The sequence below is a fragment of the Rhinoraja longicauda genome, chromosome 7 (assembly GCF_053455715.1).
Source record: "Rhinoraja longicauda isolate Sanriku21f chromosome 7, sRhiLon1.1, whole genome shotgun sequence".
NCBI classification, from domain to species: domain Eukaryota; kingdom Metazoa; phylum Chordata; class Chondrichthyes; order Rajiformes; family Arhynchobatidae; genus Rhinoraja; species Rhinoraja longicauda.
In genome coordinates, this window is record NC_135959.1 from 41,954,664 (window position 1) to 42,098,842 (window position 144,179).

General features: G+C 44.7%; 2 protein-coding genes and 1 non-coding gene across 4 annotated transcripts in view; all 3 read right to left on the bottom strand.

Moving 5' to 3' along the window:
* Nucleotides 1-20,483: 20,483 nt before the first annotated feature.
* On the bottom strand, nucleotides 20,484-92,713 carry b3glcta (beta 3-glucosyltransferase a). Of its 2 annotated transcripts, XM_078403039.1 has the most exons (15): nucleotides 92,624-92,713; nucleotides 88,966-89,018; nucleotides 87,139-87,178; nucleotides 84,688-84,797; nucleotides 73,016-73,092; nucleotides 66,105-66,213; nucleotides 63,533-63,669; nucleotides 61,425-61,488; nucleotides 58,857-58,988; nucleotides 56,474-56,543; nucleotides 55,215-55,328; nucleotides 45,309-45,408; nucleotides 31,655-31,774; nucleotides 27,258-27,402; nucleotides 20,484-20,787 (listed from the first exon to the last, which is right to left on the bottom strand). In XM_078403039.1, the coding sequence occupies exons 1-15, from the start codon at nucleotides 92,661-92,663 to the stop codon at nucleotides 20,614-20,616; spliced, it is 1,485 nt and encodes a 494-aa protein (XP_078259165.1). In that variant the 5' UTR covers nucleotides 92,664-92,713; the 3' UTR covers nucleotides 20,484-20,613. The 2 variants fall into 2 exon arrangements, with proteins under 2 accessions (XP_078259165.1, XP_078259166.1); XM_078403040.1 differs by lacking the exon at nucleotides 31,655-31,774.
* Nucleotides 92,714-95,404: 2,691 nt separating this feature from the next.
* The window catches only part of wdr95 (WD40 repeat domain 95), a 73,855-nt gene continuing 25,080 nt past the window's right edge, over nucleotides 95,405-144,179 (bottom strand). Inside the window, exons 4-30 of the mRNA XM_078403041.1 lie at nucleotides 142,112-142,195; nucleotides 140,083-140,148; nucleotides 138,624-138,854; nucleotides 136,963-137,045; nucleotides 136,755-136,847; nucleotides 135,588-135,633; nucleotides 133,451-133,497; nucleotides 129,068-129,185; nucleotides 125,949-126,018; nucleotides 123,987-124,227; nucleotides 121,680-121,785; nucleotides 120,346-120,497; nucleotides 117,922-118,024; nucleotides 116,105-116,211; nucleotides 115,891-115,970; nucleotides 114,593-114,647; nucleotides 111,434-111,479; nucleotides 111,218-111,277; nucleotides 109,414-109,576; nucleotides 108,365-108,451; nucleotides 107,155-107,213; nucleotides 104,252-104,393; nucleotides 103,453-103,492; nucleotides 103,262-103,350; nucleotides 100,012-100,193; nucleotides 96,580-96,674; nucleotides 95,405-95,977 (exon numbers count right to left, since the gene is read on the bottom strand). Of these exons, the coding sequence (XP_078259167.1) occupies nucleotides 95,770-95,977; nucleotides 96,580-96,674; nucleotides 100,012-100,193; nucleotides 103,262-103,350; nucleotides 103,453-103,492; nucleotides 104,252-104,393; nucleotides 107,155-107,213; nucleotides 108,365-108,451; nucleotides 109,414-109,576; nucleotides 111,218-111,277; nucleotides 111,434-111,479; nucleotides 114,593-114,647; nucleotides 115,891-115,970; nucleotides 116,105-116,211; nucleotides 117,922-118,024; nucleotides 120,346-120,497; nucleotides 121,680-121,785; nucleotides 123,987-124,227; nucleotides 125,949-126,018; nucleotides 129,068-129,185; nucleotides 133,451-133,497; nucleotides 135,588-135,633; nucleotides 136,755-136,847; nucleotides 136,963-137,045; nucleotides 138,624-138,854; nucleotides 140,083-140,148; nucleotides 142,112-142,195 (2,853 nt within the window). The 3' untranslated portion in view covers nucleotides 95,405-95,769. The remainder of the gene's footprint in view (nucleotides 95,978-96,579; nucleotides 96,675-100,011; nucleotides 100,194-103,261; nucleotides 103,351-103,452; nucleotides 103,493-104,251; nucleotides 104,394-107,154; nucleotides 107,214-108,364; nucleotides 108,452-109,413; nucleotides 109,577-111,217; nucleotides 111,278-111,433; nucleotides 111,480-114,592; nucleotides 114,648-115,890; nucleotides 115,971-116,104; nucleotides 116,212-117,921; nucleotides 118,025-120,345; nucleotides 120,498-121,679; nucleotides 121,786-123,986; nucleotides 124,228-125,948; nucleotides 126,019-129,067; nucleotides 129,186-133,450; nucleotides 133,498-135,587; nucleotides 135,634-136,754; nucleotides 136,848-136,962; nucleotides 137,046-138,623; nucleotides 138,855-140,082; nucleotides 140,149-142,111; nucleotides 142,196-144,179) is intronic.
* On the bottom strand, nucleotides 130,292-130,363 carry trnae-uuc (transfer RNA glutamic acid (anticodon UUC)). Its single transcript has one exon. It is a non-coding gene; the product is annotated as a tRNA-Glu (tRNA).

Consider the following 144,179-nt stretch of genomic DNA (forward strand, 5'->3'; position numbering starts at 1 on the left):
TTCCCTTTCCCCCTCCTCTCCCCATCTCATCATTCCCTCCCTTGGCTGTTTATGTCCCCTTGAAACAACCTACGGACTGCAACATTCATCTGCAAGTATTGCCACATTCCATTTAATTCATATTAAAGTGCTGTTATCATTAAAATACTGCCCATCAATAGACTTTCTTCTAGTTGCTTCTAACTGCCGCCCTCAAAATAAACATGGGATTATCAACAAAAGTGTGCAGAATTTAAAAATCACAATGTGACATAGTGACACAGCTGTAGAACCGCTGCTTCACAGCGTCAGGGACTTGGGTTCAATCCCTAGGCCTAGGGTGCCGTCTGTGTGGAGTTTGTACGTTCTCGCTGTGACCGCGTAGGTTTACTCCGGGTGCTCCAGTTTGCTCCCACATTCCAAAGAGGTGCAGGTTTGTAGTTAATTGCCGGTAATGTGTAGAGAGTGGATGAGAAAGTGGGAACACAGAGAACTAGTGTGAATGATGATCGATGGTCGGCCTGGACTCAGTGGGCCGGAGGGCCCGTTTCCTTACTAAACTCAACTAAACAAAATAAATTATATTCATTACCAAATTGAGCAACGTTTCATTCAGATGTTAAATAACTCAACAGGATCAAAATACAAAGTAGCTTTTAACAGCAGTACTGACCGCGACATTCATTTCATATTAATCATCTTGGGGTTTGGCGGAAATTAAGTTCGTACATATCAAATTTTATGTTAGAAGCAACTTGTGTTAAATTCATCTGCAGTAATTGGATTTCAATTGTGATGGATGCATTTATGGGGCAATGACATTTACACCAAAGTTTCAAAATAAATAACATAGAACATGACAGCACAGGAACAGGCTCTTCGGCCCAGTGTCCATGCTGAACATGATGCCAAGTTAAACTAATCTCCTCTGCCTGCTCATGATCCATACCCCTCCAGTCTTTACATATCCATGTGTCTATCTAAAAGCCTCCTAAATACGACTATCGTATCTGCCTCCACCAACACCCCTGGCAGTTGCAGTGTAGATAGGACATGTTAGTCGATGTGGACAAGTTGGTCCGAAGGGTCTGTATCCACACTGTATCTATGACAGCGTAGATGGGATATCCGGATCGGCATGAGCAAATTTGGGCCAAAGGGGCTGTTTCCGCGTTGTGTAAAAACAAGGCATATCTCCTTTAAACTTTGCCCGTCTTACCTTAAAGCTATGCCTCTTGTATTTGACATTTCCACCTTAGGGAAAAAATGGTTCTGACTGTCTACCCAACTATGCCTGTCATAATTGTATATGCTTCTATCAGGTCTCCTCTCAACCTCCAGTGTATGAGAGAAAACAATCCATGTCTGTCCAACCTTGTTGGACGTTGCCAGGGCCTGAGCTACAGGGAGAGGTTGGGCAGGCTAGGACTTTATTCCTTGGAGTGCAAGAGGATGAAGGAGATGTTATAGACGTGTATAAGATCATGATGGGAACACTCAAGTTAAATGCAGTCTTTTACCTAGAGCATGGAAATCAAAAACCAGAGGACATAGGTTCAATAAGAAAATAACTGCAGATGCTGGTACAAATCGAAGGTATTTATTCACAAAATGCTGGAGTAACTCAGCAGGTCAGGCAGCATCTCTGGAGAGAAGGAATGGGTGACGTTTCGGGTCGAGACCCTTCTTCAGACTGATGTCAGGGGGGCAGGGCAAAGGAAGGATATAGGTGGAAACAGGAAGATAGAGGGAGATCTGGGAAGGAGGAGGGGACGGGAGGGACAGAGGAACTATCTAAAGTTGGAGAAGTCGATGTTCATATCACTGGGCTGCAAGCTGCCCAGGCGAAATATGAGGTGCTGTTCCTCCAATTTCCGGTGGGCCTCACTATGGCACTGGAGGAGGCCCATGACAGAAAGGTCAGACTGGGAATGGGAGGGGGAGTTGAAGTGCTCGGCCACCGGGAGATCAGTTTGGCCAATGCGGACCGAGCGCAGGTGTTGAGCGAAGCGATCGCCGAGCCTGTGTTTGGTTTCGCCGATGTAAATAAGTTGACATCTAGAGCAGCGGATGCAATAGATGACGTTGGAGGAGGTGCAGGTGAACCTTTGTCTCACCTGGAAAGACTGTTTGGGTTCTTGGATGGAGTTGAGGGGGGAGGTAAAGGGACAGGTGTTACATCTTGTGCGGTTGCTGGGGAAAGTGCCCGGGGATGGGGTGGTTTGGGTAGGAAGGGACGAGTGGACCAGGACGTTACGGAGGGAACGACCTCTGCGGAACGCAGAGAGGGGAGGGGATGGGAAGATATGGCCAGTGGTGGGGTCCCCTGGTAGGTGACGGAAATGTTGGCGGATGATTTATTGGATCCGCTGGCTGGTGGGGTGGAAGGTGAGAACGAGGGCGATTCTGTCCTTGTTGCGAGTGGGGGGAGGGGGAGCAAGAGCGGAGCTGCGGGATGTAGAAGTGACCCTAGTGAGAGCCACATCTATAATGGAAGAGGGGAAGACCCGTTTCCTAAAGAATGAGGACATCTCTGACGCCCTAGTGTGAAACACCTCATCCCGGGCGCAGATGTGGCGTAGACGGAGGAATTGGGAGCAGGGGATAGACTTTTTGCAGGGGACCGGGTGGGAAGAAGTGTAGTCCAGATAGCTGTGCGAGTCAGTGGGTTTATAGTAAATGTTCGTCACTAGTCTGTCTCCTGTGATGGAGATGGTGAGGTCCAGAAACGGGAGGGAGATGTCGGAGATAGTCCAGGTATATTTAAGGGCAGGATGGAAATTGGAGGTGAAGTGTATGAAGTTAGTGAGTTCTGCATGGGTACAAGAGGTAGCACCAATGCAGTCGTCGATGTAGCGGAGGTAGAGTTCGGAGATGGGGCCGGTGTACTCCCGGAACAGGGATTGTTCGATGTACCCGACAAAGAGGCAGGCGTAGCTAGGGCCCATGCGAGTGCCCATAGCTACGCTTCTGGTTTGGAGGAAGTGGGAGGAGTCAAAGGAGAAGTTGTTGAGGGTAAGAACCAGCTCTGCTAGGCGGAGGAGAGTGTTGGTCGATGGGGATTGGCTGGTTCTACGGTCGAGGAAGAAACGGAGGGCTTCGAGACCATCCTTGTGGGGGATGGAAGTGTAGAGTGACTGGACATCCATGGTAAAGATGAGAGAGTGGGGGCCTAGGAACTGGAAGTTATCGAGGAGATGGAGAGCGTGTGAGGTGTCTTGGACGTAGGTGAGGAGGGATTTAACCAGGGGGGATAGGATGGAGTCGAGGTAGGTGGAAATAAGTTGGGTGGGACATGAGCAGGCAGAGACAATGGGTCTGCCGGGACAGTTCTGTTTATGTGATTTTGGGTAGAAGGTAGAATTGGGCCGTGCGTGGTTGGGGAACTATAAGTTTGGAGGCATTGGAGGGTAGATCACCGGAAATAGTGAGGTCGGTGATGGTGCTGATGATAATGGTCTGGTGTTTGTCGGTGGGGTCATGGTCCAGGGATAAGTAGGAAGAGGTGTCTGAGAGTTGTCGTCTGGCCTCGGTCCGGTAGAGGTCAGCACGCCAGACTACCACAGCACCTCCCTTGTCAGCGGGTTTGATGATTAAGTCCGGGTTATTGCGGAGTGAGTGGAGGGCTGCACGTTCATGAGGGGAGAGGTTCGAGTTAGTCAGGGGAGTGGAGAATTTGAGGCGGTTAATGTCACGACGGCAGTGATTTTGGGTAGGAGGTAGAATCGTGTCGTGCGGGGCTGGGGAACTATAAGTTTGGGGGCATTGGAGGGTAGATCGCCGGAAATGGTGAGGTCCGTGATGGTGCTGATGATAATGGTCTGGTGAGGTTCAAGGTGAGAGGGGAAAGATTTAATAGGAACCTGACTGGCAACTCTTCCATTCAGAGTACATGGAACGAGCTGCCAGAGGTGGTAGAAGCAGGTACTATAACAACATTTAAAAGACATTTGAACAGGTACATTGATAGGATAGGTTTAGAAGGATAGGGGCCAAACGTAGGCGGGATGGACTAGTATAGATGGGGCATCTCGGTCAGCATGGGCGAATTGGGATGAGGGACTTGTTTCCGTGCTGTATGACTCTATGACGATCTTTGTGTAGGAAAGAACTGCGGATGCTGATTTAAATCGAAGGTAGACACAAAATGCTGGAGTAACTCAGCGGGGCAGGCCGCATCTCTAGAGAGAAGGAATGGGTGACGTTTCGGATCGAGAAGGGTCTCATCCCGAAACGTCACCCATTCTTTCACTCCAGAGATGCTGCCTGTCCACTGAATTACTCCAGCATTTTGTGTCTGACTTCTATGACGATCTTCGTACCTAACACGCACTAAACTAGGCTTCATTCTTGTACACTTCTGGATACTTTCCACCCTGAAAGTACTTTTTCTACTTTCAAGCAAGAGATCTTAACAAGAAAGTATATTACAGGGAATTAGAATGATAATGAAAAGTGAGGCAATCTTTCCTTCTGAAACATAATTATGTTTCAAGATGGAAATTGAATAATAAAACTGGAATTTCACATCACTTCTTTCATTTGCTCACAGAGTATGGACGTGCAGCATAGATTGCTGAATTTCTTTTGAAAAGTTTTTTCGCGTGGGTGCAGTATATTTTGAAGGTGGTCATTGTGTTCTTGTGGAGTGCAAGGAGGTCAGTTTCAATGGTACTTTATTGTTACATGTACTGAGGTACAGTGACATTTCTTTTTTCACACAATTCAATAAATATCTTACCATGCAGCAAGTAATCAGTATTTTTTCCACCCTCTCATCTCGCTGCTACTATTGGGAAGGTGGTACAGGAGCCTGAACACTGTGAACATAGGCCGTTGAATGCACAACACTAACCACTACCTCATCAACCAAGGTCTACAATGGACTTTGTTTTGGTTGCAATGATTAATGATTACTAATTTAACGTACTGTTAATTACTGTATGTACACAATCTTGTAGGAACAGATTCTTCCCCTCTGTTATCAGGCTTCTGAACGTTCCTTCCATAAGCTAGGGTACTGTCCAATTCACTGATCAGGGGAATCAATGATTATAGTTACGAGCCAACAAGTAAGATTAAAAATTGCAGATTAAGAGCAATAATATTTGAACATAGAACACAGAACAGTGCAACACAGGAACTGGCCCGTCGGCCCACAATGTCCGTGCCGAACATGATGCCAAGATAAACTAAATATCCTCTGCCGGCATGTGATATATTCCCTGCATATCCACGTGCTTACCTGCAATATCTTGTTATAAACTTTAAAAGTATTATGTTTGAAGTCAGTCCCATCCTCAAATTGATCACTTCAGAGAAGTGAAGAAATACCAGTGTCATAAAACAAACATCAGTTTAGTTTAGAGATACAGTGGGGAAACAGGCCCGTCAGCCCACCGAGTCCGCACCGAGGAAAGATCCTCGCATATTAGCAGTATCCTACACATACTAGGGAAATGTTTACATTTACCAAGCCAATTTACCTACATACCTGTACATCCTTGAGTGTGGGAGGAAACCGAAGATCTCGGAGAAAACCCCCGCGGTCACGGGAAGAACGTACAAACTCCGTACAAACAGCACCCTGAGTCAGAACCCGGGTCTCCGGCGCTGCAAGTGCTGTAAGGCAACAACTCTACCGCTGCACCATCATGCCGGTTTACAAAAAAAGACACAAAGTGCTGGAGTAACTCAGCGGGTCAGATAGCATCTCTGGAGAACATGGATAGGTGACATTTTGGGTCGGGACCTTTCTTCAGACTGATTATTGAGGGGGGGGGGGGGAGTGGAAGAGAGGAGAGGCAGGACAAAGCCTAGCAGGTGTTAAACAATGATGTGTTTTTAACAGAAAATTTGCAATGATAATTTTGAACTTCAGGGAACAAAATTTGCTTCATAACTTTATGTAAATCACTTTCAAAAACAGAAATAATTTCTGCTTTTGAAATAAATTAACATACAATAATTGAGCAGAGTTTTATGCAGTTAAGTAAATGCCAGATCATGCTCCTTGTGTTGCTGAAGATACATATAAATGTGAAGAATTGGTTCATTTGTATTCTGCTCCTTCCAGACCAACTAACCTACACAACAGCTTGTCCAAGACATCAGTATGTTAGCTAATTGGTCTCTATCCCAGCTTATAATAGAGGCGTTGATATTTTGCACATCTTATTCATTTCTTTAATTTAAAACATTTGTATTAGTAAATAAAAAATGGCAAATCATAACTCAGTAATTGGGACTGGCCCTTGGAGCAAGCTGACAAAGGGAACATCAATGAGATGTCTTTTTAAAAAAAATCCAGATTAAGCTCAGAAATCTTGAATTGTTTGTCTAAATTGCCGCCTTATCCATAGAATTGCTATCGGTTTCCCTGGACAAGTAGTTTAAAGAACTGTACAAACAAAAGGACACAAAGTGCTCATAAGTTCATAAGTTAGAGGATCAGAATTAGGCCATTCGGCCTATTAAGTCTACTCCGCCATACATTCATTGCTGATCTATCTTTCCTTCTCAATCCCATTCTCCTGCCTTCTCCCCATAACCCCTGACACCCATACTAATCAAGAAACTGTCAATCTCTGCCTTAAAAATATCAATAGACAATAGACAATAGGTGCAGGAGGAGGCCATTCGGCCCTTCGAGCCAGCACCGCCATTCAATGTGATCATGGCTGATCTTTCTCAATCAGTACCCCGTTCCTGCCTTCTCCCCATACCCCCTGACTCCGCTATCCTTAAGAGCTCTATCCAGCTCTCTCTTGAATGCATTCAGAGAATTGGCCTCCACTGCCTTCTGAGGCAGAGAGTTCCACAGATTCACAACTCTCTGACTGAAAAAGTTCTTCCTCATCTCAGTTCTAAATGGCCTACCCCTTATTCTTAAACTGTGGCCCCTTGTTCTGGACTCCCCCAACATTGGGAACATGTTTCCTGCCTCTAACGTGTCCAACCCCTTAATAATCTTATACGTTTCGATAAGATCTCCACTCATCCTTCTAAATTCCAGTGTATACAAGCCTATCCATTGACCTCCACAGCCTTCTGTGGCAATGAATTCCACAATGTCACCACCCTCTGACTAAAGAAATTCCTTCTCATCTCCTTTCTAAAGATACGTCCTTTTATTCTGAGGCTATGGCTTCTGGTCCTAGATTCTCCCACTAGCGGAAACATCCTCTCCGCATCCACTCTATCCAGGCCTTGCACTATTCGGTAAGTTTCAATGAAGTCCCCCCTCATCCTTCTAAAAGTGCTGGAGTAACTCAGTGGGTCAGGCAGCATATCTAGAGAACATGGATAGGTGATGTTTTGGGTTTGGACCCTACTTGAACTTTGTCCTGGGATATGAACAGGCTGGAAGATTGCAAATTAGAGCACAGAATCAGACTCTTCGTCCCAACTCATCCACGCCGACCAAAATGCCCTATCCAAATTAGTCCCATTTGCCCACATTTGGCTCTTATCCCTCTAAACCTTTGCCATCCATGTACCGTGTCATTTAAATTCTGTTATCAATTTTAATTACGATTAGGGGAACAAAGAGGAACATTTCAGAATGGGATTTAATTTCCTGAGATAAAGATTTCTAGAAATGCTTATTGCTATATACTATTTGATACATGAAATAGATTTCTAATTCATTTCCATATAATTAGAGCTGAAGGTTCCCTAGCAAGAAATTGAATTCCTAGATATAAGCACAGTTAAAGAATGATGCTTGGTAATTTGGAAGAATGTTTATCAGCTTTAGGAGTTGGTAAATTTGTTGGTTTTTATTCTTTTGAAAATCTTGGTTACCAGATTCAGAGAATGGAAATTGTACAGGATCCCTTCGAAAGATTGGACCATTAAATACTTTCTAATGTTCTTATGTGGAGCCTTGAACCTTGGGTGACTAACAAATGGGCTTGTGTCACAGTGGAGCATGAGATAAGGGAGGGGGGGGAAGGGATGAGGGTGAGGAATGAGGGAGGGCTGAGGAAGGGGGGGATGGGAGATGAGGGAAGGGTATGAGGGTGGGATGAGAGAGGGGAGATGAGGGAGGAGGTGAGTGAGGGGGACAAAAAGAGGGGGGTTGATGGTGATGAGGGAGGGGGATGAGGGAGGGTGATGAAGGAGGGGGGCTAAAAGAGGGGGGTTGATGGTGATGAGGGAGGAGTGAGGGAGGGATGAGGGAGGGGGCTGAGGGAGGGGGCTGAGGGAGGGGGGTTGCAGGCGATGAGGAAAGGGGATAGGGGGGGTGTGAGGGAGGGGCGACTTGTTGCAAACCTAAACGTCACCTATCTGTTCTCCAGATATGCAGCCTGACCCGCTGAATTACTCCAGCACTTGGTGTCTTTTATTTTTACCCAGTTGATAGTTCAATGTCTGAAAAGTGGTTGACATGGAATGCCAAATCCTACGGTTAGTATAAATTACCAGCAAAACAGAGTGCATGTGGAATGCTCCCTTGGGCAACTGATGTAGAAATCACAACAGCTGGATCTGATTCTCACCTTTTGACTTTAGACTTTAGAGATACAGAGCGGAAACAGGTCCTTCAGCCTATCGTGTCCGCGTCGATCAGCGATCACTGTTTTAGAGTGTGGGAGGAAACGGAGCACTCACAGGGAGAATGCACAAACTCCGTACAGACAGCACCCGTAGTCAGGATCAAACCCGGGTTTCTGGCGCTGTACGGCAGCAACTCTACCGCTGCGCCACCGTGCCACTCTACCCTCATCCTGGGAAGAGCGGTTGAATCCCCTCATTGTGGTGAACTGACCCAAAAATTTAATTCTGGGTATAATGGACCAATAGCTCAACGGTTCTCAATGGTACAGTGAAATTCCTTTTTTGTATACAGATCAGCAAGATTATTACCATATAAAAACACAATCCCAGATTATGTAAAGAATGCACAGAAATATCCCACTGAGCCCATGTGGAAGAGATTTTGGCGCAATTTTCATAGTCACAGCTGAAGCTGGCTTTAAAGGCCCATTGCAGCTGTCCAGCGAACCATCATCCCTCTCCTCACCCGTTCACCTTTAGTTCTCCCGCAGCCGGCCTTGCGGGTGCGGTAGGTAAAACCCTGGTTCATCTTACCGGCTCTTTGTCCAGTGTCGCCAACTCCCTCCACCCTCCTCCTCGGTTCTCCAGTCCTCGGGGATAAGCAAGGGCCAGGCTCGGCAGCTTCCCCCTCCAGGCGGGTTCCCAGTTCCGTGAGGGCGAGTCAGGCCTGCTACCGGGATGTGGCCTCGTCCCACCGGAAGCTCAAGAGTCAAGATTCAGTCACAAAGCACCCTAGGAAAAAAAACAGGCCACCTGCCACTTTTGCGGGCTGGAAGAGTCTGTGTTCCACGTGTATATGGAGTGTGTGAGGTTGCAGCCCCTGTTCCAATATGTAAAGTGAGCTGCCCTTGCCTTCTGGCTGCACTTCACACCCACCATCCTCAACTTTGGGCACCCTGTGCGTAGGGGAGAGGGGAGGGCTGAAGATGTCCTGGTTGGGTTGCTCCTGTGCCTGGCTAAGCTGGCCATCGGCGAGTCACGGGACCAGGCAGAAGAGGACTCTGCCCCAGCCGGCTGCCTGCCCCTTTTCCGGTGTTATGTCCACACCCGGGTGGTATTAGAGAGGGACTACACGCTGTCCACCACAAGTGCCCTGGGAGGTTTCCGGTACCGCTGGGCACCGCAGTGGGTGGAATGCATCCTTGACAAGCACAGTAACATAGTTGTTTAGGAGTGTAACTTTTAAGAATATTTGTTTTAGATAATTGAGTGATTTTGTATTATGGTGGTGGGTATAGAATAATAAAAAATAAAATAAAATAAATAATAATAATAAAATAATAAATAAATAAAACTTTTTTTTTTAAGAAAAGAGAAAAGGAAAGGAAGAAAAACAGTGCGATTGAAACATTTGGTCAGCTTTATCTGTCTTCCATCTGTTTAGAATTCCTCCGTTTACCTCACAAATGCATAGAGGAGAATGATGATGCAATTATATTGAAAATGAAATGAATATGATTTGAAAGCACGCAAAGAAGATTCAAAATGCAGATTATGTGCAACAATATTCAATGAAGATTTAAATTGCACTGTGCTACTCAAAACGGAAATATTAGTACACAGAGGAATATGTGATACTGTTATGTAAAGTCTTCTTTTCAGTTATAATGAAAAATAGTAATTAACAAAGTCGATAATCACTTTAATAATATTGTCTAAGGCTTGCTGTAATGTTCCCTCAACGCTACCTAAAAGATAAAAAATAAATGGAATTATCAAACTTCTCCACATATGATTTATTAGACAGTGATTGACTGCAGGATTTTCCTTCAAAGATTTAAGTAATTTTTCAATTTGAAAAGGATTTAAATGCCTTATGCTGCATTGGAAGTGTATTAGCAATAACTATAACATATTTCTACCGATACAGACAATATACTTTTTATCATTTCCTCCAGCCGATCTTGAGAGAAACCACCAATTTATTTTGCAGTTCACACAATCTGATCTTCGACAATGTGATTTATATGTATCGCAATACCTCACATATTTTGAAAGATTGGCAGATGGGCAGCACAGTGGTGCAGCTGGCAGAGCTGCTGCCTCACAGCTCCAGAGACCCAGGTTCAATCCTGACCTCGGGTGCTGTCTGTGTGGAGTTTGCACGTTCTCCCTGGAACCGTGTGGGTTTTCTCCAGCTGCTCCGGTTTCCTCCCTAGTGTTTCTCAGATTATCTTCCCCTTTGCTCTGCCTATTGTAGCTTAGATTGTAAGCTACCCAAGCGGAACATGAGGTGCTGTTCCTCCAGTTTACACTAGGGCATTATACATAGAATGTATTCACTTAACAGATTAACTTAATGTATTAACTTAATTTAGGATGGCATGGTAGTGCAGCGGTAGAATTGCTACCCTACAATGCCCGGGTTCGATCCTGATTGGGGATGCTGTCTATATGGAGTTTGTACCTATGACTGTGTGGGTTTTCTTCCAGGTGCTCCAGTTTCCATACTCCAAAGACATACGGGTTGTCCTTAATGTGTAGGACTGTATTGGTGTACGGGGTGATCGCAGGTCAGTGCGGACTCAGTGGGCTGAAAGGCCTGTTTCTGCACTGTATCTCTAAAGACTAAAGTCTAATAATACTTTCAAAGTATTTATTTAATAACACTATGAATGTATAGAGAGGTTGGCTCTATGAATGTAAAGAAAGCAATGTGCTGTTTTCATGTCTTGTACGTATTTTTATGAAAATATATTATTTCCAGAATACTAAGAATGTCACTTTTACAAATATTCAACAAAGTTTACAGAAATAATTGTTTTCATAAAAATACATAAAAGAAATGACAAACAATGCAATGCTTTCTTTACATTCATAGTGTCAACATAGACAGGAAAAGTTGAGGGACATAGGCCAAATGCAGGCAAATGGGACCAGCTTAGATGGGACATCTTGGTCGGCATGGATGTGTTCGTTTCCGTGCTATTTGACTCTATCATTAAATACATGTTTAATTCCGTTTTTAACACTTTCCCCAAATGGAAACATGATCGTGAAATTATTTGTGCAGGACCTTTCTGGAATTTTCATTGCACTCGTAGATTACAACAGGAACAACATGTTCCAAATCTTAGATATTACACATGGAACATAATGTTCTCTTTAAAAGATTAATTTATTGTTGTGCATAGGAAATAAATTGAAACTTGGTTCTTTCAAGTGAATTCATTCGGACTTGCCAAAAATAGAGTTAGGAAATACCGATGATTTACTTTAACAGATTAAATTAGTTTAATTTAACAGATCTTTTATAAGTATTTAAGGATACAAAGTGATTTTCAGCTAATTATGGTTTATTAATTAAAAATTGGATCTTCTGATGAAATGGGCCCATTTCACAATGGTAGTTCAATATTGAATTGAATTGAATAAATTCTATTAGCCAAGTATGTATACATACAAGGTATTTGCCTTGGTGCTTTGCTCGCAAGTAACAACATGATATACAGTAGACAATTAAAAATAAAACATTATAATTTAAACATGTGAAGGGTGGCACAGAGCGCAGTGGTAGAGTCACTGCCTTTCCAGCACCAGAGACTCAGGTTCAATCCTCGCCTCGGGTGCTGTCTGTATGGAGTTGTACAGTCTCCACGTGAGTTTTCGCCGGGTGCTCCTGTTTCCTCCCACTTTGCAAAGATGTACAGGTTTGTCAGTTAATTGGCTTCTGTAAATTGCCCCTGGTGTGCAGAAGAGCACTAGTGTACGGGGTGATCACTGGTCGGCACAGATTTGGTAGGCCAAAGAGCCTGTTTCCACAGTATATCTCTAAACTAGACTAAATTGTTAACATGTTATGATGCGGCATAACCTATCTCATATATTGCTTCTTAGTTTAATATGTGGAATATGACAATTACCATTAAATTTAACTAAATCTCGCTTGAGTGCAACTTCCCCCGATTCATAGCCATTACCTTGCTGTAGGTCCACGGCTGGTAACAGCTCCACAAATCCTCCATAGAACATTGAACATAGAACAGTACAGCACTGGAACAGGCTCTTTTGGCCCACAATGTCTGTGCTGAACCAGATGCAAAGACCAACTCTTATTTGCCTGCACGTAATCAATATCTCCCCATTCTCTGCATTTCCATGTGCCTATCCAAAAGACTCTTAAACGCCACTAAGGTATCTGCCTCCACCACCACATCTTGCACCCACCACTCTGTAAAAAAACATCCCCGGCCATTTCCTTTAGCTTTGCCCCTCTCACCTTACAGTTATGCTCTCTGATATATGATATTTCCATCTTGGGTTAAAAGGTACTGACTGTCTACCCTATCTATAAATCCCATGATTTTATAAACCTCCATCAGGTTTCCCCCCTCAACTTCCAACGTTTTGGAGAAAACAATCCATGCTGGGTTTGGCCATGCATTCATTAGCTATGTTTTTATTTCTATATACATACAACATTTTAACTTACCACAAAGCTGTTTCTTAAATTATTCTTTCCTTCCTCCTTGATTGCAATGGTTCAGTGATTTACAAAGGTCCTTTTATAAACATATTAATTCCCACTGCCTCTTCCCAATTGGTCTCGATGTGAGTGGCAGACATTTCCTCCTATATTTTGTAAGGTTAAGTATTCAGACATCCTGGTGGGTATCACTTACAATGTGTGCAAACTGTTCCACTCTTTGATTGATAAGAACATCTAAATGGGTGTTATCAGCCTGAGCAATTATTCTTTCTAGTCATAAGTGAGATGAGAATGTACTTTATTAATCATTTCGAAAACTGGAAGTACAGTGAGTTTTCTGAACAAGTGTAACTTGAAATCCTACAAAATGGCACTCAAAGTTAAATAATTAGGGTCTGCACCACTGGAATGAACATTAGTGTGGACATTGGCAGCTCTGATACAGATTAGCTGCCTTTAATTAATATCTCATTTTAGTTTACTTTAGTTTAGCTTAGTTTAAAGATACAGCGTGGAAACAGGCCCTTCAGCCCAACTTGCCCAAGCTGACCAAGAAGCCCCATTTCAGCTTATCCCACCTGCTTGTGTTCGGTCCATATCCCACTAAACCTTTCTTCTCTGTGTACCCATCTATATTTATTTTAAATGTTCTTATAATACCTGCTTCAATGATCTCCTCTGGCACCTTGTTCCATATATCCACCCTTTGGTTCAGTTTAGAAATACAGCGTGGAAACAGGCCCTTCGGCCCACCGAGTCTGCACCAAGCAGCGATCACCCCGTACATTAGTTCTATCTTATCCATGAGGGACGTTTCGAGGTTTACGAGAAAGATCCCAGGAATCATTGGGTTAACATATGAGCGTTTGACGGCACTGAGCCTGTACTCGCTGGAGTTTAGAAGGATGAGGGGGGACATTGAAATTTAACGAATAGTGAAAGGCCTGGATAGAGTGAGTGTGGTTAGGATGTTTCCACTAGTGGGAGAGTCAAGGACCAGAGACCATAGCCTCCGAATAAAAGGACTTACCTTTAGAAAGGAGATAAGGAGGAATTTCTCTAGTCAGAGGGTGGTGAATCTGTAAAACTCTTTGCCAGAAAAGGCTGTGGAGACCAAGTCTATAGAATTTTTAAGGGGGAGACTGACAGATTCTTGATTAGTAAGGGTGTCATGTGTTATGGGGAGAAGGCTAGAGAATAGGGTTGAGAGGGAAAGATAGATCAGTCATGATTGAATGATGGAGTAGACTCGATGGGCCGAAGGGCCTAATTCTGCTCCTTGAACTTATGAACTTGAATTAATTTACAGAAGCCAATTAACCTACAATCCTGCATGTCTTTGGAATGTGAGAGTAAAACAGAGCACCCGGAGTAAACCCACGCGAGCACAGGGAGAATCTACAAACTCGGTACAGACAGCACCCGTAGTCAGGATTAAACCAGGGTCTCTGGTGCTGTAAGGCACCACTGTATCTCCCCTTATCAATTCCCTTCACGACCTTATAGTACTCTGTAAGATCATCCTTCAGCCTCCTGCACTAATAGCCAATTCAAACTTCATATGTTTTAGTTTAGTTTAGATTATTATTATCACGTGTAGTGAGGTGCAGTGAAAGGCATCTGTTTGCGTGCTATTCAGCCAGAGAAAAGACCATACATGATTACAATCAAGCTGTCCGCAGTATACTTTTTAAGAAAAAGGACACAGTGCAAGATATAATATTGATGTCTGATACAGTCAGATTAAAGATAGTCTCCAATAAGGTAGATGGTAGTCAGGACTGCTCTCTAATTGGTGATAGGATGGTTCAGTTGACTGGGAAGAAACTATCCCTGAATCTGGAGGTGTGTATTTTCACACTTCTGTACTACTTGCCTGATGGGAGAGGGGAGGAGTGACCGGGGTAGGATGTCCTTGATTTTGTTGGTGGCCTCTATGCATTTACCCTATCTGTTCCCATCATGATTTTATGAGATGAAGAAGAAAGAAAGAAATTATTATTTTACTCAGTCACACTGAAATCTACTTACTTACGTTTTGGAATAACTTCCACTACCTAAGCCCAAATATTGTAATTCCAAATTTGAACTGCTTTCAGGGAACAAGGGGCTTCAGGGTTCTTTGTGTTAATTTATTCTAGATTTATAAAAACAATGTTGCAAAGATCAGACAGAGAACTTCTATGATGCCAAATAAAAAATACAGACTACATCTTCATTAAATAACTGCAGGAAATTTTGTCGTTTAAAGCAGTGTATATATTTTGTCCAAAACCAACCACACACTATTAACCTAAAACGTACTTTGAATAAAAATGGATAAATAATTATCTTGTACCAGTTTCTTTAAAAAAGGGAAAGGAAAGACATTAACTGCAGACGTTGGTTTAAACGAAGATAGAGACAAAATGCTGGAGTAACTCAGCAGGTCAGGCAGCATCTCTGGAGAAAAGGAATAGGTGACATTTGGATCGGGTCCCTTCTTCAGACTCCAGGCTCCTTTTCTCCAAAGATGCTGCCTGATCCGCTGAGTTACTCCAGAATTTTGTGTCTATCTACATTCTTTTGCTATCTGATTTTGAAATCCTGATCTACAATGTAAATATATGTCATCTTTCAATGATTATTTAAGAAGAAAAGTCTAGTTTGATGAGTAGACTTCAAAATTAACTGAATATATCTGCATTGAACTTGTTAATATTGTTAAGAGGAAGAGGGCATTAAAAAGGTCAGCTCAGTGGCGCAGCGGTAGAGTTGCTGCCTTACAGCGCCAGACAACTGGGTTCGATCCTGACTATCCGTGTGGAGTTGACATATTCTCCCTGTGAACACGTGAGTTTATTCCGGGTGCTCTGGTTTCCTCCCACATTCCAAACACGTGCAGGTTTGTAGATTAATTGGTTGCAGTAAATTGTCCCTAGTGTTTAGGATAGAACTAGTGTACATGTGATCGCTGTTTGGCGCAGACTCAGTGGGCCAAAGGGCTTGTTTCTGTGCTGCATCTCTAAACTAAACTAAATAAAGGTCATAGCTTTAAGGTAAGGGGGCAAATTTTAAAGTAGATGTGAGGAGCAAGTTTTGTTTACACAGAGGGTGCCGGACCTGGAAAGCGCTGCCGGAGGTGGTGGTGGAGCAGATACAATAGTGGCATTTAAGAGGCTTTTAGATAGGCACATGAATATGCAGGATATGGAGGGATATGGATCATGTACAGGCAGAGGAAATTAGTTTACCTTGGCATTATGCTCCGCATGAGCATTATGGGCCGAAGGGCTTGTTCCTGTCCTGCGCTGTTCTATATTCTATAGAGGAATATTCACAGATTTAATTGCAATATGATAAATATATTAGAACGACAAAAATAAACATGTTCAGGGAAGTGTTTATAATATATTCCTATGCACCAGTCTAACAAATAACTCGGCTGAATACAAGGTTTAATGAATCATTTGGCAACATGACTGAGGAGTTATTAAAATCACTTCACGTTGATGTGATTAATTGTGGCTGATTTCACTATATTCGCAATGAATAAGAATCAATTGCAACCAATATCTATGCATTCAATCTAAAAGCAAATTAGGAAATTGCTGGAAATTGAAATAAAATTGAGAAAAGGGTGAGCACAATACAAGTTTACTTTAGTTTTGTTTAGCGATACAACATGGAAACAGGCCCTTCTCCCACTGAGTCCATGCTGACCATTGATCACCTGCACATTAGTTCATGTTATCCTACTTTCTCAACCATTTATCTGTTTATAGGTTAATTGGCCTCTGTAAATTGCCCCTAGTGTGCTGGGATGAGAAAGCAGGATAACATAGAACGAGTGTGAACGGGTGATTGATGGTCGGCGTGAACTCGGTGTGCTGAAGGGCCTGTTTCTATGCTGTATCTCTAAATTAAACTAAATTACGGAATAAATATTATTTCTTATTCCCATGCAATCCAATCAATCAGAGAAAATTATACTTCAAACAAAACTTTGGAAATTGCTCACAAAAAGCTGGAGTAACTTAATGGGTCAGGCAGCATCTCCGGAGAAAAGGAATAGGTGATGTTTCAGGCCGAAACCCTTCTTCAGACTGAGTGCAAGGGGATAGGAAAACGAAAGATATAGACAGTGATATAGAGAGATATAGAACAAAATGAATGAAACATACGCAAAAAGTAACGATGATCACAGAAAGGTGGAGCCCACAATGGTCCATTGTTGGCTTGGACTGCTCTGTCTCTTTATATTACCATCTATATCTCTCGTTTCCCTTTCCTCTGACTCAGTCTGAAGAAGGGTCTCAACCCGAAACTTCACCTATTCCTTTCTCCAGAGATGCTGCCAGACCCGCTAAGTTACTCTAGTTTTTTGTGTCTATTTTCGGTTTAAACCAGCATCTACAGTTCCTTCCTAACACAACGAGAAGGACAAAGTTTAAAGGAGATGTGCGGGCCACGGTTTTTGAAACAGAATAGCATGTGTGCCTGGAAAGCATTGCCAGGGGCGGTGGTGAGGCAGATACGACAGTGATGTTTAAGAGACTGTTGGATAGACACATGGATCTGGAGGGATACGGTTTATGTGCAAGTAGATAAGCATCATGGACGGCACAGACATTGCAGCCCAAAGGGCCTGCTCTTGTTCTGTAGTTCTATGTTGTATGTTTATGTAACTTGTCTGTCTGCACATAACCCATATCCATCCATTCCCTGCATATCCACAAGTCTCAAATGCCACTATTGTATCTGCCTCCACCACCACCTCTGGCAGCGTGTTCCAGGCCCCCACCACCCTCTGTGTGAAAAATCTGCCCCGCATGCCTTTGCCCCTCTCACCTTAAAGCTGCGCCCTCTAGTCTTTGTTGACCTGTTATGAGTTTGGACTTGCTCCAAAATCTTGTCTTTTGAGTTGTTGAATGCTGCACTCGTGAGATTTAGTTCAATTTTATGCTAATTGTCATATTCCACATATGAGACTAAGAAGCAATCTCTGATGAATATTGAACGCTGCACCATAGCAACTTAATAATTTCTACTCATACACAGGCAATTGGATTTGGAATGCTAATATATTATTCCAAGTCGTATTATACCACTTTGTTTTTGACATTACTCCTGTCTTATGCTAATTGACCTGCCCCAACAATTAGCTTAATTGTGTCAGTTCATTACTTTCAATCATTTACTGTTGTGATTAAATGTAAACTTAAGAATTGCTAGTTAACCTTATCCTTCCACACGTAAAGTACCGCGACCTGCTGAATCTCTTCCATAATGATTGATTCCCCACATAATAAACATCGTACTTAGCACATGGAACAGTACAGCAGAGAAACGGGCCATTCGGCCCACAATGTCTGTGCCGATCATGATGTCAGGACCAACTCTTATCTGTCTGCACATAATCCATAAACTTCCAACCCCTGCATATCCATTTCAACTCCCCTTCCCATTCCCACACTGACCTTTCTGTCCTGGGCCTCCTCCATTACCAGAGTGAGGCCACATGCAAACCGGAGGAACAGCGCCTCATATTCCGCTTGGGTAGTGGAATATGGTAATGGTAACCCAATGGTATGAACATTGAATTCTTCAATTTTAGGTAACGCCCCCCACGCCCCTTCTCCCCCTCCACACATACCTTTCTTTACGCAGTCCCTTCCCCATCAACCAGTTCCTACCACCTCCTCCTCCTTCTCTCTACCCCCCCCCCCCCCAACACGTCAATCAACCCCTCTTTATCTAGATTGACCTATCTAGATAGGTCCAGGATGCCAGCTGTGTCACTTCCCATCTGTAGGCAGATTCCTCCCCATCCTGGATCAGTCCAATCAGGGTCGTGTCATCCGCAAAATTGAGGAGCTTGACAGAGGAGTCTGTGGAGGTGCAGACGTTGGTGTAGAGAGAGTAAAGGAGAGGGGAGAGTACGCAGCCTTGCGGTGCTCCTATGCTGAGGGCATGCTGAGAAAGAGGGTGAATATGAATAATCAGCATGGTTTTGTACATGGAGGATTGTGTCTTACACATTTGAACGAGTTTTTTGAGAACTAACCAAGAAGGTTGATGAGGGCAAGGCCCTAGATACCGTCTATATGGAGTCAGCAAGGCCTTTGACAAGGTTCCGTAGGATAGGCTGCTCTGGAAGGTTAAATTGTATGGGATCCAGGGAGAGCTAGGCGACTGAATTGGCTTCATGGAAGAAAGCAGAGGGTGATGGTGGAAGGTTGTTTTCAGACTGGAGGCCTGTGACTAGTGGTGTGTCTCAGGGACACCTTTTCCGGTTCTTTGCATTATTGATTATTGTATAGTTATTTGTACGTCATTGGGTTAATGAGCCTGTAGAGTAAGAATTTCATTGTTCCATTGCTGGTACATATGACAATTAAACACTCTTGAACTCTCTTCAGTCTGAAGAAGGGTCTCGACCCGAAACGTCATCCATTCCTTCTCTCCAGAGATGCTGAGTTACTCCAGCATTTTGTGTCTACCTTCGATTTAAACCAGCATCTGCAGTACCTTCCTAAACACTCTTGAATCTTGATATATGGAGCTCACTGTCACTGGAGGTGGTGGAATCAGATATAATCAGGCGGCATTTAAGAGACTATAAGAGACGTTTAGACTGGCACTTAGACACCTATCCATGTTCTGCAGAGATGATGCCTGACCTGCACTCCAGCACTTTCTGCACTTCTGTGTGATTTAAACCCTCCCAATCGTCTTTTGTACTTTCCATCCCAATCTCTTTCCCCCACTTTTCTGTTCTATGTAAACTTGAGAGTCCCAATTATATGACGTGCTTACAATCTGTGCTGCATCCGTTCACTGTGATAACAGCAAGAACAAGCATTACAGGTCCACCACCGATTTTCCGGCACCCTTGGTTCCAGAGCCTTTCTGGAATATCCGTTTTGCCAGACCATCAAGGTCTCGGCTTCCAAGAGGAGTTCAACGATACCGGAATGGTCCGCCTAGGCCGTTGGGGGGCCGAGATACCGGCCCGCAAAGTCGGTCTCGGAGGTCGGCTGTGGGAATGGATTTGCCAGCTTCAGCCGGGCCAGAGTTCCAGAGTCCCATCCACAGGCGGCAAATGGAACCCGCCGATTAGCTGCAGAAGTTCCAATATGGTAGAGATTGGCTGCCTCACCCGGGCTAGGCACCACTTTTACAGGGGGATTTCAAGCGCGCTCTCGTAATTTTGTCTGGATTAAAGGAGGTGCCAGACCATCAGTTGCTGGAAAATCAGTGGTGGATGCGTATTACCAATTCTAATATCCATTGATCTTGAAGAAATAGAATCACGCAGTGTGTAATAGACTGGCAATTAATCTCACCAAAGGGAATGGGATGAAATTTAGCCCCAAAATAACTCCATTCAGGGCAAGGATTTGAATTCTGCATTACGAAATGTTAATTATATATAGACTGGATTTTATTTTTACAAAATTAGACAAACTTTTTCAACATTTTTAGAAAAGCATAGATTGCACAAAACCTTTCAGAAAGTTAAAGGGTGACCAAGAAAATAAAAATATATTTAACTTTACAATATAAAAGAATAACGAAAAACTATTAAAGTATGCCTTTAGAGTGTTTTCATAATCAGAATGTATCTTGCATTCAAAGACAGTGAAGATTAAGGGAACTATTTATAAATCTTCCCTTTCCTTCTTAGTTCTCTGTGATTTTTGGTGTGATTTGAAGTCATCCTCATTTGCCAACCAAGTGGAATAGATTTCAACTGGGTCAATATTCCAGTGTTTATGGAATGAAATTGGAACTTGATGTTTAAGGTAGTCTTTTGAATAGTCCATTGGTCGTGCCTGGAAAGTAATAGAAAAGGTTACTGGCATTTAAGAGACTTTTGGATGGGTACATGGATATGCAGGGAATGGAGGAATATGGATTATAATAAGCATAATTTTTTTTTTTAATGTGCAGGTACTGTAGATTAGAGATGGTCTTGGCATCATGTATGGCACAGACATTGCGGGCTTAAGGGCCTGTTCTTGTGCTGTGCTGTTCTATGTTAGAAATTACACCCTGAGCGTGATGCTATGTATTTTTCTATTTCTTTCAGTCATGAGAATTTTGCCAGATATCCCGATTTGCAGCTTTTGAAGCTACAAATTTAAGATTTTTCATTGGACACTAACCTTAAAGAAACATTTTTTATTTTAGGAGATAGTGCATGGAAACAGTGCCGGAGTCAGCGCCGGAAACCAAAGCAAACCCATGTGGTCACAGGGAGAACGTGCAAACTCCACAGACAGACAACACCCAAGGTCAGGATCAAACCCGGGTCTCTGGCACTCTGAGGCAGCAGCTCTACCGGAGCGCCACTGTGCCACTCTATGGATCCTTCAACATATTCGATTCATATTTTATTTGCTGCATAAACATCCCTTAATTTGACATCACAATAGCAATTCACAAGTACATTGAAATTGGTTCTAATTATTATACTTTTGAAATGTTTTATATGTTCAATATACCACAAAGGAAAATTCACTGTCTACATTCATGACTTCAAATACATTATATTGTATAGTTGATGGAACTCAAAGTCTAAGATCTGTACAGATTGTTAAGTGTTTCAAATCCAGATTCTTTCTTAATGTCGAGTATTCTAAGTATAAATTTGGGGGAAAAAATATGGGTAACCCTTTCCGGTAAAAGAGTGGTAAAATTGTGGAACAAGCATAACAGTGTGTAATGCATGCAGTATTATTCAAACAATCAAATGATTTCCTCTTGAAAAGGGTAATCATGGGGATTTTATTTCTAAACCCACAGCAAATTGCCAGGTAAACAATTAAATTTTATGACACTTGAAAGTTTTTTGATTGAAGAAGACTGAGAAGTAGGACGTCGAGGGTGGTTGTCTCTGGACTGCTGCCTGTACCTCGTGCTGGTGAGGGCAGGAACAGAGAGATCGGGGATATGAATGTATGGCTGAGGGGCTGGTGCAGGGAGCAGGGATTTAGATTTCTGGACCACTGGGATCTCTTCTGGGGTAGGGGTGACCTGTACAAAAGGGACGGGTTACACCTTAACAGCAGGGGGACCAACATTCTGGCAGGTAGGTTTGCTAGCGCGACAAGAGTGGCTTTAAACTAAGTAGTGGGGGGGAGGAGTTGACAAATTGGGAATATGAAGATGGAGTTAAAGGGGAAGCGAATACAGAAGAAACTGTAAAGGACTCTCGAATGAATGGGAAGGGAAGTTCTAGAAGGGATATGAGAGTAAGGTCAGGGCCAATTGTGACCGGTGTGAGAGGGGAGGTAAATACCGAAGTTAAAGTGTTGTATTTAAATGCGCGAAGTATAAAAAATAAAGTGGATGAGCTTGAGGCTCAGTTAGACATTGGCAAGTATGATGTTGTGGGAATCACTGAGTCATGGCTACAAGAGGACCAGGGCTGGGAGCTGAATATTCAGGGGTACACAACGTACAGAAAAAACAGGCAGGTGGGGAGAGGGGGCGGGGTAGCTCTGTTGGTAAGGAATGATATTCACTCCCTTGCAAGGAGTGACATAGAATCAGGAGATGTAGAATCAGTATGGATAGAGATGAGGAATTGTAAGGGTAAAAAGACCCTAATGGGAGTCATCTACAGGCCCCCAAACAGTAGCCTCGACATAGGGTGCAAGTTGAGTCAGTAGCTAAAATAGGCATGTCACAAATGTAATGCTAAGGTGGTCATGGGAGATTTCAACATGCAGGTAGACTGGGAAAATCAGGTTGGTAATGGACCCCAGGAAAGAGAGTTTGTGGAGTGCCTCCGAGATGGATTCTTAGAACAGCTTGTACTGGAGCATACTAGGGAGAAGGCAATTCTGGATTTAGTGTTGTGTAATGAACCTGATCTGATAAGGGGACTCGAGGTAAATGAGCCATTAGGAGGCAGTGACCACAATATGATAAGTTTTACTCTACAAATTGAGAGGGAGAAGGGAAAATCGGAGGTGTCAGTATTACAGTATAGCAAAGGGGATTACAGAGGCATGAGGCAGGAGCTGGCCAAAATTGACTGGAAGGGGGCCCTAGCAGGGAAGACTGTGGAACAGCAATGGCAGGTATTCCTGGGAATAATGCAGAAGTTGCAGGATCAATTTATCCCAAAGAGGAGGAAAGATTCTAAGGGGAGTAAGAGGCACCCGTGGCTGACAAGGGAAGTCAAGGAGAAGCATAAAAATAAAAGGGAAGAAGTATAACATAGCAAAGAAAAGTGGGAAGCCAGAGGATTGGGACTCTTTTAAAGAGCAACAGAAGATAACTAAAAAGGCAATACGGGGAAAAAAGATGAGGTACGAGGATAAACTAGCCAATAATATAAAGGAGGATAGTAAAAGCTTTTTTAGGTATGTGAAGAGGAAAAAAATAGTCAAGTCAAATGCGGGTCCCTTGAAGACAGAAGCAGGGGAATTCATTATGGGGAACAAGGAAATGGCAGACGAGTTGAACCGGTACTTTGGATCTGTCTTCACTAAGGAGGATACAAACAATTTCCCAGATGTTCTAGTGGCCAGAGATCCTAGGGTGACAGAGGAACTGGAGGAAATCCACATTAGGCAGGAAAAAGTTTTGGGTAGACTAATGGGACTCAAGGCTGATAAATCCCCAGGGCCTGATGGTCTGCATCCCAGGGTGCTTAAGGAGGTGGCTCAAGAAATTGTGGACGCATTAGTGATTATTTTCCAATGTTCTATAGATTCCGGGTCAGTTCCTGTGGATTGGAGGGTAGCTAATGTTATCCCACTTTTCAAGAAAGGTGGGAGAGAGAAAACGGGAAATTATAGACCAGTTAGTCTGACATCAGTGGTGGGGAAGATGCTGGAGTCAATTATAAAAGACGAAATTGCGGAGCATTTGGATAGCAGTAACAGGATCGTTCCGAGTCAGCATGGATTTACGAAGGGGAAATCGTGCTTGACTAATCTACTGGATTTTTTGAGGATGTAACTAGGAAAATTGACAGGGGAGAGCCGGTGGATGTGGTGTACCTCGACTTTCAGAAAGCCTTCGACAAGGTCCACATAGGAGGTTGGTGAGCAAAATTAGAGCACATGGTATTGGAGGTAGGGTACTGACATGGATAGAAAGTTGGTTGACAGACAGAAAGCAAAGAGTGGGGATAAATGGGTCCCTTTCAGAATGGCAGGCAGTGACTAGTGGGGTACCGCAAGGCTCGGTGTTGGGACCGCAGCTATTTACAATATACATCAATGACTTGGATGAAGGGATTAAAAGTACCATTAGCAAATTTGCAGATGATACAAAGTTGGGTGGCAGTGTGAACTGTGAGGAAGATGCTATGAGGTTGCAGGGTGACTTGGACAGACTGTGTGAGTGGGCGGGTGCATGGCAGATGCAGTTTAATGTGGATAAGTGTGAGGTTATCCACTTTGGTGGTAAGAATAGGAAGGCAGATTATTATCTGAATGGTGTCAAGTTAGGTAAAGGGGACGTACAACGTGATCTGGGTGTCCTAGTGCATCAGTCACTGAAAGGAAGCATACAGGTACAGCAGGCAGTGAAGAAAGCCAATGGAATGTTGGCCTTCATAACGAGAGGAGTTGAGTATAGGAGCGAAGAGGTCCTTCTGCAGTTGTACAGGGCCCTAGTGAGACCGCACCTGGAGTACTGTGTGCAGTTTTGGTCTCCAAATTTGAGGAAGGATATTCTTGCTATTGAGGGCGTGCAGCGTAGGTTTACTAGGTTAATTCCCGGAATGGCGGGACTGTCATATGTTGAAAGACTGGAGCAACTAGGCTTGTATACACTGGAATTTAGAAGGATGAGAGGGGATCTTATCAAAACGTATAAGATTATTAAGGGGTTGGACACGTTAGAGGCAGGAAACATGTTCCCAATGTTGGGGGAGTCCAGAACCAGGGGCCACAGTTTAAGAATAAGAGGTAAGCCATTTAGAACAGAGATGAGGAAAAGCTTTTTCAGTCAGAGAGTTGTGAATCTGTGGAATTCTCTGCCTCAGAGGGCAGTGGAGGCCAATTCTCAGAATACATTCAAGAGAGAGCTAGATAGAGCTCTTAAGGATAGCGGAGTCAGGTGGTATGGGGAGAAAGCAGGAACGGGGTACTGATTGAGAATGATCAGCCATGATCACATTGAATGGCGGTGCTGGCTCGAAGGGCCGAATAGCCTACTCCTGCACCTATTGTCTATTGAATTGACCAAAAGATAGAGCATCGAAATTGCATTGAAAAAAGAAAACAAGATTTGTTTGATTGATTGAAAGATGCAAAATGGAAACAGATCTTTCAGCAAACCGAGTCCATACCAACCATGGATCACCTGTTCACACTAGTTCTATGTTATCCCACTTTATCATCAACTCCCTGCACACTAGTGGCAATTTGCAGAGGCCAATTAACCTACAAACCTGCATGTCTTTGGAAGATAGGAGGAAACTGGAGCACCTGGATAAAACCCACGCGATCACAGGGAGAAAGTGCAAACTCCACACACAGACAGCACCTGATGTCAGGATCGGACCCAGGCCTCTGGCACTGTGAAGCAGCAGCTCTACCCGCTGCCCCACTGAGCCACCTAAAAGGATTGTTTTCATGGGAAAAAATGTCTGCTATAAACTGAAACTATCAGGCTCTTTGGTTAATTATCTGCAAATAAGATGGTGGCGTATTTTGTGTAAATGAAAGGTTTGTGGCTGGGGATTTGAGAGAATATCAATGGTAGAAGCTTGTCAGTAGCCAAGATGAGAAAAAGCGTTTTAACATTTCAAGGACAGAACGGATGGAACAACAGGCTGTGCAAGCTCATTTTGACTTTTGTTTCAAGTGACAAATGATCTTAATTCAAGATACTGACAACCTATTTTTACATCCAATTTGACCTTGTGTACAACTCAGGCAGTTTGGCTTTCTTTCTTTTTTAAATCTGTTTTCAGTTGGGTTCTTAGCAGAGAGTTGTAAATCTGTGGAATTCTCTGCTTCAGAAGGCAGTGGAGGCTAATTCTCTGAATGCATTAAAGAGAGAGCTAGATAGAGCTCTTAAGGATAGCGGAGTCAGGGGATATGGGGAGAAGGCAGGAACAGGGTACTGATTGAGAATGATCAGCCATGATCACATTGAATGGTGGTGCTGGCTCGAAGGGCCGAATGGCCTACTCCTGCACCTATTGAAATTGCAACAAAAAAAATTAAAAAAGAAAAAATACTATTAGAGCACTCAACATTGTCTAGTGAATGAGTTCTTTTGAAACAAACGTTGAGGGCAGTACGGTGGCACAGCGGGTAGAACTACTGCCTCACAGCGCCAGAGACACGGGTTCGACCCAGACCTCGGGTGCCGTCTGTGTGGAGTTTGCACATTTTCCCTGTGACAGCGTGGGTTTCCATTGGGTGCTCCAATTTCCTCCCACATTCCAAAGACATGCTGCTTTGTAGGTTAATTGGCCTCTGTAAATTGTTCTGTGTGTAGGGAGTGAATGAGAAAGTGGGATAACATAGAACCAAAGTGAATGGGTGATCATAGTTTAATGCCAAGAACCCAACTGAAAACATAGATTGGGCAATCGATGGTCAGCATGGACTCGGTGGGCCGAAGGGCCTGTTTCCATGCTGTAACTTTCAATTGAATAAAAATCAAGGAATGTTTTGTTCTTGTGTTTCTGGTCACTGTCGTTTTGCCAAATGGACTGCCATTCCTCACACAGTCTCTGTAAATTGCTCCTAGTGTGTACGGAGTGGATGACAGGATAACTTTGAACTAGTGTGAATGGGTCGTCAATCATTAGCATGGATTCTGTGGGCTGAAGGGCTTGTTTCCATGCAGTGTTTCTAAAACTAAAAACTCATGAGCTATGAACGGGGTAGCACAGTGGCACTATTCCGCAAGGTATCTCTAAAGTCTAAAGTTCTATGGATTGTCTTTGGTTTTTGTGCTAGTTTAGTTTAGTTTAGTTTATAGATACAGCGCGGAAACAGGCCCTTCAGCCCACCGAGTCCATGCCGACCAGCAATCACCCCTTTCACTATGCTACACACTGGGGATAATTTACAATTTTACCAAAGCCAATTAACCTACAAACCTGCACATCTTTGGAGTGTGGGAGGAAACCGGAGCTCCCAGAGAAAATCTACGTGGTCAGGGGGTGAATGTCCAAACTCGGTACGGACAGAACCCATAGTCAGGTTTGAACCCGGGTCTCTGGCGTTGTAAGGGAGCAATTCTACGCCACTATGCCGCCAGTTGTACAGTTATTAATCTATCTTTCAATCACAGAAACGAGAACCTAAAAAAGAATTACCTGGTGGAAAAGCGGGCTGTGGGTCACGGGGATTCCAAGGCCACTGAAGCACATTCCCAGAACCATGTCATCAGGAGCATCGTCACTGTAACAGCTGCACCCTCTGTGTAGTAATCGCTTTACTGCTTCTCTGCTGAAGACCATCCTATACAAGAAGAAAAGAAAATCAAGGTGTAACTGAGAACGGCAAAATGATACATTAGTGCAAACAAAATGCTTCTGGATCCTACTGAATGCACATGGGGCCTTGTGAGTGGTTCAGAATGATAGCAGGTCCCCAAAAAGATGAATGCAAGGTTGTTTCCACTGGTGGGAGAGTCTAGGACCAGAGGGCACAACCTCAGGACAAAAGAACTTACCATTAGAAAGGAGATGAGGAGGAATTTCTTTAGTCAGAGATGGTGAATATGTGGAATGCATTGTCACAGATGGCGGTGGAGGCCAAGTCTTTAGGTATTTTTAAGGTGGAGATTGACAGATACTTGATTAGTAAGGGTGTCAGTGGTTATGGGGAGTATGCAGGAGAATGGGGTTGAGAGGGAAAGTGAGATCAGCCATGATTGAATGGTGGAGTAGACACGATGGGCCGAATGGCCTACTTCCGCTCCTATAACTTATGACGGCACAGTGGCGCAGCGGTAGAGTTGCTGCCTTACAGCGAATGCAGCGCCGGAGACTCAGGTTCGATCCTGACTACGGGTGCTGTACTGTACGGAGTTTGTACGTTCTCCCCGTGACCTGCGTGGGTTTTCTCCGAGATCTTCGGTTTCCTCCCACACTCCAAAGGCGTACAGGTTTGTAGGTTAATTGGCTGGGCAAATGTAAAAAATTATTTATTTTTTTTAAAAATTGTCCCTAGTGGGTGTAGGATAGTGTTAGTGTGCGAGGATCGCTGGGCGGCGCGGACCTGGTGGGCCGAAGGGCCTGTTTCTGCGCTGTATCTCTAAATAAATCTAAATCTAAATGAACTTAGGAGAACTTACATAAAGTTTATATTCGCTAAATTTAGGTTAGTTTGTGATTTAATTGAAGCATCCTGGGGGTGAATAGAAATAACTAACTTTTGTGGAGTGCAGGGACTGAGTACTACAGCCTGAAAATTGGAGCCAGACGTTTTGAGTAGAGTCATAGTCATACAGCGTGGAAACCGGCCCTTCGGTCCATCTTGCCCATGCCAACCAACATGCCCCATCCACACTAGTCCCACCTGCCCATGTTTGGCTCATATCCCTCTAAACCTTTCCTATTCATGTACCTATCCAAATACCTTTTAAATGCTGTTATTGTACCTGCCGCAACTACCTCCTCTGACAGCTCGTTCCATATACTCACCTCCCTATGAATAAAAAGTTGCCCCTTGGGTTGCTGTTAAATCTCACCCTCCCCCTCTCCCAACCCTACCGTTATGGAGATGGACGTACGATCGCGGGCTGCAGCAGCCTGGGGCTTACCTGGATCGGGGGCGCTCCAGTATTTCCACCTGCAGATGTTTTCAGACGCCTCTGCAATTGTGGACTGCATCAGTGAGGGGAGGGAAGCTGAATGCAGAGGTGCATTATTGAGTGGTATGGGCTGAATCACCTGCAGCTCAACACCGACAAGACTAAGGAGGTAGTGGTGGACTTTAGGAGAGGAACACCCCTGTCCCCTGTAATCAATGGTGTGGATGAGCAGTTTACCTTGGAGTGTACCTTGACAGTGAACTGGACTGGTCCAGGAAACCTGAGACCCTATACAAGAATGGGCAGAGCCAGCTGTACTTTTTGAGAAGGCTCCGCTCCTTCAACATCTGCAGTAAGATGCTGCAGACGTTCTACAAATTGGTGGCAACCAGTGCCATCTTCTTGGCTGCCTTGTGCTCGGGCAGGAGGACGAAGGTTGCGGACGCCGTTAGGATCAACAAACTCATCAGGAAGGCTGGCTTCGTTCCGGGGGCGGAGTTGGATTCATAGGAGGTGGTCTTGGAGGGGAGGATGCTCCTCAAACTGTGGTTTGAGGAGCTCACCCCCTCCATGACACACTGGTCAATCTGAGGAGTACCTTCAGCCACAGACTGGTTCTACCTAGATGTAGGACAGAATGCCACAGGAGATCCTTCTTCCCTGTGGCTATCAAACGGTACAACTCCTCCCCCTTCTGTCGTGGGGTAGACTGAGAATGACTCCCGTCCTCAATCTTTGCACATCCCCAATCCTTTCCACTCGTTACTTTAATTTCATGTTTCATATATTTTGTGTTTTTTTGACTGTTGGTGGATCAATCTCCCTCCTGGGATAAATAAAGTTCTATCGTATCGTATACTTTGGACATTTTAGATTTTTTTTAGATTTAGAGATACAGCGCAGAAACAGGCCCTTCGGCCCACCGGGTCCGCGCCGCCCAGCGATCCCCGCACACTAACACTATCCTACACCCACTAGGGACAATTTTTACATTTGCCCAGCCAATTAACCTACATACCTGTACGTCTTTGGAGTGTGGGAGGAAACCGAAGATCTCGGAGAAAACCCACGCAGGTCACGGGGAGAATGTACAAACTCCGTACAGACGCCGCCCGTAGTCAGGATCGAACCTTAGTCTCCAGCACTGCATTCGCTGTAAGGCAGCAACTCTACCGCTGTGGCGCCAAAATATGGCGACTTTGTGGGTTGTGCAACAGCATTTTACAGTGCTCTATGTATCATAGAGTGACAATAAAGAAACATTGAACTTAGTACTTGCGTATCATTTTTGTTATTAATTGCATTTTATTTTATCGTTAGTTAAATCTCAAATTGACCAAACATTTCAGTGTTAAAGGATGATTAAATAATTGAGTATTTGGCTTTTGATCATCAGTTAATTTATTTTGCACGCTATTTCATCTCTGCACCCAATTTCCAATGTTAAAAGTCCTCACATTATTTTCAGTTCACTCTGTCATCAGATTAGCCTGGTTGTGTCTATTCTTAGTAATTGGAATATGAATCCTATTGTGGTGGTTACGCGTACAGCCTTATTTTCTGCAGTGATGTGCTTACATCCCTATCCTTGGAGCCTTAAGCTCCCTGACCATTGATTACGTTGAAAGAAATCTGCTCTGGACCTTTGTCATAAAGTCATACAGCAAGAAAAATAGGCCCCTTCTGCCCAACTCGTCCATGCCAACCAAGATGCCACTAGTCCCACCTGCCTGCATTTGGCCCATACTCAGCGGGTCGAGCTGCATCTCCTGAGAACATGGATAGGTGACTTTTCAGGTCGAGAGCCTTCTTCAGATTGATAGGTGTCGTTTCGGATCGAGACCCTTCTTCAGTAATTGAGGCAGATACAATCTATCACAACATTTAAAAGACATTTGGACAGGGACATGGATAGGAAAGGTTTAGAGGGATATGGGCCAAATATAGGCAGGTGGGACTAACGTAGATGGGGTATCTTGGTCAGCTGTAGGACTCTAAGTGGTGCATGAGGCATATTTGGGACGTGCAAAATCTGTCACCGAGCTGGAAGGGAATTCTTGATAGGGCAGGTAGGTTTGGGATGTGTCAAGGGGCAAGAGAGGGAAGGGCAAGTAAGAATCAGAGGGAGGGGTGCTGAGGGAGGCACTGAAAGAGAGGGGAATAGTGAAAAGCCTGGATAGAGTGAAAGTGGAGATGATTATTCCACTCATGGGAGAGTCTCAGACAAGCGGGCACAACCTCAAAATAAAAGGATGTACCTTTAAAATGGAGTTGAGGAGGAATTTCTTCAGTGAGAGGGTGGTTTCGAGTTTAGAGATACAACCCGAAAACAAGCCCTTCGGTCCACCAAACCAGCGATCCCCGCACACTTACACTATCCTACACACACTAAGGACAATTTACAATGATACCAAGCCAATTAGCTTTCAAACCTGTCGGTGTTTGGAGTGTGGGAGGAAACCGGAGATCCTGGAGAAAACCCATGCGGTCACGGGGAGAATGTACAAACTCCTTACAGGCAAGCACCCATAGTCAGGATTGAACCCAGGTCTCTGGCGCTGTACGGCAGCAACTCTACCACTGCTCCACCATACTGCCCTTGGTGAATCTGTGGAATTCATTGACACTGACTGCTCTGGACGCCAATTAATATTTTTAAAGTGGAGATTGACAGATTCTTGATTAGTACGGTTATGAGGAGAAGGCAGGAGAATGGGCTTGAGAGGGAAAGATAGATCAGCCATGATTGAATCGCAGAGTAGACTTGGTGGGCTGAATGGCCTAATTCTGCTCCAAGAACTTATGGAATTGGTGATGGGGAGGTAGGAGGGGGAGAGGGCGAGTGAGAAGGTGGCGGGGGAGGGGGGGGGGGGGGAGAGAGTTGTCATTGTTTTTCGTGCGGGAGCCTGCCTGTAGATCCATGTGAATGGGTGCACACAGACCTTGCCCACTCACCCTCCACCTCCTGTGATATAGCTGTATCCACCAGTGCTCAGTCCATATCCATAGCGCTCTCCGAGGAAGATGGCCTCACTTGGGTCGTAACAGCTGAGTAATCTTTGGAGCCTTGGAATGCTGCATTAAATAGTCACCCATTAGTACATGCCTAATGTACCATTATAACAAAGTAAAACTAATGTCTTACTATGTCTCACTCCATGTTCCCCCTGCGGCCGCGTGGGATGTAGTGGAATATTCCGATGGTAATTATGTAGGCAGTCACAAGGCAATTTCCATCATAGAGTCACAGCGTCATACAGCACGGAAACAAGCCCTTCGGCCCAACCCGTCCATGCCAATTAGGGTGCCCCATCCAAGCTAGTCCCATTTGCTTTACCAAGAATAAACGGTGGGTCCTTTGTTTTGTTCTGGAGATTGTCTCCAAAAACAAAATGTCCCACTTCAGTATTGGCTTCATAAATCTGTGAAGTTATTATGCTTAATATGAACTCATATTAGAATAAATGTAAAACAGGAGACAGCTGATCTTTGAAGACTGGAAGTGTATGCGGACATTATACATTTAGATCAATATACGTTAGAACCACAACATGCACGAAACAATGAACAGCAGAGTTTTGCAATGGGTGGTGCTTCCAAATTACAAATGTTGTCAAACAATGAGGATTAAAAGGGTAGACAGTCAGAACCTTTTTCCCAGTGTGGAAATGTCCAACACTAGAGGGCACAGCATTAAGGTGATAAGGGGAACATTTAATGGGGATGTGCCGGACAAGTGTTTTTTACATGGAGGGTAGTGAGCACCTCGAACATGGTGCCAGGGGTGGTGATAGAGGCAGATATGAAAGTGGCATTTAACGGTTTTTAGTTAGGCACATGGAAATGCAAGGAATAGAGGGATAGGGACCATATCCAGGCAGATTAGATCAGTTTAACGGCGTCATGTTCAGCACAAATATTGTGGGCCAAAGAGCCCGTTCCTGTGCTGTACTGTTTCATTGTCACATGTTCCGAGGTACAGTGAAAAGCTTTTTTGTTGCGTGCTACCAGTCAGTAGAAAGACTATATCAGTTGGGCCATAGAAACATAGAAAATAGGTGCAGGAGGAGGCCATTTGGCCCTTCGAGCCAGCACCGCCATTCATTGTGATCATGGCTGATCATCCACAATCAGTAACCCGTACCTGCCTTCTCCCCATATCCCTTGATTCCGCTAACTCCTAGAGCTCTATCTAACTCTTTTAAATTCATCCAGTGTATTGGCCTCCATTGCCTTCTGTGGCAAAGAATTCCACAAATTCACAACTCTGGGTGAAAAAGTTTTTTCTCACCTCAGTTTTAAACGGCCTCCCCTTTATTCTTAGACTGTCACCCCTTGTTCTGGACTCCCCCAACATTGGGAACATTTTTCCTGCATCTAGCTTGTCCAGTCCTTTTATAATTTTATACGTTTCTATAAGATCGCTTCTCATCCTTCTAAATTCCAGTGAGTACAAGTCCAGTCTTTCCAATCTTTCCTCATATGACAATCCCGCCATCCCAGGGATTAACCTCATGAACCTACGCTGCACTGCCTCAATAGCAAGGATGTCCTTCCTCAAATTAGGAGACCAAAACGGTACACAATACTCCAGATGTGGTCTCACCAGGCCCTAAAAAACTGCAGAAGGACCTCTTTACTAGCTTTCTTCACTGCCTGCTGAACCTGCATGTTTACTTTCAGTGACTGGTGTACACTCAGGTCGAGTTGCACTTCCCTTTTACCTAATCTGACACCATTGAGATAATAATCTGCCTTCTTGTTTTTGCCGCCAAAGTGGATAACCTCACATTTATCCACATTATATTGCATCTGCCCACTCACTCAACTTGTCCAAGTCACCCTCCAACCTCCTAACATCCTCTTCGCAGTTCACACTGCCACCCAGCTTTATGTCATCTGCAAATTTGCTAGTGTTACTTTTAATTCCATCATCCAAATCATTGATATATATTGTAAATAGTTGTGGCCCCAGCACAGAGCCTTGCGGCACTCCACTCGCCACTGTTTGCCATTCTGAAAAGGACCCGTTTATTCCTACTCTTTGCTTCCTGTCTGCCAATCAATTCTCTATCCATGTCAATACCCTACCCCTAATGCCATGTGCTCTAATTTTGCCCATTAATTTCCTGTGTGGGACCTTATCAAAGGCTTTCTGAAAATCCAGATATACTACATCCACTGGCTCTTCCTTATCCATTTTACTTGTCACATCCTCAAAAAAATCCAGATTAGTCAAGCAGGATTTCCCCTTCATAAATCCATGCTGACTTGGACCAATCCTTTTACTGCTATCCAAATGCGCCGTTATTACTTCTTTAATAATTGACTCCAGTACCTTCCCCACTACCGATGTCAGGCTAACTGGTCTATAATTCCCTATTTTCTCTCTCGCTCCTTTCTTGAAAAATGGGATAACATTAGCTACCCTCCAATTGACAGTAACTGATCCTGAATCTATAGAACATTGGAAAATGATCACCAATGCGTCCACGATTTCTAGAGCCACCTCCTTGAGTACCCTGGGATGCAGACCATCAGGCCCTGGGGATTTATCAGCCTTCAGTCCCATCAGTCTACCCAATACTATTTATCGGCTAACGCAAATTTCTTTCAGTTCCTCTGTCTCCCTAGATCCTCCGTCCTGGGAGATCATCTGGGAGATTGTTTGTGTCTTCCTTCGTGAAGACAGATCCGAAATACCTGTTCAACTCTTCTGCCATTTCCTTGTTACCCATAATAATTTCACCTGTTTCTGCCTTCAAGGGACCCACATTTGTCTTTACTAATCTTTTTCTCTTAACATACCTAAAGAAGCTTTTACTATCATTCTTTATATTCTTGGCCGGCTTACCCTTGTACTTCATCTTTTCACCCCGTATTGCCCTTTTTGTTACCTTTTGTTATCCTTTGAAAGTTTCCCAATCCTCTGGCTTCCTGCTACTCTTTGCTATGTTATACATCTTTTCTTTTAGTTTTATTCCATCCCTAACTTATCTTGTCAGTCACGGTTGCCTCTTACTCCCCTTAGAATTCATTTTCCTCTTTGGAATGAAATGATCCTACATCTTCTGGATTATGCCCAGAAATTCCTGCTATCGCTGTTCCACCATCATTCCTGCTAGGATCCTTTTACAGTCGACCTTGGCCGGCTCCTCTCTCATGCCTTCATAGTCCCCTTTGTTCAACTGAAGGTCAAAGGGTATGTTTCCGTGCTGTGTGACACTGTGACTCTATACAGCACTGGTCCTTGTGGAATTAGATTACTAATATTCTGCCAGAGGCGTATCTTCGGAAAATAGCGCCTATGGCAGGCACTGAAATTGAGCCCTTGTCCAAACACCTGACACGGACCAGGTAGGGCCCGTCCTGTGCGTGTTTGGGGATATAGTTTAGAGATACAGCGTGGAAACAATCCCTTTCGGCCCACCGGGTCCGCGTCGACCAGCGATCCCCGCACATTAACAGTATCCTATACCCACTAAGGACAATTTTTACATTTATCAAGCCAATTAACCTACATACCTGTACATCTTTGGAGTGTGGGAGGAAACCGAAGATCTCAGAGAAAACCCACGCAGGTCACGAGGAGAACATCCAAACTCCATAGTCGGTATCGAACCCGGGTCTCCGGCGCTGCATTCGCTGTGAGGCAGCAACTCTACCGCTGCGCCACCGAGCCACCCACAGGTCCTACAGGTGCTACTGGTCCACCGCCGATTTTCCGGCAACCGGTGGTCCAGCCCCCCCCCCTTAATCCGGACAGAGAGCGCACTTGAAATCTCTCCATGGAAGTCCTCCTCCTCCTCCTCCTCCTCCCCCTCCCCCCCCCGAAAATGTTATCCCCAGGCTGGGTGAGGCGGCCAATCTCGACCTCATCGGGACTTCAGTGCCAATTGGCGGGTTGAATTTGCTCCCTGCGGCTGGGGCTCTGGAACTCCGGCCCGGCCAGAGCCGGCCAATTCGTCCCCTTAGCCAACTTCTGAGGCCGGCTTTGCGGGCCAGTATCTCAGCCCCTTCTGTTGGTCTGACAAAACGGATAATTTGGCAAGGCTCTAGAACCAAGGGTGCCGGAAAATCGGTGGTGGACCTGTATTCCAACAATAGCCTAGATCAGAGGTGATCTACTAGCCTTTGAGAAGTCTATATGTGTATAACTGTGGAGTGGAATAAAACCTCCAGTTACAAAGCACCATTTAATATTTTACTATGACTTGCGTAAAGGGTTAATGGTATCGCAGATCAATTGGACTAAAGCACTCATTATCGGCAATGTAGTGGTGAAGCTACTGCTTTACAATCCTGACCAGCTGCGCTGTCTGTACGGAGTTTGTACGTTCTCCCCGTAACCTGCATGAGTTTTCGCCGGGTGCTCCAGTTTCCTCCCACACTCCAACAGCGTACAGGTTTGTAGGTAATTGGCTTGGTATAAAATGTAAAATTGTCCCTTGTGTCACTGGCGCCCCCCTTCAAGTGGTGCCCAGGGCACGTGCCATCCCCTAGATACGCCACTGCATTCTGCCAATAATAACCTGTTTCTGTCTGCTCCTTGCCCTCTAGTCATTAGTCAGCTCTCTATCAATGCTAATATATCACCCTCAACATAGCGTGCCTTAAACCCTTTGTGAAAACATCAATCACTGGTTGCTCTTTATCAATCCCATTAAATATAGATTAAATAAACTAGAGGATTTGCCAAACACATTTCACTTCCATAAATTAAAATAGAAAATGCAGTAAATATTCAGCCTTTGGAGAGCATGTGTGGAGAACGATATGATATATGATAATTATTTCCAAGATCTGCTGTATGGTTTATTATTCTCTTTCATAAATTAATCATCACCACATAATTGCATCTTGAATCTCCAACTTCTCCATTACATCTTTTTTGATGGATTCTACCATTTTCCTGACATTTGGTTTCAGAATAAATTCACATCTGTCTCTTATTTTTATTCTTTCACTTTACTTAAACAATAATAAACCTAAACCTTACCAAGGCATGGTGCATTTAGTACCATCCAATGAATCACTGCTTAGCTGGGTGAGTTTTGGAAGATCAAGGGGTGGCACACAGTGGCACAGTGGATAGAGCCAACGGCCCTCACAGCGCCAACCACCCTCACAGCGCCAACGACCCTCACAGCGCCAACGGCCCTCACAGCGCCAACGGCCCTCACAGCGCCAACGGCCCTCACAGCGCCAACGACCCTCACAGCGCCAACGCCTCACAGCGCCAACGACCCTCACAGCACCAACGCCTCACAGCGCCAACGGCCCTCACAGCGCCAACCACCCTCACAGCGCCAACCACCCTCACAGCGCCAACGGCCCTCACAGCGCCAACGGCCCTCACAGCGCCAACGACCCTCACAGCGCCAACGGCCCTCACAGCGCCAACCACCCTCACAGAGCCAACGGCCCTCACAGCGCCAACGCCTCACAGCGCCAACGCATCACAGCGCCAACGACCCTCACAGCGCCAACGGCCCTCACAGCGCCAACGGCCCTCACAGAGCCAACCACCCTCACAGCGCCCACCACCCTCACAGCGCCAACGCATCACAGCGCCAACGACCCTCACAGCGCCAACTACCCTCACAGCGCCAACGGCCCTCACAGCGCCAACGGCCCTCACAGAGCCAACGACCCTCACGGAGCCAACGACCCTCACGGAGCCAACGACCCTCACAGAGCCAACGACCCTCACAGAGCCAACGACCCTCACAGAGCCAACGACCCTCACAGAGCCAACGACCCTCACAGCGCCAACCACCCTCACAGCGCCAAAGGCCCTCACAGCGCCAACGACCCTCACAGCGCCAACGACCCTCACAGCGCCAACCACCCTCACAGCGCCAACGACCCTCACAGCGCCAACCACCCTCACAGCGCCAACCACCCAGGTTCGATCCTGATCGTGGTTGCTGTCTATGTGGAGTTTGTACTTTCTCCCTGTGACCACGTGGGTTTCCCCCAGATGCTCCAGTTTTCTCCCACGTCCCAAAGAAGTGCAGGTTTGTAGGTTAATTGGCCTCTGTAAATTTGTTTCTAGTTTGTAGGGAATGGATGAGAAAGTGGGATAGCATAGAAGTACTGTGAACAGGTGATCGATGGCTGGTGTGGACTCAACGGGCTGTGTCTCTAAACTAAACAATATATTGAAACTTGCTCTCTAATGTCATTGGCGGGGTCGTACCTCATCCCATGGACTGCTCATTAGTGCCCAAGCAGTAATACAACACAAGGGTAATAAAAGCTGCCCTGACCATCACGCCCACATCCCATAAATAAATGATTAAAAAACCCATGGTAATCAAACAGTACCATGAAACATCAATAATGACTATGAGAGTATCACATACTGTTTTCCTTGTTTTATAGTTTTGTCGATTAAGTGATAAGGGATGGATGTGATCTGCAGGAATCAGCAATGTCTGTACAACAGCATAAATAACGTGGCCTCCCAAACTGCAAGCTGTGCCAGACATACACTCATGGAGTGCACCGCAAATATTCCGATATATGGGCGGCAGGTGGCACAGCAGGATAGTTGCTGCCTTACAGCGCCAAACCTGGAGTGCTGGAGTAACTCTACATTTCAGGCGGCATCTCCACCCTATCAACAACGAAAGAGCAGTCCTGAACTACTATCTACTTCATTAAAGACCCTTGGACTATCGTTAATCGGACTTTATCTTGCACTAAACGTTATTCCCTTTATCCTGCATCTGGACGCAGTGGACAGCTCAATTGCAATCATGTATAGTCTCTGCTGACTGGTTAGCACGCAACAAAAAGCTTTTCACTGTACCTCGGTACAAGTGACAATAAACTAAACTAAACTTTAGAGGTCCTGGATAGGTGACTGATTGTATGGGGGAGGGGGGTGAGAGAAAGCTGGAAGAGAGGAGAGGCAGGACAAAGTGCGGCAGGTAATAGGTGAACGCAGGCGAGGGAGGGTTGTTGATAGGCAGATGGTTGGACAAAGGCTAGAGATGAAAAAAAGGAGCGATACAAAAGGATTGAAGAGTCACGAATTGTGAAGCCAGAGGAGGTGGGGAGAGTCTACCTGTTTTACTTCTGCAGGGTGACCATTTCCAATAATAAATGATGCTTCAGGCAAATCCAATTCTGCCCTCTCTGTACAATCATTCAAATTTTCTACATCTTCTTAATATTGTTTAAAAACTGATAGCAAAGATTCTGGATGACTTTCCCCCTGCTGTTGCCAAGGTCACTTTAGTAGTTTAACACCCAATGGTATGAACATTAAATTCTCCAATTTTAGGTCATAAAGCCCCCATCTCCCCCTCTCATGCCTGTGCCTCTGATGCGCATCATTTTTCCCACTATCCTGCCCCCTTTCTTTTCTTCCTACCCCCCCCCCGCATCCCCTTCCATCTATATCCCTCCCTCTGGCTTCATAGGTCACTCCTCTCCTTCTCACCTCTAGTCTTTGCTCACCCATCTTCCAATCAACCCCCCTCACCCGTAAAGCAGATTATTATCTAAATGGTGTCAGATTAGGAAAAGGGGAGGTGCAACGAGACCTGGGTGTCCTTGTACATCAGTCACTGAAAGTAAGCATGCAGGTACAGCAGGCAGTGAAGAAAGCAAATGGCATGTTGGCCTTCATCGCAAGAGGATTTGAGTACAGGAGCAAGGTGGTCCTACTACAGTTGTAGAGGACCCTGGTGAGACCACACCTGGAGTATTGTGTGCAGTTTTGGTCTCCTAATTTGAGGAAGAACATTCATGCTATTGAGGGAATGCAGTGTAGGTTCACCAGGTTAATTCCCGGGATGGCAGGACTGACATATGATGAAAGAATGGGTCAACTGGGCTTGTATTCGCTGGAATTTATAAGGATGAGGGGGGATCTTATAGAAACATATCAGATTTTAAAGGGATTGGGTAGGCTAGATGTTGGGGGAGTTCAGAACCAGGGGTCACAGTTTAAGAATAAGGGGTAGGCTATTTAGGACTGAGATGAGGAAAAATCTTTTTCACCCAGAGAGTTGTGAATCTGTGGAATTCTCTGCCACAGAAGGCAGTGGAGGCCAATTCACTGGATGTTTTCAAGAGAGAGTTAGATATAGCTCTTAGGGCTAACAGAATCAAGGGATATGGGGAAAAAGTAGGAACGCAGTACTGATTTTGGATGATCAGCCATTGGCGGTGCTGGCTCGAAGGACCGAATGGCCTACTCCTGCACCTATTTTCTATGTTTCTTTGTATCCACCTATAATTTGCCAGGCTTTGCCCCACCCCCACCTTTCTTTTCCAGTTTTCACTCCCCCATTAGAATCAGTCTGCAGAAGAATCCCAACTCAAACCGTCGCCTATCCTATCTAGAGTTGCTGCCTGACAGAGAAATGTGAGGTGTTACATTTTGGGACTTCTAACAAGGGCAGGGCCTACACAGTGAATAGTAGGCCTCTGGAGAGTGTTGTAGAGCAGAGGGATCTAGGAGTGCAGATGCATGGTTCCTTGAAGGTTGAGTCGCAGGTAGATGAGGTGTCAAAAAGGCTTTTGGCACATTGGCCTTCATCAGTCAGAATATTGAGTATAGAAGTTGGGAGGTCATGTTGCAGTTGTATAAGATGTTGGTGAGACTGCATTTAGAGTATTGTGTTCAGTTCTGGGCACTATGTTCTAGGAAAGATATTGTCAAGCTTGAAAGGGTTCAGAGAAGATTTACGAGGATGTTGACAAGACTAGAGGGGCTGAGCTATAGGGAGAGGTTGAGTAGGCTGGGTCTCTATTCCTTGGAGCGTAGGAGGATGAGGGGTGATTTTATAGAGGTGTATAAGATCATGAGAGGAATAGATCGGTAGATGTATAGAATCTCTTGCCCAGAGTAGGGGAATCGAGGACCAGAGGACATAGGTTCAAGGTGAGGGGGAAAAGATTTAATAGGAATCTGAGAGATAACCTTTTCACACAAATGGTGGTGGGTGTATGGAACAAGCTGGCAGAGGAGGCAGTTGAGGCTGGGACTATCCCAATGTTTAAGAAACAGTTAGACAGGTGCATAGACAGGACAAGTTTGGAGGGATATGGACCAAGCGCAGACAGTACGACTAGTGTAGCTATGAGATGTTAACCAGTGTGGGCAAGTTGGGCCGAGGAGCCTGTTTCCACACTGTATCACTTTATGACTCTGACCTGCTGATTTAATCCAGCACTTTGTGTTTAGCTCATGATTTCAGCATCTACAGTTCCTTGTGTCGACAGTAAAATCAAGACACACAAAATTGAAACTATGGTAAAATAAAATCCTGTTCTTTTTACCCACAGCTTCCTGCTCGATCTACCAAAGGAGCAACTGAAAAGTGTACAAGAAACTATTTTTGAATGGACTTCCACTAATTCATCTTAATTTAAACGTTGTAGACAGGGCATTTTGGTCAGCATGGGCAAGTTGGGGCAAAGGGCCTGATTCCAACCTGGTTGACTGGATGGAAAGTTTTTAGAAAATGACAAACAACAGGATATAAAGTCTCCAATATCACTCTAAAGCTCCAGATTTAAAAAACAAGACAATGATTCTCCCTATAATGGTTTCACATTAAATGCTATTTGCTCTTTGTATTTTTTATTAAGACTTTATATTACTTTTTAAATTTCTGCAGCTTGAACTTTCTAAATCTTTTTACATAATTCAGCAGAACTTTCTGCCTGTCCTCTAGAACTCTTCCGCACTGGGGAATCTGTTCCTATCCAGATGGTTGTCACATAAGCACGAGGCTTTAATTTTTAATTTAACGTTGAAAAGAATTAAACTTTCTAGATCAGGCTCTCTGTGAAATAAAGATGGAGTTTAATGAGTCACGTAATTAACTTGCAGCTTGATGCACGAGCCTGCTACTTGGTGAATGGCATACAAAACAGGACTACGGCAAATGAGAGGAATGGTTATGAAATGAAGTGTTATTTATAAAAGGCATAACTAGGGTAGCAGTCAGAACCTATTTCCCCAGGGTGGAAATGTACACCACTTGAGGGCATAGCTTTAAGGTGAGAGGGGCAAAGTTTAACGGAGATGCGCGTGGTAAGTTTTTTTAGACAGAGAGTGGTGGGGGCCTGGAACACACTGTCAGGGGTGGTGTTGGAGGTAGAACTCCACACAGATAGCACCCAAGGTCAGGATCGCACCCGGGCCTCTGGCACTGGGAGTCAGCAGCTCTCCCAGCTGCACCACTGAGCTGCCAGAACGTACAAACTCCACACAGACAGTACCGGAGGTCAGGATTGAACCTGGGTCTCTGGCGCTATGAGGCGGCAGCTCAACCAGTTGCACCGCTGAGTTGCCAGAACGAGCAAACTCCACACAGACAGCACCCGAGGTCAGGATGGCATCAGCTTTACCAGCTGTGCCAATTTTTCAAATTGACCACATTTCAACTTGAAAAGTTTAGAATGCAGCTTGCAAACCTAAAAAAATAGTGCTGTTTGAAGAGCGTTTTGTGGATACACCCATCTGAATGGAACAGAATCTCATACAGCACGGCAGCATTATTCCAAATGAAATTTGGGATGGCACGGCGGCGCAGTGGTAGGGTTTCGATCCTGACCACAGGTGCTGTTGGTATGGAGTTTGTATGTTCTCCCTGTGACCGTGTGGGTTTCCTCCCACATTCCAAAGATGTGTGGACTTGTAGGTTAATTGGCCTCTGTAAATTGCCCCTCGTGTATAAGAAGTGGATGAGAAAGTGGGATAACATGTCATCGATGGTTGGCGCGGACTTGGTGGGCCAAAGTGTTTATTTCCACGCTGTATCTCTAAACTAAACTAAAGCATGGTCAGTTTCATCTTTCATGATGAGCTGTTTTCATTTTGAGTTCTCAAAATGTCATTTTAAATTCTGTTTATTTCCTGGTGGTTTTGATGTCCTCTGGCAGGACTTGACTTAGTAATGAGGATAGGAAGCACTTTTCAGCCTGTTTTTGATTTTAAATAATTTCAACTTTATTGAAGTGTGTACACAGTAACAGTAAGTGCCTCTTATTTACAGAGAATACCTTAATAGCAATGACCTCGGGGAGTGTATCAACTTAGAGTATTTTGTATCGTGGATTTGCACTGTCTCGGAATGATGACTGCAGTTCATATTTCTTTAGACTTTAGAGATACCCTGTATCACCCTGTACACTACACAATCATCCACCACACTTTTCATTACAATCATATCTTCCATTGTTCCCATTTACTCTAAAGTTGATTTAGGTCTGCTTGTGCTGCAGTCGATGCTTTGGAATCCTCCAGGAGCCTATCCCTTACTGTGTTAGCCCAGGCCCAAAACCACCCAGCAACTCACACTGATGTTGGCCAAGCAGCTTGCTCGAGGTCTGGACATCAAGCAAGGCCAGGAGGATGCATAAGAAAATAACTGCAGATGCTGGTACAAATCGATTTATTCACAAAATGCTGGAGTAACTCAGCAGGTCAGGCAGCATCTCGGGAGAGAAGGAATGGGTGACGTTTCGGGCGGAGACCCTTCTTCAGACTGATGTCGGGGGGGGGGGCAGGACAAAGGAAGGATATAGGTGGAGACAGGAAGATAGAGGGAGATCTGGGAAGGAGGAGGGGAAGGGAGGGCCAGAGGAACTATCTAAAGTTGGAGAAGTCGATGCATCGTGTTCCTATCACCATTACAGGGAGGATAGGATTCTCCCATTTTAGGTAACTACAAAATCCTCCCCCCTCCCTTCTTCCCCCATAAACCTCACATGCACCATCGGTCACAGGAACAGTTTATTCCCCTATTGTAGTGTGCCAAGTAGGCCGAAATAACAACAAGTAGTCAGGGTTAACGAAAGTGTGTTTACTGTATCTAGCTGGAACTCCAAAGGGAATGAGAGTCATGCGGTCCTTGACCTTTATACTCCCGGCTGAAGTCCGCCTCCTTGGATCGACCCATTCCCGTGCCGAAGGGTCGTGAGTGGTATGGCCCGACCCTCGGGAGCCGCCACACTATCATGGAAACCTTTGCTTATATTTCAAGAGTACACTTCAAAGATATGTTTTCATGAAACATCTGTTCTCTGAAATGTTCTGCAAGACAGGTTTTGCCTGTATTGCTGCAGATATTAGAATATTGTTAATTCATTCCATCGCCTACATATATCACGCTAATTGATATAGTCATTTACGAATTAGTTTTACACGCTGTTCCAGTCACATGTCTTTTATCTGAAGCAGACAAACACTCATGCCAAAAAACAAAATGCTGGAGGAACTTAAATGTGCAGGAAGGATCTGCAGATGCTGGTTTACACCGAAGATAGACACAAAATGCTGGAGTAACTCAGCGGGACAGGTAGCATCTCTGGATAGAAGGTCTTGACCCGAATCGCCACCCATTCCTTCTATCCAGAGATGCTGCCTGTCCCGCTGTGTTACTCCAGCACTTTGTAACTGAAACGTTGTGTGTCCATTCCTTCCACAGATGCTGCCTGACCCACTAATGTTCTTCCTGCATTGATTTTTAGTTTAGGATACCAGCATCTGCAATTCCCTCTCTTGCTCATGGGCACCCTGGCATGCACCTGGTATTGTTTTGAACTCTGTTTGCCAAAATTTATTATACATATTAACGACGGCTCTCCACTCTGTAATCTTTGCCACACTTTCCAACATTGGAAATCTTATTAACAGAATGAAAATACAACCTTAGTATATTGGAAAATACTAAAAAAACTGGACCGGTGCTTAGATGACAAAGGTTTAGAGGGATCTGGAGCAAACGCGGGTAGGTGGAACTAGTGTAGATGGGGCATCTTGGGCAGCATGGGAAGGTTGGGCTGAGTGGGCCTGTTTCATGCTGGATGACTCCATGACTCTAATCTCAAAATCAATGCCCTAAAACAGTTTTTAAGGCACTTGATCAATCTTGTACAGTTATTTGTGTTGTTCTTCCAAATGTGCCCATTGCAGAGCAGAATAAATAAAGTTAGATAAAGATGAGCCATGGAACATTGAGGGCAGCACAGCGGCGCAGTGGGTAGAACTGCTGCATTGCAGCATCAAAGACACGGGTTTGATTCTGACCTCAGGTGCCATCTGTGTGGAGTTTACACGATCTCCATGTGACCGCGTGTGTTTCCTCCGGGTGCTCCGGTTTCCTCCCACATCCCAAAGACGTACGAGATTTTAGGTTAACTGGCCTCTGTAAAATTGCCCTACTGTGTAGGAAATGGATGAGAAAGTGGGATAACATAGAACTAGTGTGAACGAGTGATCGATGGTCGTGTGGACTCAGTGGGCCTGTTTCCATGCTGCATCTTTCAATCAATCAATCAAATACAATGATAAGATCAAAGGATAGGAAGAGACCCATACACAAAAGATGTGAAAGTAAGAACAAAATGGTTGCAAGTTGAATTACCTTTAATATTTAGCTCCAGTTAACAAAGAAACTACTTTTCCAATAAATCTTACAATATTTTACTTCAAGGAACTATCTCCCACAGCTTGTTCAGGCATTATCTAAGTATTCCGAAGCAGACATATGCTATAACACTGAATAGTTTATGCAGCCAAAATTACGACACAAATACATCTAACCAATGGGAAATTATTTTAATCTTGTCACATTACCTTATCAAAGTGTCATCATCCACAATCATAAGCCAGGGAACCTCAGGAACAGCTTTACTAACAAATCGTTTAAGAATTGCAAATGTTTTGCCACAGTGCCCTGAAAAATACACAAGAAAATAAGTCTAAACTCTTTTAAAATAGCAGAAGTTCGATAAATTTGATCTCAGATCCAATTTTCTGAGGTAGCTTGTTTGACGAAAACTGTAGAACATATGAATTGCACAAGGGGGGCACGATGGCACAACAGTAGAGTTGCTGCCTTACAGCACCAGAGACATGGATTCGATCCTGACTACGGGTGCTGTCTGTATGGAGTTTGTACGTTCTCCCTGTGACTGCGTGGATTTTCTCTGGGTAATCCGGTTTCCACCCACACTCCAAAGATGTACAGGTTTGTAGGTTAATTGGCTTCAGTAAAAATGTAAATTGTCCCTACTGTGTAGGATAGTACTAGTGTACGGAGTGATCGCTGCTCAGCGTGGACACGGTGGGCCGAAGGGCCTGTTTCCACACTTTATCTCTAAAGTTTAAAGTCACTGTAAGTCTCTTGACCCTGAAGAAGGGTCCCGACCCAAAACGTCGCTGGTTCCCTCCACCGATGCTGCCTGACCTGCAGTTCATCCAGCACGCTGTTTTACTCAGGATTCCAGAATCTGCAATTCCCTCCAGCCATTTAAAAAAATCATAAATGATCTAATTCTAACCTCAACACCACATTCCCCTCCATATTTGGCTTCCCTCTCTCTCATCAAGAATGAACGGCACAGTGGTGCAGCTGGTAGAGCCACTGCCTCACAGCGCCAAAGTCACAGGTTTGATCCTGAAATCAGATGCTGTCTTTGTGAAATTTGCAATGTTCTCCCTGTGGTCGTATGGGTTTACTCTGGGTGTTCCAGTTTCCTCCCATTTTCCAAAGAAGGCCGGGTTTGTAGGTTAATTGGCCCCTGTAAATTGTCTTTAGTGTGTAGGGAGTAGATAATAAAGTGGGATGACGTAGAACTAGCGTGAACTGTGATCGATGGTCGGCATGACTTCAGTGGCCAAAGGGCCTGTCACCATGCTGTATCTCTGAATTAAACTTAGCTTGCCTGGCACAATTCCTTCAAACTTTGTCTCTCTCACCTTGATGCTCTGCACTCTAGTATTTGACTTTTCCATCCTGGGAAAAAGTTCTAACTGTCTACCCTGTCTATGCTTCTTATAATTTTATCGATCTTCTATCCAGTCTCCCCGCAACCACATTCCAGAGAAAGCAATCTATGTCCATCCAACCTCCCTGCCTGTAGCTAATACCCCTTAATCCAGGCATCATTCTGGAAAACCTCTGCATCCTTTCCAAAGCCTCCACATCTTTCCTGTAATAGGGTGACCAGAATTGCACACAATGCTCCAACTGTGGCCTAACCAAAGTCCTATAAAGCTGCAGAAATAAAGAACTGCAGATGCTGGTTAATACACCAAAAGACACAAAGTGCTGGAGTAACTCAGCGGGCCAGGCAGCATCTTTGCAGAACATGGTTAGGTAACATTTCGGGTCGGGATCCTTTTTTGAAACGTCACCTGTTCATGTTCTCTAGAGATGCTGCCTGACCTGCTGTGTTACTCCAGCACTATGTATCCTTTCCTCTAAAGCTACATCATGACCTCCTGACTTCTATTCAATGAGGGCAAGCCTACCATATGCCTTCTTCTTCACAGAGGACAGTGAATCTTTGGAATTATTAACACTAGATTAATTACTATGTTCATTCACTGCAGAGATTGTTAGATTTCTCAACATTAAAGGATACGGAATTAATGTCACATAACGAGGTCTGAGATAGATTAGCTCTGATCTCAATGAATGAAGGATTCGGCTTGAAGGGCTCATCTTGATCCTATTTCTCACGTTCCTGTGTAAGCGTAACCTTCTCAATCACTTTTTTTTGTCAGAACAGATAAGGCCCTCAGGGTCTGGAACTGGCTCGGAGAGGGAAGCTGCCGCTGACCCAGGAACTGGCCCGGAGAGGGAAGCTGCCACTGACCCGGGAATCCACCCGGAGTGGGAAGCTGCCGTGGACCCGGGAATCCACCCGGAGAGGGAAGCTGCCGTGGACCCGGGAACCGGCTCGGAGAGGGAAGCTGCCAAGCTCGGACCGGGGAGGAGGGTAGATGCCACGATGCCACTGGACGCTAGACAAAGGGACAGTACGAAGAACCGGGCTCTTACCATCAAGCTCGGCTGCGGGAGGCTCCCCCGGGGCACGAAGGCTGACAGTGGCCAGGCAAGGAGAGGGATGACGGTTCGCGGGGCGGAGGCGACGACTGCAACAGGCCTTTATGGCCAGCTGTACTGGGACTGTGAAAATAGCACCAAACCTGGCAACTCTTGTATATGGACTTTGTACTTAATCTTGGATTGTATTTTTGTATGGCAATAATTTACTGAACTGTATGCCAAAACAGAACAGACCCTTGGAATAGGTGATAATAAAGAACCATTGGAAAGTGGCTGAATGGACAGATTTAATATAGAGAAAAGTGTTACACATATTAAACTGAAGAATAGGGAACAATATATTGTAAATGGTGTGCAGGAACTGAAAGACCTGTGCGTGTGCTTAAAGTCCTGAAAGTGGAACGACACATTGAGAAAATGGTCTGTTAATTAATTCATAAGATTATAAAAGTAGAGAAATTATGTCAAATTATAGGCCTCAGCTGAATTATTGCAACGAGTTCAGGTCAGGCCACTTTAGGAAGAAATTATAAAATGATTACCAACAACCATCTGCCTCTTGAACACTGCACATCACTAACCTCAGGACTGTACAGTGGTGCAGCGGGTAGAACCGTTGCCGCACAGTGCCAGAGACCCGGGTTCAATCCTGACTTTGGGTGCCTGTGTGGTGCATGCACGTTCTCCCTCTGACACTGACAACATGGGTTTCCTCCAGGTGTTTGGGTTTCCTCCAGGTACTCCGGTTTCCTCCCACATCCCAAAGATGTGCAGGTTTGTAGTTGAGTTGGCATCTGCAAATTACACCTAGTGTGCCCGGAGTGGATGGGAAAGTGGCATAACAGAGAACTAGTGTGAACGGGTGACCGATGTTCAGCGTGGACTCTATGGCCAAAGAGCCTGTTTCTATGCTGTACCACTAAACTAGATGACTCTCTGGCCCCAGAAGTGGATCTGTAATCACGCATTACAATCTCCCCACTCTTTTAAACCTCTACTCCAACAACAGCATTTCTGACTTTTACATGTACACTGTGGACGACTCGTATGTAATCTTTCCGCTGACTGGAAAGCACGCATCTAAAAGCTTTTCACTGTACCTAGGTACACGTGACAATAAACGAAACTAACTAAACTCTCCAAACGAAAATTTTCCCCTCATTTAGAAATTGGCTCTGTGCAAAAGATTCTCACAAAGGATTCTATGTGTAAACTCGATCTATTCCTTTCATGATTTTGTTCACCTCTACAAGATCACCCATCATCCTCCTGCGCTCCAAGGTATAAACGTTCACTAGTTGGAACAAAATGTACCATTGCATTTATGAAAAAGATCAATGAAAATCCTAACTTAGTTTAATTACCGACAGTTCTGCTCAACCAATTATTTGAAACACTGCATAATAAGACATTTGGATAACGAGTTTTGACATTCATGTTACGTATCCAAGTGTTTGATTTATGATGATGGCAAAGGTTGAAAGTAATCTTTTTTTAGACAAAAAAAAGCAATAGAAAATCATAAATCAATTCATTAATGCAAGTCCTGCCACTTTACTTTCATATTTAGCTCGCTGGTGTTGGTTTCCGGTCTGAGGATGACTATGACTCCTACCAGCCTGCAAGATGATTATCAAAAATAACAGCAGGATCTTGATCAGTTGGGCAAGTGGGCTGAGGAGTGGCAAATGGTGTTTAATGCAGATAAGTGCAAGGTGTGCATTTTTTGGAAATCAAACCATGGCAGGACCTTCAAAGTGAATGACAGGGCCCCGAGGAGTGTTGTAGAGCAGAGTCTACGCCGACCATCGATCACCCATTCACACTAGTTCTATTTATCCCATCCTTAAAACTAGAGACAATATACAGAAGCCAAATCATCTGCAAACCCGCAGGTCTGCAGGTTGTGGGAGGAAACAGGAGCACCCAGAGAAGACGAACACAGTTACAGGTAGAATCTACAAACTCCGTACAGGCAGCACCCGTAGTCAGGATCGAACCCAGGTCTCCGACGCTGTAAGACAGCAACTCTATCGCTGTGCCACTGTGCACCAATCAAGATTTTTAGAGAACATACAACAGATACATGGATAGGAAGGGTTTAGAGGGATATGGGTCAAATGTAAGCAAATAGTATTAGCCCAGGGTGCCAACTTAGTCGTTAGTGGGGACAGTGGGCCGAAGGGACTATTTCCATGTTGTATGGATCTCTGACTCCAAATAGACACAAAATGCTGGAGTAACTCAGCGGGTCAGGCAGCATCTCAGGAGAGAAGGAATGGGTGATGTTTTGGGTCGACACCCTTCTTCAGACTGATGTCAGGGGAGAGGGCGGGACAAAGATAGAAAGTAATCGGAGACAGGAAGACAAGTGGGAGAACTGGGAAGGTGGAAGGGCAAGAGAGGGAAAGCAGGGACTATCTGAAGTTAGAGAAGTCAATGTTCATACTGCTGGGGTGTAAACTACCCAAGCGAAATATGAGGTGCTGTTCCTCCAATTTGTGCTGGGCCTCACTCTGACAATGGAGGAGGCCCAGGGCAGAAAGGTCAGATTGGGAATGGGAGGGGGAATTGAAGTGCTGAGCCACCGGGAGATCAGGCAAGTTAAGACGTACTGAGCGGAGGTGTTCAGCGAAACGATTGCAGAGCCTGCGCTTGGTCTCGCCGATGTAGAGAAGTTGACACCTGGAACAGCGGATGCAGTAGATGAGGTTGGAGGAGGTGCAGATGAATCTCTGCCACACCTGGAAAGACTGTTTGCGTCCTTGCATGGAGTCGAGGGGGGTGGTAAAGGGACAGGTGCTGCATCTCCTGCGGTTGCAGGGGAAAGTACCTGGGGAGGGGGTGGTTTGGGTGGGAAGGGATGAGTGGCCAGGGAGTTTTGGAGGGAACGGTCTCTGTGGAATGCAGAAAGGGGTGGAGATGGGAAGATGTGGCCAGTAGTGGGATCCCGTTGGAGGTGACAAAAATGTTGGCTCAGGACTATTTTTTTCCTATGACTCCAAATATATCACCTGAAATACTGAATCATCCATTGGTTGTAAAGGATTCAGTTTGCTTTTACACACTCTGCTTCATTCCATTTTGGTCACCCTGTTTTCGGAATGATGTTGTCAAGCTGGAAAGAGTGCAGAGAAGATTTACCAGGATGCTGACAGGACTCGAGCACCAGAGCTCTAGGGCGAGGTTGAGCAGGCTAGGACTTTACTCCTTGGAGCACAGGAGGATGAGGGGTGATCTTACATAGGTGTACAAAATCATGAGAGGAATAGATCAGGTAAACGCACAGTGTCATTTGCCCAGAGTAGGGGAATCGAGAATCAGAAAACATAGGTTTAAGGTGAGAGGGGAAAGATAGAAACATAGAAATATAGGTGCAGGAGTAGGCCATTTGGCTATTTGAGACTGCACCGCCATTCAATATGATCATGGCTAACCATCTAAAATCAGTACCCCGTTCCTGCTTTTTTCCCCCATATCCCTTCATTCCTTTAGCCCTATGAGCTAAATCTAACTCTTTTGAAAACGTCCAGTGAATTGGCCTCCACTGCCTTCTGTGGCAGAGAATTCGACAGGTTCACAACTCTCTGGGTGAAAAGGTTTTTTGTCATCTCAGTCCTACATGGCCTATCCCTTAAGGGCCTGTCCCACTTAAGCGATTTTTTTGGCGACTGCCAAAGTCGATGCAGATCGCCAAAATTTTCATTTACCCGACAACAATGACCACGACAATGCCGAGTCAGGTCGAGATTACACCGTCTTCGGAAACATCGTGAAATTCCCATGCTGTCAATGCTTCTCTGGCGTCCTAATTTACGCTGAAATCACTGACAAGTCGGTAAGTACTTGAGAGTTTTGAACTGTAACATCTTGTATGAGTTACTTAAAAACCAAGCTTCACTGTAACAAGGCATAAACTGGATTTACTTCCAGTTTACTAATAGCAGTATTAAAAAATTAATTTAAAAAGTGGTTAAGTGGATTTTTATGAAAAGTGTGTGGGCATTCTTTGAAAATGTATGGGAGATGTATATCTGGTTTCTGGGTTGCATATCAGGGTTGGGAGCCCACTTTAAATGTAATGGTTGATGGCCATAAACATGGCGAAAATTCCCACCCTTACCTGACCGTCAAACTGTTGCCTCCAATCTACCTGTCAAATTTCCTGACGGTAAATAAATTGGTTAAACACAAGCATTTTACGGTATTTTGAAATGACTTTATTTATTTTAATATTATGTGCTTCTAAATGCATCTAAGAGAACCTATCAAACCTGGGGACAGCATGCGACAGCGCCCGCAATAAGCAACGATACCTGGCGACAAGCCAGCTGTCGCCGAGAAATTTCACTCCGGATGATTTCTCAGCGACGCGCTGAGATCCACTACGATTTTTGGAAGACTCCTCACGATCATGCCCGCGACACCCCGGCGAACTGTTGGCGACAGCCTAGTCGCCGGCAGTCGCCTTAAAATCGCCTAAGTGGAACAGGCCCTTTACTCTTAAACTGTGACCCCTGGTTCTGGACTCCCCCAACATCGGGAACATTTTTCCTACATCTACCTCGTCCAATCCTTTAAGAATTTTAAATGTTTCTATAAGATCCCCTCTCATCCTTCTAAATTCCAGTGAATGCAAGCCCATTCGACCCATTCTTTTATCATATGTCAGTCCTGCCATCCCGGGAATTAACCTGGTGAACCTACACTGCACTCCCTCAATAGCAATAATGTCCTTCCTCAAATTAGGAGATCAAAATGCACACAATACTCCAGGTGCGGTCTCACCAGTGCCCTGTACAACTGCAGTAGGACCTCCTTGCTCCTAAATTCAAATCCTCTCTCATTGAAGGCCAACATGCCATTAGCTTTCTTCACTGCCTGCGGTACCTGCATGCTTACTTTCAGTGGCTGATATACAAGCACACCTAGGTCTTGTTGCACCTCTCCTTTTCCTAATCTGACACCATTCAGATAATAATCTGCCTTCCTGTTTTTGCCACCAAAGTGGATAACCTCACATTTATCCACATTGCCTGCCATGCATCTGCCCACACACCCAACCTATCCAAGTCACCCTGCAGCCTCATATCATCCTCCTCGCAGCTCACACTGCCACCCAGCTTTGTGTCATTCGCAAATTTGGAGATGTTACATTTAATTCTCTCGTCTAAATCGTTAATATGTATTGTAAATAACTGGGGTCTCAGCATCAAGCCTTGCGATCCCCACTAGTCACCGGGGAAAGATGAGAGGAAAGATAGGAACCTAAAGGTTAACTGTCACACGGAGGGTGGTGGGTGTATGGAACAAGCTTCAAGAGGAAGTAATTGAGGCAGGTACTATCACGTGATCACAACATTTAAGTAACATTTAGGCAGGTACATGGATAGGATAGGTTTAGAGGAGTATGGGACAAATGCAGGCAGGTGAGACTAGTGTAGATGGGACATGTTGGCCGGTGTGGGCAGTTTGGGCTGAAGGTCCACGCTGTACCACTCTATGACTCTGTGACTCTATGAGTGCTCTACACTTTTAAAAATAGCAAACTCTTTGCTTGCATCTTGTGCAACTCCATAGGCAGTGAAGAAAGCTCTCTGTTTGACTTTGACGGCTGTCCAACTGGATTGAAAGATTTGTACCTCATTCATCAAAAGGCAGCCCAATGCCTGACAATCCGATCTGCTGATAGATACATAGAGCTGGAGTAACTCAGCAGGTCAGACAGCATTTCTGAAGAAAAGGAATAGATGACTTTTCGGGTCAAGACCCTTCTTCAGACTAAGAGTCAGGGGAAAGGGAAATGAGAGATATAAATGGTGATGTATAGAGATATAGAACAAATGAATGAAAGATATGCCCAAAAAGTAAAGATGAGAAAGGAAACAGGCCATTGTTAGCTGTGGCCCAGGTGAAAACGAGTATAGACAATGAGACTCAACAAGACGACTTTGAAGCTGGTATGACTTGGGTGGGGGAGGGATGGAGAGAGGGGGGGAATGCGAGGGTTACTTGAATGAGGAAAAATCAATATTCATATCATTGGGCTGTAAGCTGCCCAAGTGATATACGAGATGCTGTTCCAACAATTTGTGTTTGGCCTCACTCTGACAATGGGGAGGCCTAGGACAGAAAGATCAGTGTTGGAATGGGAAGGGGAATTAAAGTGTTTGGCAACTGGGAGATCAGGTAGGCCTAGGTGGACTAAGCTAAGGTGTTCAGCGGTCAGCCATTCTACGTTTGGTCTCGTCGATGTGTAAGAGTCCACACCTTGAACAACAGATACACTAGATGAGGTTGGAGGAGGTGCAAGTGAACCTCTGCCTAACCTGAAAGGACTGTCGGGGTCCCTGGACAGAGTCGAGGGAGGAAGTATAGGGACAGGTGTTGAATCTCCTGTGGTTGCAGGGAAAGGTAGCTGGGGAAGGAGTGAGAAGGGATGAGTTAACCAAGGAGTTGCAAAGGGAACGGTCTTTGCGGAAGGCAGAAACGGGTGGAGATGGGAAGATGTGACTAGTGTTGGGATCTCGGTGATGGTGGTGAAAATGTCGGAGGATTATGTATTGTATGCGACGGCTGATGGGGTGAAAGGTAAAGACGAGGGGGACTCTGTCCCTGTTGCGACTAGGGGGAGGGGGAGCAAGAGTGGAGCTGCGGGGTACTGAGGTGACACGTGTGAGGGCCTCATCTATGATGGAAGAAAGGAACCCCCGTAATCTAAAGAATGAGGACATCTCGGTTGTCCTGGTATGGAACACCCATTCATCTTGGGCGCAGATGCGGCGTAGACGGAGGAATTGGGTGCAGGGAATAGAGTATTTGCAGGAGGCAGGGTGATAAGAAGTGTAGTCTAGATAGTTGTGGGAGTCAGTAGGTTTATAATAGACATCAGTTGATAGTTCATATACTGTGATGGAGACAGTGAGATCAAGAAAGGGGAGGTTATAGGGACAGGTGTTGCATCTCCTGCGGTTGCAGGGGAAGGTACCTGGAGAGGGGGTGGTTTGGGTGGGAAGGGATGAGTTGACCTGGGAGTTGCGAAGGGAACGGTCTCTGCAGAAGGTGGAAAGGGGTGGAGTTGGGAAGATGTGACTCGTGATGGGATCCAGTTGGAGGTGGCGAAAATGTCGGAAAATCCTATCCACTGCTCTTAACCCTGACTGCAGACCAACACGGGCAAACTTCCTGCAGTGCACCTCATCCCACAACATGAACTGCTGAATCACATTGAAGCTTATTTCTCATTCAAGGCAAAGGCTCGACCATTACTGCCTTACGGTTTACCATTACGGTCAGGCAGCATCTCTGGAGAAAAAGAATAGGTGACGTTTCGAATCAGATCCCGAATCTATCAAAAGAATGATAGACACAGAGTGCTGGAGTAACTCAGTGGGTCAGGCAGGATCTCTGGAGAAAAAAAGTGGGTGATGTTTCGGGTCGGAATCCATCTTCAGACAATTATCTCAAGAATAATTGGTTGTGTTCTAATTCATTTATTATTTAGATCTGCAAGATTAGTTCATGCAATCGAACAATGAAAACACATTTCTGTCACCGTGCATGAATTGTTTCCACGATACTGGGACACTGTCAGGTTTTTTATCGTAAATAAATGGAAAAGAATGAAACGTCTACATTTTTCTTGTGAAATATTGATGTGGGAATCCAGCATGTTGGCGACCTACCTCTTTCAGTGTTTGGTATCCCCAGGTACAGCGTTGGGATTGAACTGTCCACGTGATCGCTGTAGTATTCTATCAGGGCTACTTCCTTTTCCCAAGTCTTCTTGACAATGGGTACTACAGGATAGAGGAAAAACATTGCTTGGAAATAATTCTAAATAAAACTAGAACATTTAAATTTAAACATGAGAACCGAATAATGCTATCTCTGCGGCTTCAGGGGGAGCCTGCTGAACCGGACCTCCGTGGCCGAACGGAAGACCCGGCAGATTGCGGCCTGGAAGGGGAAGCCACCGGTCCGGCCCCCCAAAGACCAGGAGGATGGAGCCAGCAATGGTGGATGCGAAGGGAGAGGTGAGAGGTCGGGAGGAGAGCAGAAGGAACTGGGGTCTGTCCTACCGCACCCTCGTCATCGGCTGCGGGAGGCACCCCAGGACACGAAGATGGACGAACGTCTAAGGAAGGAGACGTCTGGAGGCCCGCAACAGCCTGGGACTTGCCTGGAATAGGCACCGCTCACAAGGACTGGAGCATGGACTTTGAAGATGGCGCCAAAACATGGCGCCTCTTGCATGCGGGCTCAGTAATCTATTCCTGTAAACTTGCAAATCGAGGGTGGGGACCTGCTAATCAGCAATGGTGGAGGTGTTTACCCGGAAGGCCACATGATGCAGAAACTGCCCCGGATGCAGCCGGACGCGCTGAGACAGATAATACTCTCAGTCAGTTCTTTTGGGCAGGGGATGTGGATGGTGATTCTGACTTATGCAAAATCTGACTTCCCTAAGGGTTCGATCTTGACTACAGGTGCTATATGTACAGCGTTTGTATGATCTCCCCGTTACCTGCGTGGGTTTTCTCCAGGTGCTCTGGTTTCCTCCAACACTCCAAAGACTTACAGGTTTGTAGGCTAATTGACTTGGTAAAATTGTAAATTGTCCCGTGTGTGCGTAGGATAATGTTCGTGTGCAGGGATCGCTGGTCGTCGCGGACTCGTTGGGCCGAAGGACCTGTTTATCCGGCTGTATATATATATGATATATATATGATAAACTAAGTTCACTGAATGTAACTGTTTTGTTAGTCGGGGAGTGCCTGTACATATACATATGTTATATATATTACATAGATTCAGGTATGCCTATCCAAACCACTGCACAGTCCCAATTGAAAGCTTTAACAAAAACACATAATATTTGGACACTAGATTTTGGGTTACATGATGCAAAATGCTTTAAACGTGCAATACATCAGGCACTCACTTCTTTCCCGATGGAATTTTTGGCAAGTTTTTACTGCGAAAAAGATGTTTTCCTTCTCTACTAATTTACCCTGTAAAACGATAGAATACAAAAAATCAATTTACAAGCTTATATCAACTTTACACTTAGGAACTCGACAAAAACTAAATTTAGCCAAGTGTTAAGTTCAGAGTGTTTAATTGTCATATGTGCTGACAAAGAACAATGAAAGTCATAGAGTCATACAGCATGGAAACACACGTTTTGGGCCCAAATTGCCAACCAAAATGGCCCATCTACAATAGTCCCACCTGCCTGCATTTGGCCCATATCCCTCTAAACATTTCCTATCCATGTACCTGTCCAAATAAATGTTGTGATAGTACCTGCCATGACTACCTCCTCCGGCAGCTTGTTCCAAACAACCCACCACCCTTTGTGTGAAAAGGTTGCCCCTCAGGTTCTTATTAAATCTCTCCCCCCCCCCCCCCCCCCCACCTCACTTTCAACTTATGTCCTCTGGTTCTTGAATCCCCTTCTCTGGGTGAAAGTCTGCTAAAAAATAGTGCATTCACCCTATCTATTCCCCTCATGATTTTATACACCTCATCCTCCTGCGCTCCAAGGAATAAAGTCCTAGCCTGCCCAACCTCTCCCTGTAGCCCAGACCCTCGAGTCCTGGCAACATTCTCGTACATCTTCTCTGTACCATTTTCAGTTTAACAACATCCTTCCTGTAGCAGAATGACAGAAATTGAACACAATACTCCAAATGTGGTCTCATCAACGTCCTGTGCAAGGAAGGGACGGATAGAGATTGAAAGAGGCTGCCCGGGTTTGGCCCACAACAAACCTCAAAAACCTTTCCTATCCATGTTTTAAACGTCTTTAAATGGCACCATTGTGGCCGTCTCTGCAGCTCGATAAATATACGTATCACCCTCTGCGTGAAGAAATTGCCCCTCAGGTCTTAGTTTAGTTTAGATACAGCTTGGAAAAAGGCCCTTTAGCCCACAGGGTTCGTGCCGACCATCGATCAACTGCTCACACTAGCTCTACATTATCCCACTTTCGCATCACACCAGAAGCAATTTACAGAGTCCGATTATGCTACAAACCCGCACGCCTTTGGGATGTTGGAGGAAACCGGAGCACCCAGAGCAAACCCACGTGGTCACAGGAAGAACGTGCACACTCCACACACAGACAGCACCTGAGGTCAGGATCCAACCCGGATCTCTGCCATTATGCGGCAACCACTCTACCAGCTGCACCACCGAGGTGTCCTCTTTTAAATCTTTCCTCTCTCACTTTGCCCTCCAATTCTAGACTCCTTGACCCTGGGAAAAAGACAGACCATTTACTTTATCTTGGTCTCTCATGATTTTGTATATCTCTATAAGGTTTCTTATTACTTTTGATTTTCCAAACTTACCCCATTAAGTCTGAAGGGAAGATTACAAAGACCACAGTGGAATGGGAATGCAATGGTTTATAGTTGCAATAAGGTAACAGAATGTCGACAACCTATGAGGATGGCCATCAGTTTAGGGATGTCTAGCTTAGTTTAGAGGTACAGCGCGGTAACTGGCCCTTCGCCCACTGAGTCCACAACTGGCCCTTCAGTCCACCGAGCCCTCACCGACCAGTGATCACCCCGTATGCTAACACTATCCTACACACTGAGGACAATTTATAATTCTTACTGAAACCAATTAACCTACACGTCTTTGGAGTGTGGGAGGAAACCAGAACACCTGGAGGAAACCCACATGGTCACGGGAAGAATGTGCAAACTCCCTACAGACAGCATCCACAGTCAGGATCAAACCCGGGACACTGGCGCTCTAAGGCAGCAACTCTACACTGGCGCTCTAAGGCAGCAACTCTACACTGGCGCTCTAAGGCAGCAACTCTACACTGGCGCTGTAAGGCAGCAACTGTACACTGGCGCTGTAAGGCAGCAACTGTACACTGGCGCTGTAAGGCAGCAACTGTACACTGGCGCTGTAAGGCAGCAACTGTACACTGGCGCTGTAAGGCAGCAACTGTACACTGGCGCTGTAAGGCAGCAACTGTACACTGGCGCTCTAAGGCAGCAACTCTACACTGGCGCTGTAAGGCAGCAACTATACACTGGCGCTGTAAGGCTGTAAGGCAGCAACTGTACACTGGCGCTGTAAGGCAGCAACTCTACACTGGCGCTTTAAGGCAGCAACTCTACACTGGCGCTGTAAGGCAGCAACTCTACACTGGCGCTGTAAGGCAGCCATCATGCTGCCCCAGTACTTATGCCTCTTGAAACAAACCTCCCAAAGTCAATTACAAATGTGTGACAATGTTTGAACGGATGACAAAATGGTCAACATTCAACCACAGATATATATCTTAATAATCCACTCACACAGAATGGAAGATAGGTATGAAATGTGGTGGCACAGTTGGCTGCTTCAGATGAGGTTACATCTTCCGTACAAAACTCCCTCACCGGTGTCAGCGAGGGGCCCTCAGACCTTTGTGAAATAAAAAGAGCAATCTGCAAAATAAAAATTCTGTTAATCTCCATTCCAAATCCAACAAAAAGCAACTCAAAATTAAGGTTATACACAAAGTGCTGCAGTAACTCAGCAGGTCAGGTAGCATCTGTGGAGAACAAGGATAGGTGGCGTTTTGGGTTGGAACCCTTCTTCAGTCTGATTGTGGTAGCGGGAAGCTGGAAAAGGGAGGTGGGAGCGGGACAAAGCCTGGCGAGTGATAGGTAGATAGATACAGGTGAGGGAGTGGGGTCGATAGGCAGATGGGTGGATAAAGGCAAAAAGTGTGTGGTAAGGAGATAAGGAGAGAAGGGCCGTGAAATGTGATGTCAGAGCAGCACAGTGGCGCAGCAGCAGAGTTGCAGCCTGTATGAAGTTGTGTAAACAAAGACAAGTAGTTAAACTTCATTATGTGCTTTATTGACCACGAGGCTATGGAACAAAGACCAAGCCTGTGCATTCCATTCGAACACGTCCCAGAGTCTGTCCGAGCCTCCCTCGCATGCATGCGCTAGATAAGACATTCCAGTAACAGTCCGAGGGAACACCCGACATGGATCAGGAATATAGTGACTGATCTACACCGCCTTACACCGGCAGAGACCTGGGTTCGATCCTGACCTTCGGTGCTGTCTGTACGGAGTTTGTGTGTCCTCCTGTGACTGCGTGGGTTTGCTTCAGGTGCTCCGGTTCCTCCCACATTCCAAAGATGTCCAGGTTTGTAGGTTAATTGGCTTCTGTAAATTGTCCTTAGTGTGTCGGATAGATCTAGTTTACGGGTGATCGCTGGTCAACACAGACTCAGTTGGCTGATGGGCCTGTTTTGATGTATCTCTAGACTAAACTAAACTAAACTAATTCAGGCGATGGAATTAAGGTAGAAGGGGACAGGGAGAAGGAGAAATGGATGCACAGCCAGATGGGGCACAGGAAAGAGAGCAGGAGAAAGGAGGTAGGATTTGTAGGTTAGTTACCTAATATTGGAGAATTCAATATTCATACCGCTGGTTGTAAACTATCCAAGTGGAATACGAGGTGCTGTTCCTCCATTTTGCGTGTGACCTCACATTGGCAATGGAGGAGGACCAGGACAGATAGGTCAGTGTGGGAATGGGAAGGGGAGTTTAAATGTTTAGCAACTGGGAGATAAATTGTAGCATCTGGCTTAAACATGTCTGTAGCATCTGCAGATCAATACTCCAAAAGGTTAACTCCATTTAAAACCAGCCTTCTCCACTTCAAAGTAGGATACAAGGAACTGCAGATGCTAGTTACAAAAGAAAAAATAATAAAATGCTGGAGTAACTCAGCGGGTCAGGCAGCATCTCTGGAGAACATAGATAGGTGACATTTCATGTCAAGTCACTTCTTCAACCAAAAGTCACATATCCATGTTCTTCAGAGATGTTGCCTGATCCGCTGAGTTACTCCAACACTGTGTTCCTTGAAAAATGGGATTTGCTGGCTGTCATTTTAGACAGCACAGAATTGCAGTCAGTAGAGCTGTTACCTTACGGTGCCAGTGACCCGGTTTCGATCCTGACTATGGGTGCTGTCTGTTCGGAGTTTGTACGTTCTCCCTGTGACGGCATGGGTTTTCTCCGAGAGCTCTGATTTCTTCCCATACTTCATAGACGTACAGGTTTGTACACCTGGCTGTGCATCCATTTCTCCTTCTCCCTGTCCCCTTCTACCTTAATTGGCTTCTATAAATTGTAATTGTCCCTAGTGTGTAGGATAGTGCAAGTATACGATGCACAGCAAATTGTTTAGAAGGATGAGGGGGGACCTCAATGAAACTTACCGAATAGTGAAAGGCTTGGATAAAGTGGATGTGGATGATTTACCACTGGGGGGGGGGGGGGGAGTCTGGGACCAGAGGCCACAGCCTCAAAATAAATGGACATACTTTTAGAAAGGAGATGAGGAGGAATTTATTTAGTCAGAAGGTGGTGAATCTGTGAAACTCATTGCCACAAAAGACTGTGGAGGCCATGTCATTGGGTATTTATAAAGTGGGAATTGACAGATTTTTGATTAGTAAGGCTGTCAGAAGTTATGGGGAGAAGGCAGGAGAATGGGGTTGAGAGGGAAAGATAGATCAGCCATGATTGAATGGCGGTGTGGACTTGATTGGCCAAATGGCCTAATTCTGCTCCTATAACGTGTGAACTTATAAATGGCTGGCATGGCTGATTCTTACTTCATCGATGTACATCATAACTCTTCATCGACAGTGTTTTAAAGAAATATTATTGGAATATCTTAAATGTGCAAGTCAGCATGCAGATCGTTACACAATAAAATGCATCTTTACACAACACAAATGAGGAAAGATGAAAGTAATCAAAGCATTTTCAATGACTCTAACACACGGAAGGGCTGATGGTAGGTAGCAACCACTTACACCAATCTAAGCAATCTCCACTATTACTCACCTCATGTTTCAAGTCAATAGTAAAATCCGAAGAAGGCTTTTCATTCCTCAATTGTTTTGCAAGTCTGTTAGAGATGAAGTTAATGCAAAAGCTGAGTCTGAATATATCGCTGAGAGTCAATATTCTCTGTGATATACTAAATTAAATCATTTTCTTGCACTCTGAGGCGTAACGGTTAGAATTTCAGACACAGCAAAGGATCAAATTAAACTGGCACATCTGCACATTTGCCATCATAAAATAGTTTACTTTAGAGATACAGCGTAGAAACAGTGATCTCCCACATTAATACAATCCTACAAACACTAGGAACAATTTACAATTTTACTCAAGCCAATTAACCTACAAACTTGTACGTCTTTGGAGTGTGGGAGGAAACCGGCGCACCCGGAGAAAACCCACACAGGTCACAGGAAGAACGTACAAACTCTGTACAGATAGCACCTGTCGTCAGGATCGAACCTGGGTCACTGGTGCCATAATGCAGCAACTCTACCCATGCGCCACCGTGTCACCATGTACCTCAAACATGATCTCAAAGTACAATTAAAGGTACAAAATGCTGGCGTAACTCAGTACGTCAAGTAGATAAGGATGAAAGAGGCCCCTCAGGTTCATATTAAATCTTACCTCTTTTTAGTTTAGTTTAGTTTAGAGATACAGTGCGGAAACAGGCCCTAAACACTCCACCGGGTGGCGCCGTCAGCGATGGCAGCCTCGCCTAAGGTCTGTCTATCTTTTCGTCTTATTTGTAATATTTAGTGAGTTTTAAAAGTATGTGTTAATGTTCTCTTGTTTATTTTATGTGGGGGATGGGGGAAGGGGTCGGGGCAAGCTTTTTTTTCAATCTCTTACCTTGCCGGATATGCGATTGTTTTCCGGATCGTATCTCCGGTCGCTCTGCGGCCTAATAACATGAAGCTGCTGGCCTTGCTTGAGAATGGCTTTGAGCCCCACCGCGGGGCCGTGGACTTACCATCTGAGCCTGCGATCCCTTGCCTGGGATCGACGGTGCAACCGCGGCCTGCGGATTTCACCATCGAGGAGTTCGCAGTCTCGGTAGAGGCTGATGTCGGGAACCTCCAGTCGCAGAAGGTTCGACCAGCCTCGACCCAAGGTCTGATCGCCGGCACGGGGGAGTTGAGATCCCCCCCTGATGTGGGAGCTTGATCGCCCCGACACGGAGGGCCCGACCGCCGGCTACCGGAGCCAAGGTCGTCCCTTCAACGGAAGGCTCGAGGCCCCCGACCGCGGGAGAACAAAGAAGGGAAGAGGATTTAACTTTTTTTTCGCCTTCCATCAGTGAGGAATGTGGAGGAGTCACTGTGTAGGACGTTTATGTTAAAATGTATTTTGTGTGCTTTGTTGCTTTTTATTCGTATGACTGGCTAATCAAATTCCTCGTATGTTGCAAAACTTACGACTAATAAAGTATGAGTAAATAGGCGATAACATAGAACTAATGAGAATGGGTGATCACTGTTTGGCCTGGACTCGGTGGACCAGAAGGTCTATTTCAATGCTGTATCTATAAATTAAACTAAACTAAATTAGCAGCAGATCACCGGAACACCGGGAGCACTGATTTAACGTTTTGGGCAAAAAATACAAGGAGCATCTAAGTAAAGCCTTCTCATACCAAGATTAATTATGATTGGGATCACACTTCTATAAAGGTAGTGGATTCATTCAAGACTAAAGACATTGGAGAGACAAATTACATGGTTTAAAACAGGAATGGTGGAATTGCTGGATTAGAAGGGGTCACAGACTTCATCCTTTTGAAAGCTCTTCTATTCTTAACGCCCACAGACATTTAGAAGCTATTTCACAGCCCACATCAAACGATAGAGAAGTAGAAACAAAGAACTGCAGATGCTGGTTTATACCAAAGATAGACATAACGTGCTGGAGTAACTCAGCGTGTCAGGAGAAAAAGGATGGGTGATGTTTCGGGTCAGGACCCTTCATCAGATGAAAAGATAGTCGGCTTACGTGAGTTTAGCCACAATGTCATTGTGATTATATCAACTGCACGATACAGGTACTGTAGAATCAGGAAGGATGGGGATTAACAGCGAACAGTAACAAGCATATCAGTAACTGACCTGTTGACAAGTGGAAGGCTCATAGACCAACCTGCAGCAAAATCGGGGTACTTAAAAACTACGGGATCTTCAGCAAACGCATAATGATGAATGATTGTCGATTGTTCGTCATGCAATGCCTTTCCTAAGAACCACTCCTGAAACAAATTAATTATTTCAAGTCAAGACTCATTATTATTGTCATGTGTACGGAATCGTAACAATTAAATTCTTACGCTGCAGCACAACAGATATGCAAACATACACCTCTGTAAACACCAAAATAGAGTCATACTGCGTGGAAAGAGACCAACTTGGTCACGCCGACCAACGTGTCCCATCTACACTAGTCCCACCTGCCTGCATTTGGCCCATATCCCTCTAAACCTATCATATCCATGTACCTGTCTAAATGTTTGTTATGTATTATATATTCATGTTTATTTTCTACAGGCACCATGCCTGCTTGTACACGTTTTTACATTTTTCGTGTTTGATTTATGCATTTTTGAACGTTCACGTAAAACACGAGGTGCCTCTATATTATATAATTATATTTAAAAGGCAGCACAGTGGCGCAGCCGGTAAATTTGCTGCCTCACAGCGCCAGAAACCCAGGTTCCAGCCTGACTGGGTGCTGCATGTGTGTGGAGTTTGCATGTTCTCCCTGTGACCACGTGGGTTTCCTCCAGGTGCTCTGGTCCAATCCCATACATCAAAGGCATACGGGTTTATAAGTTAATTGGCTTCCGTAAAGTGCCCCTCGTGAGCAGGTAGTGGATGAGAAAGTGGGATAACATAGAATTAGTGTGCACAGGTGATCGATGGTCAATGTGGCCTTGGTGGACCAAAGGGCCTGCTTTCATGCTGTATCTCTAAACTAAACTAAAGGAGAATTGTGGGGCAGGTGTTTTTACACAGAGAGTGGTAGGTGTGACACCCTGCCAGGGGTGGTGGTGGAGGCAGATACAATAGTGGCATTTAAGAGGGTTTTAGATAGGCACATGGATATGCAGGGAATGGAGGGCTATGGATTATGTGCAGGCAGATAAGAGTTGGTCAGTATCATGTTCAGCACAGACATTGTGGGTCAAAAGGCCTGTTCCTGTGTTGTACAGTTCTATGCTCCACATGTACATATGTTACATATAATTTAAAATAATAGAAGCATCTAGCTATAGCTTGCATTTTAAATACACCGTGAGTTCAAATAAAGCTCATCTGAAAAATATACTGCTCCATTTTACAAATAGACCAATCTACCAAGCTTAATTAGTAAAACCTGCCATTATATTGACGTATTTTATCAATAATAATAATATATTCCCAATAATATATTCCTTTATTCATCCCACACCGGGGAAATTTACAGTGTCACAGCAGCAAAGTGGATAGCAAGACATTATAAATAAAAGTAAAGACAAGGATAAATTGTCATCAGTATTCTGTGTGTTCTTAACTGTTACTGTTGACTTGTCTGCTGGGAGCAGTGCTGGTTGTGCAGTCTCACAGCAGCGGGAAGGAAGGACCTCCTATATCTCTCCTTCACGCACTTGGGGTGAAGGAGTCTGTCACTGAAGGAGCTACTCAGTGCAGTGACAGTGTCCTGCATGGGGTGGGAGTCGATGTCCAGCAGCGATGTTAACTTTGCCATCATCCTCCTCTCTCCCACCACCTGTACTGAGTCAAGGGGGCAACCCAGGACAGAGTTGGCCTTCCTGACCAGCTTGTCAAGTCTCTTCCCCTCCGCCGCTGAGATGCTGCTGCTCCAGCAGACCACTCCAAATGTTTGCATGCAATGATTACTGGAACAATCACATGAACCTGGCATTTTCTGAAGCTTTAATTATAAAATGTATAATGTGGCATAATTAAATATAGACAAAATTTATAAATCCTGATAAAGGCTATTAGATGAGACTACTGAAATGTAGATTAATTAGTTATAATAGTTTTTCACATCAGTTACATATTATTAAATAAAAAAGGCACCTTGTGCAATGGGCAATATTGATACAGGTCCACCACCGATTTTCTGGCACCCTTGGTTCCAGAGCCTTTCTGGATTATCCATTTCGCCAGACCAACAAAGATCACGACCTCTGCGAGGAGTCCAATGGTATAAGAATGGTGTGCCTAGGCCTCCGGGGGGCCTGATTCAGCCTCGGTTATGGGAAGGGATCTACTGGCTCTGAAGTTCCACAGCCCCGGCCGCAGTGGGCAAATTCAACCCCCCGAAAAGCCGCAGAAGTCCCAATGATGTCGAGATCGGCCACCTCATAGAAACATTGAAAATAGGTGCAGGAGTAGGCTATTCAGTCCTTTGAGCCAGCACCAATTGAATATGATCATGACTAATCATCCAAAATCACTACCCCGTTCCGACCTTTTCCCTATATTCCTTGATTCCCTAAGCCCTAAGAGCTAAATTTAACTCTCTCTTGAAACCCGACCTAAGCGCCACATTTTCAGGGGGACTTCCAGGGGAGGGGGGATTTCAAGTGCCCTTTCGTAATTTGGTCTACCAGTTGCCAGAAAATCGGTGGTGGACCCATACCCACAGTTCCAAGGGGTTTGTCACACACTGAAATACCTTTCTCTTGTCGTATCTACGAAGGACCTCCAGCAGCTTTGGTATTTTAACCCTAGTTTGTTCTTCACAGAAGAAAATCCAGGACTTCTTGCCGTAAGTCGAAGCAAGGCTGATGAGAAATAAAAGCCTTATCACAAGGCTGATTTTGATCTCAAACTAAGTAACAAGATATCCTTAGAATCACTTTTCATTAAGTGCCGGAGACGCAAGGAATTGCACTCGAGGTTAGTAGGAGGCGACCCTGGGACACGAAGGCTGAAGGTGGCTGGGCGGGAGAGGTTAGCAGGAGACGACCCTGGGGCACGAAGGCTGAGGGTGGCTGAACGGGAGAGGGACAACGCGGGACGATCTGGGTGGAGGCGAGGGCTGCAACGGGCCTTTTTGATCTAGAGGTATGTAGAGTCTGAAGAAGGAACATGACCCGAAACGTCACCTATCCATGTTCTCCAGAGATGTTGCCTGACCCACTGATTTACTCCAGTACTTTATCCATCAGATGGATGATGAGCACAAATTAGTCTTCCTTGACAGTTCTAAGCCATGAATGCTTGCTGAGATTTACGACAATGTACAGAGGTATATAAGATCATGAGTCTCTTACCCAGAGTATGGGAATCAAGAACTAGAGAGCATAGGTTTAAGGTGAGGGGGTTAAAGATTTAATAGGAGCCGAGAGGCAAGGTTGGTATCCATCATGGATATGGGATATATGGTATTCCATGCATCATGGAAAAGGAACAGATAAGATTTATGAGGATGTTGCCAGGACTCGAAGGCCTAAGCTATAGGGAGAGGTTGAGCAGGCTAGGACTTCATTCCTTGGAGCGCAGGAAGCTGAGGGGTAATCTTATAGAGGTTATAAAATCAAGCTAGGAATAGATAAGGTGAATGTAGTCTTTTATCCAGGGTAGAGGAAATAGAGAACCAGAGGACATAGGTTTAAGGTAAGGGGGGGAAAGATTTAATAGGAACCCGAGTGTCAACTTTTTCTCTCAGAGGGTGGTGGATATATGGAACAAGCAGCTAGAGGGGGTATTTGAGGCAGGTACTCCCTGACTCTCAGTCAGAAGTAGGGTCTCGACCCGAAACTTCACCCAATCCTTCTCTCCAGATATGCTGCCTATCCTGCTGAGTTACTCCATCATTTTGTGTCTATCTTCGGTGCAATCCAGCATCTGCTGTTCCTTCCTACACTATAACAGCAGTTAGGTACACAGAAAGGAAAGGTTTAGGGGGATATGGGCAAACGGGACTAATGTAGATGGAGCATCTTGGTCGGCATGGCTGAGTTGGGCTGGAGGTCCTGTTTTCGTGCTGTATGACCCTATGACTAAATACTTCAAATTTAAATTAGTGATGTAACTTTTTGACCTCGTTCACCAGCAATTGGATAGAAGTCTACAGGGATAGTGACGAAAGAGCTGGACACATTTAGATGCTGGAGGGTTGGTTTTGGTGAGCTGAATGACTAGTTGAACAGAACACCTTTGACACAGCCACATATCCCAAAGGGCTTGCCAGGAGATAAAGGACGACAGGAATCAAAGGAGACATTAGAACATTTTGTTCCTGATTATTTTCTGATGCTACTCTAGACAGATCTGAAAGATAGTTTAAAAAAATGAAAGAGAATCAAAATTTTTTTTTGTCATTTTTACACCAGAGTGAAGTGCCATTTGTTTTCAGTGATCCAAATAGGAGAAACAATTTCAATGTTTTCTTGTATTGTATGGTTAAATTGATTAATTGAAAGATACAGTATTCAAACAGGCCCTTCAGCCCACAGAGTTCACGCTGGCCATCGATCATCCGTTCTCACTAGTTTAGACTTTTAGAGATACAGCGCAGAAACAGGCTCTTCGGACCACCGAGTCAGCGCCGACCAGCGAGACAGCGGATGTGCAGGTTGAAAGATGCACGTTCAAATGCTCACTGCTGGAGATCCCAATAGTGCATCTGAATAAGAGCATCAGCCCAAATAATGGATTATGTTCTACCTTGTGGTACCTTGTGAGCCAACTAGCATGACTCAAACTGCTAGAGGAACTCAGCGTGTCAGGCTGCATCTGTTGAAGTAACAATTATGGGCCTGTCCCACTTAGGCGATTTTTAAGCGACTGCCGACGACTGTCAAAGTCGTAGCAGATCGCCGAAATTTTCTTTTACACGACGACAATGACCACGACAATGCCGAGTCAGGTCGAGATTACACCGTCTTCGGAAACATCGCGAAATTCCCACATTGTCAATGCTTCTCCGACGTCCTAATTTTCGCTAAAATCACTGACAAGTCGGTAAGTACTTGAGAGTTTTGAAATATAACATCTTACCCGGGTTACTTGCAAACCGATCTTCACGGTAACACGGCATAAACTGGATTGACTTCCAGTTTACTGATAGCAGTATTAAGAAATCTAATTTTAAAAGTGGTTAAATGGATTTTTGTGAAAAGTGTGGGGGCATTCTTTGAAAATGTACGGGAGATGCATATCTGGTTTCTGGGTTGCATATCTGGGTTGGGAGCCTACTTTAAATGTGATCGCTGATGGCCATAAACATCGCAAAAATTCCCACGCTTACCTGACCGTCAAACTGTCGCCTCCAATCTACCTGTCAAATGTCCTGACGGTAAATAAATTGGTTAAACACAAGTATTTTATGGTATCTTGACATGACTTTACTCATTTTAATATTATGTGCTTCTAAATACATCTAAGAGAAACTAGCAAACCTGGGGACAGCATGCGTCAGCGCCCGCAATAAGCAACGATACCTGGTGACAAGCCAGCTGTCGCCGAGAAATTCCACTCCGGTTGATTTCTCAGCGACGCACTGAGATCCACTACGATTCTTGGAAGACTCCTCATGATCATGCCCGCGACACCCCGGGCGAACTGTCGGCGACAGCCTAGTCGCCGGCAGTCGCATTAAAATCGCCTAAGTCGGACAGGCCCTATAGGTGGCTTTATAGATCAGGATCCTTCTTCAGACTCGAAACATCGCCTGTCCATTCCCACCACAGATGTTGCCCGACCTGCAGAGTTCCTCCAGCACTTTGTGTTTGGCTGTAAATTCCACCATCTGCAGTTCCTTGTGACTTCATAATTTAGTAGATTTAGTCAATGATATAACTTTAATTTCATAAACGCACACATGCACACACACACAGAATAATTCCATTTGTCAGTTAATGTGTGTATAAAATAATATTTTGTAAAGAACTTAAGGGAGCTATTTAATTAAATTGAATGAATGAATGAACAATGTTATTTATTAAGCACAAGGTAGCCATTTTGTCTGACGAATATCCCAGCTAATGCTATACTCAAATGAGACACAAGGAACTTGTGGGGCGGCAGTGGCGCAGCGGTAGAGTTGCTGCCCGACAGAATCAGAGACCCGGGTTCAATCCTGACTACGGGTGCTGTCTGCACGGAGTTTGCACGTTCTCCCTGTGATCACGTGGGTTTTCTCCAGATATTCCGGTTTCCTCCCACACTCCAAAGATGTGCAGGTTTGTAGGTTAATTGGCTTCAGTAAAAATTGTACATTGTCCCAAGTACATTGGCTCGATGGGCCGAAGGGCCTGTTTCTGTACTGTATCTCTGAAGTCTAAAGTGCAGATTTATTTTAGAGATACAGCGCACAAACTCGCCCTTCAGCCCACCAAGTCCGCACCGACCAGCAATCTACACACATTAACACTATCCTACACACACTTGGGACAATATACATTTATGCCAAGCCAATTAACCTACAAACCTGTACGTCTTTGGAGTGTGGGAGGAAACCGAAGATCTTGGAGAAAACCCATGCGGTCATGGGGAGAACGTACAAACTCCGAACAGACAACACCCGTAGTCTGGATCAAACCCGGATCTCTGGCGCTGTAAGCTCTGTAAGGCAGCAACTCCACCGTTGCAACACTGTGCCGCCCTAAAGCCCGTAACAGATGCTGGAAGCCTGAGCAAAACGTGAAGTTTTAGCTTAGTTTAGTTTAGAGATACTGCGTGGAAACAGGTCCTTCGGCCCACCAAATCCATGACGACCAACAATCACCCATGCACTAGTTCTATCCTACACACTAGGGACAATTTACAGAATTCAATTAACCTACAAACCCGCACCTCTTTGGAGTGTGGGAGAAAACCGGAATAGCCAGAGAATTCACCCGCGGTCACAAGGAGAATGAAAAAAATCCCTACAGACAGCACCCAGAGTCAGGATCGAACCTGGGTCCCTGGCGCTGGAAAGCAGCAACTCTACCACTGCGTCACTGCGTCACTGTGCCACCCCTTCTGGAGGAATTCAGTGGGTCAGACAGCATCTGTGGAGGGAATAGATAGGCAATGTCTCTGGGTCAGGACTCTTCCTCAGACATGTTAATCTTTTATTAACTGGTATTCGTTGAGGTCCTGATACAAGGCAAAACAATGAGAGAACACAACACTCTTCCAGTAATAATATCAAAGGATATCCAAGTTCCAGTTGAATCATATGACAGGCAGGACATCAGTTAAAATAACCAGAGTCAGAGTTCCTGTTGGGGTCTTCAACAAATGAGCCCAGACACATATCTGAACACTGTGGCATGTATGCGCAATAAATTTTAAGACAGCATTCCCAAATTAAATGACGTGGAAGGTAAATTAAAGGAAGAAGTTGTTAAATATAATGTAGAGGTAATAAAGTATTGAAAACTGCAATCTTTGTAAAGTCAGACTTAATTACACCAATCATTTTACAATCTGCTACAAGAATGGAAAAAAAATGCTTCCAAGCTCACAACTATGCAATTCTCGTCAATGTCTAACGCATTTAACATGTTATCTTCAAACGTATAACTAGGAAAAATGTGATTGCACATTAAAGGGGGATAAGGGATGAGAGGGGGAATGTTTAATAGTGATGTGTAGGGCAAGAATTAAGAATTCTTCTCTGTAGCATGTAGTGACATTCACTAATCAGCAGCAGACTGTAGGAACTGGGCAGTGGTGCCAAGGAAGAGATGGACTAGTTAAAAGATTGAAATGATGAACCTGCCAGGTTTTGTCCTGCCCCGACCTCTTGTCCAGCTTTCTCCCCCCTACTACAATCAGTCCATCACACAGACCAGACTCTCCACCATTGACTCCATCTACACTTCACACTGCCTCAGAATAGCAGCCAATATAATCCCACCCCCGTCATTCCTCCTTCTCCTGTCTGGCAGAAGGTACAGAAGCTTAAAAGTGCGCAGCACCAGACTTAGGAACTGCTTCTTTCCTTCTGTTATCAGGCTTCTAAACAGTCCTTCCATGAGCTAGGATACTGTCCAATTCATCCCGTTGCAGATATTGGACTTTGTCTTTGGAACTGGTACGCTACAACACTGCAAACTATATTCTGCACTCCATCTTCCCCTTTGCTCTACCTGTTATACTTGAGTTTGGCTTGATTGCATTGATGTATAGTATTATCTGATTTGATTGGATAGCATGCTAAACAAAGCTTTTCACTGTGCACGTGACAATAATAAACCTGAAGAAGCATCCTGACCCGAAACAGCATCTGTCCATTCCCTCCACAGATGCTGCCCGACATGCTGAGTTACTCCAGCACTTTATGTTTTCAACTCCTTTAAACTCAACAGATGAAGTATTTTCACTATGAATTTAGGAACAGCAGAATATTGCAGAGTAAAGTTAATTCTAATAAAGGAAATATAAAATTTATTAGCCCTCATCATCCTATCCTATAAGGAATAAAGTCCTCACCTGCTCAACTTCTCCCTATAGCACAGGCCCTCGAGTCCTGGCAAAATTATCATAAATCATCTCTGCATTCTTTCCAACTTAATGATATCCTTCCAAGTGCAGCGTGACCAAAACTCAACACGATACTCCAATTGCGACCTCCAAAATGATAAGTTTACTATGAATTATATTTTAGTTCAATCAGCAATGCTGTATTCATCTTACAATAAGACAAAACTCACTGAAGTTTAATTTGCATTAAATGATAAAATCTGATCTACCAAATTCTTAAATCTTCTCCATTAACCTTCCCCAAGTTTTGAAATAATTGTTTTGACTTTTCTCCATTTAAAAAACCTTTTAAAAATATCATAACAAGATTATTTTGCCTTTACACACAGCAGCCACATTTATTCCAAAGATCTTACAGATAAACCCGTCTAACATGGGGTCCCGAGGAACACTGAGTTCCTGGTTTAGTTAGTTTACACTGGAGTTTCCAAATAACAAGATTCCCAAGAAACAAGGTAGGAAAAAAAAATTAACATAGAAAATGGATCGCATAAGTCAAAGGAGCAGAATTAGGCCTTTCAGACCATCGAGGCAGCTCCGCCATTCAATCATGGCTGATCTATCTTTCCCTCTCAACTCCATTAACCTGCCTTCTCTCCGTAACCTTTGACACCCTTATTAAACAAGATTCAGACAATCTCCGCATTAAAAATACCCAATGACGACCTCCACAGCTGTCTGCGGCAACGAGACTGAGGAAATGTGATATGTCTCCAGTGACTCTTAATTTTTTTTACAGATGCACCACCAAAAGCATACTGTTGGGTTTCATCACAGCTTGGTTTGGGAATAGCTCTGCCCAAGACTGCAAAAATAATTGCAGAGTTGTGGATGTAGCCCAGTCCATCACACAGACCAGACTTCCCACCATTGACTCCATCTACACTTCACACTGCCATTGGAAAAGCAGTTCGCATAATCAAAGACTTGTCCCACCCTGGTCATTACCTCTTCTCTCTGCTCCCAACCGGCAGAATGTACAGAAGCTTGACAGTGCGCACCTCTCAAGAACAGGTTCTTCCCCTCTGTCATCAGGCTTCTGAACGGTCCTTCCATAAGCTGGGGTACTGTCTGATTCTGTCTGTGTTACCTGGGAATACTTACTCTGGTATAATGGGAATGATTGTCCAGGCTCCTTCATGCTTGCTCAATTCATGAATCAACAGCACAGTCGGCAGATACTAAGAAGAGAGAAAAGACAAACATAAGAAAACTGGACACATTTTAATTCCTGTCTCATGAAAGGCACAACAGTTCCATTTACATCAAGAATCCAGAGTGTTTAATTGTCACATGTACCAACAATGAAATTCTTACTTGCTGCAGCATAACACGTCTATAAAAACAGCACTCGATAGATAACATAATAAATTGCCCCATAACAAATCTGTAAATTGTTCCCAAGTGTGTAGGGAGTAGATGGGAAATATAGAACTAGCGTGAACGGGTCATCGATAGTCATCGACTTGGTGGGCTGAGGGGCCTGTTTCCATGCTGTGTCTCTATGCTAAACTAAACTAAGCTACAGAGAAAAGGTCCAGGTTTGCACTGAGGAGCCAAAGCAAACTATCACTGCACAACATCACTTGTTACATCTTTTAAGTTACAATTCATTTCATGGCTCCATCTCCTCTGCCTCTTTAAACTTTCAACAGTACCTCAATTATTTTAATATGGATATGCAGGGAATGGAGGGATATGGATGATGTGCAGGCAGATAAGAGTCGGTCTTAGCATCATGTTCGGTACAGACATTGTGGGCCGAAGGGCCTGTTCCTGCGCTGTACTGTTCTATGTTCTCTTTTGGCATCCCTATTCTAAATTTAACGGCATAGCACAATCTTCAACTGTCTAATCCATCGCGCATTCCTGTCTCAAAAATCTCCTTCCCTTTTTGAACCACCTCCACATGTACCAAATATTCTATGTCCTACATTCTCCTTCTCCAGATTCAGGGACAGCTTCTTCCCCTCCGTTATCAGGCTTCTGAACCATCCTCCCACAAGTCCCACAGTCACGATCTTCCAAACTACCACATAGCGGACATTGGACTTTTTCTCTTGAACTGTAATGCTACAATGCTGAGAACTATATTCTTTAGGCTTTAGAGATACAGTGTGGAAACAGGCCCTTCAGCCCACCGATTCCGCAGTAACCAGCGATCTCCATACACCAGCACTGTCCTACACACTAGCGACAATTTACAAAAGTCAATTCACCTACTGTAATGGCAACTTCAGTCCTTTCCAATAAAGTCCTTTCCGCTTGCCATTACTTCAGAGAGTGAGAGTGATCGATCTTGACGCAGACCAACAAAGAGATTTTCCAAACGTATTTTCAGTTTAATTAGTCGTTTATTGAAGTAGTAATACAAACAGATCTGCATCTCTCAAGAATTCAACTCTCGTCGCAGGTCTGGTAAGAACTGTATCTCATCAAAACTCCCTGTGTCTGACCCCTCCCGTCTCTGCATCTCGAGATATAGCATCTAGTTCTGGCTCCTCCCAGTACATTATGCCCAAATATGTATTCATCTCACGACAGCCCCCCTAGTGTCCAAAATAACACAGCAAGATATCTAGACAAATAATATAATATGCTAAAACAGTCAGCGCCAACACAAATGGCTCCTACATCTACAAACCATCACGTCATTGGAGTGTGGGAGGAAACCGGAGAACCAAGAGAAAACCCACGCAGCCACGCGGAGAGCATACAAACTCCGAAAAGACAGCACCCGTAATCAGGATCGAACCTGAGTGTCAGGTGCTGTAAGGCAGCGACTCTACCGTGCGCCACTATGCCACCCTATTCTGCACTAGGATTTTTTTTCTCCGTTCTACATTATACTTGAGTTTGGCTGATTGTATTCATGTACAGTATTATCTAATATGATTCGATAGCAAAAGCTTCTCACTGTATCTCAGTACATGTAACAATAATAAACCAACACGAATATTACAAGGAATGCTGGCTTACAGCAGTCATTAGAATGTCTAGATGTGAATATAAGGAACTGTAGATGCTGGTTTACAAAAAAGGCACAGAGTGCTGGAGTAACTCAGCGGGTCATGCAGCATCTCTGGAGAACATGGATAGGTGACGTTTTGGTCAGCACCCTTCTGACTAAAAAAGGGTCCCTATCTGAAATATCACCTATCAATGTTTTCCAGAGATGCTGCATGACCCGCTGAGTTACTCCAGCACTTTTTCTGTGAGAATTCCTAGATGTTTGGCAAGCATGCACATCAACTAATTCTCAAAGACTGCAAACCATCAAGGAAAAAAAAGCACAATTTTTAACTAATCTTTTCAGCATTTCAAAAATTTAAATAAAAATTGGAATGCACATATATATTACAATTAAAATTATACTTGATATTCTGACATTTTAAAATCCATTATATTTTGAAATGTTTATTGGAAGGATTATAATCCCCTTATAAACTTAGCTTTATGGACCAATGAATTTGCTAAACAGCAATATGGCTAATCAGTTATTAAAAAACTGCTTACAATTCTAAAAATAAATTGTAATATTTTTAAGGTTTAGGAATATCATTTAGAGATTCAGTTTAGACATTCAGCATGGAAACAGGCCATATGGCCCACTCCGACCATCCATACACAATGTTATCCCACTTTCTCATCCACTCCCTGTACCCTGGGGGTTACAGAGGCCAATTAACTAACAAGCCCGCACGTCTTTGATATGTGGGAGGAAACAAAGCACCCAGAAGAAACCCACGCCGTCACAGATAAAACGTGCAAGCTACTCGAGGTCAGGATCAAATCTGGGTCTCTGGCACTGTGAGGCAGCAGCTCTACCAACTGTGCCACTGTAAAAAGGTATTTTACAGCAAGATTAGCTTGGAAATGTATTCATCTTCATCTCAATTCCCCAACTTCCCTCAATTCCTAAGAAAAAAAGTGAAATAATATATTCGGTGAAGGTAGGCCGAATGGCTTTTATGCCTCTTCCCTCCTATCTAACACCTGTTCACCTTCAGCCTTTGAGACTTATCCCACCCATCTGCCAATCAACCCCAGATCACTTGTATCTACCTATCACTCGCCAGGCTTTATCCTGTCCTCACCTCTCTTTTCCAGGTTTCTCCCTTACACTTCAATCAGTCTGAAGGTTCGGATTGGGACCATTCTTTAGACTGAATCCGAAACGTCACCTGTCAATTCCCTCTACAGATGCTGCCTGATCCTCTGAGCTCCTCCAGCACTTTGTGTTTTGCTCCAGATTCTAGCATCAGCAGTTCCCCTGTCTCCTCTAAACTGTACGACCGTCTTCTATGGAGGATCCTAAAGTTCCCATCACCTTCAAGTGAAATAGTGACAAATATTGATAAAATACAGTGCTGGAGGAACTCAGCAGTTCAGGCAGCATCTGTGTAGAGAATGGACAGGCAACGTTTCGAATTCAGTTGGAAGAAGGGTCCCATCCCGAAATGTCACCTAAGATCACCAACCTGACCTGCTGAGTTCTTCCAGCACTTTGTGCTTTGCTCAAGAATTCTTTAGCTGCAGTTCCTTGTGTCGACAAATGTAGATAGTTGTCTGTAGGTAGGCACAAAATGCTGGAGAAACTCAGCGGGACAGGCAGCATCTCTGGAGAAAAGGAATGGGTGACGTTTAGGGTCGAGACCATTCTTCAGACTCAGATTCTTCAGAGTCTGAAGAAGGGTCTCGACCCGAAACGTCACCCATTCCTTCTCTCCAGAGATGCTGCCTGTCCCGCTGAGTTACTCCAGCATTTTGTGTCTACCTTCGATTTAAACCAGCATCAGCAGTTCTTTCCTGCACATAGTTGTCTCATCTATATTACAAAAAAACTCAGCCCTTATAATCAACTACTGTTAGGTCTACAACCTGCTTCTATCTAAGACCATTGAGGAAGAAAGTAGGGCATTTAAGTTTAACATCATCCCCATGCACTTAGATGACATTAAAACACAATGTAAATGTTTCATCGCAATGAGTTTTCATGCAGGCTTTAGTGAGAAGTCAATGACCAACATTAACATATGGAGCACAGAGTTCATTAACATCCATCCTGCGGAAACATTTATAGGTCATTCCCAGAATGAATTCTCCTTCCACTATTTTGCACTGACAAGCTCTGATACACAGGGCATGCTGTGACCTTGCTCATGGTTTGATACACAAACCCTAAACGGATATGCAACCAGGAAACTGTTGTCAACCTGTCAACACGATAGTTTTGTATTATGGTAGGCAAATTAAAAATGAATTAAAGACACAAAGTTCTGGAGTAACTCAGCAGGTCAGGTGATGTTTCAGGTCATGACCCATCTCCATTCTGATGAAGGGGCCCTTCCCAAAACGTCCCCTATCCATGGTCTGCAGAGATATTGCCTGACCAGCTGAGTTACTCCAGCATTTTGTGTCTTTTTCTGTAAACCAGCATCTGCAGTTCCTTGTGACTTAAGGTGATGGACTAAATTGGAAACGGTGGGAGGGAAAGTGAAACAGGATGGAGTAGGGGCTGATTTATGAGATTGCTGAATTCAATGTTGAAGGTTATAATGCCCCAAGTCTGAAGACGGGTCCCGACCTGAAACGTCACGTATCCAAATTGTCCAGAGATGCTGCCTGACCCGCTGAGTTACTCCACCACTTTGTGTCCTTTTATCTATTAACCAGCATCTGGGATATTAATTGTCATTTAGCAAAAATTTTCTTTTGGCACATTACAGTAATTGCTTCTGAGACAGCAGGCACCTGAGTTATCACTGTTAAAGTTATCATGACCTGGAATCAGGCGCATGTTAAAAAGGGTCCAACAGGTTAATAAGAAGGTCTGTGTGTTGGATATTATGTACCAGCATTAATTACAACACAGGGTCATTAGGTCTGGTAATACTAATCCCTGCGCAAAAAAAACAAACTGCTGGAGGAACTCCGCAACTCGAACAGCATCTGTAGGTCACGTTTAGAGTATTGTGTTCAGTTTTGGTCACCATGGTATAGGAAAGATGTTGTCAAGCTAGAAAGGAGGCAGAGAAGATCTACGAGGAGGTTGACGGTATGAACTATAGGGAGAGGTTGGGCAGGCTGGGACTCTACTCCTTGGAGTGAAGGAGGATGCGGGGTGATCTTATGGAGGTGTACAAAATCATGAGAGGAACAGATAGGGTAGACACACATAGTCTCTTGCTCAGAGTAGGAGAATGGAGAACCAGAGGACATAGGTTTATGGTGAGGAGGGAAAGGTTTGAATCTGAGGGGCAACTTTTTCACCAAAGGGTAGTGGGTGTATGGAATGAGCTGCTGGAGGAGGTAGTTCAGGCAGGTACTATTGCAATGTTTAAGAAACAATTAGACAAGTACATGGACAGGACCTTTTTTGATAGGTACATTCTATCTTTCCATCACTGACCTTTGTCCAACTTTCTTTCAAAAAAGTCTCCTAGCTGACATCAACCTTTTACCCGCCAGGCTATGTCCAGCCCCTCCTCTCTTCCAGCTTTCTTCCCCTTCCCATTCTCTCTACAATCAGTCTGAAGAAGGGCCCCGACCCGAAACGTCATCTATCCATGTACTCCAGAGATGCTGCCTGACCCGCTGAGTTACTCCAGCACATTGTCTCTTCTTTTGTCAAACAGCGTCCCATTTCTTTGTTTCTCTATCCTCCGCAGATGTTGCCTGACCCGCTGAGTTACTCCAGCACTTTCTATGCACAAGGAACTGCAGATGGTGGAATGGAAAAATACAAAGTACACTGGAGTCCAGCCATACTGGAAGGTTGGTGTGCCTCTTACATTTTGAGATATAGTGCAGAAACAGGCCTTTCAGCCCACTGAGTCCGTGCCGACCAGCAATCACCTCACACAATAGCACTGTTCTACACACTAGGGGCAATTTACATTTTTATTGAAGCCAATTAATCCAGAAACCTGCACGTCTTTGGTGCGTGGGAGGAAACCGGAGCACCCGGAGAAAACCCAGGCGGTCACAGGGAGAACGTACAAACTCCATACAGACAGCACCCGTAGTAAGGATCGCACCTGGGTCTCCAGTGCTGTAAGGCAGCAACTCTACCTCTGCGTCACTATGTCAGCCTGTGTTTCATCACACAAGCCAAAAGGCAGACCCACGGGTTCAATATTTTCTTAAGAAAAACAATCTCCTCTCAGCTCCCATGAAATGTAACCACATTTTACCTTCACGTCGTTTGTCAGCCTGACCTCCAGCTTTCCGTATTTATTCAGTTGAATCAATTGCCACATACAAACACATTAGTTCATTTATTAATTCATAAACCTCGATTTCAATCTCCTGTCAGCACAGTTCTAAAGCGTAGACAGCCAGTGGTCTTCAACAGCAAATCACAACGGTCCATGTCACTCCCCACTCCCCCAACTACTTTCTCCCCCACCCCCACTCCCCTCCCTTCACCCCCCTCCCCCCCACTCCCACTCTACCCCCACTCCTCCCCACCTCTCCCTCCCTACTCCCCTCTTCCTCCCCTTTCCCCCCAGCTCCAACCCCCTTCCCTCCTCCCCCACTCCCACCCCCACTCCCCTCCTCACCCCCACTCCCTCCCCCCGACCCCCACTCCCCTCACCCTCCCCTCCTCCCTCACACCCCATCCCCTCTCAACATCAACGGGCCTCAAGCTACGCAGTGAGGGCAGGCCAGCAGCGAGGCGAGGCCAGGGGCGAGGCCGGGCCAGCGGCGAGGCTGGGCCAGCGGCCAGGCCAGGGGCCAGCGGCCAGGCCAGGGGCCAGGCCAGGGGGGGCGGCGAGCGGCGAGGCCGGGCCAGCAGCGAGGCCAGGCCAGGGGCGAGGCCGGGCCAGCGGCGAGGCTGGGCCAGCGGCGAGGCCAATGCCAGGGGCCAGGCCAGGGGCCAGGCCAGGGGGAGCGGCGAGGCCGGGCCAGCAGCGAGGCGAGGCCAGGGGCGAGGCCGGGCCAGGGGCGAGGCCGGGCCAGGGGCGAGGCCGGGCCAGCGGCGAGGCCGCGCCAGCGGCGAGGCCGCGCCAGCGGCGAGGCCGGGCCAGCGGCGAGGCCAGGCCAGGGGCCAGGCCAGGCCAGGGGCCAGGCCAGGGGGAGCGGCGAGCGGCGAGGTTGGGCCAGCAGCGAGGCGAGGCCAGGGGCGAGGCCAGCGGCGAGGCCGGGCCAGCGGCGAGGCCAGGGGCGAGCGGCGAGGCCGGGCCAGGCCAGGGGCCAGTGGCGAGGCATGTGTTGTGTGGAAAAATGTGAGGCGAAATCGGAATGGCGGAAATGAAATAAGAAAGCGGAAACTTTCCGCCAAATTCGGAAGGGTTGGGAGGTCTGTGGAATGTTCGGAATAGATCGAGTAAACACACACAGTCTCTTGCCCAGAGTAGGAGAAATCAAGAACCAGAGGATACGGGATTAAGGTGATGGGGAGGGGGAGAAGATTTAATAGGAACCCGAGCTGCCATTTTTTAAGTTTAGTTAAGTTTAGAGATATAGCGCGGACACAGGGCCTTCGGCCCACAGAGTCCGTGTCGACCAGTGATCACCCATACAACAGCATTATCCTGCACACTAGGAATGAATTATAATTTTACCAAAGCCAAATAAGCCACAACAAACCTGTACGCCTTTGGAGTGTGTGTTAAAATGTCAAAGACTAGAGGGCGTAGCTTTGAGTTGAGAGGGGCAAAGTTTAAAGGAGAAGTGCGAGACTTTTTTTTCCACAGAGAGTAGTGGGTGCCTGGAACGCACTGCCAGGAGTGGTGGTGGAGGCAGATACGATCGTGGCGTTTGACAGGTTTTTGGATAGGTACGTGGATATTCAGGGAATGGATGGATGTGGATCAGATGCAGGAAGAGGAGATTAGTTCAACTTGGCATCATGTTCGGCATGGAAATTGTGGGCCGAAGGGCCTGTTCCTGTGCTGCACTGTTTTGTGCTCCATACACTTATTCATTTATAGGTAACAAGACCACAACAAAAATCATGGAACAGAATCCAAAGCACCACTGCCATCTAGTGTTGATGCTAACTGCTGAATATAACAAATCAGAATACAATATCAGGAAATACAGTATTATTCTTTGTGATGCTAAACTTTACCGAGAGCCAATCTAAATGCACTGGACAAGAAATTTCAAAAGGCAATAACATAAACCCGAATTTCCAGAATCTAAATAAAACCCATACATTTCTAAATTCCAAGAATTCCCATAGTTTAGTTTAGAGATCCAGCACGGAAACAGGCCCTTCGGCCCACCGAGTCCACGCCAACCCATTCACGCTCGTTCAATGTTATCCCACTTTCTCATCCACTCCCAACACACTAGAGGCAATTTACAGACGCCAATTAACCCACAAACCCGCATATCTTTGGGATGTGGAAACCTGAGCACCCAGAGGAAATCCACGCGGTCACAGGGAGAATGTGCAAGGTCTCTGGATAACACGCAACAAAAAAATGTTCACTGTGCCTCGGTACATGTGACAATAGTAAAACTAAACTCTTTATAATGGATTCTGATTATACCAGAGTGGCCAATAGGTGGCGCAATGGGCAAGGACAACACCACTAATTTATAAAGAATTATGTGCACTACTTTCACCGTTCACATGAAGCTCATTGCAAAGAAAAGGCAATCCATGATAGAATATGTGAAAGCTTGCAGGAAGTTGGCTTTATTATCATGCTTTTATCTCTATTTTATCTTTCATATAATCTCTTTAGATAATTAAAAATAAGTCACTCTGAAGAAGGGTCACGACCTGAAACGTCACCTTTCCATATTCTGCAGAAATACTGCCTGACCTGCTGAGTTATTCCAGCACTTTGTGTCTATCTTTGGTATAAACCGGCATCTGCAGTTATTTGTTTCTAACATCCCCTTTCTCGGTTATAACAGAAACATTTATAAGTTTATATGTTTGAAGAGCAGAATTAGGCCATTCGGCCCGTCAAGTCTACTCCATCATTCAATCATGGCTGATCTATCTTTCCCACTCAACCCCATTCTTCTGCCTTCTCCTCATAACTCCTGACACCCTTACTAATCAAGAATATCAAGACAATCGGCAATAACGGATATCATTCCACCACCCCGACCCCATGATCCATTATAACAAGAGTTATCTGGTTATCTGTATTCTGCACTTTCACATAATTCTTAGAGGTCAATTTATAATTATGATGATTTAAACAAACTAAACTGGAGGACAGAGGATCTAGGGGGGTAGAGGAACTGAAAGAAATTTTCATTAGGCAAGAAATAGTATTGGGTAGACTAATGGGACTGAAGGATGATAAATCCCCTGGGCCTGATAGTCTGCATCCCAGGGTCCTCAGGGAGATGGCTCTAGAAATAGTGGACGCATTGGTGATCATTTTCCAATGTTCAATAGATTCAGGATCAGTTCCTGTGGATTGGAGGATAGCTAATGTTATCCCACTTTTCAAGAAAGGAGCGAGAGAGAAAACGGGGAATTACAGACCAGTTAGCCTGACTTCGGTGGTGGGAAAGATGCTGGAGTCAATTATTAAAGAGGTAATAACAGTGCATTTGGATAGCAGTAAAAGGATGAGTCCAAATCAGCATGGATTTATGAAAGGGAAATCATGCTTGACTAATCTTCTGGAATTTATTGTGGATGTGACAAGTAAAATGGATGAAGGGGAGCCAGTGGATGTAGTGGGTGGGGGGTGGCGGGGGGGGGGGGTGGGGGAAACTTTTCTCTTCCTCACGGCGCGGGGTGCGGCTCGGCTGCGGGGCCTAACATCGCCCGGTGCGGCTCGGCCGCTGGACTTTACATCGCCCGGTGCGGCTTGGCCGCTGGACTTAACAGTGCCCGGTGCAGCTCGGCCGCGGGACTTAACATCGCCCGGTGCGGCTCGGCTGCGGGACTTTACATCGCTGGTGCGGCTCGACCACGGGACTTTTCATCGCTGGTGCGACTCGGCTGCGGGACAACATCGCCCGGTGCGGTTCGGCTGCGGGACTTTACATCGCTGGTGCGGCTCGACCACGGGACTTTTCGCCCGGTGCGGCTCGGCTGCGGGACTTAACATTGCCCGGTGCGGCTCGGCTGCGGGACTTTATATCGCTGGTGCGGCTCGACCACGGGACTTAGCTGCGCAAGGCTTGGTCGCGGGGCCTTTCATCGCCCGGCTCGGCCGCGAGACGTTTCAGCGCCCGGTGCGATTCAGCCGGGGGGGGACTTCCATCCCGTTGCGGGGACTGTGCGGGTCGGTCGGGGACGAGCTGTCTGTCCGTGGGCGTGGGGAAGAGAGTGGAAGTTTTGTTGCCTCCATCACAGTGAGGGGGTGTTTGGAGTCACTGTGATGGACGTTTGTGTTGGGGCTATGTGTCTTGTGTTCTTTTTTTCTATGACTGCTATGTTGTTTCGTTCGGTACTTCGGTACCAAATGACAAATAAAGCTCTGTTATACTGTTATTAGAAGCAACACCAGCAAGTTTGCGGATGAGACAAAGCTGAGTGGTAAACTGTGAAGAGGATGTTAGGAGGTTGCAGGGTGACCTGGACAGGTTGAGTGAGTGGGCAGATGCGTGGCAGATGCAGTATAATATTGATAAATGTGAGGTTATCCACTGGCAGCAAAAACAAGGAGGCAGATTATTATCTCAATGGTGTTAGGTTAGGTAAGGGGGAGATGCAGCGAGACCTGGGTGTCCTTGTACATCAGTCACTGAAAGTTGGCGTGCAGGTACAGCAGGCAGTGAAGAAAGCTAATGGAATGTTGGCCTTCATAACAAGAGAATTTCAGTATAGGAGTAAAGAGGTTCTTTTGCAGTTGTATAGTGCCCTGGTAAGACCACATCTGGAGTATTGTGTACAGTTTTGGTCTCCTAATTTGAGGAAGGACATCCTTGTAATTGAGGCAGTGCAGCGTAGGTTCACGAGATTGATCCCTGGGATGGCGGGACTGTCATATGAGGAAAGATTGAAAAGACTAGGCTTGTATTCACTGGAGTTTAGAAGGATGAGAGGGGATCTTATAGAAACATATAAAATTATAAAAGGACTGGACAAGCTACATGCAGGAAAAATGAACCCAATGTTGGGTGAGTCCAGAACCAGGGGTCACAGTCTTAGAATAAAGGGGAGGCCATTTAAAACTGAGGTGAGAAAAAACTTTTTCACCCAGAGAGTTGTGAATGTGTGGAATTCTCTGCCACAGAGGGCAGTGGAAGCCAAATCACTGGATGGATTTAAGAGAGAGTTAGATAGAGCTCTAGGGCCTAGTGGAATCAAGGGATATGGGGAGAAGGCAGGCACGGGTTATCTATTGGGGACGATCAGCCATGATCATAATGAATGGTGGTGCTGGCTCGAAGGGCCGAATGGCCTCCTCCTGCACCTATTTTCTATGTTTCTATGTAAATCTAAGGAAAATAATCCATTCCTGAACCAGTACAACTACAAAGCTATGAATTAATCACAAAAGGGGTTTAGTTAGTTTAGAGACACACCGTGGCAACAGGCCCTTTGATCCACCGAGTTCACATTAACCATCCATTACCCATTCACGCTAGTTCCATTCTACACACTAGGGGCAATTTACAGACTGCCAATTACCCTACAAACCCGCACGTCTTTGGGATGTGGAAGGAAACCAGGGCACCCAAAGGAAACCCACGGTCACAGGGAGAATGTGCAAACTCCACGCAGGCAGCATCCGAGGTCAGGATCGATCCCGGGTCTCTGGCACTATGAGGCACCAACTCTACCGCTGCATCACTGGTCCACCCTATTGTAGCTCGACATACTATTTTCAGGAACTTACTTGACTAAACACCCCAGCCTGCTGTAAGATGTCTTGTCTCAGTTTTGCAGCTTGGTTTGCATGGAAAGATTGCTTTTGACTCTGAATCACGAAGACAACGTCATTCAATTCTGTAAAACAAAGGTCACACTGTGAGTACTGCAGGATTGGGTGAAAATATATCACTGCTTTAATATAAATGTTGAACATTTTATATAAATGTGCTTAAAGAGTACCATGTTTTCAGTCTGAAGAAGGGTCCTGACCCAAAACGTCGCCGCTGGCTGACCAGTTCAGTGACTCCAGCACCTTGTGTTCGATACAATGATAGGCACACATAGGAACATCAATTTAGAGATACAGCGTGGTAATAGGCCTTTTGGCCCACTGAGTCCGGGCCAACCAGTGATCACCCAATACACTAGCATCATCTTACCCACTAGGGACAAATTACAATTTTTACCAAAGCCAATTAACCTACAAACCTGTACCTCTTTGGAGTGTGAGAGGAAACCGGAGCACCCGGTCACGGGGAGAATGTACAAGACGGTCACGGGGAGAATATACAAACTCCGTACAGACAGCATCCATATCAGGTTCAAACCCGGGTCTCTGGTGCTGTAAGGCAGCAACTCTACCGCTGCACCACTGTGCCACCACAAATTTCTACCTACATGTATCTAAAAAATATTTAGAAGAATTTCATTACCCAATGAATTACATCTTTGAAACGGGTATCTCTAAGAAGAATCCACCATCAGCACAAGGGATAATGGTAGAATAAAGTACGCTGTTAAATTTCTGCAACAGCACAATTCAACCATGAAACGTCACTTATGCATGTCCTCCAGAGATGCTGCCTGACCTGCTGAGTTACTCCAGCACTTTCTGTTCCATACAATGATTGCCTCATAGTCAGAGAACGTGGAAAGAGGTCCTTCGGCCCAACTTGCATACGCCAACCAACATACTCCATCTACACTAGTCCCATCTGCCCGCGCTTAGCTCATAACCCTTGAAACACATCTTATCCATGTACCTTAAATGTTATGATAGTAACTGCCTCAACTACCTCCTCCGGCAGCTCGTTCCATATACCCACCACCCACAAAAAAGTTATCCCCCAGGTTCTTATTAAATCTTTCCCCCTCACCGTAAATCTATGATCTCTGGTTCTTGATTCCCCTACTCTGGGCAAGAGACTCTGTGCGTCTACCCGATCTATTCCTCCCATGATTTTGTACACTGTTTCCTGCTCCAGCACAAAATTGATTTTCTTGCATAGTGTTACTGGGCGCAAAAGGTTTAGAAACAATTCCCAACATCATTCCACAATGATCATAAATGAAAGAAATTTCTCAAATGGTTCAACAATTGGGTAAAATTAGGTCCTAGTCATTCCTGGTATTAGTCAGTCTCAGTATAGATAACAGTTTTGCAATAATTCACACTACCCCCAGACTAACAAGCAAAAGGTATGAAAGTGTGAAATAGGAAGGACCAGCCTCAGTTGTAACAGACCACATTGAGTTTAGAATGAGGAGGGGGGGTCCTCATTGAAACTTACCGAATAGTGAAAGGCCTGGATACAGTGGATGTGGAGGACGTTTCCACTAGTGGGAGAGCCTAGGACCAGAGGGCACAGCCTCGGTATAGAAGGACATGCCTTTGGAAAGGAGATGAGGAATTTCATTAGTCAGAGGGTGGTGAATCTGTGGAATTTGTTGCCATAGATGGCTGTGAAGACCAAGTCAATGGATATTTTTAAGGTGGAGATTGAAAGATTTCATGATTAAGAAGGCAGGAGATTGGGGTTGAAAGGGATAGATCAGCCATGATTGAATGGTGGAGTAGACTTGAGGAGCTGAATGGCCTAATTCTGTGAACAAGCAAGTTAACGAGCCCGAATGGGGAACCAGTTATCTTCTGGGGCAGCACAGTGGCGCAGCGGTCGATCTGCTGACTCACAGTGCCAGAAGCCAGGGTTTGATCCTGACGACTGGTGTTGCCTGGGTGGAGTTTAAACGTTCTCCCTATGGCCGCCTGGGTTTTCTCCAGGTACTTCTGTAAATTGTAAATTGTCCCATGTATAGGGTAGTGCTAGTATACAGGGTGATCGTTGGTCGACACGGACCCGGTGGGCTGAAGGGCCTGTATTCAAGCTGTATCTCTAAAGTCTAATGTAAAGAGCGAAAACTGAAGAATGATCATAAGATCATAAGTGATAGTAGAATTAGGCCATTCAGCCCATTAAGTCTACTCCGCCATTCAATCATGGCTGATCTATCTCTCCTTCCTAACCCCATTCTCCTGCCTTCTCCCCATAACCTCTGACACCCTTACTAATCAACTTATGATATGATAGTTATTTTTTATTCCATAAAGGATTTTGGCGTCCGAAATAAAATAACACAAAGGTGTGCTTCGAAGTAAAAAATGCCTCTTTTAGAGAGTGGTAATATGAAAACCTACCAATAGGCATCTTCTGTGATTCACTGCTGTCCAATGAACCCTGCAAAGAGAGATTTTATGAAATCTTGAGCGTGAACACAAATGTGTGTACATCAGAATCAGAAGAAACTGCTGGAGTCTCAATTGAAAGACAAAGTGCTGGAGGAACTCAGCGTCAGATCCCAACCGCAGGCCTGGCTCGCCTGCTACGGAACCGGGAACCCGCCCGGAGAGGAAGATGGAGGGAGATGGTGGCAGAAACTGGACAAACGGCCGGTAAGAAGAGCCTTACCTTCCATGCCCTCAAATTCGGCTGCTGGAGGCACCCCCCAGGGAACAATGGCTGAGGAGGGCCGTGCGAGGCGAGGGTCAACACTTTCACAGGACGACCGGAATGGGGCAACAGGCCTATGTGGCCAACTGCAACTGGGACTGTAAAATGGTACCAAAATGGCACCTCTTGCTTACAGGCTCAGTGGGCTGTTCTGTACATTTCTGCACTAACCAGGGGATTATGCTTATGTACGGTGATAGTCTTGCTGATCAGTATGCAAAAAAAAAAGTATTTCACTGTACCTTGGTACACGTGATAAAGAAACCATTGATCCATCGGTCTGTAGAGGGAATGGGCAGACGATTCGGGCTGGGACCCTTCTTCAGCCTGAATGGAGTCCGTATGAGGAAAGGTGCTAACCCGAAACATCGTCTATCCATTCTGTCCACAGATGCTGCCTGACCCGCTGAGTTCCTCCAGCACTTTTTATCATACAGATTTTAAGATACAAGCATGTTTTCCCACTCCCTTTATATGTTTCAAGTAATCAAGTTACTTCAATCTAAAGAGTCAAATAATTTAGATTACAACTAGATTAATAAGATTAAAATTGCTAAACTGGGGAGTAACTCAGCAGATCAGGAAACATCTGTGGAGGGAAAGGACAGGCAATGTTTCTCTTTGAGAACCTTCTTCAGACTGAAAGGTCCCCGACTGAAATGTCACATATCTATTCCTTTCACAAATGTTGCCAGATCTGCTGAATTATTCCAGCTCTGTGTTTTGCTCAGGATTCCAGCATCCACAGTTCCTGTGTCTCTGTTCCTAATAACATTCAAGCTAGAATTAACCGTTACTGTTTCCCCCAAAATACATCTCTGATGGCACCGAGTGTTTAATTCTCATATTTATCAACAACAGAACAATGAAATTCTTACTTGCAGCAGGATAACAGATTTGTAAACATGGTACTCGTAAGTTCACAAGGTATATGAGCAGAATTAGGCCATTGGGCCGATTGAGTCCACTCCACCATTCAATCATGGCTGATCTATCTTCCCCTCTCAACCCCAGTCTCCTGCCTTCTCCCCATAACCCTTGACACCTTTACTAATCAAGAATCTGTCAATCTTCACTTTACAAATACCCAATGACTTGACTCTACAGATAACATAATAAACAGAAAAACAAAATCAATCATTTAAAACCCCAATACTAGTGCAAAAAGCCTGAAATCCTTGGTGCAACCAAGACAGTTCATAGTGTAGTTAGTAGTTTTGTATTGGACCTATTCATAAAGTAATACTAGACAAGGACTTTATCTTCACACACAGCAGCTGAAGGCAGGATCAAACCCGGGTCTCTGGCGTTGTAAGGCAGCAACTACCAATGCACCACTGTGCCCCGGAGGCTGCATTTTAAAAATAAAGTGCTCAAATTTGCATCTTTTTTAGTTCGGATTTATATGTTTAATTTACCCGTTTTTGAATTAAGCACTGCTTTATAGGAACGTAACTCCTGTGTACAATGTGTGGTGCCTGTATTTAGAAATGTGGCATGGAATGAGGTCATACCTGTGATGTATCCTGTTCCTTTGCCATTCCCAGGATAACGTTGAAAAACAACACTGAAACAATTTAAAAAGTTATTTAGTAAAAATTATGAATCATATAATTTAGTATATTTAGTACATTTCCTGTTCTTGAAAAGTATGTCACATTATTACAATCACTGGACTTGGTGGTGGAATACACACACTAACATTAAATAACATTTAAACATTAGACCAAAAGCAATGCAAATTTTGATTAAATAAAAATAAATTGAAGAAAGGTTCCAGCCATGGACTCCACCAATTTCAATTTTCTAAATCCCAAACCTTTTCTCATTCTTCTTACTTAATTTTTCTTCTTGTCTCATTATTATTCTTCTCAAGTAATCCTTGAGGATTGCTATTATGAGTGTTAATCTACACAAGTAATTTACCTCCAAAATGGACACAGGTGGAATATTAATTTAATTTAGTTTATTATTGTCACATGTACCAAGATACAGTGAAAAGCTTTTGTTTGTGTGTTATCCAGTAAAAAAAACTATACATGAATACAATCAAGCCGTCCAAAACACACAGATAAAGGATAAAGGGCACAACATTTTGTGCAAAGATATAACATTGAAGTCCGATAAAGTCCAATTAAAGGTAGTTCAAAGGTCTTCAATGAGGTAGATGTGAGGTCAGAACCACACTCAAGTTGGTGAGAGGACAATTCAGTTGCCTGATAACAGCTGGGAGAAACTGTCCCTGAATTTGGAGGTGTGAGTTTTCAAACTTATGTACCTCTAGATTGGAAGTCGTGGGGCAGTTTTATTTTAGTTCATCTGCTGAAAAGTTACAGTAAGAAGGATATTACATTTTAACTGAGACATGAGGAACTGCAGAGGTTATACTGCAGTAATGTTGCTGAATATGATCTGCTTACACCAAAAGCTTACTGCCTGAGGACATTGAAAAGCAAAACAAAAACTGCAGATGCTGTAAATCTGAAATAAAAACCAACAATCCCGGAGATGTTCAGCTGAAGGGCGGCACGGTGGTGCAGTGGTAGAGTTGCTGCCTCACAGCGCCAGAGACCTGGTGCTGCCAGTGTGGATTTTGCACATTCTCCCTGTGACCACGCGGGTTTACTCTGGGTGCTCCGGTTTCCACCCACATCCCAACGACGTACAGGTTTGCAGGTTAATTGGCTTCTGTAAATTGCCCCTAGTGTGTAGGGAGTGGATGAGAAAGTGGGATAACATAGAACTAGTGAGATCAATGGTCAGTGTGGACTTGGTCGGCTGAAGGGCCTATTTCTGTGCTGTATCTCTAGTCTAAAATAAACTAAAGTTCTCAGTACTGCCTATCATTAAAGCAGTCTTCACTATGTAGTTTTAAAAAAATTGGTTTTAGACATTTTATTGTCTTCATGTATGATTCTCATTTCTCCCTTATTTACCACACATTAATTTATAAATTATTTACAATGCGCAATCTGAAGAAGGGTTCGGGACTGAAATGTCACCAGTCCATTCCCTCCACAGATGCTGCCTGAACCATTGAGTTCCTCTAGCACTTTATCATAATCATAGTCACACAACATGGAAACATGCCCTTCAGCCTAACATGCCTACGCAGACCAAGATGACCCTTCGACAATAGTCCCACCTGCCCTCGTTTGGCCCATATCTCTCTAAAACATTCCTGTCCAAATGTCTTTTGAATGCCCTTATAGTACCTGCCTCAACTGCCTACTCTGGCAGCTCGTTCCATTTATCCACCATTCTGTGAGTGAAAAAGATGCCTCTCAAGTTTGTATTAAATGTTCCCCTCTCATCTTAAACCTATGTTGTCTGGTTCTTGATTCTCCCACCCTGGGTAAAAGAAACTGTTCATTCACCTCATGATTCTAATTCCCTCATGATATAAGATCTCCCTTCAGAGTCCTGCGCATCAAGGAATAAACTCCTAGCCTGTCAAACCTCTCATAGACAATAGACAATAGGTGCAGGAGGAGGCCATTCGGCCCTTCGAGCCAACACCGCCATTCAATGTGATCATGGCTGATCATTCTCAATCAGTACCCCGTTCCTGCCTTCTCCTCATACCCCCTGACTCCGCTATCCTTAAGAGCTCTATCTAGCTCTCTCTTGAATGCATTCAGAGAATTGGCCTCCACTGCCTTCTGAGGCAGAGAATTTCACAGATTCACAACTCTCTGACTGAAAAAGATTTTACCTCATCTCAGTTCTAAATGGCCTACCCCTTATTCTTAAACTGTGGCCCCTTGTTCTGGACTCCCCCAACATTGGGAACATGTTTCCTGCCTCTAACGTGTCCAACCCCTTAATAATCTTATACGTTTCGATAAGATCTCCTCTCATCCTTCTAAATTCCAGCGTATACAAGCCTAGTCGCTCCAGTCTTTCAACATATGACAGTCCCGCCATTCCAGGAATTAACCTAGTAAACCTACGCTGCACGCCCTCAATAGCAAGAATATCCTTCCTCATGTGACAATTAAACTCTTGACTATAGAAAGAAGGAATTGTAGGTGCTGGTTTCCAAAAAATGGGACCAAGTGTAAGTGTTTTAGACCAGCGGACTATGTAAAAACACTGCTGTAATTTCTACATAGTGAAACCAAAATGTATAAAAATGGTCTTTATTAAAATCTGACAATGTGCACTTTAACCACATGTGATTTCTTTTCTAGTACAAAAATCTCAAATTGTGGAGTAGAGGCAAATAAATAATGGGTCTTTGTCCCAAACATTATGGAGGGCACTGTATATAATATATAATTATTTAACATATATTCCAGTATACATATATATATATATATATAGCAATATATGCCATATGTACAACAAAAATATATTCAGTACATATAGTATATAATTATTCAACATAGTATACAAGTATAATATATGTAAACAATAAATTATACAAGTATACCATTGTATAGTTCAATATTAAAATAATTCAATAATTCAGGCAGAATTATACCGCATTATGTCCTAATTATGACTTATAACTCAGGCAGATGGGTCCTGACCCAAAACATAATCTATCCGCGTTCCTCAGGGATGCTACCTGACCTGCTGAGTTACTCCAGCACTTTGTGTCTTTTTTTTTTGTTGCAATCCAGCATTTGCAGTTCCTTCTTTTTTTGCACAATAAAAGTTGCAGGTCACACTTCTTCAAACTGAAGGACGTTAAAAAAAAAAAGTTGGGGGTGGGAAGCACAAGCTGGAAAAATAGTTGCAGTTAGTGGAGGTTCCAGCAACAGTCAATGGAATGAATAGGCTCCAAAGGACCCAGTAACATGCAGCTAGCTGATCTCTGCTTTCTTATCCACCTACTGCACACATTAGGAATGATCTACAGAGGGCAACTGGTGTGCGACCTTTGTGAGGTGTAGGACATGCCTTGACCTGGAAAGAGAGAGAGAGAGAGAGAGAAACACACAAACACACACACGATGTCCAATTCTCAAACTCCAACACTCCTGACAAAACTTGGGCCTCTGCAGATCCCGGTACATCTCCGGGCCCGAGCTATTGCCTGAAGTTAACACTCCTGCAGCAGTGGCAGTGCATTCCTCCCCCCCCCCCCCCCCCCCGCCGCCGCCGCTCTGGTGCATTGCATTGCATTGAGAGAGCGGCTCCTGTAAATCGGTGCAGCGATCTTACCCGAAGCAGCAATGTGCTGAGTACGGCGGCCCGCCAGCATCTCCGGCAGCAAGCGGCGTTGGAGCAGCGAACACCGTGCATATATATATATATATCCAGGATCAACCCGGGCAGAGCAAACCAACCCACCACCAAAGCCGAGCAGCGCCCTCCACAGTCTGAGCCATTTGGTTTCAGCTTTGCAAACTTTACATACATGCACTTCCTTTCTCTTTTTGACTAAATCTAAGGTTCCTCACCCTTGCACTGGGATATAAAACAGTACAGCACAGGGACAGGCTCTTCAGCCCCATAATGTCGAAATAAAGAACTGTAGATGCTGGTTTTATACCTAAGATGGGCACAAAATGCTGGAGTAACTCTGTGGGTCGGGCAGCATCTATGGGGAACATGGATAGGTGAGGTCAGGTGAGGTCAGGACAAAAATAGTGCATAATATTTATTGAATGTTCAATATTGTATACTTCAACATAATATACAAGTGTAGAATACAAGTATACAATAAAGTATGTAATAATCAACTATATAAGTATACAATCACATGGTAGACTGAAGAAGGGTCTCGACCCAAAACGTCACCCATTCCTTCTCTCCAGAAATGCTGCCTGTCCTGCTGAGTTACTCCAGCATTTTGTGTCAACCTTCGATTCAAACCAGCATCTGCAATTCTTTCCTATATGCTTCAATATTGAAGCAATTCAGACTGAATTATGCCCCTCTATATTATGGCCAATTAGGACATAATTCAGTCTGAAGAAGTGTCCCGGCCCAAAATGCCACCTATCCATGTTCTCCACAGATGCTACCTGACCCACAGAGTTACTCCAGCACTTTGTGTCTACCTCCAGCCCCAATGCCTGTGCCAAACATGATGCCAAGACCATCTCTTATCTGGATTTGATTTGCTGGTTTACAAAAAAATGGACACAAGGTGCTGGTGTGGACACAACCAAGACCATCAAACTCCATCTACACTTCACACTGCCTCGGCAAGGCCACCAGCATAATCAAGGACCAGTCTCACCCCCGGCCGCGTCCTCTTCTCCCCTCTCCCATCAAGCAAGAGGTACAGAAGTGTGAAACACATACCTCCAGATTCAGGGACTTTCTTCCCAGCTGTTATCAGATAACTGAACCATCCTATCACCAACTAAATAGCAGTCCTGTCCTTCCATCTACTTCATTGGAGACCCTCCGACTTCAATGAAGTAGATGGAAGGTCAGGACTGCTCTTTAGTTGGTGATAGGATGGTTCAGTTATCTGATAACAGCTGGGAAGAAAGTGCAGTCCTGACCTTCCATCGACTTCATTGGGTCTCCAATGAAGTAGATGGAAGGTCAGGACTGCTCTTTAGTTGGTGATTGGATGGTTCAGTTACCCTGTATTTGTTCACAGTGGGGGGCTTTGTAGTAATCATGTATAGTGTTTTACGCTAACTGGATAACATGCATCAAAAAGCTTTTCAATGTACCTCAGTACATGTGACAACAATAAACTAAACTAAACTGGAGTAACTCAGCAGGTCAGGCAGCATCCTTGGTGAACATGTACAGGTGAAGTTTCGGGTTGGGTCTTTTTTTAATGAGGCAGGCAAATCAAAGCACTTAGAGTAGAAATGGACACAATCATGCTGCCAGAAAACAATGGGTCATTTTTATACAATTAAATGAACTTGTCTTTTTATTTAATTTATGACAAAAGTGAAAATTTATACAATTACTCCTTCAGTACAGTATTACCCTTTAACATCCACTATCAATGATTGATGTGGGGGAAATGATCTAACAATTTAACTACCATCCCATCCTCTGTACACATATTGCCTCTGGTAACCCTCTTACGGAAAGTCAATATGAAAACATAACAGAAATATTAAAGATACCTGTTTCCAGTAATCCTTAATTAGGAACATTGTGCATATAAACAAACCACACATACATTAAAACATGAGAAGCGTTTTGACGGCTCTAAACCTGTACTCGCTGGAGTTTAAAAAAGACGACGGGTGAATCTTATTCATTAATTAAAGGCCTGGATAGAGTGGGTATGGAGAGGATGTTTCCTTGCCTTCATTGTTAGGGGTAATGAATATAAGAACCAGGAAGTCTCAACGCAGCTCTATAGGAAGTTTGTCAGGCACATTTTGAAGTATTGCGTGTAGTTCTGGTCACCACATTAGAGGAAGAATGTGGAAGCTTGGAGAGGGAGCAGAGGAGGTTTACTAGAATGCTGTCTGCATAAGAGGGTTTCAGCTACAGAGATAGGGTTCCAGCCACACATTCTCCCTGGGATCACATGGGTTTTCTCCGGGAGCTCCGGGTTCCTCCCACACTCCAATGACGTGCAGGTTTGTAGGTTAATTGGCTTCGGTAAAATTGTAAATTTTCCCTGGTGTGTGGGATAGTGCTAGTGTACGGACATCACTGGTCGGCGTGGACTCGTTGCGCTGAAGGACCTGTTTCCGTGCTGAATCTCTAAAATCTAAAGTCTAAAGAAAACATCCGAAATCAAAAACGAAACAGTAATAATTTACATTTGTATTATTCTTTTAGAGCGACCAAACACCCGAGATGTTTCATCCAGGGGAGCTTGCAAGTGTGGGATCAATAGTCCAGAGGTGATCGCATGATCAAAAACGATAGGATCCGAAGAAGCTTTTAAGATGCGATGATTGATTGCTATATTAGCTGTAAATAATGTACATTATTACAGGCAAAATTTGTCAGCGACACAGTAGCGCAGCGGTAGAGTTGCTGCCTCACAGCTCCAGAGACCCGGGTTCGATCCTGACAACGGGTGCTATCTGTACGGAGTTTGCACTTTCTCCCTGTGAACGCATGGGTTTCCTCCTGGTGCTTCAATTTCCTCCAACATCCCAAAGATGAATGCCCTTCTGGGTTAATCGGCCCTTTGTAAATTGCCTCTGGTGTGCAGGGAGTGGATACGATATTGGGATAACATAGAACTAGTGTCAACGGTTTCCACAGATGTATGGGTTCGTAGGTTAATAATTGGCTTCTGCAAAATTGCCCCTAGTGTGTGGGGCGTAGAACAAGTGTGAACGGATGATCGATGGTCAGTGTGGACACATTGGGCGGAAAGTCCAGTTTCCATGCTGTAAATCCAGAACTAACACTGGAGATATCTAAGCAATTTCTTGGGCACAGGCTTGGATGTCGACCGTGCTATCTGTAAAGCAAATGGCATCATAAGGATCTTCACCCATTGCCGACAGGTCGGGTTTTTCACAGGGATTTGGGGTATTGATTTCAAAATACTTCAGGGTATGATACGCGGAGGGACCTCCGTGGTTTAATGGCCTGTTCAATCTCTTAAATCTCTCTTGTCGAAGTCTAGAAAACCAAAGGAAAATAATTAATGTTACCACTGAACCGCATTTAATTTATTCATATAGTCATAGAGTCATACAACATTGAAACAAGCCCTTCGGCTAAACTTGCACACGCCGACTAACATGTCCCATCTACACTATTCCCACTTCCCTGTGTTTGACCTATATCCCTCTAAACCTATCCTATCCATTTATCTGTCCAAATGTTTCTTAAATGTTGTGAATGTACCTGCCTCAACTACCTCCTCCGGCAGCTCGTTCCATATTGTGTAGAAAAGACAGAAAGGAAGAGGAGGTAGGTGGCATTGCTGGTTAAAGAGGAGATTAATGCAATAGCAAGTAGAGACATTAGCTTGGATGCTATAGAATCGGAGGTATTTATTCACAAAATGCTGGAGTAACTCAGCAGGTCAGGCAGCATCTTAGGAGAGGAGGAATGGGTGACGTTTCGGGTCGACACCCTTCTTCAGACTGATGTCAGGGGGGGCTGTTTCCATGCTGTATCTAAACTAAACTAAAGTTACATTTCTGATGGCAAATGGCAAACAATGAGAATGCACAAACAAAGGGGGAAGTCGAATATCTCAAAACCAAAGGTATTACCTTTTCCCAAGATTGTTTTGCGATGACATCTTTCTTATTTCTTCTTTGATATCTTCATCGGAAATGGTCACCTGTGGAGATTTGGGCTGATGGTCCTAGGATATAGCACACAACAGGATTATTTAACCTTCTGTTGCGTCTGTGCTCTGTTTTAAGTTCTCATAACAAACTAAATCCTTTACATTTACTTCTTTTTTTTGTGATGCCTCTGAATTTTAGACCAAATCGTTCATGTGTATTTTTAAGGAACAAGATCACATCATTGATATTAAAGAATCACTATTTGACATTTCAATTCTAAAACGCATAAACCCAACACTGACTTTGAATTTCTGTGCAGTGAATTGAACCAATTTTATCCCAATCTCAGCACTTTTCTATCTATTGATGTCAGGGATGATTTTGGTGATTTTGCATCAGTGAATGGAAAATGGTAACAAATGAAGCAGGCCCTTCAGCCCATCTTGTTCATGCCGACCAAGGTGTCTACATGAGATAGTCACATTTGGCCCATATCCTTATGAAATATTTCTATCACTGTACCTGTCCAATGTCTTTTAAATATTGTAAATATTATATTAAATAGCATTTAAAAGACAGGTGGATAGGTACATGGATAGGAAATGTTTAGAGGGATATGGGCCAAACGCAGGCAGGTGAGACTAGTGCAGATGGGCCAACTTAGTCGGCATGGGGACTCTGGGCTGAAGTGCCTGTTTCCATGCTGTATGACTATGAGTCTAATTCTACCTGCCTCTACAGCTTCCTGTGGCAGCTCATTCCATACACCCACCACCATTGCCAAATGCCCTTTAAATCTTTCTTCTCTCTCCTTTATTCTATGCACTTTAGTTTTAGAATTCCGTATCCCGGCTAAAAGACTGTGATCATTCACCTTACTATGCCCCTCATGATTTTAGTTTAGAGATGCAGCAAGGAAATGGGCATTGTGGCCCATCAAATCCATACTAACCATCGATTGCCCATTCACACTAGTTCTATGTTGTCCTACTTTCTCATACACACTGGCAGCAATTTACAGAGGCCAATTAGCCTACAAACTCGCACGTCATTGAAATGTGAGAGGAAGCTGGAGCACCCGGAGGAAACCCACACAGTCACAGGACGAATGTGCAAACTCCACACAGACAACACCCTAAGTCAGGATTGAACCTGGGTCTCTGGTGCTGTGAGGCAGCAGCTCTGCCAGTTGTCCCACTGTTCTGCCCATATATATACTTTTATGTACTTCTATAAGGTCACATCACAACCTCCTACCACATCTCATTGCAGGGAAAGAAGTCTTAGTCTCTATTTGTAACTCAAGCCCTCCATTCCTAGTGACATCCTCATTAATTTTCTCTGCACCCTTTCCACCATCATGATGTACTTTCTATAGCTTAGTGACAAGAACTGCACACAATACTCTAAGTGTGGAGTCGTAGAGTCATACCATGCAGAAACAGACCCTTCGGTCCAACTTGCCTATGCCGACCAAGATGCTCTATCTACACTCGTCCCACCTGCCCATGTTTGAACCATATCCCTCTAAACCTTTTCTATCTATGTACCCATCCAAATGTCTTTTAAATGTTGTGGTCAAAAAGGCTTTTGGCACATCATTCAGAGTATCAAATATAGAAGTTGGGAGGTTATTTTGCAGTTGTATAAGATGTTGGTGAGGCCACATTTAGAGTATTGTGTTCAGTTCTGGGCACCATGTTATAGGAAAGATGTTAAGTTGGAAAGGGTACAGAGAAAATTTACGAGGATGTTGCCGGGACTCGAGGGTCTGAGCTGTAGGGAGAGGTTGAGCAGGCCCGGACTCTATTCCTTGGAGCGCAAGAGGATGAGGGGTGATCTTGTTGAGGTGTATAAAATCATGCGATGAATAGATCAGGTAGACACACAGAGTATCTTGCCCAGAGTCGGGGAATCGAGAACCAGAGGACATAAGTTTAAGGTGAAAGGGAAAATATGTAATAGGGATCTGAGTGGGTGGGTATATGGAATGAGATACCGGAGAAGGCAGTTGAAGCAGGTACTATAACAACATTTAGTAATAGAGTCACAGAGTTATACAGCATGGAAACAGGCCCTTCGGCCCAACTTGCCCACACCGACCAACATATCCCATCTACACTAATCCCACTTGCCTGCCATTGGCCCATAAACCTCGTAACCTGACCTATCCATGTACCTGTCTAATTGTTTCTTAAACATTGCAATAGTCCCTGCCTCAACTACCTCCTCTGGCAGCTTGTTCCATACATCCACCACCCTTTGTGAGCCCCTCAGGTTCCAATTAAATCTTTCCCCTCTCACCTTACCTCTGTCCTCTGGTTCTTGATTCCTTACTTTGAGTAAAAGACTCTGTGAATCGCCCTATCTATTCCCCTCATAATCCTATCTGTAAGATCATCCCTCAGCCTCCTGTGCTCCAAAGAACAAAGTCCGAGCCTGCCCAAGACTCTCCCTGGAGCTCAGTCCTGGCACCATCCTCGTAAATCTTCCCTGCATTTATTCCAGTTTAACAAAATCATTTCTATAGCAGAGTGACCAAAATGGAAAACAATACCTCAAGAGTGGTCTCACATAACATCTTGCAGACTTTAGTTTTTTTTTTTTAAACTCACAAAATCAAATATTTTCCTTATTATATTATCTAATTTTTAGCTGAACCACAACCTTCGTACAATAATGTAACCAAAACTGTTTCCAAATGCAGCCTCGCCAACGTGGAATTGTGGTCTTATAGATAGCATGATGTCCTCAATGCCCTGACCAATGAAGGCAAGGGTGCCACAAGCCTAATTCACCACCCTATCCAGTTGTGTCAGTACTTTCAGGGAACTTTGTACATGTACCGCCAGGTCTCTGTGTTCCACCACACTCTCAGCATTCCTATCCTATTTCCTTAGTAAGTTCAGCCCTAGTTACGGAACTTCATAGAAAATGTTGCATATATTTTAGACGTAATATTTTTTTATTAAGAGTGACATGGTGGTGCAGTGGTAGAGTTGCTGCCTTACAGCGCCAGTGATCTGGGTTCGATCCTGACCACGGGTGCTGTCTGTACGGAGTTTGTACGTTCTCCCTGTGACCGCGTGGGTTATCATCGGGTGCTCAGGTTTCCTCCCATACTCGAAAGACGTGCAGGTTTGTATGTTAATTTGGCTTCGGTAAAAATTGTAAATTGTCCCTAGTGTGTAGCAGAGTGCTGGTGTATGGGGATCGCTGGTCGGCACGGACTCGGTGGGCCGAAGGGCCTGTTTCCGCTCTGTATCTCTGTACTAAACTAAGATTGGCTTTCCCAATGGTCTCCAAACCTTTGATACCACAAACAGACACAAAAAGCTGGAGTAACTCATCAGGACAGGAGTTACTCCAGCTTTCTGGAGGAAAAGAAGAGGTGACATTTCGGGTCAATACCACAATCTGTTTCTGGTCTTCACTCTGCCGTAGGTCGAGTTGTTGCATTATAGCGGTCTCTTCCTCCAGCACCGGGTGGATGGGCAAGCTGAGGGGATCAACCAGGACCTCGTAGGGGACCATTGGGTGGACCCACGTCGCTGGATTATAAACATCCCACACTTGCGGCTGCCCAAAGGTACCTCAAAACAAATCAGGTAAACACACGTTAATCAGACGTCACGAGTACTTGAGAATGATTACAAGACTGTGGTATATTTTCAAAATGGCAGATGAGTGAAGGCACAAGTGCTGGTGTAACTCAACGGGTCAGGCAGCATCTCTGATGAACATGGACAGGTGACCTTTCAGGTCAGGACCTTTCTTCAGACTGAATTATTACCTAATAGGCCATAATTAGGATATAAAGTATAATTCAGTCTAAATTATCAGGTCGGGACCCTTCTACAGACTGATTATGGTGATGGTGGGGGGAGGAGAGGAAGAAAGCTGGAAAGGAGGAGGGGTCAGGGCAAGGCGAATGATAGGTGGATACAGGTGAAGGGTTTGAGTTGCAGATGGTTGGACATAGACCAGAGATCAAAGGAGAAAAAGTGTGAGATAAGGAGGGAAGAAACTTGAAGAAGGGTCCCGACCCGAAACGTCACCTGTCCATGTTCTCCAGAAATGCTGCCTGGCCTATAAGTTATTCCAGCACGGAGCGTCTTTTTTTGTAAACGAGCATCTTTAATTCCTTGCTTCGACAGATGAATGAGGCCTTTTACTTTGGATTAGTTTGGAGACACAAGATGGAAACAGGCCCTTAGCTCACTGAATCCATGCCGACCATCGATCACCCATTCACTCTAGTTCTATGTTCTGACACAAATGTCACCTAGTAGCTCCTGTTTAGCTGCTGAAATTCCTTCAACATTGAAAGACAGAACTGTGATTGCTGGTCCTGAAATGGACCTCTCAATCGGATTAACAAGAACCGAAAGAAGACCAAGTCACTCCATACTAACTGGCCTACTGCTAATCAAGTAGTACACCAACTCCTACTCAATGGCAAAACTGACTCACCAGTGACAAAGCAGAAACCCCAGCAGTGCGATGAAGGTAACTCTGATAACCCACAACTGTGTCAGCCTTTCACAACGAAAGAACTAGATGCTGCTATCTGCACAGCCAAAATAGGTAAAGCTGCAGGTCTGGATAACATCATGACTGAACAGATCAAGCACCTTGGACCAACTGCAAAACAGTGGTTGCTGGCCATGTTTAACACCTGCATGGAGAGATGTCACATCCCAAAGATCTGACGTTGCGCACGTGTCATAGCATTGCTGAAGCAACAAAGAGCTACAGGCCAATATCACTTCTTTGCCACACCTACAAGCTGTTTGAGTGACTCATCTTGACTCGCCTCAGCCAGGTGATAGAGCCATCCCTTATGAAGGAGCAGGCAGGGTTTCGGGCTGGGAAGTCCTGCACTGGTCTCTCAATCTCATCCAACACATAGAGGATGGCTTTCAGGAAGGTGTTATCACAGGTGCTGTTTTTGTAGACCTTTCAGCCACTTATGATACAGTAAACCATCGCCGACTGTTACACAAAGTACTTAATTTGACACACAACCTGCATCTAACCAACCTGGTGAAGACTCTGGTTGAAAGCAGACACTTCTTTGTCGAGCTGTCAGGAAAGAAAAGTCGCTGGCGCAGGCAGAAAAACGGCCTCCCTCAAGGAAGTGTCCTGGCACCCACCTTGTTCAATATCTATGTTAACGACCACCCTATCCATCCCAACACCAGGAGTTTCATTTATGCAGATGACCTGCGTATTACAACCCAAAGTGCTGACTTACTTGAGGCAGAAGCTACTCTGTGTGAGGCTTTAGTCAACCTGTCCTCAAACTACAAAGAGAATCACCTGAGAGCCAATCCATCTAAAACCCAAGTCTGCGCCTTCCACTTGAAGAACAAGTATGCAAATAGAAGGTTGAAGGTTACATGGAATGGTGTCAGATTGGAGCACAGTGACAGTCCAGTCTATCTCGGTGTGACTCTTGATCGATCTCTGACCTACAAAGCACATATCACCAAGCTTAAAGGAAATGCTCCAGAATGCTCCAGCTCCAGAAATACTCTTCTTAGCAAGCTGAGTACCTCAAAATGGGGAGCATCAACAGCTCTGGCTCGCTGCTTCTCCACTGCCGAGTATGCCTGCGCAGTATGGGAGCGCTCAGCTCATGCAAGGAAGATTGATCCTGTGCTAAACACAAGCTGGCGCTGCATCAGTGGATGCATGAAACCTACCAAGACTGACAGGCATGGGGAGGAGCAAATCGAACATGCTGAAGTGGGGATATACTGAAGATGCAGCAGACTGAGAGTGCGGACGGGGCCTCCAGACTATGGAACATCCCCTGAGCTGTGACATGCTGCATGACACATGCACTGTAAAGGATCTTGCAGAGGCCAACAACATGGCACTAAAATTTGCTCACTATTGGCAGTTGTGTGATGACACGAATAAATTAAAAAACTAGTTCTATGTCATCTCAGTTTCTCATCCACTCCCTGCACACCAGGAGCAATTTTTATTGAGGCCAATTAACTTACTTTTTAACAGTCTAATGCCAGATAGGCTGGATGGAAATGTGAAAGACTAGAGGGCATAGCTTGTAAGTGAGAGGCAAAGTTTAAAGGAGATGTATGGTTCATCACAGGTACCGACCTCCCTACCACACATTGCCCAGTCCATCACAGGTACTGATCCCCCTACGATTGATGGGATCTACAGGAGGCGCTGCCTCAAAAAGGCAGCCAGCATTATGAAGGACCCCATCAATGCTGGAGTAACTCAACAGGTCAGGCAGCATCTCTGGAGAAAAAGAAGAGGTGATATTTTGTGTTTGAGCCCTTCTTCAGACTGAAAGTAGAGGTGGTGAGAGGGAAGTGTGGAAATAAACTGGAGGCAAGAAAAGGCCAGCATAATTCAGGGTCAACAACAGATTACCTCAGGAAGAGTGGAGCCCATAATGGTCCATTGTTGGCTGGGGAAAGTGTGATAACAAGGGGGATAACAAGGATTAAAGATCGTTCGAGGGCCTTCAATGAGGGAGGACCACTCTCTAGTTGGTGAAAGAATGGTTTAGTTGCCTGATAACAGCTGGGAAAACATTTCCCTGAATCTGGAGGTATGTGTTTTCACACGATAAGACTGACATTTAGGAACATTGTCTTTTTGTTATTGTGCTAATAATTACCAATTAATTCTCCATCCATGTTCCAGAGTCGTACCGTTCCTTCAAAGGAAGAGGTCACCATCAGATTTTGTTCTTCTATCAGTTCCATGCTGAAACAAAAAATTAAATCTAAGTATTGCTAAGCGAGATAGAAATAAAACAGAGGAAATAGAAGTTTTTAGAGCAAAGCAGATTATACTCTACATACGTACCAAGTGACACTGGTAACGTGGGCTCTCCAGTAGTTAACAACTATAACACAGTGAAAGAGACTCAGTTAGTGCTAATAAATCAGTTATTCACCACCCTTTTCCCTCATTACATGATGCTTTTTTAACATGAAACTGTACGCCACGGGAACAAGCCCTTTGGCCCACAATGTCCGTGCCAAACATGATGTCAAGATAATCCATTCTCCTCTGCCTGCACGTGATCCATAACACTCCATTTTGCTTATTCCAAATCAGTCTGCTACCCTCCGTTAGATCATACAACGCAGGACAGGTACTATTGCAACATTTAAGAAACTTTTGGACAGGTGCATGACAGGTACATTGGGTGTGGAGAGGATGTTTCCACCAGTGGGAGGGTCTAGGACCAGAGGCCATAGCCTCTGAATAAAGGGACATACCTTTAGAAAGATGAGGAAGAATTTCTTTAGTGAGAGGGTGGCGAATCTGGAATTCATTGCCACAGAAGGCTGTGGAGTCCAAGTCAATCGATATTTTTAAGGTGGAGAATGATAGATAGTGGTTTAGTACGGGTGTCAGGGGTTATAGGGAGAATACAGGAGATTGGGGTCGAGAGGGAAAGATAGATCAGCCATGAATGAATGGCGGAGTAGACTTGATGGGCCGAATGGCCTAATTCTGCTCCTAGAACTTAAGATATTTATGAATGTTAAAGCTCAGGAAATCAGCTCCTGGTGCGCTCCAGTTTTAATAAATCGCCCATTACTCGGAACAGCAACTCGGCGTGGCCTTTCCACTCCGCTGCTACTCAAATGCTTACGTTTTGCAGCTTCAGCCTCTGGCCCATGAACAGCGTAGTTCTTGATGCCGTAAACACAGATATAACCAACATCATCCGCCGTGTAAAGTAAGGAGTCATTGGTCGACGCACCCAGGCTGGTCAACTGAGACTTCACCCTAGACTACAAACACGGAAAGGTGTTATAGTTCCACCACCGATTTTCCGGCAACTGGTGGTTTGGCACTTCGTTTAATCCATACAAGTTACACAGGGTGAACACGCAAACTCCACACAGAAAGGGTTCTGACCCAAACATCACCTATTCCTTTTCTCCAGCGATGCTGCATGACCCGCTGAATTACTCCAGCATTTTGTACCCATCTTCAGTGTAAACCAGCTTCTGCAGTTCCTTCCTACACATGTCATCTCAAGCCAGATAGAGTAAAGGTGTCAAAGAGCTGTACATCTCAGAAACTGGCCCTTCGGCCCACCTTGTCCATGCTGACCAAGTTGGTATACTGGGCCAGGTCCATTTCATTGCACATTATATGTTCTGTTCTCCTCAGCAGTTACTAATACGGTTACAAATGGACACAATTCAAGGATTACAAATAAAAACGTCAAATTAAACTGATTATATCAAAAAATTATTGCAGTGACTCCTTCCAAAACACTTGCCAGTGCTAAGAGGAAAAATTAAATGCACAAAATGCCAATTATACTCTATGTGAACAAACTACATGGCACATTTGCAAAGGTCTGTCAGCTCCCAAGTCAGAGTTGATCCATTGCCAAAGTAACACAGCATGTTGTACACGGGAATGAGTTATTTGACCCCAGATACCTCAATCCTTGACAGAATTAAAATGCCAGAAAAAAGTGTTTACTTTACTCACAATATGCTTACAAAGGAGAAATAAATCTACATTTCTAACCATTTACACATCCTATTAAATCCTGTTCCTCTCACCTTAAACATATGCCCTCTTGTTTTTGATTCCCCTACTCCGGGTAAAAGACTCTGTGCATTCAACCTATCTATTCCGCTCATGGTTTTATACACGTCTATAAGATCCTCCTGTGCTCCAAGAAATAAAGTCTTAGCCTGGTCAACCTCTCCTTATAGCTCTGGCCCTCGAATCCTGGCAACATCCCTGTAAATCTGCTCTGCACCCATTCCAGGTTAACAACATCCTTCCTATAACAGGGTGCCAAAAACTGAACACAATACTCCAAAGTGGACTCACCAACGTCTTGTGCAACTGTAATATAATGTCCCACCCTCCTCACTGACAGAGGAATACAAAAATGAATAAAGTAAACGTACAGTTTTAGTTATATTAAGTTATGGAACTGAATGTTATGCATGGGAATAATTTTATTTAAATTGGTTTCGTTTAGTTTTGTTTATTGTCACATGTACCGAGGTACAGTGAAAAGCTTTTGTTACGTGTTATCCAGTCAGCAGAAAGACAATACATGATTACAATCGACCCATTACAGTGTATAGATACATGATAAAGGAATAACATTTAGTGCTAGGTAAAGCCAACAAAGTCTGATCAATAATAGTCCGAGGGTCACCAATGAGGTTGATAGTAGTTCAGCACTGCTCTCTGGTTGTGCTAAGATGATTCAGTCGCCTGACAATAGCTGGGGAGAAACTGTCCCTGAATCTGGAGGTGTGCGTTTTTACACTTCTATACCTTTTGGCTGATGGGAGAAGAGAGAGTGGCCAGGGTATGACACGTCCGTGATTATGCTGTTGGCTTAGCCAAGGCAGCATGAAGTCTAAATGGAGTCAAGAGAAGGGAGGTTTGGGCTGGGCCGCGTCTACAATTCGCTGCAATTTATTGCGGTCTTGGAGCTGTTCCCAAACCAAGCTGTGATGCATCCTGATAAAATGCTTTCTCTGGTGCAACTGTAGAAGTTGGTGAGAGTTGTTGGGGACATGACGGACTTCCTAAGTTGGGTTGAATTGGGGTTCTTTCATCAACTGCAAATCAGTGGTTATAATACTGTGTGCCACATGCATAAAGACCCAGAGACGTTGAAATTAATGTCACCTGCAACTTGTCTTAAGTCGTACAATATCCAAGTGTGGCTTCACCAACATTTTGAATAACTGTAACATAACATCCAACTTAAATACTCAATACCCTGACTGATGAAGATCAATGTACTGAAAGCCACTGGAATGATGTATTTGTTCATTCAAAATATCATACAGAGATTGACATTGTTTCTTATATATAATAGAATAAAGAAATAGATCAGGTAAACACATAGTCTTTTGCCAAGAGTAGGGGAATCATGAACCAGAGGACATGGGTTTAAGGTGAGGGGGGCAAGATTTAATAGGAACCTGAGGGGTAACTTTTTTTTACAGAAAAAGGTGGGTTGGTGTATGGAACGAGGTCGTTGAGGCAGGTACTATCGCAACGTTTAGAAACATTTATGCAGATACATGGAGAGGACAGGTTTAGCGGGATACGAGCCAAACACAGGCAGGTGGGGCCAAACACAGGCAGGCGGGGCCAAACACAGGCAGGCGGGGCCAAACACAGGCAGGCGGGGCCAAACACAGGCAGGCGGGGCCAAACACAGGCAGGCGGGGCCAAACACAGGCAGGCGGGGCCAAACACAGGCAGGCGGGGCCAAACACAGGCAGGCGGGGCCAAACACAGGCAGGCGGGGCCAAACACAGGCAGGCGGGGCCAAACACAGGCAGGCGGGGCCAAACACAGGCAGGTGGGACCAGTGCAGAAGGGGCATGTTGGTCAGGGGGGCAAGTTGAGCCGAAGGACCCGTTTTCACGCCAGTATGACTCTATTTGAATCTATTATCCGAGAGAATCAAAGGGCATTTCAACTTTATTGTAATGCATGCATCTTTTTGCTCATTGCTAAGACCTAGATGTTGTGTAATATAACATAACTCACAGCAGGAAAAGCAGCATAAAGCTGTCCACCATTCAATAGGCTCCAGAATACAAGTGAACCTGTAAGAATAAAAAAAAATCATGTTAAAAACAAATTAAAAAGGCTGGAAGCTCTAATTCCCACGTTATTAAGCAACAGTTACAAGACATCGCCTACAACAGGTATCACCTATAAGGAGCAGCACAGTGGCAAAACGGTAGAGTTGCTGCCTTACAGTGCCAGAGCCCTGGGTTCCATCCCGACTAAGGGTGCTGGCAGTATGGAGTTTGTACATTCTCCCTGTGACCGCGTGGGTTTTCTCCGGATGCTCCGGCTTCCTCCAACACTCCAAAGACATAAAGATTGGTAGGTTAATTGACTTCTGTAAATTGCCCCTAGTGTGCAGGATGCGGATGCGAAACTAGGATAACATAGAACTAGTGTATGGGAGATCACTGGTCAGTGTGGACTCGGTGGGCCGAAGGTCCAATTTCCATGCTGTATCTCTCAAACTAAAATTAAAACTATACAAGCCATCTGCTACAACAGGTATCATCAACGAGGAGAGGTTGGAAAAAACCTGGAGGGTATGAGGAGAGGTTGGACAAATTTGGAGGGCGCAGAAGAGTTTTATCAGTGTTCTACCTGGATTAGATGCGATTAGCTATAAGGAGAGTTTGGGAAAACTTGGATTGTTTTCTTTGGAGCGTCGAAGGTTGAGGGGAAACCCGATACAAATATACAACATTATGAGAGGCTTCATTAGGGTTGACAGTCAGAAACTCCTAGAATGGAAATGTCAAAGACTAGAGGGCATAGCTTTTAGGTGAGAGGAGCAGATTTTAAAGGAGATGAGTTGGGCAATTTGTTTGCACCGAGAGCGGTGAGTGCCTGCAATGCTCTGACCAGTGGACGTGGTCCAATACAGAAAGTCAAGAAGGGTCCCAATCCAAAACATCGTCTGTCCATTCCCTCCACAGATGCTGCTTGACCCAGTGAGTTCCTCCAGCACTTTGTGTCTTACACAAGATTCCAGCATCTGCAGTTCCTTGTGTCACCATAAATAATCTGCTTCCTGACACTGGGTTGAAGACAGTTTATATCTGAATCTACGTTTTCATCATTCCAGATGCAGACAGGTCTGTACATTTCCAACACATTCAGCTATTGTTTCAGAATTTTATCAGTTTCACATTTGTCTTTTTATTTTTAAATTGAACCTTCTACTTACCTTGGGGACCAGTTGTAACCAGGGATGCTCCTAATTCAATCTTCAGTGCTCGACTTTTCAAGAATATAACTTTGCTTACACTTTTATCTAGTGAGAACATTGAAAAGTAATAATAATTAGAAAACCAATGAAAATTAAAATAGGAATAAAATGTGATGTAATGTAGTGGTACCAATAAATAATTGTCACTTTTCTTTAATCTTGCCCTCTTCTTTTTAGTTTTAGTGTAGTTTAGAAATACAGCCTGTAAACAGACCCTTCCATGCCGACCAGTGATCGCCCTGGTTCTATCCTACATACTTTTTAGGGACAATTTACAATTTACCGAAGCCAATTAATTTACAAATCTACATGTCTTTGTGATGTGGGAGGAAACCAAAACACCCGGAGAAAACCCACGCATTCACAGGGAAAAACTTACAAACTCCAAACAGCCAGCATCTGCAGTTAGGATCAAACCAAAGTCTCTGGCGCTGTGAGGCAGAAACTCTACCACTGTGCCGCCCTAAAACATTAACTTAGGAGTATTAATTTCTGAATGAGGTCATCAACATCAATGACTAAAATGTTGTAGAGAAAAAGCAGAGATTTTTTTTTTCAATGATTCATTTTTCTTCAAAGCTTAGATGGGCCAATTTGGTCAGCATGAACAAGTTGGACTGATGGGCCTGTTTCCATGCCATATGACTCCGACTCTAAATACCGTCACCTCTATTAACGGACAGCACAATGGCACAGCGGGAGAGCTTCTGCCTCCCAGAGACCCAGCTTCGATCCTGACTCCAGGTACTGTCTGAGTGGAGTTTGCACGTTCTCCCTGTGACCGTGTGGGTTTTCTCCATGTGCTCCTGTTTGCTTCCACATCCTGAAGACGTGTCGGTTTGTAGGTTAATTCCCTTCTGTAAATTGTCCCTCGTGTGTAGGATAGAACTAGTGTACGGATGATCGCTAGTGGGGCAGACTCGGTGGGCAGAAGGGCCTGTTTCCACGCTGCATCTCTAAATTAAAGGATAATTGCAAACTGTCGACCCACAATCCTGTCATCATACCTCTTCCCTCTCCACACACTCGGTTTGACGGGTTCCGTAGATGGCAACAAATGTGACCAGAGATCATATTCCATACAATAGTTTCTCCATCATAGCTAGATGTTGCCAGTAGAGTTGGGGGACACTGAGCGATGCACAGAATGTCATCTTTGTGCCCCCATTTCTAGGAAGAGACGTACAAGATGTTACAATTACTTAAGGAACAAGTAACTGCAGATAGACACAAAATGCTGGAGTAACTCAGCGGGTCGGCAGCATCTCTGGAGAAAAGGAATAGGCGAGTCTAAAGAAGGGTCTTGACCCAAAATGTCACCTATTCCTTTTCTCCAGAAATGCTGCACGACCCACTGAGTTACACCAGCATTTTGTTACGATCTTCTGTGTAAACCAGCATCTACATTTCCTTCCCACACAAGGAACTGCAGTTGCTGGTTTACAAAAAAAAAGTCACAGAGTTTTTGAGTAACTCAGCATCTCTGGAGAACCTGGATAGGTGACATTTTAGATCAGGACCTTTCTTCAGACTGAACAATGCCTTAATGGGCCATAATTCAGACATAACAGAATATAGTTCAGTCTGAATTATTGAATTACTTCAATATTGAAGTGTAAACAATAGTATATATTTTAATAATTTATTGTATACTTGTATACTATACGTATCCCATGTTGAACTATACAATTTCGAGTATTCAATAATTATTATGCCCTATTTTTGTGTTATAATGGGAATGTATTTTTTGCACTACAATTTAAAAAGCTGTAACAATGGCCGTTTTTTGTGGAGATACAAGGAACTGCAGATACTGGTTTACAAAAGAGAAAGGCACAACAGTGCTGGAGTAACTCAGCTGGTCAGGCAGCACCTCTGGAGAACAGGGATAGGTGACGTTTTGGGTCAGAATTTTTCTTCAGACTGATTGTGATGGGGTGGGGAGATAGAGAATGGAGAGAGAGGAGGAGGGGTGGGCTAACTCCCCTCCCCCACCACAATCAGTCTGAAGAAGGGTCCAAACCCAAAATGTCATCTATCCATGTTCTCCAGAGATGCTGCCTGACCCAATGAATTACTCCAGCACTTTGTCTCTATTTTTACAATTACAGGAATATGCACATTCAAATAAATTATGTTCCTGTTTTCATAATATTTGTTATTTTATTCTTTTATTCGCTTAGCAGAATATAACTTTTTTTTCAATGTAAAGAAGGGTCCCGACATGAAACGTGATATGATAGTGGTATTTAAGATGCTTTTTGATAGGCACATGAATATGCAAGGAATGGAGAGATACGGATCACATGCAGAGAGAGATTAGTTTAAATTGGCATCATGGTCAGCACAGACATTGTGGGCCGAATGGCCTGTTCCTGTGCTGTACTGTTCTATGTTCTCCTATCCATTCATTGCCACCTATCCACGTTCTCCAAAGATGCTGCCAGACCCAGAGTTACTTCAGCACTTTATGTCCTTTTTATGTTCTATATCTTAGATTATGGTACGGTCCACATGGAACATGGCCAGTGGAAGCGTGCGTGCACGCACTCACATACTCACACACACTCACATACACACTCACATTTACACAGCACTTAGACTCATGCACACACACTCTCATGCAGACACGCGCCCGCACACTCGCGGCCACACACTTGCACGCGCACACACACACACACTCACGTATACAAGCATACATGCACGCTCAGATCCCTTTGTAAAAGCATGAATGAGAACAGTGTTGTCTGTGTGGAGACCACTACAATCCATGAACATTGCCGTTGTTTGCAAACCAGGTTGTGTGTTTACCAGATCATCGGGCCAGTGTGGTTGAGGAGGCAGTACGTGATGGAGGTGATCAGATGAGTCCTGGGCCACATGAGAAAGAAAGAATAACTATTCACCCGGTTTGGTTTACAAATAATTTCTTTACAAATACAAATATTTCACAAACATGATGAGTGCTCTTAAACCAATAGGTACATATACACAAACGCACACAAGGACTTACATATCAATACTTACACAGTATATGTTTATTCTTCTATCCCACCCAACAGCAAGGATATAACTAGAAAGAAATTCAGAACATATGAGATTGAAAGCACACAATATAACTTGATGCTGCAATACTGCAACGCTGAGACCAGTTCAATTTTCTTTCTCTAGAATGTCAGAGGCAGAGAGGAGACCTGATAGAAGAACATGAAATTATGAGAGGCACAGATAGGGTAGACAGTCAGAACCTTTTTTCCCCAGGATGGAAATGTCAAAGACTAGAGGGCATGACTTAACAGTGAGAGGAGCAAAGTTTAGAGAAGTGCAGGGCAGTGTTTCCTTTTACACTGAGGTTAGTGGGTGCCTGGAACGCATTGGCAGGGCTTGTGGTGGTGGAGGCATATAGGATTGTGGCATTAAGGAGGCTTTTAGATAGGTACATTGATATGCAGGGAATGGAGGGATATGAATCATGTGCTGGCAGTTGAGATTAGTTTCACTTGGCAACGTGTTCGGCACGGACATTGTGGAACGAAGGTCCCGTTTCTGAGCCGTACTGTTTCATGTTCTATGTCCTAAATGACCTTCCATAAAACACAGCTGTGCAAAATCCTTAGGTTTAACAGGGCAATGAGAGAATTAGCTGATATTGTCTCCCTCTTCCTGTGCTGTACTTGTTTTAATGTTTTGTGTTCCATATCTGGTAAGCAAGATATCCAACTAAGATATTACAAATTAGATGAGTTTAGTTTAATTTAGGCAGCATTAGACCAGCGCTCACCTGGTACACTAGTTCTATCCTACACACTAGGGACCATTTACAATTTACTGAAGCCAATAATTCTATAATTCTACAAACCTGCACATCTTTGGAGTGTGGCAGGAAACTGGAGCACCAGGAGAAAACCCACGTGGTCACAGGGAGAACATGCAAACTCTGTGCAGACAACTCCCAAGGTCAGGATTGAACCCAGGTCTCTGGCGCTGTGAGGCAGCAACTCTACCGTGCCACTGTGCTACCCCTTTGTTTAAATCAAGAAACACTGATGGAAATAAATAAAAAATCATATTTTCTCTGGCTGGAAAATCAGTAAGTGTTCATAATCTAAAAGAAATTAGTACACATGTTACAAGGAGTTTCTAGTTAAAGAGGGTATTAGAAACATGGAATGCTTTGCTACAGAAAGAGATTATTGCATTCTTAAGGATTTTTTAAAATATTAGTAGCAGAGGAAGACACTGCCTTGAGCAGGATAGGTGACAAAATTGGCATTAGCCATTAGGAATGTAATAGTTCCCTCATATAGCCATTTGTGTGGTCGTAGACTTGTCTCTGGGATGGGATGTTGTCTCTTTAGACTTTAGAGAAACAGCGTGAAAACAGGCCCTTCGATCCACTGAGACCATGCCAACCAGAGATCTACCCAGAGACTAGCACTATCCTACACACTAGACCAAATTTACAATATTTACAGAAGCCAATTAACCTACAAACCTGCATGTCTTTGGAGTGTGGGAAGAAACCGAAGCACCCGGAGAAAACCCACGCGGTTACAAGGAGAACTTACAAATCCCGCACAGACATCACCTGTGATCGGGATCGAACCTGAGTCCCTGGAGCTGTAAGGCAGCAACTCTGCCGCTGCACCACCCATGTTGGCCTCTTGGTCAACATGGATGAGGTGGGCCGAAGAGCATGTTTCCATGCTGTGTGATTCTATGGCTCCTGGTACGTGGATGTAGAACATAAAAGATTACTCCTCAAGATCTCAGAGGGCTGAGAGTAATATAGAGCGGTAGGTAGGGAAGTGGTTCACCAACAAGCAAAAGTAAAGATTAATTTATTTAAAGCTTAATGCGTCCATAAGAAATGGAATGTTTACCTTAATTGCAAGATAATTATAAAAATAGAGAAGACATAAGGAACTGCAGATGCTGGAATTTTGAACAAAAAACAAAGGTGCTGGTGGAAATCAGCAGCATCTGGGGAGGGAATGGATCGATGACGTTTTGGGTGGGAATACTACAAACAGTTTTAATCTCCAAATTTAGGGATATACTTGTGTAAGAAGGAACTGCAGATGCTGGTTTAAACCAAAGATAGACACAAAAACCTGGAGTAACTCAGCGGGACAGGCAGCATCTCTGGAGAGAAGGAATGGGTGACGTTTCGACCCTTTTTCAGACTGGTTAGGGATAAGGGAAATGAGAGATATAGACGGTGATGTGGAGAGATAAAGAATAATGAATGAAAGATATGCAAAAAAAGTAACGATGATAAAAGAAACAGGCCATTCATTGTAAGCTGTTTGTAGGGTGAAAATGAGAAGCTAGTGCGACTTGGGTGGGGGAGGGATAGAGAGAGAGAGAGGGAATGCTGGGGCTACCGGAAGTGAGAAAAATCAATATTCATACCACTGGGCTGCAAGCTGCCCAAGCTAAATATGAAATGCTGTTCCTCCAATTTGCATTTAGCATCACTCTGACAATGGAGCTTTTTGTGTCTATCTTAGGGATATATTTCACTGATTCAATTATACATTATTGTCACATGCTTTGTTTTTGCAGACAACCCGGTAACATCATACAGCAGACCTCACCTTGGCAGTACACAAGAATCGCTAGATGTCTGGTGCTGACAAAGTTAGAAGTGGTTCACCGAACACTTACCTTCTGCTCACAGCGGAGAACCAGGTCTGTCGCTGCATGTGGCAGCAGGCAGACCCCCACTGGGTCCCCCTTTGTTCTTAGCACCCCCCCCCCCACCGCCAAGTCTCCCTTCATTCTCGGCAGCCCCTCATGCCAGGTCCCCCTTGGTTCTCGACACCCCCCAAGTCCCCTCTTCATTCTCACGGGTCCCACTTCGCTCTCACCCCCCCCTGGTGTGTCGTCCCCCCCCCCCCCCCCCTTTGTTCTCGGAGGTCTCCACTTGCATTGAAGACTGTGCCTTTGAATGGCGGTGTCAGGTTGAATCATTGACCCTGTATAAGAGGAAATCTTAAAGCAGTGGTCTTCCCATCCTTCCCCCATTGGGCCAAATGAGGGTAAATAATTAAGTAATCCAGTGAAAGGTTAGCACTTAAGCTGGACAGTCACTAGTGCCAATGAGGAGAGTGCTTTTAGAGATGGATGAAAAGACACAGAGGTGAGGAAAAATAAGGGCAATATCTAAGATGTGGTGCTTACTTATTTTTATGCATCTCCACATAGGTACAGTCACAGACTTCATCACTTCGGCCCTCTGCAACAAAAGCAACTCAAACTTGATTACCTAAAAAAAAAACACTTTTTGCCTTATTTTTGTAATATTCAATGGCGTCCATATGAATATAATTTTATGACGTGCAGAGTTCAGTAAAACACCCTTTTAGTTGTATTCTAATTAAGTGCACATTTGCTAATACATGTCCTATCAGTCTATTGAATGTTATTAGACTTTCGACCAGCCAACCAGCCGACCAGCGATCACCCCGTATACGAGCACTATTCCACACACTAGGGACAATTTACAATTTACAAAGCAAATTAACTACTAACCTACATGTCTTTGAAGTGTGGGAGGAGTCCGGAGTACCCGGAGAAAACCCACGTGGTCACAGGGAAAACATACAAACTCTGTACAGGCAGCACCTGTAGTCAGGATCGAACCTGGGTCTCTAGTGCTGTGAGGCAGCAACTCTACTGCTGCGCCTTTGTTCCCTTGTATGCTTGGCTGTACTCCCACTCTATTTCATTGCGGACATTGGACTTCTTCTCTATCACTAGAACACTATAATGCCGTAAGACTATCTTCAGCACTCTGGTGTTTTTCTCTTTGCACTACCTTTTGTACGTCTATGGCTTGATTGTACATAATATGAGCTGATTTAATTGTTGAATTGGATAGCGTACAAACAAAGGCCTTTCCCTGTATCTCAATGTGTGTGAAAATAACAAGCCAATACCAATATACATGCCTAATATAAAATTGTTTGGTCAATACCTTACAGAAAGTTACGTTCAAGTGAAGACTTGCAGCGGTGAGTGAAGGTTAGATACTGTATGTTGGAATTTAGTTTATTTTTGAAGGATCGTACACACTGTTCATACTTTTATACATATCCTTAATAAAGTTCTATGCACTTTACTGCCACGCAAGGAACTGCAGATGCTGGAATCTTGCGTAGAACACAAAGTTCTGGAGGCTGGTGGGCCATCATGGTGGGCCCGGAATTCATTGAGATCGGGGCGTAAAGTCTGAAGAAGGGTCCCGTCCTGAAACGTCACCAATCCACATTCTCCAGAGATGTTACCTGATCCGCTGAGTTACTCCAGCACTTTGTGTCCTTTCTTAGCAAATGAAGTCTTAGTAAGGGATTGATATTCACTGCCAGTTATAGTAATGACCTCCTTATAAATTGTATATTTTCTGCCTACATTACTGCACAAACCCGTTCCGTTGTAAACAAGTACTTTGTATCAAGGATTGAAATAACGATTTTTACCTTTCTTCAATATTTTCAAGCAGTGGCCATTATTATGATTCCAAATCTTCACACATCCATCTCTTCCTCCTGTGATCAATCTACGGTATAAAACAGGTTACACATGCAACGTATCGGAGAAATCAACAGGTAACATTGTTCCACAAGGTGGGAAAAGCCTTTAAATGTACTTCGGTACATGTGATAATAATAAACCAAGCTAAACTAAACTCACCTTCTCCCACTGTCATCAAAAGTCATGCAACAAATGGCAGCATCACCGTGGGCTCCACTAAACTCGAACGCAAGGTTCCCTGTGTCCAGGTCCCAGACTTTAATCACCTGCATGGAAGCACAGATAGAACATAGCACAGTGCAGCACAGGAACAGGCCATTTGGCCCACATTGTCTGTGCCAAAATCGATGCCAAGCTAACTAATCTTCTCTGCCTGCATGTTTAATATAGCTTTAGTGTAGTTTTAATTTCGTTTTAGTTCCGTTTTAGCTTCACTTTAGTCCAGTTATAGTCCAGTTGTAGCCCAGTTGTAGCCCAGTTGTAGCCCAGACAGATGGGACCAGTGTAGAAGGCACATGTTGATCGGTGTTGGCAAGTTGGGCTGAGGGGCATATGACTCCATCGTTCCATGCTGTATGACTCTATGACTAGTTTTAGTTTCATTGTTGTCTATAGAGAACAGCATGGGGACAGGCTCTTCAGCCCACACCGACCAATGATCACCCGTACACTGCGCATTCGGGGCAATTTTACAGAAACCTGTACCTCTTTGGAATGTGAGAGGAAATCGAAGCACCCAGAGAAAACCCACACGGTCACTGGGACAAAGTACAAACTCTGTACAGACAGCATTCATAGTCAGGATCGAACTCAGATCTCTGGTGCTGTAAGGCAGCAACTCTACTGCTGCACCACTGTGCCATATTTACCTATGGTCCATATCCCTTCCATTCCCAGCATATCATAGCACAGAGAACATAGGACAGTACAGCACAGGAACAGGCCCCATGGCCCACAATGTTTGTGCCGGACATGATGCCGAGTTGAACTGATCTCATCTGCTTATGTGATCCATATCCCTCTATTCCCTGCATATCCATCTGCCTATCTGATCTGTAACCTTCTATTCCCTGCATGTCTATGTACCTACCTAAAAGCCTCTTAAATGCCACTACCGTATCTGCCTCCACCACTGTGTGTTCCAGAACCCCACCACTTTCTGTTTATAAAACCTGCTCTGCACATCTCCATTAAACTTTCCACATTTCAATGTGCCTATCTAAACACCTCAAACACCACTATTGTATCTGCCTCCACCACCACCCCTGGCAGTGCTTTCCAGGCACTCACCACCCTCTGCGTAAAAAACACCTCTCACATCTCATTTAAACTCTCCCCTCTCACCTGAAAGCTAGGGCCTCTAGTCTTCGACATTTCCACTCTGGGATAAAGGTGTGACTGCCTGTTATTTAAATGGTCAATTTAATTAATTGCATATTTTAATTAAGCAAGCAGATCCACCATTGTACTTCTCAAAGCAAATTGTAGAAGACATTAGTCTTTCATTAGTCTTTATGCATGCAGCACACGGCATTATAACCACTAATTTACTGTTAATTAAAGAAAACCAATTCAATTAAAATTATTTCTGCTTTTGGCATTCTGTTCCATTTCATAATTTTTCTAAAACTCCAAGTTTAACTTTATTAATTATTGTATTCCTCTGCCAGTCAGGGTCCTGACTATAGACATTGGGATGTTACTTCATTCCTGGGCATTTGAGTTACCGAACCTGGCTGCGATGTAACCAGTCAATACGCTCTCCACCGTACACTTGTAGAAGTTCAAGAGAGTATTCGCTGACAAGGCGTTGAATCTCCTCAATCTTCTCAGGAAGTAGAGGTGTTGCTGGGCTTTCTTTGTGACCCATGTGCTGGGTCCAGGACAGATGTTCAGAGACATGCACGCCCAGGACCTTGAATCTTTGGACTCTCTCGGTACTTCTCACTTGTATGTTTGTGGGCCCATGTACTTACCGATCCTTCTGAACAGCTGATGACATGTCGAAACTCCTTGCAATAAACGCAGCAGAGGACCGGCTCTTTGTGAGAGTTAACGTGGTGCGGCTGAGGCTGAGGTCTGTAGACAGTGGAGAAACAGAAACAGACTCAATTCCAGTCACCCTAACGAGATTCTGGTCAGTACAGGCACTTGAGCTACTAAATACACTTGTGATTCCTGCCATCTGAAAGGGAGCAAGATCTATTTATACCCTTGGAAGGCCCAAGAAGAAGAAACAAGGAACTTCAGATGCTGGTTTACACAAAAGGACAATAGACAATAGGTGCAGGAGTAGGCCATTCAGCCCTTCAAGCCAGCACCGCCATTCAATGCGATCATGGCTGATCACTCTCAATCAGTACCCCATTCCTGCCTTCTCCCCATACCCCCTCACTCTGCTATCCTTAAGAGCTCTATCCAGCTCTCTCTTGAAAGCATCCAACGAACTGGCCTCCACTGCCTTCTGAGGCAGAGAATTCCACACCTTCACCACTCTCCGACTGAAAAAGTTCTTCCTCATCTCCGTTCTAAATGGCCTACCCCTTATTCTTAAACTGTGGCCCCTTGTTCTGGACTCCCCCAACATTGGGAACATGTTTCCTGCCTCTAATGTGTCCAATCCCCTAATTATCTTATATGTTTCAATAAGATCCCCCCTCATCCTTCTAAATTCCAGTGTATACAAGCCTAATTGCTCCAGCCTTTCAACATACGACAGTCCCACCATTCCGGGAATTAACCTAGTGAACCTACGCTGCACGCCCTCAATAGCAAGAATATCCTTCCTCAAATTTGGAGACCAAAACTGCACACAGTACTCCAGGTCTCACCAGGGCCCGGTACAACTGACACAGACATCATTCAGATAAACCTCCTCTGCACCCTTTCCAAAGCCTCCACGTCCTTCTGGTAATGGGGCAACCAGAACTGCACGCAATACTCCGAATGCAGCCTAACCAAAGTCCTAAAAAGCTGCATTACGACTTCCAGACTCTTATACACAATGCCCCTAGCAATGAAGGCAAGCATACCATATGCCTTCTTTACCTCTCTATCTACTTTCATGGAGCTATGTACTTGGACCCCAGATCTCTCTGTATATTGGGCGCAGGAAAGTAGAATACCATTTCTTCTGAGTACAAGACCAATGTTCCTTCCATTGATCGACACAAAATGTTGGAGTAACTCAGCGAGGCATGCCATTCCATCTCTCCAGAGACGCTGTCTGTCCCGCTGAGTTACTCCAGCATTTTATGTCTATCTTTGGTTTAAACCAGCATCTGCAGTTCCTTCCCATTCCCTTCCATTGACTCCATCCACACTTCATGCTGTCTCGGCAAAGCCGCCAGCATTATCAAGGACGTCTCACCCTGGTCACTTCTTCTCCCCTCTCCCATCAGGCAAGAGGTACAGAAGAGTGAAAATGCATTCCTCCAGATTCAGGGACAGTTTCTTCCCAGCTGTTTTCAGGCAACTGAACCATCCTATCAACTAGAGAGCGGTCCTAACCTCCTAAGTCCTCCATGGAGACCTTTCAACTATCTTTAATCCGACTTTACTGGACTTTATCTTTCACTAAACATGATTTCCTTTCTCCCTGCACTGTGGACGGCTTAATTGTAATCATATATAGTCTTTCAACTGGAAGGATAGCATGCCAGCCAAAAGCTTTTCACTGCACCTTGGTACACATGAAAATAATAAACTGAACAAAACATTATAACTCAGACTGTTCCACACTGATCATATGCAGTCTATTGATAAAATGTCACTGGAGGGGCAGCTTAGAACACCAAAGCATTAAAAAAAGGTCTCTGCCACAGCAAGAGAGCAACTCTACCACTGCACCACTGTGCCGCCCTAGTATTCTTCAAAAGGAAATTTGTAACGCTGTGAAATGCTTTTGTAACGGGCGGCACAGAGGCACAGCTGAAAAGTTGCTGCGTTACAGCTCCAGAGACCCAGGATCGATCCTGACTAAGGGTGCTTATTCACAAAATGCTGGAGTAACTCAGCAGGTCAGGCAGCATCTCAGGAGATGCTGCCTGACCTGCTGAGTTACTCCAGCATTTTGTGAATAAATACCTTCGATTTGTACCAGCATCTGCAGTTATTTTCTTATACTGACTAAGGGTGCAGTCTGTGCAGAATTTACACGCTCTCCCTGTGACCACGTGGGTTTTCTCCGGGTGCTCTGGTTTCCTCCCACACTCCAAAGACGTGCGGGTTTGTAGATTAATTGGTTTCTGTACAATAGTAAATTGTCCCTAGAGTGTAGGATAGCACTACTGGTTGGAGAGGACTCGGTGGGCCAAAGGGCTTGTTTCCACGCTGTATCTCTAAGCTGAGCTAAGCTAAACTTCAGAGTCCGCTTTGCAAGAATTGTGAGAGATGCTTACTGTATCCTGAGGTGCAGCAGGGCGATGGAGTCTGCAGCAATGCAGAGTGCTTTGATCGCTGGAATGTAGAGGCTTGTGGATATATCTCCTTTAATTCCACTGGCTTTTTGGTTAACTGTGTACAGGCAACACTGGTCCTCAGTATCCCAGATCTAGAAACAAAGGGATTGAGTATTTTTATGACGTGGAATTCATAAGTTCATATGCTCTAGGAGCAGAATTAGGCCATTCAATCATGGCTGATCTATCTGTCCCTCTCAACCCCATTCTCCTGCCTTCTCTCCATAACCTTGACACCTGTATTAATCAAGAATCTATCAATCTACGCCTTAGAAATAACTATTGACTTGGCCTCCACAGCCGTTTGTGGCAATGAATTCAACAGATTCACCACCCTCTGACTAAAGAAGTTCTTTATCTCGTTTCTAAAGGTACGTCCTTTTATTCTGAGGCTGTGGCATATTTCTATCTGTGAGACAGAAAATGTAGAATAGATCATTGTTAGCTGGGAGAAGGTAACAGCAAAGCAAATAGAGATAAACTGTAGTCGGAGACAGTAGGACTGGTCAGGGAACTGGGAAGGGGGAGGGATGGAGAGAGGGGCAAAGCAAGGATAACTTGAAGTTAGAGACATCAATATTCATACAGCTGGAGTGTAAGCTGCCCAAGCGAAATATGAGGTGCTGTTCCTCCAATTTGTGCTTAGCCTCACTCTGACAATGGAGAAGGCCCAGGACAGAAAGCTTAGTGTGGGAATGGGAGGGGAAATTGAAGTGTTCAGCAACCGAGAGATTAGGTGGGTTTAGGTGGACTGAGCGGAGGTGTTCAGCGAAACGATCGCCAAGCCTGCGCTTGGTCTTGCCTACAGGAGTCCACATCAGGAACAGCAGGTACAGTAGATGAGGTTGGAGGAGGTGCAAGTGAACATATGTTAAATGTGTAACATACGTAAAATCGGTTCAATGTCTGTGGCCAGTTTGGCCCAGTGGATCAACCATCCATGGCAAAAATTCTGGAAATTATCCAGAGTTATCTGTGTGCATTATAGAGTCACAGTCATAAAGCATGGAAACAGGTCCTTCGGTCCAACATGTCCATGCCTACCAAGATGCCCCATCTACATTTGCGTATTTGTCCCATATCCCTCTAAATCTGGAAAAAAGGTTCTGACTGTCTCTATGCCTCTTATACTTTTATATGCCTATTAGGTCTCCCTTCAGACTCTGATGTTCCAGAGAAAACAATCCAAGTTTGTCCAACCTCTCCTTATATGAGATACCTGTTGGAGGAAATGGCTTGTTTAGTTTTAATTTTAGTGTCTAGATTTTACAAACCTTTACAGTGTTGTCAGTGGAGACAGAAAAAAGTTTATTGTCGTCGGTGGAAATGGAAATAAAGCAGATCGGGGCACAGTGACCTCTCAAAGAGCCGGTAGGTTTCCTGTAAACCAACAAATAAGATATAAGAGGAATTGAACACACAATATGATAAATGCAGCCCTTTATTTCAATCTGCAAAAGGAAACAAAGTGCTGGAGTAACTCAGCGGGTCGCAGCACAGTGGGCGGTGCAGTGGAGCAGCGGTAAAGTTGTTGTCTGACAGGGCCAGAGATCTGGGTTCAATCCTAACCTTGGGTGCTGTCTGTACCGAGTTTGCACGTTCCCCCTGTGACCGCGTGGGTTTTTGCTGGTTGCTTCAGCTTCTTCCCACACACTAAAGATGTATAGGTTTGGAGGTTAATTGGCTTTGGTAAAAAAAATTAATTGTCCCTAGTGTGTAGGATATTTTAGTGTATGGGGTGATCGCTGGTTGGCCCGGACATGGTGGGCCAAAGCGCCTGTTTTCCCGCTGTATTAAGTCTAAAGTCTAAATATTACAGTGATAGAATCACATTGTACCCATGCCCAGACCAATTTTTTTAGTTCAGTTCTACTTGTTATTATTGTCACGTGTACTGAGGTGCAATGAAAAGGCAGCAGATCTGGAGAACATGGATAGGTGATACTTCGAGTCGGGACTCTTCTTCAGAATCATTTTAATATTTGTAACATCTCAACTGAGGATATACCTATCACACAACTCCCAGGAGGCCACCGCGGCAGACGCCTCCCAGGAGGCCGCAGAGAAGCTCAGCAGTGGAGCCTCGTGGCCCGGTGGAGCCTGCCTGGGTCGACAGAGCCTCACGTCCGACGAAGCCTCGCGGGTTGATCCACGGTCAGCAGCCGATGAGGGCACCAGTCGGTATCGGCGATCGTTAAGGGCGCCAGCGGTCGAAGACGGGCCACGTGGGAGCCGGAGGATGCACCGCCGGGAACAAAGGAGGACCCAGGGTGGGGGAACCGCCATGGGGGGAATAACAAAGGAGGACTACGGGTGCTGTCTGTACAGAGTTTGTACGTTCTCCCCGTGACCTGCTTGGGTTTTCTCAGGGAGCTCTGGTTTCCTCCCACAATCCAAAGGCATACAGGTGTGTAAGCTAATTGGCTTGGTAAAATTGTAAATTGCCCCTGGTGTGTGTAGGATAGTGTTAGTGTGCGGGCTCGGGGTGCCGAAAGGCCTGTCACCATGCTGTATCGCTAAACTACAACAAAAACTTATTTTACATTCCTACTACAATATCCGTCAAGGCCTGCAGGATCACCTGATTGCTATCCATTTCAACTCCCCTCCCATTCCCATACTTACTTTTCTGTCCTGGGCTTCCTCCATTGCCAGAGTGAGGCCCAGCACAAACTGGAGGAACTCCAGCTCATATTCCACTTTGGTAGCTTACAACCCAACAGTAAGAACGTTGAATTGTCCAATTTTAGATAACACCCCACCCACTTTTTTTCTCATTTCAATGCTTTTATCATATTACAAATCAACGAGTAATTTAACGTTCCTCTATCTCTCAGTCTCTCCTGATTCAATCTGACAATCCACAATACAACTGTGTCCTACACTGTATTAAGCCTTCCTACAACAAAACAGTGTGCAGCAGATAAATAATTCAAGCATTGGGCAGCACAGTGGTACAGTGGTGGAGTTGCTGCCTCACAGTGCCTGACACTAGGGTCCAATCCTGGTGACAGTTGCTGTCTGTGTAGAGCTTGCATGTTCTCCCTGTGACCGCGTGGGTTTCCTCCGGGTGATCCAGTTTCCTCCCACACTCCATAGATATGCAGGTTGTCGGTTAATTGGCTTTTGTAAATTATCCCCAGAGTGCAGGATAGAACAAGAGTACAGCTGATCGCTGTATCTCTAAACTAAACTAAAACTAAACTAAACTAAAGTAAAATCAAGAACCAGAGGACATTGGTTAAAGGTGAGAAGGGAAAGATTGAATTGAAACCCGAGGGACAACGTTTTCACACAGAGGGTGGTGGGTATATGGAACAAGCTGCCAGAGGAGGTAGTTGAGGTAGGGACTATAGCAGCATTTAAAATGTATTTCGACAGGTACATGGATCGGATAGCTTTAGACGGATATGGGACGAGTGTAGATGGGGCATCTTGGTCGGCATGGGCAAGTTGGGCCAAAGGGTCTGTTTCTGTGCTGTATGTCTCAGTGATTCTAGAACAAGATATTAGTTGGAGATTTCATGTCCACCTTAGTTTAGTTTAGTTTATTGGCATGTGTATCAAGTGAAAAGCCTTACCCGGGAACATAAGGGTTCCACATCCGCACCATGCGGTCCAGCCCTCCTGTAACCAGCAAGTTCTTCTTCTTGCACAAGTCAAAAGACTTCACTCCTTTGTGCACACAGAATACAGACTGGTCACACTCAAGCCTCTTCTGAGGAACACAAGGACCGTGACATTTAGTGGTCTTCCCCTCTTTCCAGCATTCTCTCATCTCCTTCATCTGTTTCTCCAGGTTTGTGGTCCCAGTGGTACAGCCTTCGATGGATCAACAGAGGGAAGATAAGGGAACGACCCAACAAAATATGGAGGAAATCAATCTGAAGTCTTAGAATCAGGTTTCAGCTGCACAATTTGTCAAGAGGGTCAGGAGTGTTTTATTGTCATACTAGACCAAGTGGACCAGTTGGGCCCAAACCTCTCCTGCATTGGTGCAGCACCCTCTCCTCCCCCCCCCCCCACCTCCCCTCTCCCACCCCTCCTCTTCCTCTCCCCTTCCTCCTCACCCCCCTCCCACCCCTCCCTCCCCCTCCCTCCATCCTCCTCAACCCCCCCTTATCCTCCCTTCTCCCCCCTCCCTCCCTAGGACATAGATTTAAACTTTAAAATGTGAATAACTTAAAAAATATAACACCGATTTCAATGAAACTTTTTCCATTCGCACCAAAGGGATGACGGTGAGTAAGGTGGGCCTAAAAATGTACCCTAACCCGATCTTGTACCGTTTTGGCTGTAGTTCAGGAACAAACAAACAAACAAATGTTTTAGTATATAGATGTCCGAAACAGAATAATGAAATTCTTACTTGCAGCAGCACAACAGAATGTGTACACATACAACTAGAGTGAAATTGACTTAGTAATCCAGCCTGGTAACATAGAACTGGTGTGAACGGGTAATCGATGGTTGACATGGACTCTGTGGGTGGAAGGCCTATCACATGCTGTAACTTTCAATTTACAAAAGCACAGGAACAGGCTGTTTGGCCCACGATATCCATGTCAAACATGATGCCAATCTCTTCTGCCTGCACATGATCCACATTCTTCCATTCCCTGCATAAGAGCATAATACAAAGGAGCAGAATTAGACCATTCGGCCCATCAAGTCTGCTCCACATTAGATCATGGCTGATCTATTTTTCCTCCCAACCCCATTGTCCTGCCATTGCTTTGACGCTCTTACTAATCAAGAACCTGTCAAACTCCGCTTTAAAAATACCCAATGATTTGGCCTCCGCAGCCACCTATGGCAATTAATTCCGCAGATTTACCACCCTGTGGCTAAAGAAATTCCACCTCATCTCAATTCTAAAGGTATGTCCTTTTATTCTAAGACTGTGCTCTCTGGTTCTAGACCACCTCTCCATGTTCCCTAGAGATGCTGCCTGACCTGTTGAGTTACTCCAGCATTTTGTGTCCTTTTCAATATCCCTCCATTCCCTGCGTACCTATGTGCTTATCTGTAAGCCTCTTAAATGTCATTCTCCTGTCTGAAAAATCATGATTACAAGAATAGAATATGCTCAGAAGTCTTGTCCATGTTTGATGTTACTCAGAGCAGGAGATATACCAAGCATTATGCGATCATTTACATAGTCTGTAGAATGACACTACCGTTGAAGCTGTGAAGTAAACCACTACAGAAACAGAGGGCAGCACAGTGACGCAGTGATAGAGTTGATGCTTTACAACGTCAGAGACCCGGGTACCGTCTGTGCGGAGTTTGCACTCTCCCTGTGACTGCATGAATTTTCTCTGGGTGCTCTGGTTTCCTCCCACATCCCAAAGATACACAGGTTTGTGAGTTAATTGGCTTCTGTAAACTGTAAATTGTCCCTAGTGTGTAGGATAGTGCCAGTGTACGGGGTGATCATTGATCAGCGGGGATTCAGTGGGCCGAAGGGCTTGTTTCCACAGGGCATGAATGTCCAAGTAAAATCTAAAGTAAAGAAATATTAGGTTCAAAAATTCATTTACCGATTACCAAGGCTGTGGCTTCGTGACTGGAAGCAGTTATGACTGAGGTGATGGAGTCATAATATTTCAGCTGCAAGAAAAAAGGTGCTTGGTGAAATATAAAAATGCAAAAAAGAGAAGACTAATTGAAGTGAAGTAAATGCACCAGATATAGACTCATAATTAATCGAGAGAGCCAGGCAATGCTGACACTCCCACCCCATCTGCCTGACTGATATTAGCAAAAAATCTCAATCATTTCTCGTGATTCGATCTTTTTAAATTCTGGCATGAAGCTGACAGCATTAATCAAACAACTTTGAGATTTCATAAACCAGCCCATAGCTTTTAAAGGGATGACTGAGTTTTCATATGTAGCTTAAATAGTAACTGGGGACAAGGTGAAAATGTTAATACAACATAAAAGAGTACAGTATGGGGCAGGCCCTTCCATCTACAATGTCTGTGCCGAGCATAATGCCAGGGCTATCTCTTATCTGCCTACACATAATCTTTATCCCTCCATTCCCTGCATATCCATTTACCTCTCCAAAAGTCTCTTAAATGCCACTATCGTATCTGCCTCAACTATCATCCCCAGCAGTGTGTTCCAGAAACTCACCATCCTCTGTGTAAAAGAACTTGCCCTGTACACCTCCTGTAAACATTACTCTGGCACGTTGTATTTTATTCCTTGTTCTCCAGAAATACTGCCTCACCCACTAAGTTACATAGAAACATAGAAACATAGAAAATAGGTGCAGGAGTAGGGCATTCGGCCCTTCGAGCCTGCACCGCCATTCAATATGATCATGGCTGATTATCCAACTCAGTATCCTGTACCTGCCTTCTCTCCATACCCCCTGATCCCTTTAGCCACAAGGGTTAAACAACATCTGATTTACAACAATGATTTAGAAAGTCCCCAAGCACATTGCTTCATGTTCCTTCTCCCCTCCCCCTGCCCCTTTCCTGCTCCACAATATCACTGCACCCCTCCCCCTCCCACACTCCTCTCTTCTCCTTCACTCATCACATTCCCACCCCCTGCTCCCCTTTCCCAAACATTAATCCTGCCTTCCTCTCCCACTCCTGAATGCCACCCACTCCAGTGTCTCATACCCTGACATTTTCCCACTGTAATGTCCTCTCCTGCCACCCACCCCCCCCCCCCCCCCTCCCACTCCAGCACTCTGTCTTTTATTAAAATATAAACCAGCTTCCGCTGTTCCTTGTATCTCCTTTCAACTTTCCCCTCTCACCTTAAAGTTATGCCGAATAGTATTTGATAAATACTGTCCTATTTACTGTTTTATTTACCATCCTTATAAAATTATGTGAGGCATAGATAGGGTAGACAGTCAGAACTTATTACCATCCTGGTAAATAAGTTCTGGCTGCCTACCCGATCTATGCCTCACATAATTTTATATACTTTCCTAAAGAGTTCCTCAACACTACAAGCAGATATCAGTCCATTGGGACCAAACTTTTGTTCAGCTTTGGGTGTTAGTGGGGTTGATTCTTTCAATTAGTTTGCCCGAGGCTCTTTAGAAATAAAAGACTTCAACCTTCAAGTAATCCCAGAGAAATGCAAACCCCCCCCCCAATATCAAACAGAACAGACTTCCCACCATTGACGCTATCTACGCTTCACGCTGTCTCAGAAAAGCAGCCAACATAATCAAAGACTTGTCTCACCCTGATCAATCCTCCTTCTCCCTGCTCCCTTCCGGCAGAAGATATAGAAGCTTAAAAGCACACACCACCAGACTCAGGAACAGCTTTGTCCCCTCTGTTATCCGGCTTCTGAACAGTCAGTCCTTCCCTAAGCTAGGATACTGTCCAATTTACCTCTACCCCTTTGCAGACATTGGACTTTGTCTTTGGAACTGATGCACTACAATACTGGGAACTATATTCTACACTCTGTATCTTCACCTTTGCTTTACCTATTGTGCTTTAGTTTGACTTGCATTTATGTATGGTATATCTAATAGTTTACATGCAAAACAAAGCTTTTCACTGTACCTCGGTGCATGTGACAATAATATACCTAAACCTGATCTGAGATCTCCTGTTGAACCAGGTACAACTCAATCATGTGTCATCTTGGTGCAACTGAACCAAGCCGACCATGCAAACCACCCAACTTCCACAGAATGCGATCGGGTCAGATAGCTTGGGACACAGATACATCCACAATCAATGCTTTCACCCACGGTTCGAAGGCCTGAGCTATAGGGAAAGGTTGGGCAGGCTAGGACTCTATTCCTTGGAGTGTAGAAACCCGAGAGGTGATCTAAACTAGCTAAGCTTAGTTTAGAAATACAGCGCAGAAACAGGCCCTTCGGCCCACCGAGTCCACGCTGACCAGCGATCCCTGTACACAAAGACTATCCTACACACAAGGGACAATTTACAATCTTTATCAAAGCCAATTAACCTACAAATTTACATGTCTTTGGCATGCGGGAGGAAACTGGAACACCCAATGAAAACCCATGCGGTCACAGGAGAAGGTATAAACTCCATAAAGACAGCACCCATAGTTAGGATCTAAGCCAGGTCTCTGGCGCTAGAGTTGAGCGGTAGAGCTCAGTGGTAGAGTTGAGTAAGGCAGCAACTCTGCTGTGCTGACATGCCATGAATATATAAAATCATATGGGGAATGGAGAGGGAAAATGAAGAGTCTTTTACCCAGAGTATGTGAATCAAGAACCAGATTACAAAAACGTTACGGGGAGAATAGGATTAGGGGTGGCATGGTGGTGCAACGGTCGAGTTGCTGCCTTACAGCACCAGAGACCTGGGTTCGATCCTGACTATGGGTGGTTTGTACGGGTTTTGAACGTTCTACCTGTGATTGCGTGGGTTTTCTCTGAGTGCTCCGGTTTCCTCACACACTCCAAAGACGTGCAGTTTTGTAGGTTAATTGGCTTCTGTAAATTGTCCCTGGTGTGTAGGATAGAACTAGTGTATGGGGTGATTGCTGGTTGGTGCAGATCGGAGGGCCAGAGGGCCTGTTTCCACGCTGTGTCTCTAAACTAAACCAAATTTCAGGGGTGATCTTGGATAGGGGCAGTGTGGTGCAGAGGGGAATGCTAGGCAGCCGTTAGATATCAGGCAGACTCTTTTACCTGTGTAACCCAGTCTTCATGAACCTTCCAGCGAATGTAGGTCACGTTAGGTGACAGGGCAGAGTTTTCAATGCTTATGCTGGGCATATTGTCCACCTTTGGACACTTCTTCCATGTTCTGTCATAAACAAAAAGACACCAATTAAAAACCTACTCCCCCAGCACAGCGCCCCTCCATCACCTATTACCAGGCAACTGAACCATCCTACCAACAATGAGAGAGCATTCCTGAACTGCTATCTACTTCATTGCAGACCCTTGGACTATCTTTGATCAGACTTTACCTTTCACTAAAAGTTATTCACGTTATTCCCTTTATCGTGTACCTGTACACTGTGGATGGCTCGATTGTAATCACGTTTTATCTTTCCACTGACTGGTTAGCACGCAACAAAAGCTTTTCACTGTACCTCGATACTCGTGACAATAAACTAAACGTAAACTCGGTGATACAAAACTGAAGGTGCAAATGAAGACACTAACCTGCTATAATGTAATTGCCTTTTCATAGATCATAGAACAGTACGGAAGATAGATACAAAATGCTGGAGTAACAGCGGATCAGGCAGCATCTCTGGAGAAAAGGAATAGGTGACGTTTTGTGTCGAGACTCTTCTTCAGACCATCAAAACAGTACAGCATTGAAACAGGCCCTTCGGCCCACATAATCTGTCCAAACACAATGCCAGGTTCATCTCTGAGCGCACATTATCCATATCTTTCCATGTGGAGAACTGTGGATCTGGTAAAATGACGGGTGGAGGAGTCGGGCAAGGAGGGAGGAGGAGGGGAGGGGAGTATGAGGTTATTTAAAACTAGAGAATTCAACATTCGTACAGCTGGGTTGAAAGCTGCCCAAGTGAAATATTAGATGCTCTTCCTCCAATTTATGTGTGGCCTCACTCATGTGGCAATGCAGGAGGCCCAGGACAGAGAGGTCAGTGTGGGATAGGGAAGAGTAGTGAAATAGCTGCTTACTAGGAAATCCCGTAGGCCTAGGCTAGGTAGACTGAGAGTAAGCGATCAGCAAAATGGTCATCAAGTCTACATTTGGTCTCGCCAATGTACAGGAACTAACTCTCCCTGGATCCCATGCAATCTGACCTCTCAGAGCAGCATACCATTCAAAATGTCATCAAAGGCCTTGGTGAAATTCATAAAGACTGTGTCTATGGCCCTGCACTCAGTCAAATTAGTGAGACACAATCTCCCACAAAAACAAACTTCCCATACCGGGAGTCGAACCCGGGCCACCTGGGTGAAAACCAGGAATCCTAACCGCTAGACCATATGGGAGATTGACTCTCTTGATTGATTTTGAAATTATGAATCCATGGTTCTAGATGGTCTGGCCTCAGTAAAAATCAACTCTGCATTTACCCTTTCAAAAATGTATTAGAATTTAGTGCTTTTTCTGTGATTTTCTATGATTACCTCTCATTCTCCTCAACTCCCGACTACAGTCTTTGTCTGCTCCCCTCTCATAGAACAATAGGGGGCGGCACAGAGGCGTAGCTGGTAGAGCTGCTGCCCTTACAGCACCAGAGATCCCGGTTCGATCCTAACCTCTGGTGCCATCTGTGGTTTGTTCAGTTTGCACATTTTCCCTGTGACCGCATGGGTTTCCTCCAGGTCCTCCTGTTTCCTCCCACATCCCAAAGACCTAAGGGTTTGTAGGTTAATTGGCCTCTGTATATTGCCATAATTTGTACCAAAATGTAAAGCATGATAACTGTACAATGTTGTAGAAAGGGAACAGTACAGAATGTAAAAACAAAGAATTGCAGATGCAGGTTTATACCAAAGATAGACATAGTTCTCCAGAGATGCTGCCTGACCTGCTGAGTTACTCCAGCATGTTGTGTCTATCTATAGACCAGTACAGCACAGGAACAGGCCCTTCGGCCCACAATGTCCATGCCAAATGTGATGCCAAGTTAAACTGATCTCCTCTGCCTGCAGGTGATCCATAACCCTCCATTCCCTGCATAGCCATGTGTCTACCAGACCTGCTACATGTCTGGTTAAGTGATGTAGGAGTCCAGAAGCAGGAGGTCACAGTTTAAGAAGAAGGCCATTTAGGACTGAGATGAGGAAAAAATCGTGTTCACCCCGAGAGTTGTGAATCTGTGGAATTCTCTGCCACAGAAGGCAGTGGAGGCCAATTCACTGGATGTTTTCAAGAGGGAGTTAGATTTCGCTCTTAGGGCTAAAGGAATGAAGGGATATGGGGGGGAAAGCAGGAAGGGGATACCGATTATAGATGATCAGCCATGATCATATTGAATGGCAGTGCTGGCTCGAGGGGCCGAATGGCCTACTCCTGCACCTACTTTTCTATGTTTCTATGTTTCAGAGAATGTCGCAGTTGTGGAGCCAGGTCTCGGCAGCAGGTGGCGCTGAGATCACATTGCCAGAGCATCTCACTTTGGCATAGATATCACGTTGACACTCCCCACCTTAAGCAATCGGTGACTAATGTAAAGTCCCGCTTACGTAAATAATGCTGTACTCAGTCCCTGGTGCAATTGAGTCAGTTTATAATTTATACAACACTGTACGACCACTCAAGTTTACATGGGAAACAAGCTGGCATTGGCAGCGGTGTTTACCCAGAAGGCCGGGCGCCACGGAAAGTGCCCCAACGGTGAGATGGGAACCCAAACTGGCAAGTGATTACCCAGAAGGCTGCACACCACAGAAAGTGCCCTGGACGCAGCTGAGACAATTAATATTCTCAGTGATAGACACAAAGTGCTGAAGTAACTCAGTGGGTCAGGCAACATCCCTGGAGAACATGGAGAGGCGACGTTTCAGTTCGGGACCCTTCTTCAGACAGCGAGTTATTTCGGGCAGGGTATAGGAATGGTGATTCCGACTTACGTAAAATCTGACTTACACAAGTGTTCACGGAACGTACCTCTTACCTAAGTAGGGGAATGACTGTACGGTTAAATGTACTTGATTAATGTCTGTAAACCATGGGCTTTGCTGCCAATCAAATAGCAAATGATCTTTCAAAATAAATCAATCTTTACTCGTCCCTGACAGACAAGGAACTGCAGATGCTGGAATCTTGAGCAAGAAAACATGCAAAGTGCTGGAGTAACTCAGTGGGTTAGGCAGCATCTGTGGAGAATGTAGATAGGTGGCAATTTGGGTCGGGACCCTTCTACAGACATTTCATCAGCAGCTCGGTTTACAAATGTTAATCAAATATATTTTAATCTTTCCTTCCTCTCCAGAGAGCTAGCATGGACAAGTCGGGACAAATGGGCTGTTTCCGTGCTATACAGCTCTATGGCTCCATGGATGTTGAGTCTTTCTCTTATGTCTGCTGTGAACTTCTCAAATTATGCTTTCATCAGGAAAGTTCATTCCACAGAGTCATTCCACCAAGTCAGCTGTACGTTTCTTCACATCCACTATTAACAGCATGTGATGTTTGATGGACTGTGTGGGGTGGGAGGACCTGTTGCTCCTCCCGTGCTGCAGGTGGCGCTGCACAGGACAAAGGGACATGTTTTTGTACATAGTTATCTTGGCTGTACACAGTGTGGAGTGTGCAGTCAGATTATAGGGTTGCAGCCATTTTAGTCGTCTTGCTGCCAGCATTGAGTTACTGTAATAAAGACTTGTGTTGTACCTTGAAGCCTCGCAAAGGTTTATACAGACATAGAACAAGAACACGAAACAGTAGAAGACACAGGGAACAAGAAGCAGAAATCTTTTCTATCCATTACCTGGTCAGTTTTTGAGAGAAATATGCTTTACTCTGGAATGTCAGGGACCGAGGGGAGGCCTGATGGAGGTATATAAAATTATGAGAGGCACAGATAGGGTGGACAGTCAGAGCCTTCTCTCAGGAAGTAAATGTCAAAGACTAGTGGGCATAGTTTAGAGATACAGCATGGAAACAGGTCCACTGATTCCATGCCCGCCAGAGTCACTACCTCACGACACCCAGAAACCCAGGTTCGATCCCAACCTTGGGTGCTGAGGTTGCACAGTCTCCCTGTGACCACGCGGGTTTCCTCTGGATGCTCCGGTTTCCTCCCACATCCCAAAGACATGTCGGCTTGTAGGTTAATTGGCCATCTATAAAATTGCCCCTGATGTGAAGCGAGTGGACGAGAAAGTTGGATAACAAGAACTAGTATAAATGGATGATTGATGGTTGGAATGGACTCGGTGAGCCGAAGAGCCTGTTTCTCTAAACTAAACTAAGCACAAATTTTGGTTCAAAACTGAATTGTGATTTTTAAGCTCAGAGTAAGACACATATTTACATGCGCTGTACGAGAATATTACACTAAGCACGTATTATACAAAATACCATACAGAAACATTTTGAAACTTGCCAACTTCTTACACATTACAAACCTTAAAGTTTCAGCTACAGACGATAGAAGTAAAATGTTCACACAGCCCTGTCAAGAGAAGAGTTTCAAAAGTTTAAAACATCAGAAATATCAAGATTTTAAACATTTAATCTCTGGGGAAGAGTTGGTCTGATGGTGATATGTTGTTTGTTTAGTTTAGAGATATAGCCCACCAAGTCCATGCCGACCTGTACACACTAGTTCTATCCTACACACAAGGGGCAATTTACAGAAGCCAATTAACCTACAAACCTGCACGTCTTTGGAATGTGGCAGGAAACCAGTACACCGGAAGAAACCCACGCGGTCACAGGGAGAACGTGCAAACTCTGTACACCCGAGGTCAGGATCGAACCCGGGTCTCTGGCACTGTAAGGTAGCAACTCTACCGCTTGCCATTGTGCCGCCCTTGTTACGCTGAGTCCTTTGTGCCGTGATACCTCCCCCACCCACATCGCACCCAGATTAACCCATGACCCTCATGTTCTACTTAGGTAGCTTACAATCCAATTGTATGAACATTGAATTATCCAATTTTTGCTAACAACCCCCCACCCTTCTCTTTCCTGTGCTCACCCTCCCACCTCAGTGCATACCTAATTCTCTTACTGTCCACCCTCCCCTCCCCTTTTTCACCCCCTCCCCTCTGTCCCCTTCCATGAGATCCTTTCCTCTGGCATTACAATGCACCCTTCTTTCCTTATCCAGCACCCTTTTGTCACCTTTTCACCTCTAGCCTTTATCACTTACTCTACTCATCTGCCACTCAGACTCCCCTCCACCTGCATCCGCCTATCACTTGCCAGGCTTTGTCCTGCCCCCACCTCTCTTTTCCAGTATTCTCCCCCCCCCCTTCCCAACTCCAATCAGTCTAAAGGAACCTGACCCAAAACATAACCTATCCACGTTCTCCAGAGATGCTGCCTGACCCACTGGGTTACTCCGATCATCAACTAGAGTGGGCACAAACCAGCATCTGCAGTTCCTTCTTACCATGTTCAGGAACAATAACTTCCCAACAACCATCAGCCTATTGAAAGCTACGAACTCCATCTAAACTCTGAACTACCTTGATTGTACGAGGGACTTTAGGCTTTGTTTAGTTTTTGGACCATATTGTGTTTTTTATTTGTAGGACTTCTCTTACTTGTTTTTTCGTTGTGTTAACTACTGTGTTTGCAGCCTGTTGTGCAGCTGAAAGTAGGAATTTCATTGTTCCATTGTGGGACATGACAACGCTCTTGACTCCTGACTAACATGCGCAACAACACTAATTTAGTCAAATGCTTGTTCAATTACCCGTAGTTACTAATTTAACACCTAGGTTTAAGTGTGAGTGAGCATCCTGTTCCTAGATTTCACTTGTCCAGTGATCAGTTTAATATACAAAGGCACTGGGCTGTAGCCCAGACCATCTCGCAAACCAACCTGCCTTCCATTGACCACCATCAACACTTCATGCTGCCTCGGCACTTATGTTGCCTCAGCATAATCAAGGACCAGTCTCACCCTAGCCACTCCCCCCTCCCCTCTCCCATCAGGCAAGAGATACAGAAATGTGAAAATGCTTACCTCCAGATTCAAGAAAAGTTTCTTCCCAGCTATTATCATGCAACTGAACCATCTTATCATCAACTAGAGAGTGGTCCTGACCTACCATCTACCTCATTGGAGAGCCACAGAATATCTTTAATCGGACTTTACTGGACTTTATCTTGCACTAAACATTATTCCCTTTATCCTGTATCTGTACACTGTGGACGGCTTGATTTTAAATCATGTATAGTCTTTCCGCTGACTGAATTGCACACAACAAAAAGCTTTTCACTGCACCTCAGTACATGTGACAATAAACAAAACAAAACTATCCATGTATCTGTCCAAATGTCTTTTGAATGTTATTTTAATTTGCAGTGGCCATGTTTAATACTGCAGGCATTTTAAGTAATCCATGCCCAAATGTTTCTGATTCACTTGCAGAAATGTATGTGGAATTTTGTCTGTAAAATAGTGGGCAGCTGTGGACAGTTCTACAAGGGTAGATCTCGATGTTACTGTTACTCTGCTTGCAGTGGATGGGGTGTTTAGAACTACCAACAGCACAGAACCCTTCACTAAATGCAGTGTTAAACATTCACCTGGTCATCTCCGTACAAGATCATGCAGTCATCAGCCCCTGTAGAACTGGAAAAGAAAACAATTTAAGTCTTAGCATGATATTCAACAAGACAGATCTCACCGTGTTATCCTGACGTAATTAAACCGTCAAACCTGAGGCTCTGCTGCAGACATTTTATTTAAAGTACAAGTTCTGTGAAATATTCGTGCTTTACATTATGGAATGCTAATTTTATAAGCTATAGAAATATATTCAACAAGAACAGGCTGAAAACTGATAGTAAGTATATACAGTAAAAGCTTGGCTGGACCAGGCGCTGGACCAGGCACTGCTCCAAGGGGCCCAGCGAGTGGACCGCACGTAGCCTACAGCGGTGGAGGACACCATGGCAATGCCGCCAGGATGCCGGGCATTCATGGTCAGGTTAAGAACCCTGCACGTACAAACTGGGTCTTGAAAATGGCACCAAACTGGCGACTCTGTATACTGTGGCAGTGTTCTACTGCTGAACACGTACTGTATTTGTGATGCTTATCTAAGATGTATCTATGTGCTTATGTATAGTGATACTTGTACTGAACTGTTTACAAAAATGTATTTCACTGTACCCTGGTACATGTGACAGATAAAGTACCATTACTATTACCATTAATAATGAGAGGCACTGACAGGGTGGACGGTCAGAACCTTTTTCCAAGGGTGCAAATGTCAAATATTTAAGGGAATAGGTTCAAGGTGCGAGGGTCAAAGTTTAAAGTAGATGTGTGGGGTAATTTATTTTTAAACACAGAGATTGGTGGGGGTCTGGAACGTGCTCCTGGGGGTGGTGGTGGAGCAGATACGATGGTGGTGTTTAAGAGACTTTTATATGGGAATGTGGACATGCAGGGTATGGAGAGATATGGATCACGTGCAGGCAGAGGAGATTAGTTTAACGGTATCATGTTCGCCACTGACATTATGGGCCAAAGAGTGTGTTCCTGTGCTGTACTGTTCTATGCTCCATGTTCTGAGGAATAACTCAGCCATTGGCAAATCTGTAACGCACAGGTGTCATGGGTTATGAGGCGAAGGCAGGAGAATGAGGTTAAGAAGGAAAGATAGATCAGCCATGATTGAATGGTGGAGTAGACTCGATGGGCCGAATGGCCTAGTTCTGCTATTAGAGCTTATGAACTTATCTCACCAATAGTCAAGCTGCAAAGGGCATGTTTCCAATCCAGCAATTTGACAATACGGTTCAAAGGTGGAAAGCTCATAGATCTGAATTTCCCGATCTCTAAATTGAAAAGAAATGCAAAATAGGATTGTGAAATACCTCACCTTGATTAATTCATCGTCTGTATCATAAAATTCATTATTAAATTCATATTAAACTGAGAGAGATGCCATACCCAGTACTGAGAATAAACTTGTTATATTGATACATGGTGGTGAAGTCAGTCACCCATTTTGGCTTTCGGTGAAAAGGCTTCTCCTGTAAAGTAAAATAATTATTTATGTTGTCGTGTTGTATTGCAACTACTTTTACCGTTAGGTTTTAAGGTTTATTATTGTCATGTACTGTATATCGAGGGATGATGAAAAGCTTTGTTTTGCATGTTATCCCAACAGATCAGATACACCATACATAGTTTATTGTCATGTGTACCGAGGTACAGTGAAAAGCTTTTTGTTGTGTGCTCTCCAGTCAGCAGAAAGACTATTCATGATTACAATCGAGCCGTCCACGGTGAACAGATACAGGATAAAGGGAACAACATTTAGTGCAAGATAAAGTTCAGTAAAGTCCAATTAAAGATAGGCCAAGGATTCAAACTCAAGTGGAAAAGGTAGAGCAAAGGAGAAGGTAAGAGTGCAGAATATCTCAGCATTGTAGTGCATCAGTTCCATAGTCAAAGTCCAATGTCTGCAATTGGATAGTGGTGAATCGGACAATACCTTAGCTTATGGATGGGCCATTCAGAAGCCTGATAACAGAGGGGGAGAAGCTGTTCCTGAGTCTGGTGGTGTGCTATTTCAAGTTTCTTCCAGACGAGAGCAGGGGGGGGAAGGAAGAATGTGGGAGAAATGGGTGTGCATCAGGTGGGGCACATGAGAGGGCAAAAAAAGAGATTGGGGGTATTTAATCTGCTTGGAGGTTGAGGGAAACACAGTGTCTTGTTTAGTTTAGAGATACAGCATGGAAATAGCCCCATAGCCCACTGAGGCGACGCTGACCATTGATTGCCTGTTCACACTAGTTCTATGTTATCACACATTCTCTCCACTCCCTACAAACAAATCTTTACAATGTACCTTGGTACATGTGACAATAATAAACCTAAAACTATGGACATGGGTTTAAGATGAGAGGGAGAAAGATTTAATAGGAAACTGAGGGGCACCTTTTTCACACAGATGGTGGTGGGTATATGGAACGGGCTGCCAGAGGAGATAATTGAGTCAGGTACTATAACAACATTTAAAAGACATTTGGACAGGTACATGGATAGGAAAGGTTTAGAGGGATATGGGATAAAGATGAGCAGTTGGGACTAGTGTAGATGGGACATCTTGGTCAACATGGGCAGGTTGAGCAGAAGGGCCTGTTTCCGTGCTGTATGAATGTATGACTCTATGACCAGTGTAGATGGGGCATCTTAGTCAGCATGGGCAGATTTGGCAAAAGGGACTGTTTCCATGCAGCATGACTCAATGACTCTATGACTAATGTAGATGGGGCATCTTAGCATGGGCAGGTTGAGCTGAAGGACTTGTTTCTGTGTTATATAACTCTATGACTAGTGTAGATAGGGCATCTTGGTTGACACGGGCAGGTTGGGCCGATGGACCATTTTCCGTGCAAAATAACGATGACTCACTGACTAGTGTAGATGGGGATGTTGGACTGCATGGACGAGTTTGGCCAAAGGACCCGTTTCCATGCTGTATGACACTGACTAGTGTAGATGGGGCATCTTGGTCGGCGTGGGCAGGTTGGGCTAAAGGGTCTGTGACTATGGGCCTGTTTCCAGGCTTGTTTCCATGACCCCATGGCTCAAAATGTACATACGAAGAGTCGCTTGCTCCGCTTCAGTTTGAGCTGGGCTGACCAGAAGGAGATGGTTCCATCTTCTCTCATCATGATGAAGCACTGGTCAGGAGTGAAGTAAATGCGTAGGATCTGCTCAGCGTGAGAGAGCTCCCTGAACATGGCCGGAAGGGAGAACGAGACATGTTTTGATCGCACATAAGACTCCTCAATCCCCTTGTACTTCAGTTGCATGTATGTACAGAATTCATCCTGTCAAACAAAAGGAATGGAAAAGGGATTATTCCAGAACATGGAAAACATTGATCAAAAAGAATCCTGGCCCCCCCTTCTCCCGCCCCCCTCTCCCACCCTTCCCACCCTTCCCACCCCCCCCCCCCCCGCTCCTGACTACAGGTGCCATCTGTATGGAGTTTGCACGTTCTTCTTGTGACCACATGGGTTTTCTCCAGGTGCTCCAGTTTCTTCCCATATTCCAGAGGCATGCAGGTTTGTAGGTTAATTGGATTCAGTAAATTGTCCCTTGTGTGCAGGACAGATCTAGTGTTCCGGTGATCGATGGTCAGTGTGGACTCGGTGGGCCTGTTTCCACACTGTTACTCTAAACTAAACTAAAGTAAATAAGCTGCCAGAGGAGATAGTCCCACACGCCATGACAACATTTAAAAGACATTTGGACAGGTATGCGGATAGGAAAAGTTTAGAGGGATATGGACCAAATGCGGACAGGTGGGACTAGTGTAAATGGAGCATCTTGGTCAGAATGGGCAAGTTGGGCCAAAGGGCTGGTTTCTGTGCTGTATGACTCTATAACTGACTGGAGAAGATCAGAAATTATTTACTGACTCTGCATCTTTTAAAAAGACATTGTGACGATCTACAGTATTTATTCCTATGCCACAGTGTTCAGTTACTGTCATCTGAGTTGCACAACACTTTCAACTATGCCTAATGAATTCTAGATTAAAATCACTTACAGTAGGATGGCTTTGAGGTCAAAGTAATCATTTATAATATTAGTCTCTAGTTTAGTTTAGAGATACAGCACGGAAACAGACCCTTCGGCCCACCGTGTCCGCGCTGACCAGCGATCCCCACACTAACGCTATCCTACACACTAGGGACAATTTACAATCTTTACCAAAGCCAATTAACCTACAAACCTGTACCTCTTTGGAGTGTGGGTGGAAACCGGAGCACCCGGGGCAAACCCATGCAGTCATTGGGAGAACGTACAAACTCCGTACAGACAGCACCTGCAGTCAGGATCGAACCTGGGTCTCCGGCGCTGTAAGGCAGCAAATCTACTGCTGTGCCACCGTGCCGCCTAATCGCAACATTGGGAGGAATCCTAAAATAGATCAGCCATGATTGAATAGCAGAGTAGACCGGAGGGCCGAATGGCTTAATTCTGCTCCTATGATTCATTAAGTTATTATAACCGAGTTCCCCAGTTCTGCAGTCATGCCATTACACATACCCATTCAATCTGACCATCTGCAGAATAATCAATCTTCCTGAACAGTTCTTCTATTTGGTCATCATGCTAGAACGAAGAACAGTAAAACTAATTAAACTAGAAATGGTTAACACTGGCATTTTCAAATTAGGTCTCCAGTCATGCGATCAGGTGAAACTTCAAGCTCAAGTTTATTGCCAACTTATGAATAAGGGTTCTGACCCGAAATGTAAACTATTCCTTTTCTCCAGAGATGCTGCCTGACCTACTGAGTTAGTCCAGAACTTTATGTCTATCTTCAATAAACCAGCATCTGCAGTTCCTTCCTATATTTATTGCTAACTTCTACAGATGCACCATAAAAAGCATTTTATCGAGATGCATCACAGTATGGTTTAGAAACAGCTCCATCCAAGACCGCAAGAACTTGCAGAGAGTTGTGGACGTGGCCAGACCATCATGCAAACCAATTTCCTTTCCATTGACTACATTTACAATTTAGACTATATTTTAGTTTTTAAGTTTTAAGACTTAAAAAAAAAAAAACTAAAGCCCAAGTGTAAATGGAGTCATTGGAAAGGAGATTGGTTTGCGTGATGACCTAGTCTTTGCTTTAGACTGCAGAGATACAGCGCGGAAACAGGACCTTTGGCCCACCGAGCTAACCAGTGATCACTGCGAACACTATCACCATCCTACACACCAGAGAGAATTTACAATTTATAGAAGCCGATTAACGTACAAACCTGCACGTCTTTGGAGTGTGGGAGGAAACTGGAGCACCCGGAGAAAACCCACTCAGTCATGGAGAAAACGTACAAACTCCATACAGACAGCACCCATAGTCAGGATCGAACCCGGGCCTCTGGCGCTGTAAGGTATCAGCTCTACCACTGCACCGCCACTTCACATTGCCTCAGCAAGGTCACCAGCATAATCAAGGATGAGCCTCACCCCGCTCACTCCATCTTTTCCCTTCTCCCATCAGTCAAGCGGTACAGAAGTGTGAAAACACACACCTCCAGATTCAGGGACAGTTTCTTCCCAGCTGTTATTAGGCAACTGAACGTCCTCTCATCAGCTAGAGTGCAGTCCTGACCTCCCATCTACCCAATTGGACCCAAATGTAATCGGACTTTATTGGACTTTATCTTGCGCTAAACCTTTATCCTGTATCTGTACACTTTGGACGGTTGATAGCAATCATGTTGAGACTTTTTCGCTGACTGAACAGCACGCAACAAAAGCTTTTCACATCTGATAATAAACTAAACTAGAGTAACTCAGCAGGTCAGGCAGCATCTCTGGAGAATGGATAGATGGCTTAGCAGGCAACTAACAATCTTTTCATTGTACCTCGGTACACGTGACAATAATAATAAACTAAACGCATAAGTACAGTCGGGTACAGGTACAATGAAAATCTTGCTTGTGGCAGCATCACAGACACAGACTCAGACAAAGACACAAACAAAATTATATATAAATTACACATAAACGTCTGGTCTGTTTCAACTGTTGCTCGTTGCTTGTTGGGAGGAAGCCCTAGTAAAACAGCCCACTGACAGCGAAATGTTCTCACCGCAGGGAAAAGCTTCAAATGCCTAGGAGTCAATATCACCAACAACTTGTTCTGGACCACCCATATTGAAGCAATAAATGACGCCTGTACTTCTACATAAAGCATCCAGTCGAGACCCTTCACCAGTCTGAAGAAGGGCCTCGACCCGAAACATCACCCATTCCTTCTCTCCAGAGATGCTGCCTGTCCCGCTGAGTTACTCCAGCATTTGTGACTATAACTGGTTACCTGTGATCTGGTTACCCAATGTTGTTGATAATTTACTGTGTTACTGATTTATTGTTCTGTTGTAAAATCAGGTTATTTTACCCTCTTTCTGAGGAGAGTCTTGTTTGAATTGTGGGTGTCCAGCTGCTGCTAGTTGAGAGGAAGACCTAGGATAACACCCCACTGATAGTGAAACCTTCTCACGACAGGAAAAAATAACACAGTACATAAGTGAATACAAGCTCATCCTCCAACACTTACTATAGCATGATATCCCAGGCATTTCTTCATTATCATCTTAAAATCTTCCACATCCAACGATGTCCTACCATCGTTTCTAGATTCCTGAAGAACAGAAGTAAAGACAGATTTCTTATTTGGATTATTGCATGCAGTTCAGGTCATCCCATTACAGGAAGGAAGTGGAGGTTTTGGGGAAGGTGCAAAGGAAGTTTACTAGAATGACAAAGTGCTGGAGTAACTCAGCGACTCAGGTAACATCTCTGGAGAACATGGATAGAAATTTTTGTAGGTCAGAGGTCCCTATCCATGTTCTCCAGAGATGCTGCCCGAGTCACTGAGTTACTCCAGCACTTTGTGTACTTTTTAACTAGGATAGGTAACGTTTCAGGTCGGGGGGGGAAGAAAGCTGGAAGAGAGGACGGGAAGAGGAAAGCATGAAGTTGTGAATCTGTGGAATTCTCTTCCACAGAAGGCAGTGGAGGCCAATTCACTGGATGTTTTCAAGAGAGGGTTATATTTAGTTCTTAGGGCTAACGGAATCAAGGGATATGGGGAAAAAGCAGGAACGGGGTACCGATTTTGGATGATCAGCCATGATCATATTGAAGGCAGTGCTGGCTCGAAGGGCCGAATGGTCTACACCTGCACCTATTTTCTACGTTTCAATGACATGTAATAGGTAGACAGAAATGAGGGGTGGGGGGGGGGTTGCTAGGCTTCTGTGTTGTCTGAAAATTGCCCCTAGAGTGTAGGGGGTAGCAGCTCATTCCATATACCCACCACACTCTGTTGAAAACGTTGTCCCTCGGATCCCATGAAATCCTATTACATCTTTTCCCTCTCACTTTAAACCTATGTCCTCTGGTTCTTTATTCCCATCTATATACTAAAACTCTTGTTTGTTTGTTTGTTCCTGAACTACAGCCAAAACGGTACACGACAGAAAGACAATTTTAGGCCCACTTTACTCACCGTCGTCCCTCGGTGCTAATGGAAGAAATTTCATTGAAACCGGTGTTATACTTTAAAATGTATTTACATTTTAAAGTTTAAATCTATCTCCTGGGGAGGGAGGGGGGAGGGAGGGAGGTGGCGGGAGGGGGGGAGGGAGGGAGGTGGCGGGAGGGGGGGAGAGGCAGGGGGGGAGGGAGGGAGGCGGGTTGAGGGGGATGGTGGGGGGGAGGGGAAGGGGGGAGGGGGAGGGAAGGAGGGGGAGGGGAGGAGGGGAGGAGGGGGAGGGGAGGAGGGGGAGGGGAGGAGGGGGAAGGGAGGAGGGGGAAGGGAGGAGGGAGAGGAGGAGGAGAGGAGGAGGAGGGGGGAGAGGAGGAGGAGGGGGGAGAGGAGGAGGAGGTGGGAGGGGAGGAGGGGGAGGGAAGGGGAGGAGGGGGAGGGGAGGAGAGGAGGGGGAGGGGGGAGGGTGCTGCACCAATGCAGGTTTGGGCCCAACGGGTCCACTTGGTCTATACCCTGTAAAAATCTTTGTGCATTCACCCTATCTATTCCCCTCTTTCAATCTTATTTTTAAAAATTGCCTTAATAACTAGCACGTTGCTAACAAGATGTTAGCACTGAGAAAATATAATAAAAAGTAATGCGTATATTTTAATTCAGCTGAATAAAGTAAATGTCCAATCACAGAGTGTATAAGATCATGAGAGGAATGGACAGGGTAAAAGCACAGTCTCCTTTATCTGAGTAGGGGAGTCAAGAAACAGGGAACATAGGTTTGTGAGGAGGGAAGGATTTAATAGGAACCCGAGGGGCAACCTTTTCATACAGAGGGTGGTGGGTGTATGGAACGAGCTGCCAGATGAGATTGTTGAGGCAGGGACTACCATAATGTTTTTTAAAAATTTGGAAGGGTACATGGATAGGATAGGTTTCGAGGGATGTGGGCCAAATGCCAGCAGATGGGACTGGTGCAGATGGGACATGTTGGTCGGCATTGTGAAGAGCCAAAGGGCCTGTTTCCATGCTGTATGACCATGACTCCAAACATTTAATCTACCTTTGATTTAAACCAGCATCTTTAGTTCTTTCTTACACATTTAATCTAACGTTGTTTCTTTCTTCAGGGACCTCTTTG

Coding starts and splice junctions, on each gene's coding strand:
- b3glcta (XM_078403039.1), bottom strand. CDS start 92,663: ATGCTGGCGGGCCGCCGTACTCAGCACATTGCTGCTTCGG. Junction 84,798..87,138: donor ATCACAGAAGATGCCTATTG/GTAGGTTTTCAT, acceptor TTTGTTTTACAG/AATTGAATGACGTTGTCTTC. Junction 27,403..31,654: donor TATATCACAGGAGGTGGAGG/GTGAGTGGGCAA, acceptor CTTCTTGTATAG/GATGGTCTTCAGCAGAGAAG.